The sequence below is a fragment of the Bos mutus genome, chromosome 15 (assembly GCF_027580195.1).
Source record: "Bos mutus isolate GX-2022 chromosome 15, NWIPB_WYAK_1.1, whole genome shotgun sequence".
Lineage (NCBI taxonomy): Eukaryota > Metazoa > Chordata > Mammalia > Artiodactyla > Bovidae > Bos > Bos mutus.
The window spans coordinates 72,717,396-72,861,574 of record NC_091631.1 but is presented as its reverse complement, the minus strand read 5'-3'; the positions used below and the strand labels follow the sequence as shown (position 1 = coordinate 72,861,574).

At 37.8% G+C, this 144,179-nt stretch overlaps 1 pseudogene; it reads left to right on the top strand.

The window, feature by feature from the left end:
* Positions 1-51,069: 51,069 nt before the first annotated feature.
* On the top strand, positions 51,070-143,942 carry LOC102286013 (latexin pseudogene; annotated as a pseudogene).
* The last annotated feature ends 237 nt before the right edge of the window (positions 143,943-144,179 follow it).

The following is a 144,179-nucleotide window of genomic DNA, read 5'->3' as shown; positions in this document are numbered from 1 at the left end:
TACCTGGAGGGCTTGCTAACCTCTGGGATTTATGTGTCTTTCCCACAGATTAAAGAATCATTCTCCACTGTTTGGTCTCCATTTGGATCTTAGTTATTTACCATATCTTAGGTTGCTCAGTCATGCCCGACTCTTTGTGACCCCATGGATAGTAGCTTGCACCAAGCTCCTCTGTCCATGGGATTTTCCAGGCAGGAGTACTGGAGTGGGTTGCCATTTCCTTTTCCAGGGAATCTTCCCAACCTAGGGATTGAACCCAGGTCTCCCACATTGTAGACAGACCAGGGGGTGGCTCAGATGGTAAAGCATCTGCCTACAATGTGGGAGACCTGGGTTCAATCCCTAGGTTGGGAAGATTCCCTGGAAAAGGAAATGGCAACCCACTCCAGTACTCCTGCCTGGAAAATCCCATGGACGGAAGGCTACAGTCCTTGGGGTTGCAAAGAGTCAGACACGACTGAGCGAGTTTCTTTCTTTTAATAACTTTAATACCTGCTTTAGATTTCAGAGTCTTAACCTGTAACTTTACCTGGAGAAAAGTTGTCTATTTCATTAATGAATAGGTAAAAGGAATAGAGATCATTATTCTAAAAAATATGTGCCAAATATTTGGTTGAGAAATAATAAAATGAAACATCAAAGTCTAAGTTGACAATTTAAAAGGCTTATGCTTAGGATCATCCATCTCTTGAAATCAAATTTGTTCCAGGACCCAAAAAGAATCAGATTAAATCTAAAAGTATATTTCAGTCTTATTTGCCTTTGGGTATATTCCATGAAGTAGAATTGTTGTATCACTTGTAGTTCTATTTTTAAGACTTTATCCTACTACTTTTCTGTTTTCCATAGTGGCTGCACCATCAGAATATGTATTTATCACCATGTCATAATTGTTGGATGAATGGTCTTCCACGTGTTTTAAGAATACGAGTTTTCCCTGCCAGGTTTCTTCATCATCCCCTAGGAACTGAAACTCTTTTGGTGTATCCTTCTTTCAAGCCAGTAGGTGAGGAAGAAGGGGCATGTAGAGGATCACTGAGAGGTTTTTGATGCCAAGCTTGAAGACAACTTGCATTTATTTTGTTCCTATTTCATTCGACTGAATTTCCTTCTTTATTCTCACCTCTGTCTTATAATTTCAAGAAGGCTGGAAAGTATAGACTGGTACACTGCCCAAGGAAGCAGAAACTGTGACTTATTTATCATTGCATCATGGCTCTATAACAGTGATAGGTGCATAGTAGGAACTCAATATTTGTTGAATAATTGCTTTAATGAGTTTATGAGTTTGTGAATGAATGAATGAACCAATCCTTGTTAGTACAGTAGGAAAAATCATGTACAAGTAGGGAGTAGAAAGCACTGACGTCCATGGTAAATTTAAGTTCAGTTTTGACATATTTCACTAGAGATGAGACCTAATTTCTAGAGCAGAAATTGCTTCTTTGGTCAAGTATAGGAAATATTTTGAAGACTCTCCTAAACATTTGCTTTTTTGAGGATAAAGTGTCAGAAAATATAATAAGGTTATACATTCACTATTATAGCATACAGGATTTTTTAAAAAAAACTGTATTTTTATTGGAATGGGCTATTAGGAAAATTTCTAGCTAAAAAATTTATTTTTATAGGCATTATTTAAAACATTTTTACTTTAAATCTTCATTGTTTATAAGAGTAAGCTAATTGACATAAGTCATCATAGAGTAATATCTGCTAATCATATTAAGTGTGTAGTGTAGTGTTAGTCACTCAGTCGTGTCTGACTCTTTGTAACCCCAAGGACTATAGTCCATCAGGCTCCTCTGTCCATGGAATTCTCACTATTATAGCATAAAGAATTTGCAAAAATAAAGCTGTATTTTTATTGGAATGGGATATTGGGAAAATTTTAGCTATGACATTTATTTTTTGTAGACATTATTTAAAATATTTTTATTTTAAAGTTTCATTGTTTATAAGAGTACTCTCTTGTAAATTTTGAAGATTTAGAATACAGATATTTTGAAGCTGATTGCTATTAAAAATATTTCTTTGAATTGATTTGTAAACACTTTTTTATATTCTTTTGCAAACTCATGGACCTACCTAAAATTTATTACGCCACATTCAATGATTGAGTTTGAGAGATATAGACTTTCTCTAAATTATTACTGTATAGTAAGAGTTAGTGTTTGATTGCTAAAGAAATGGAGGAGAAGAAAGAGCCAGGCTTAAAGACTTGAGCTGAATCTAGACCCTGACACTTTTCAACCAGGTATTCTTGGCTATGTATGTATCTTCTCCTGGTCTTAAAAAAGAGAAAAAAATCACAGTAAACTGAGACTAATACTTTGATGCTAGCATTCTTGTAAGGGTTAAATGATATTAAATAGGCAAAAAATGTAGCAGTATCTGATACTCTCTGGTTCTCAAAAAAGACAAAAAATGCTGTCTTCTACCTCTTATTTCTCCTCTCCTCCCTATATGCAAAGTAGTCTTCAAACAGAATTAGTGTAGAGATATTGCCTAACATTGCATCATTGCCTCAGCATGGTAAATTAATTTCAGTTTAGTGCTATAGTGGAAGGTGGTGAGAAGATTGCCAGATTCTTCCAGGTCCAGTGGAAAAGGTCCATGAATTTGGCTGATTGGTGTTCTCTACTCAATTTCTTGCATAAATCCTACCACAATGCAGCATTTGCTGTCACCTATTTCTGTCTTTTTATGTCAGGTAAGCATTTAGTGACACTGCAATGAATTCTGAAGGCAACATTTTCCTAGATTTTTCTGATTTTGTTCTCTATCTTTTTAAAGTTGTTTTTCCCACAACCAAATCAGCAGCAATTTTATGCTCAATTTTACTGAGTTTTCCCAAAACAATCAATGAGTTTCATATTGATATTTCTTCTGTTTACATACTAGTTAAACAAATTATGGAGAGAGAAATGGCAACCAACTCCAGTACTATTCTCTGGAGAATTCCATGGACAGAGGAGCTGTGGGATCGCAAAAAGTCAGACTCGACTGAGTGATTAACTAGTAACTCATCAAATTATATGTCAAATGCATAACAAATACAAATGGTATAACCAGCTTTGGGAAGAAACACAAAGTATTCTTCTTTTCCATTCAACTTGAGTAAGACAGAAGAGCAGACATACGGGGCTGCCTGCTACCATAGCTGCCATCAATAAATTCTAAAGCAGGGAAGCAAAGTTTGATTAGTCCAGTGAGCCAGTTAAGTAGAAGCTGATTAAAAGAGCTCATACAAACTGAAGTATAGGCTACTACATGGCTTTCTCTTGCAGCAAATATAAAGTGAACATAAATATGAAATGTGGCTACTTACATGCAATACTAAACATTCAGAACAAAACTATAAATTAGAGGCTCAGAGGATGGGGAGACCACTTTCTCCCCCACAAATTCATTGAAAGAATATTTGAACGCTGAGCAAATTCCACAAAATAACTTCTGAATGCTGGCAGAGGACATCAGGCACCCAGAAAGGCAGCCCATTGTCTTTGAAAGGAGGTAGGACAAAATATGAAAGATAAAAAGAGAGACAGAAGACGTAGGGATGGAGATCTGTCCCCGGAAAGGAGTCTTAAAAGAGGAGAAGTTTCCAAACACCAGGAAACACTCTCATTGCCGGGTTTGTGGGGGGTTTTGGAATCTCAGGGGGCAACATAACCGGGAGGAAAAATAAATAAATAAAACCTACAGATTACATGCCTAATAGCAACTCTCAGCTCTCGCAGCTGTCACCAGCAAGTGGAGGCTGAACAAGGAGGTTCAGGCTGCATTGCTTAGGGAAAGGACAGGGCCTGAATGCCCTGAGGGCAATCTGAGGGAACTAACATGAAATAGCAACCCAAACTGTGGGATAGCCAGAGAGAGAGGAAAAAAAAAAAAAAACAAAACAAAGAGAGAGAGAGAGAGAGAGAGAGAACTATCCCGCAAAAAGCCCTAACCTAAGGCACTGCCGGGCCGCTCACAGAACAAAGGACTGAGTGAATACCAGAGGAGAGCTAGCGGGTTGTGGATCAGCCCATCCCCCGCTGGAGACAGGCAGGCGGGGGGCAGCCAGAGCTGGAAAGGGGCAAACTTGGCCCCAGAGAGGCATCCTCTACTAAACTGCAAGCAGGCTCCATTGCTAATGAAGACTTCTTGGGATTCTGGACGGTTGACATCTGCCGGGAGGGTCACAGCCAGAGATTAGCTCCCCAGAGGATACACACAGCATACCTGAGAGGAGCACGCCTGCAGTCACCCAGAAAACTGAGTGGCTGGGACAGGGGAGACAATAAGATGCACTTCCAACCTGGGGGAGACTGTGCTCACCAAGTACCTGGTCGTCTGAGCTGCTCAGACCTGGGAAGGGTGCAAAATGCAGGCCCAACAGAGTCTGTGCCTTTGTGGAGTACCCAAGAACCTGAACCTGAGTGGCTTACACCTGGGAAGTGTGCTCAACCTATGGCCCACCTCAGACACTTCTCTGGCAGAGAAACCTAGAGTCTAAGTGTAGACTGGGAAAGTGCACTCACCGTGAGCGGGGGCAAATCCAGTGTGGCTGAAACACTGCAAGCATTCCCCACGCACACCAGTGATATTTGTTTGCAGTGTTCCTCCCTCCCCACAGCAGGACTGAACAAGTGAGCCTAAATAAGTGACCACCTTCACCCCCTTGTGTCAGGGTGGAAATTAGACACTGAAGAGACCAGTAAACAGAAGAAGCTAAAATAAACAGAGGGAACAGTTTGGAAGTGACAGGTGTAACAGATTAAAACCCTGTAGTTAGCACCGACTACATTGGAAGGGGCCTATAGATCTTGAGAAGTATAAGCTGGATCAAGGAACTATCTGAAACTTAACTGACCCCACACTGTCCACAACAGCTCCAGAGAAATTCCTAGATACATTTTTACTATTATCCTTTGAAAAAATTTAAAAAAAAAAAAATTTTTATTTTTAAGTCCTCTATTACTCCTTTAATTTTCATTTTTTATGACCTACTATTACCTATAGTAGTAGAGTCCCTTGGACTGCAAGGAGATCCAACCAGTCCATTCTGAAGGAGATCAGCCCTGGGATTTCTTTGGAGGGAATGATGCCGAAGCTGAAACTCCAGTACTTTGGCCATCTCATGCGAAGAGCTGACTCATTGGAAAAGACTCTGATGCTGGGAGGGATTGGGGGCAGGAGGAGAAGGGGACAACAGAGGATGAGATGGCTGGATGGCATCACTGACTCGATGGACTTGAGTCTGAGTGAACTCCGGGAGTTTGTGATGGACAGGGAGGCCTGGCGTGCTGTGATTCATGGGGCCGCAAAGAGTCGGACACCACTGAGTGACTGAACTGAACTGAACTATTACCTTGCCAAAAAAAGACCCTATTTTAAAAGCAAACTTCATATATGTATTTTATAATTTTTGTGACTTTTTTTTTTTAATATTGTATTTTTGAGAGTCTAACCTCTACTCTAGATTTTTAATCTTTGCTTTTTGGTATTTGTTATCAAATTTTGTACCTTTAAGAACCCAATCTTCAGTACCCATTTTTACTTGGGAGTGTGATTACTGGCCTGATTTCTCTCTTCTCCTTTTGACTTTCATTTTTCTCCACCAGGTTGTCTCCCCCCTCTCCCTTTTCTTCTCTACACAACTCTGTGAATCTCTTTGTGTGTTCTGGGCTGTGGAGAAGACTTAGGGAACTGATTACTGGCTGGGTCTGTCTCTCTCCTTTTGATTCCCCCTTTTATCTTCATGGTCACCTCAGTCTCCTTCCTCCCTCTTCTCTTCTCTGTGTAACTCCATGAACATCTCTGAGGGATCCAGACTGTGGAGAGCACATAGGGAAGTGATTACTGGCTAGCTTGCTCTCTCCCCTTTTGATTCCTCTGCTTCTCCTCCTAGTCACCTCTATCTCCCTCCCCCCTCTCCTCTTCTCCATGTAACTCTGTGAACCTCTCCGGGTGTCCCTCACTGTGGAGAAACTTTTCATAATTAACCAAGATGTTTTATCATTGGTGCTGTATAGATGAAGAAGTCTTGAGTCTACTGTAAGCATAAGATGGAAAACCAGAGCCAGGAGGTTTAAGTCCAAAACCTGAGAACACCAGAAAACTCCTGACTCCATGGAACATTAATCGATAAGAACTCATTCAAAAGCCTCCATACCTACACTGAAACCAAGCACCACTCTAGAGCCAACAAGTTCCAGAGCAAGACATACCATGCAAATTCTCCAGCAATGCAGGAACATAGCCCTGAGCTTCAATGTACAGGCTGCCCAAAGTCACACCAAACCCACTGACATCTCAAAACTCATTACTGGACACTTCATTGCACTCCAGAGAGAAGAAATCAAGCTCCACCCACCAGAACACTGAGACAAGCTTCCCCAACCAGGAAACCTTGACAAGCCACCCATACAACCCCACCCACAGTGAGGAAGCTCCGCAATAAAGAGGAACCACAAACTGTCAGAAATGGAAAGACCACCCCAAACACAGCAATCTAAACAAGATGAAAAGGCAGAGAAATACTCAGCTGGTAAAGGAACAGGATAAATGCCCACCAAACCAAACAAAAGAGGAGGAGATAGGGAGTCTAACTGAAAAAGAATTCAGAATAATGGTAGTGAAAATGATCCAAATAGAAAATAGAAAATCTTAACAGATCCATCACAAGCATGGAAATTGAAACTGTAATCAGAAATCTTCCAGCAAACAAAAGCCCAGAACCAGATGGCTTCACAGCTAAATTCTACCAAAAATTTAGAGAAGAGCTAACACCCATCCTACTCAAACTCTTCCAGAAAATTGCAGAGGAAGGTAAACTTCCAAACTCATTCTATAAGGCCACCATTACCCTAAAACCAAAAACAGACAAAGATGCCCCCCCCCCCACACACACACAAAACAAAACTACAGGCCAATATCACTGATGAACATAGATGCAAAAATCCTTAACAAAATCCTAACAAACAGAATCCAACAACATATTTAAAAGATCATACATCATGACCAAGTGGGCTTTATCCCAGGAATGCAAGGATTCTTCAATATCCACAGATCAATCAATGTAATACACCACATTAACAAATTGAAAGATAAAAACCATATAATATCTCAATAGATGCAGAGAAAGCCTTTGACAAAATTCAATATCTATTTATGATAAAAACCCTCCAGAAAGCAGGAATAGAAGGAACATACCACAACATAGTAAAAGCTATATATGACAAATACACAGCAAACATTATCCTCAATGGTGAAGAATTGAAAACATTTCCCTTAAAGTCAGGAACAAGACAAGGGTGCCCACTCTCACCACTACTATTCAACATAGTTTTGGAAGTTTTAGCCACAGCAATCAGAGCAGAAAAGGAAATAAAAGGGATCCAGATGGGAGGAGAAGAAGTAAAACTCTCACTGTTTGCAGATGACATGATCCTCTACATAGATAACACTAAAGACTCCACCAGAAAATTACTATAGCTAATCAGTGAATATAGTAAAGTTGCAGGATATAAAATTAACACACAGAAATCCCTTGCATTCCTGTACACTAACAATGAGAAAACAGAAAGAGAAAGTAAGGAAACAATCCCATTCACCATTGCAACAAAAAGAATAAAATACTTAGGAATATTTCTACCTAAAGAAACAAAAGACCTATATATAGAAAACTATAAAACACTGATGAAGGAAATCAAAGAGGACACAAATAGATGGAGAAATATACCATGTTCATGGATTGGAAGAATCAATATAGTGAAAATGAGTATACTACCCAAAGCAATCTATAGATTCACTGCAATCCCTATCAAGCTACCAACGGAAATTTTCACAGAACTAGCACAAATAATTTCACAATTTGTATGAAAATACCAAAAACCTCGAATAGCCAAAGCAATCTTGAGAAAGAAGAATGGAACTGGAGGAATGAACCTGCCTGACTTCAGACTATTTTACAAAGCTACAGTCATCAAGACAGTATGGTACTGGCACAAAGACAGAACTATAGATCAATGGAACAAAATAGAAAGCCCAGAGATAAATCCATGCACCTATGGGCACCTTATCTTTGACAAAGGAGACAAGAATATACAATGGAGAAAAGACAATCTCTTTAACAAGTGGTGCTGGGAAAAGTGGTCAACCACTTGTAAAAGAATGAAATGAACACTTTCTAACACCATACACAAAAATAAACTCAAAGTGGATTAAAGATCTAAACGTAAGACCAGAAACTATAAAACTCCTAGAGGAAAACATAGGCAAAACACTCTCCAATATAAATCACAGCAAGATCCTATATGACCCACCTCCCAGAGTAATGGAAATAAAAGCAAAAATAAACAAATGGGACCTAATTAAACTTAAAAGTTTTTGCACAACGAAGGAAACTATAAGCAAAGGGAAAAGACAGCCTTCAGAATGGGGGAAAATAATAGCAGATGAAGCAACTGATAAAGAATTAATCTCAAAAATATACGAGCAATTCCTACAGCTCAATTCCAGAAAAATAAACGACCCAATCAAAAAGTGGGCCAAAGAACTAAACAGACATTTCTCCAAAGAAGACATACAGATGGCTAACAAACACATGAAAAGATGCTCAACATCACTCATTATCAGAGAAATGCAAATCAAAACCACAATGAGGTACCATCTCACGCCGATCAGAATGGCTGCTATCCAAAAGTCTACAAACAATAAATGCCGTAGAGGGTGTGGAGAAAAGGGAACCCTTTTACACTGCTGGTGGGAATGAAAAGTAATACAGCCACTATGGAGAACAGAGTGGATATTCCTTAAAAAATTGGACATAGAACTGCCATATGACCTAGCAGTCCCACTGCTGGGCATACACATCAAGGAAACCAGAATTTAAAGAGACACATGTACACCAATGTTCATCACATAACTGTTTATAATAGCCAGGATGAAGCAACATAGATCTCCATCAGCAGATGAATGGATAAGAAAGCTGTGGTACATATACACCGTGGAATATTACTCAACCATTAAAAAGAATACATTTGTATCAGTTCTAATAAGGTGGATGAAACTGGAGCCTATTAAACAGAGTGAAGTAAGTCAGAAAGGAAAACACCAGTACAGTATACTAACGCATATATATGGAATTTTGAAAGATGGTAATGACAACCCTATATGTGAGAGAGCAAAAGAGACACAGATGTATAGAACAGTCTTTTGGACTCTGTGGGAGAAAGCAAGGGTGGGATGATTTGAAAGAATAGCATTGAAACATGTATATTATCATATGTGAAACAGATCACCTGTCCAGGTTTGATACATGAGATAGGGTGCTTAGGGCTGGTGCACTGCAATGACCCTGAGGGATTGGATGGGGAGGGAGGTGGAAGAGGAACTCACGATGGGGAACACATGTACACCCATGGCTGATTTATGTGAATCTGTGGCAAAACCACTACAATAATGTAAAGTAATTAGCTGCCAATTAAAATAATTAATTTTTAAAAAGCACAAAACAAAATTATAAATTAACATCAGTCATCCAGATGTTTTAGTTTGTAAAGACATAATTATAATGGCTGAATATTTCATTTTGCACCAAATGAGCCTACATTTTTGAATATCCCACTTTGTTTTGGGTGCTCAATAAATAGTTGTTCAATTTATTAAAAGTGAATTCAATAAATTTACTTTCATTGAAAATAAAAAATAAAATATTAAGTATTATTACAGTTTTCTGATCTTCAGTAGCTGGATAACTTTGGCTTTTTCTTCTTAAAAAAACTAGGCTATGTGGTAAACCAAAGAGTACTCTGTGCTGTGCTCCCTCATACAGGCTGGACAAGACTCCTAGGAATAACGTGGTTGATAGTATGCAAAGCAAGTGAAAAAAAAAAAAGTTTGATGAAAAAAGAAAAATATTATCCAAGATCCTCAATTGATTCAAAGGTATACCCAATAGACATGGAGTTGTTTCAGTAAAAGAAATTCAAGAGACCGGTGATAAAATAGACTATATTTTGAAAGATGAAGAAGACATTAAAATGGAGAACTGAATTTAAAAGACACAAATGGAATCTTCTGGCCAAGAACAAATATCTTCCAGTTTCATTAAAACAAAAAAACAAAAAACAAAATAAAAAGGGCTACAAGCTATGCTGGAGGCAGTGAGAGGCAAAGCCCAGGCAGTGGAGTGAAATGCATATGCAATTTTTTTTTTTTTTTGCTAGGGCAAGTAGCAATGGGTAACCACTGAGCAGGTCCTTTCCCCCTTGTGGAGTCCTGACCACACTTTGAAGTCTTAGGTTTGAGACAGGTATTTAGACCATGGAGCCGATTCTAGAGCTGTCATTTGCCCAGGGAAAGGCAGACGTGCTTTTATGTTTTGTTTTTCTCTCTAGTTTTTGGAGATCACACTTTCTTATTATTTCAGCAATATATTCTAAAGCAAAACTGTTGCAATTCATCCAGGACAGGAAATTGTATTATAGCAGAAGAGTTTGTCAGAGTATCTTGTCCCCCATATGGGAGAAGCTGGCCTGGTAATTTCTTAGGAATACAAAGAATGAATATAGAGTAGATGTCTAATTAGAGCACATAGATGGACCTCAGCTCCCACTACTGAAAATAACTGCTTCTGTATTTTGCTTCAGCCTTTTTCTTAAAATGTTCTCTAGCATATTTCTCCTCAAGGCTCCTTTGTGAACATCACTATCAATATTTTCCTACTGATACCTTATTTGATGAACTTCCCTGATGGCTCAGACAATAAAGAGTCTGCCTGCAATGCAGGTGAACTGAGTTTAATCTCTGGGTCCAGAAGATCCCACAGAGAATGGAAAGGCTACCCACTCCAGTATTCTTGCCTGGAGAATTCCATGGACAGAGGAGCCTGGCAGGCTACAGTCCATGGGGTCTCAAAGAGTCAGACACAACTGAGCTACTAACACTTTCACTTTTTTTTCTTCATCTTATTTAACATTGTCAATATTTAGATACTATCAGACAAAATATTCCTAATAATAACTTGACTGAAATTGTTTCTTTTCAGTTGGTAAGGACAAAACAAATTGAGTTCAATGCAACTAAGTTTGAGATAACTGAAATTTCAAAAAGTTCCAAAACCTTGCTGCAGTTTCTGAAGTAGAATATGATTGTGTCTTCTAAACGGTGTTTTTTTTTGGCATTTCAGACAATGTGAAATTCAAAATAAGTGACAATTTTTGTTTAAAAAGAAACTAAAATGTTATATTTAAAACATTTAGGCTTTGCATAAGTAATAGTTGTCAGTCATAGTCCTTTGATCCCAATAAATTCCTTGTAGGTTTCAGATTTTCATCTGTATTAATTAATGCTGGTTTAAAACATTAATAGCATAATAGTGTATATTAATTTGATGTGGTGTGGAAGAACTTCTTTGAAATAATAAGAACACATAAAAAATGTTGTGAACCACATAAAATTAAATATTTCTGTACATTAAAAGCACTATGTTCAAGCAAAATATGATCCACCAATTATGAAAAGGACAAATTATGACAAAAACTAAGGCAAATATGTAATGTATTCTTATAGATAAAGAAAAATATCATTGAACACTGTCTTATGAAAGTGTTCAAAATGTAATTCCAACTTATTAATAATTGAATAATATTTAAAATATCATAACCATATTTTGATTATTGAATTTTCATAAAGTTTTAAAACTTATAATGCCCAGTCCCAGGAAGATGAAGAAAGATTTGTGCTCTATGAACTGCTTGGGTCAGCTTATATTAGTACATGCTTTCTGTGGAACAAGATTTCTGATAGGTTTCAGAAATATTAAAAATACTCATACCTTTAATCCAGTTGTTCCACTTTTAGGAAGTTGTGTTTATAAAATATACACAAGATTTAGTTAAAATGGTGTTTCTGTGCATGTGTGCTTACAACTCTTTGCAACCCCATAGACTGTAGCCCACCAGGCTCCTCTGTCCACGGGATTTCCCAGGCGATGATACTATAGTGGATTGTCATTTCCTCCTCCAGTGGATCTTCCTGACCCAAGGATTGAACTCCCATCTCCTGTGTCTGTTGCACTGGAAGATGAATTCTTTACCACTGAGTCATGAGGGAAGTCCAAAATGATGTTTACTTCAGCATTATTTGTAATACAATTGATGTTACTGAATCAAAAAAGGTAATGATCAAGTTAATGATGATATATCTATATGATGGAATATTGTGCCATATATTTAATTAAATAGACTAAAATGCTCATGAGGTGTTTTTAAAGAATAGAAAACTTTAAAAATATACAAAGTACACTTCTGTTTTGTATGTGAAAACTTAAAAGAATGAGGGGGAAATGGGTATAATTTAATTTAAAATATAATTTTAAATAAAATGGGTATAATTTAAAAATATAAATAATGATTCAGATACTGACATTATGGATGGGCTTATTTTTATCTATATTTTTTCTGTAACATATTGTTCAGACTAAACAGTACCGAACATACTGAACAGACTGGTTCCAAATAGGAAAAGGAGTACATCAAGATTGTATATTGTCATCATGCTTATTGAACTTATATGCGGAGTACATCATGAGAAACGCTGGACTGGGGGAAGCACAAGCTGGAATCAAGATTGCCAGGAGAAATATCAATAATCTCAGATATGCAGATGACATCACCCTTATGGCAGAAAGTGAAGAACTAAAAAGCCTCTTAATGAAAGTGAAAGAAGAGAGTGAAAAAGTTGGCTTAAAGCTCAACATTCAGAAAACTAAGATCATGGCATTTGGTCCCATCACTTCACGGGAAATAGATGGGGAAACAGTGGAAACAGTGTCAGACTTTATTTTTTGGGGCTCCAAAATCACTGCAGATGGTGACTGCAGCCATGAAATTAAAAGATGCTTATTTCTTGGAAGGAAAGTTATGACCAACCTAGACAGCATATTAAAGAGCAGAGACATTAGTTTGCAACAAAGATACATCCAGTCAAAGCTATGGCTTCTCCAGTAGTCATATATGGATGTGAGAGTTGGACCATAAAAAAAGCTGACAATGAAGAATTGATGCTTTTGAACTGTGATGTTGGAGAAGACTCTTGAAAGTCTCTTGGACTGCAAGGAGATCCAACCAGAACATCCTAAAGGAGATTGGTCCTGGGTGTTCATTGGAAAGACTGATGTTGAAGCTGAAATTCCAACACTTTGGCCACCTGATGCAAAGAGCTGACTCATTTGAAAAGACCCTGATGCTGGGAAAGATTGAGAGTAGGAGGAGAAGGGGACAGCAGAGGATCAGATGGCTGGATGGCATCACTGACTCAATGGACATGGGTTTGGGTGGACTCTGGGAGCTGGTAATGGACAGGGAGGCCTGGCATGCTGTGGTTCATGGGGTCTCAAAGAGTCAGACACAACTGAGCGACTGAACTGAACTGAACTTTCTGTAACATAATGCTTCTTATGCTACACAATATATTCATTCCTACATTTACATGTTTTTATAATATCAATCTACTAGTTTAATAATTATGTAAATAATGCTTCTCAATTGCACTGAGTGGAATTTTAAGTTTGGTTAAAAAGAAAGAGGGAAGAGAGGGAAATGCTGCAGGGTAGATAAGAAAGGATGTGACGGAAATTTTTTATTTTTTCTATACTTTTGGTGACTTAACAGCAGTAGTATAGTTTCAAAAAGTGCCTTGCCTTGTATCTCAGTGGCAAGAGATGTGAATAAAAAGAAACACTAGAAGAAAAGCAGCTAATTCCATAGATTTGATGAAGCACTTAAATATATTGTTGGGAGCTGTGATGGTTTATTGCATTGTCTATACATGAGTAGAAATAATTTATTCTTTTATTAGAAATCAGAGTACATCTTATTTTTGATGTACATTTACGCCAAAATGCAATGGAGACAAAATGCAATTACTGTTTTATTGAGGGCTTTTAATATTCTTTTATCCTGATATAGTTTACATTCCTATGCCTAAGATTCAAATTTATAGGTTGATAAATTATTGGCATTGATAAATTAGAACTGACACCTAAGTAAGCTAGCACATGAGAAAGCAACAGTAATTGATTTAAATAGAAGATTTTTTTTTTTTGAATGTGGGAATTCCATTCTTTCTCTATTTAAAGTAAAATTTGTTGCATCAGTTTTTATTGGCATTGCAATTCTGTTTCATCTGGTTATTGAGCATGAACTCTTTGAAATCTGTATGTTTTGAGAGTTGATGCATTTCTCTAAGTTTATAATGTGAGGCATTTGCTCACTAGAACTTTTTGTTTTCATGTACAACTGTGGTCAGCAAGGAGGAAGCCAAAAATTCAGACTTTAGTCTCGCTTGAGAGGTCACAGAGATAGCACAGCACAGTATGTTATCATTCCATGTGGTTGAATTGCATTGTTTTGTCACAAATGTACTCAGAAGAAATGTTCTTTTTTCCTGTATGTGAGCAGTTCATGAGCTTTTACTCTCCTTTTCCTGTCTTCACAAGGCTCAGAGCACAAATGCATTCATAATTCCCCTATTGAAAATAACTAGTTATTTCCATTTCTGTGTTCAATTTCAGAGACATAGGGTTTTCTAAATTCCAGGCACTTAATTGTATTATCTGGGCTCCTAGGCCTTCAGCATATCCTTAATGGTGGTGAAGCACTGACTGCCTCAGTGCTGTCTTGTATTCTTTGTTTTCAGACTTTTGACTTTTGACTGCATCTGGCCCACTGAAATATTTCTAATTCTTATACCTACCCCAGGCCTTGTTATTTACCTTAGTACCAGACGGTTATAATTTTTGTTTCAAAGGTACCTTCTTTTTACCTGTCCTGTCTTAAGGTATTAATAGTTTTGGTTTTCAATAAAAATAGAAAATTATTATTTGGCAACTTAGGTTTTACATCTAAGAGTATAATTGCTTGATCTTTTCATGCTGATGCATAAAAATGCATTTCATCTTTTGGAATTGCTGCAGAGTAGTGTCACAATATGGTATCATAAAATTTATTTAACTATTTTCCTGAATAGTTAAATAGCAGGCTTTGATTTTTTAAATCACAATTGCTGGCTCAAAAGGCATACACTTTTAAAATTTTGATAAATAATTAATCAATTCATTCAGTTGCTAAGTCGTGTCTGACTCTTTGCAACCCCGTGGACAATAGCCCACCAGGCTCCTCTGTCTGTGGGATTTCCCAGGCAATAATACTGGAGTAGGTTGCCATTTCCTTCTCCAGGGGATCTTCTCAACCCATGGATCAAACCCAGGTATCTTGCAATGGCAGGTATGTACTTTATCACTGAACCACCAGGGAAGCCCTAATAATTAATTACTTTTAATCAAAATTACCAAATTGTCCATTAATATGACTAGCTTACATTCTAGTAATCATATTTGAAAGTCAGTTTCTTCATATCTTTATCAACCCTGGTTGTAATCAGTCTCCATGATTTTTACTAATTCGGTGATGGGAAAAACCTCTTTAAAAATTGTATATTTTGTTTCACTGTGCTGTGTGACTTATAGGATCTTTGTTCCCTGACCAGGGATCAAACCTGAGCCTATAGGAGTGAAAGCATACAGTTCTAATCCCTGGACTGCTGAGAAATTTAAAAACTTGCATATTTTGATTGCTAGTAATGGTGAGCATATTTTGAACTGCTTATTGACTCTTTATTTCTTTTTTGTGTAGTTCCTATTGTGATTCACTGTTTATTTTTATGTTTTAAAATTTTGTGTATGAAAATTCCTTATATGTTAAGGACTTCATTTGTTCTTTTGATATTTTAACCTTTTTTTTGTTTTACTGTGAACTATAACACATACACAGAGACAAAAATTCATATCAAGTTTTATTTATTTTTTGTCATACTTACATAACCTAGAAATGAACCTTACATGATTTAACTGGTGTTGTCTCAATCATGAACAGCTAAATATTTTGTTTTCCTATCTCCCTTCCTTCTGGGAATAGTAAAAACTTTGCCCCCTGACCACAAAGGATAGGGGGGATAGATCTGGGCTATGGGAAATGAAGTCATTCTTTCTCTGTGGATGGAAGTGGAGCCAAAAAGATGATAGAAGCAAATATAGGAGGGAGGAAGAGAGACTGAAAGAAGCAATAAAATGGTATCCATTTATCAAGTTTTATTCTGAAGTCATATAGCAATTCTGTACTTAGATTTGATGAAAGCACAATGTTGCTAGGATGATTTTCTTGTATGTTTAAGCTAGCACAAGATGGATTTTTATGACATGCAGCAGAATGCATCCTCATGAAGGCAGAATTTCTTCCCAATTTTGAAGTTCAGTTCAGTTCAGTGCAGTCGTTCAGTAGTGTCCAACTCTTTGCGACCCCATGAATCACAGCACGCCAGGTCTCCCTGTCCATCATCAACTCCCGGAGTTCATTCAAACTCATGTCCATTGAGTCGGTGATGCCATCCAGCCATCTCATCCTCTGTCGTCCCCTTCTCCTCCTGCCCCCAGTCCCTCCCAGTATCAGTGTCTTTTCCAATGAGTCAACTCCCCACAGGAGGTGGCCAAAGTATTGGAGTTTCATCTTCAGCATCAGTCCTTCCAGTGAACACCCAGGACTAATCTCCTTCAGAATGGACTGGTTGGAACTCCTTGCAGTCCAAGGGACTCTGAAGAGTCTTCTCCAACACCACAGTTCAAAAGCATCAATTCTTCGGCACTCAGCTTTCTTCACAGTCCAACTCTCACATCCATACACGACCACTGGAAAAACCATAGCCTTGACTAGATGGACTTTTGTTGGCAAACTAATGTCTCTGCTTTTCAATATACTATCTAGCTTGGTCATAATTTTCCTTCCAAGGAGTAAGCGTCTTTTAATTTCATGGCTGCAATCACCATCTGCAGTGATTTTGGAGCCCCCCAAAAATAAAGTCCAACACTGTTTCCACTGTTTCCCCATCTATTTCCCATGAAGTGATGGGACCAGATGCCATGATCTTCGTTTTCTGAATGTTGAGCTTTAAGCCAATTTTTCACTCTCTTCTTTCACTTTCCTCAAGAGGCTTTTTAGTTCCTCTTCACTTTCTGCCATAAGAGTGGTGTCATCTGCATATCTGAGGTTATTGATATTACTCCCGGCAATCTTGATCCCAGCTTGTGCTTCTTCCAGCCAAGCGTTTCTCATGATGTACTCTGCATAGAAGTTCAATAAGCTGGGTGACAATATACAGTCTTGATGTATTCCTTTTCCTATTTGGAGCCAGTCTGTTGTTCCATGTCCAGTTCTAACTCTTGCTTCTGACCTGCATATAGGTTTCTCAAGAGGCAGGTCAGGTGGTCTGGTATTCCCATATCTTTCAGAATTTTCCACAAAATTTATTGTGGAAAATTATTAAGCCACAGTCAAAGGCTTTGGCATAGTCAATAAAGCAGTAATAGATGTTTTTCTGGAACTCTCTTGCTTTTTTGATGACCCAGTGGATGTTGGCAATTTGATCTCTGGTTCCTCTGCCTTTTCTAAAACCAGATTGACAATCTGGAAGTTCACGGTTCACATATTGCTGAAGACTGGCTTGGAGAATTTTGAGCATTACTTTACTAGCATGTGAGATGAGTGGAATTGTGCGGTAGTTTGAGCATTCTTTGGCATTGCCTTTCTTTGGGATTAGAATGAAAACCTTTTCTAGTCCTGTGGTCACTGCTGATTTTCCAAATTTGTTGGCATTTTGAGGTAGATTACTTTATTTACTTCCAATAAAGAGTGTGGGTATAAATTTCTAGGGAGTGCATTAACAAGCCACTGAATAAAGAAGCTATGTTCAGACAAAAACTTTTTTTCATATGGGTAAGACAGATGGTATTTATTCTTTATTATCATGAGCTTTTCTTATTGGAATATAATTGCTTTAAAATGCTGTGTCAGTTTCTGTTATACAACTAAGTGAATCAACTATCAGTTCAGTTCAGTTCACTTCAGTTGCTCAGTTGCGGTTCTCTGCGACCTCAAGAACCGCAGCACGCCAGGCCTCCCTGCCCATCACCAACTCCCAGAGTCCACCCAAACTCATGTCCATTGGGTCAGTGATGCCATCCAACCATCTTATCCTCTGTCGTCCCCTTCTCGTCCTACCCTCAATCTTTCCCAGCATCTGGGTCTTTTCAAATCAACTATATGTATACATATATCCCCTCCCTCTTGAATATCCTTCTCAACCCTCTCCCATTCCATTCCTCTAGGTCATCACAGAGCACTGAGCTTAGTTCCCTGTGCTATACAGTAGCTTCCCACCAGCTATCAGTTTTACACATGGTAGTGTAATAATGGCAATGCTATTCTCTCCAAGGTAGGATGAATTGAGACAAATTTATTGATGAGATACCAATATCTTTGACCCTTTTGTTTGTAGATTGTGTATTTTAGTAACGTTGCGGGAGAGTAGGTGATAGAATAGGGAGAAGGAAAGGATACGAATTTTTGAAAGGTTGTCAAAACCACCGATAAAATACAGAATAGGGATTTAAACTTCAGTTTTCTGTTCTAGAAGAGTTAATTTGTTCTTTTAAAAAATTGTCTTGGAAGATGGCGGAGGAATAGGACAGGGAGACCACTTTCTCCCCCACAAATTCAAAAGGTTATTTGGATGCTGAGCAACTTCCACAAAACAACTTCTGAATGCTGGCGGAGGACACCAGGCACCCAGAAAGGCATCCCATTCTCTTCAAAAGGAGGTAGGACAAAATATAAAAGACAAAAAAAGAAACAACAGAGTTAGGGACAGAGACCCATCCTGGTGAGGGAGTCGTGAAGGAGGAGAAGTTTCCAAATAGTAGGAAACCCTCTCATAGGTGGGTCTGTAGGGAGTTTCGGAATCTCAGAGGGCAACAAAACTGGGAGACAAAAACACACACACACACACACACACACAAAATACGTGCCTAACTGCAATTGCCAGTGGAGAAGTAGCCCAGAGGCTTGTATTGGCCACCAGCAAGCAGGGGCTGGACAGGGAGACTCAGGCTGCATAATCGGTACTTAGGGTAAGGACCAGGCCTGAATGCCTTGAGGAAAATCTGAGGGAGCTAACATGATGTAGCAACCCAAATGGTGGGATTGCCAGAGAGAAAAAAAACGAGAACTTTCCTGAGAAAGGCTCTAACACGCCGCCTGGCCTGCTCACAGAACAAAGGATTGAGCAAACACCAAAGGAGAGCTAGCTGACTGCGTACAGACCCCTCCCCCTGGCCGGAGGCAGACAAGCAGACATGCGACAGTCAGAGCCCAAAGGAAAGGGGCTGCTGCAATCTTGGCCCCAGAGAAAAGCATTTTCCACCAAACTGTGAGCAGGCTCCCAGTTGCTAACACGTCTTCCTGGGGTCCTGGATGGTTGAAATATGCAGGAGGGTCACAGCCTAAGATCAGCTCCCCAGAGGAGACATGCCCTACAACTGAGATGGTGCTTTCGCGGCACACCCAGGAAACTGAATGGCCAGGACTGGGGAGGTGATTAAGAATGGTCCACCTGGGACAGTGCACTTGCCAAGCACCTGGTCACCTGAACTGCTGGGACCTAGGAAGGGCACAAAATGCACTCACAACCAAGTCTGTGCCCTTGTACAGTACCAGAGAACCGGAGTGGCTTAGACCTGGGAAGTGCATGAAACTCAAGGCCCACTTGGGACAGTGCCCTGCAGAGCACCCTGGGCCTGAGCAGTGTAGATCTGGGAAGCACACGCTGCCTTGGGCTTTGGCAAACCCAGTGTAGTCCATATTCTTTGAACAGTTTGACACAAGCCAGCTGTATTTGTTTGCATGCACCTCCCTCTCCATAGCACAACTGAACAAGTAAGCCTAAAAAAGTGACCACCTTCACCCTCTGTGTCAGGGTGGGAATTAGACACTGAAGAGACTTGCAAACAGAGGAAGTAAAAATAAACAAAGAAGAGGGATCTGCCTTGAAAGTGACAGGAGCAAAAAGATTAAAACCCTGTAGTTAACATTGACTAAGCATTAGAGGGGACCTATAGACCTTGAGAACAAGTACAAGCTGGAACAAAGAGTGATCTGAAACTGAACTGACCCCACACTGCCCACAACAGCTCCAGAGAAATTCCTAGATATATTTTTACTATTATCATTTTTTAATTTTTAAAGTTCTTTATTCTTCCTTTACTTTTCATTTTTATGAGCTACTATTACCTTCCCTAGTAATAGTCCGTCTAGTCAAGGCTATGGTTTTTCCAGTGGTCATGTATGGATGTGAGAGTTGCACTGTGAAGAAAGCTGAGCGCCGAAGAATTGATGCTTTTGAACTGTGGCGTTGGAGAAGACTCCTGAGAGTCCCTTGGACTGCAAGGAGATCCAACCAGTCCATTCTAAAGGAGATCGGCCCTGGGTGTTCTTCGGAAGGAATGATGCTAAAGCTGAAACTCCAGTACTTTGGCCACATCATGCGAAGAGTTGACTCTATGGAAAAGACTCTGATGCTGGGAGGGGTTGGGGGCAGGAGGAGAAGGGGACGACAGAGGATGAGATGGCTGGATGGCATCACTGACTCGATGGACGTGAGTCTGAGTGAACTCCAGGAGTTGGTGATGGACAGGGAAGCCTGGTGTGCTGCAATTCATGGGGGTCACAAAGAGTTGGACACGACTGAGCAACTGAACTTAACTGAATTACCTTCCCCCCAAAGACCCCATTTTTAAAGTAAATTTCATATTATATATTTTTTAATTTTGGGGATTGATTTTGTTTTGTATTTTTAATATTGCTTAATTGAGAGTCTAACCTCGAATGTAGATTTTTAATCTTTGCTTTCTGGTATTTGTTATCCATTTTGTACCTTTAAGAATCTAATCTTCAGTATCTATTTTCACGTAGGGGTGTGACTATTGGCTTGATTGCTCTTTCCCCTTTTGACTCCCCCCCCCAACCAGGTCACCTCTATGTCCTCCCTCCCCCTTCTCTTCTCTACTTAATTCTGTGAATCTCTCTGGGTGTTCTGGGTTGTAGAGAATACTTAGGGAACTGATTACTGGCTATATTGCTCTCTTCCCTTTTGACTCCCCCTCTTCTCCTCTTGGTTATCTCTATCTCCCTCCTCCCTCTTCTCTTCTGTATATAACTCTGTGAATATCTCTGGGTGTTCCAGGACTGTGGAGAACACTTAGGGAATTGATTACTGGCTAGATTTCCTTTCCCATTTTGATTCCCCTCTTCTCCTCCTGATCACATCTATCTCCCCCCTCCCTCTTCTCTTCTTCATTTAACTCTGTGAACCTCTCTGGGTGTTCCTCACTGTGCAGAATTGTTTCACCACTAACCTAGATATTATATTATCTGTGCTGTAGGGGTGGAGAAGTCTTGAGGCTACTGTAAGAATAAGACTGAAAGCTAGAGACAGGAGGCTTAACTCCAAAACTAGAAAACGTCAGAGAACTCCTGATTCCAGGGACCATTAATAGACAAGAGCTCAACCAAAAGCCTCCATACCTACACTGAAACCAAGCTCCACTCAAGAGCTGACAAGTTCCAGAGCAAGACATACCATGCTAATTCTCCAGCAAAGAAGGAACACAGCCCTAAGCATTAAAAGACAGGCTGCCCAAAGCCATACCAAACCCACAGACACCAGAAAATTCATCACTGGACACTTCATTGCACTCCAGAGAGAAGAGATCCAGCTTCATCCCCTAGAACACAGATGCAAGCTCCCCCAACCAGGAAACCTTGACAAGCCACTAGTCCAACCCCACCCACAGGGAGCAGCCTCCACAATAAACAAGAAATATTCAGCAGGAAAAGGAACATGATAAGTGTCCACCAAACCAAGCAAAAGAGGAGGAGATAGGGAGTCTACCTGAAAAAGAATTCAGAATAATGATAGTACAGATGATCCAAAATCTTGAAATCAAAATGGAGTCACGGATAAATAGATTAGAGACAAAGATTACAAGAAATGTTTAACAAGGACCTAGAGGAAGTAAAAGGAGTCAATCAATAATGAATACGGCAATAAATGAAATCAAAAGCACTCTGGAGGGAGCCAACAGTAGAATAACTGAGGTAGAAGGAGGATAAGTGAGGTATAGAATGGTGGAAATAAATGAAGCAGAGAGGAAAAAATAATTAAAAGAAATGAGGACAATATCAGAGACCTCTGGGACAATGTTAAACACCCCAACATTCGAATCATAGGTGTCCCAGAGAAGAAGAGAAAAAGAAAGGGCATGAGAAAATACTTGAGGAGATAATAGTTGAAAACTTACCTAAAATGGGCAGGGAAATAGCCACCAAGTCCAAGAAACCTAGAGATTCCCAAACAGGACAAACCCAAGGTGAACCACCTCAAGGCACGTATTAATCAAACTACCAAAGGTAGTTGTGTTGACAAAGAGAAAATATTAAAAGCAGCAAGGGAGAAAAGCAACAAATACACAAAGGGGATCCCCATAAGGATAACAGCTGATCTTTCAATAGAAGTTCTTCAGGCCAGAAGGGAATACTTAAAGTGATGAAAGAGAAAAACCTACAACCCAGGTTACTGTACCCAGCAAGAATCTCATTCAAATATGAAGGAGAAATCAAAAGCTTGACAGACAAGCAAAAGCTGAGAGAATCCAGCACCAACAAACCAGCTCTTCAACAAATGCCAAAGGATCTTCTCTAGACAGGAAACACAGAAAAGGTTTATCAACTCAAACCCCAAAAAACAAAATAAATGGAAATGGGATCATACTTATCAATAATTACCTTAAATGTAAATTCATTGAATGTCCCAACAAAAAGACAAAAACTGGCTGAATGGATTAAAAAACAAGACCCCTATATATGTTGTCTACAAGAGACTCACTCAAACCAAGGGACACATACAGACTGAAAGTGAAGGGCTGGAAAGAGATGTATCATGCAAATGGAGACCAGAAGAAAGCAGAAGTAGCAATATTCATATCAGGTAAAATAGACTTTGAAATAAACACCATGAAAAGAGACAAAGAAGGACACTACATAATGATCAAAGTATCAATCCAAGAAGAAGACATAACAATTATAAATATATACACACCCAACATAGGAGCACTTCATTACATAAGGCAAATGCTAACAAGTATGAAAGGGGAAATTAACAGTAACACAATTATAGTGGGAGACTTTAATACCCGACTCACACCTATGGATAGATCAACTAAACAGAAAATTAGCAAGGAAACACTGAATGATGCAATGGACCAGTTAGACCTAATTGATATCTATAGGGCCGTTTACCCCTAAAAAATGAATTTCACCGTTTTCTCAAGTGCACACAAAACATTCTCCAGGATAGATCACATTCTGGGCCAAAAACTTAGGCTTGGTAAATTAAAAAAAGTTGAAATCATTTCAAGCATCTTTTCTGATCACAATATGTAAGATTAGATGTCAATTACAGGAAGTAAACTATTAAAATACAAACACAAGGAGACTAAACAACATGCTTCTGAATAACCAACAAATCATGGAAGAAATCAAAAATTAATCAAAATATGCATAGAAACAAATGAAAATGAAAACTCCACAAGCAAAAGCCCATGGGATTCAGTAAAAGCAGTGCTAAGAGGAAGGTTCATAGCAATATAAGCTTACCTCAGGAAACAAGAGAAACATCAAATAACTAACCTAACTTTACACCTAAAGCAACTAGAAAAAGAAGAAATGAAGAACCCCAGGGTTAGTGGAAGGAAAGAAATTATAACAATTAGAGCAGAAATAAATGTTAAAGAAACAATGGGGACTATACCAAAAATCAGCAAAACTAAAAGATAGTTCTTTGATAAGATAAATAAAAATGACAAACCATTAGCCAGACTCATCAAGAAAAAAACAGTGAAGAATCAAATCAATAAAATTAGAAATGAAAATGGAGAAATCCCAACAGACACACAGAAATACAAAAGATCATAAAAGACTACTATCAGCAACTATATGCCAATAAAATGGACAACTTGGAAGAAATGGACAAATTCTTAGAAAAGTATAACCTTTCAAAACTGAACCAGGAAGAAACAGATCTTAACAGACCCATCACAAGCACGGAAGTCGAAACTGTAATCAAAAATCTTCCAACAAACAAAAGCCCAGGACTAGATGGTTTCATAGGTGAATTCTACCAAAATTTTAAAGAACTAACACCTATCCTGCTCAAACTCTTCCAGAAAATTTCAGAGGAAGGTAAACTCCCAAACTCATTCAAAGAGGCCACCATCACCCTAACACCAAAACTAGACAACATGCCACAATATAAGGAAAACTATAGGCCAATATCACTGATGAACATAGATGCAAAAATCCTCAACAAAATTCTAGCAAATAGAATCCAACAACATATTAAAAAGATCATACATCATGACCAAGTGGGCTTTAGCCCAGGGATGCAAGGATTCTTCTAAATTCATAAATTAATGAATGTGATACACCACATTAACAAATTGAATGATAAAAACTGTATGATTTTCTCAATAGATACAGAGAAAGCCTTTGACAAAATTCAATCTTCATTTATGATAAAAACTCTCCAGAAACCTGGCATAGAAGCAACATACCTCACATAATAAAAACCATACACAAAGAACTCACAGAAAACATTATCCTCAATGGAGAAAAATTGGAAGCATTTCTTCTAAAATCAGAAACAAGAAAAGGGTGGTATTCTCACCATTACTATTCAACATAGTATTGGAAGTCTTAGCCACAGCAATCAGAGGAGAAAAAATAATAAAAGTAACCCAGATTGGAAAAGAAGAAGTAAATCTCTCACAGTTTGAAGATGACATGATCCTTTACATAGAAAACCCTAAAGAGACCACCAGAAAATTGCTAGACCTAATTAATGAATACTAAAAAGTAGCAGGATATAAAATTAATACACAGAAATCTCTTGCATTCCTATACACTCACCATGAAAAAACAGAAAGACAAATTAAGGAAACAATCCCACTCACCATTGTGATAAAAAGAATAAAATACTTAGGAATAAATCTACTGAAAGAAACAAAAGGCCAGGACTTCTCTGGTGGTCCAGTGGTTAAGACTCTGCACTTCCAACACAGGGGACATGAGTTTAATCCCTGGTCAGGGAAGATCCCATATGCCTTGTGGCCAAAAAATAAAATTAAAAAAAAAAAATAAACAGAAGATCTATATATAGAAAACTATAAAACACTGATGAAAGAAATCAAAGATTCCACAAATAGATGGTGAAATATACCATGTTTATGGATCAGAAGAATCAATATAGTGAAAATGAGTATACTACCCAAAGCAATCTATAGATTCAATGCAATCCCTATCAAGCTACCAATGGTATTTATCAGAGAACTAGAACAAATAATTTCACAATTTGTATGGAAACACAAAAAACCTGGAGTAGCCAAAGCGATCTTGAGAAAGAAGAATGGAACTGGAGGAATCAACGTGCCTGACTTCAGACTATATTACAAAGCTACATTACATTACATTACAGACTATATTACAAAGCTATATCACAAAGTCATCAAGACATTATGGTACTGGCACAAAGACAGAACTATAGATCAATGGAACAAAATAGAAAGCCCAGAGATAAATCCACGCACCTATAGACACCTTATCTTTGACAAAGGAGGCAAGAATATACAATGGAGAAAACATAATCTCTTTAACAAGTGGTGCTGGGAAAACTGGTCAACCACTTGTAAAAGAATGAATCTAGAACAGTTTCTGATAGTCCTGTGTGGATGTTAGAGTTGAACTATAAAGAAAGCTGAGGGCCAAAGAATTGATGCTTTTGAACTGGGGTGTTGGAGATGACTCTTGAGAGTCCCTTGGACTGCAAGAAGATCAAATCAGTAAATCCTAAAGGAAATCAGTCCTGTATATTTATTGGAAGGACTAACGCTGAAGCAGAAATTCCAATACTTTGGCTACCTGATGCAAAGAGCTGACTCACTTGAGAAGACCCTAATGCTGGAAAAGATTGAAGGTGGAAGAAGGGTATGACAGAGAATGAGATGGTTGGATGGCATTACTGAATCAACGGACATGAGTTTGGGTGGACTCTGGGAATTGGTAATGAACTGGGAGGCCTGGTTTGCTGTGGTCTATGGGGTTGCAAAGAGTCCGACATGACTGAGTGACTGAACTGAAGTGAACTGAAGAACGGTTTCTAACACCTTACACAAAAATAATCTCAAAATGGATTAAAGATCTAAACATAAGACCAGAAGCTATAAAATCCTTAGAGGAAAACATAGGCAAAACATTCTCTGACATAAATCACAGCAAGATCCTCCATGACCTACCTCCCAAAGTAATGGAAATAAAAGTAAAAATAAATAAATAAGACCTAGTTAAACTTAAAACCTTTTCCACAATGAAGGAAACTATAAGCAAGGTGAAAAGACAACCTTCAGAATGGGAGAAAATAATAGTAAACAAAACAACTGGCAAAGAATTAATCTCAAAAATATACAAGCAGCTCAATTCCAGAAAAATAAATGAGCCAATCAAAAAGTGGGCCAAAGAACTAAACAGACATTTCTCCAAAGAAGACATACAGACACATAACAAACACGTGAAAAGATGTTCAACATCACTCATTATCAGAAACATGCATATCAAAACCACAGTGAGGTACCATTTCATGTGGGTCAGAATGGCTGCTATCAAAAAGTCTACAAATAATAAATGCTGGAGAGGGTGTGGAGAAAAAGGAATCCTCTTACACTGTTGGTGGGAATGCAAACTAGTACAGCCACTATGGAGAACAGTGTGGAGATTCCTTAAAAAACTGGAAATAGAACTGCCACATGACCCAGCAATCCCACTCCTGGGTATACACACCAAGGAAACCAGAATTGAAAGAGATATGTGTACCCCCAATGTTCATCGCAGCACTATTTATAATAGTTAGGGCATGGTAGTAACCTAGATGTCCATCAGCAGATGAATGGACAAGAAAGCTGTGGTACATATACACAATGGAATATTACTCAGCCATTAAAAAGAATGCATTTGAATCAGTTCTAATGAGGTAGATGAAACCGGAGCCTATTAAACAGAATGAAGTAAGCCAGAAAGAAAAACACCAATACAGTATACTAAAGCATATATATAGAATTTAGAAAGATGGTAACAATAACCCTATATGTGAGACAGCAAAAGAGACACAGATGTATAGAACAGACTTTTGGGCTAAATGGGAGAAGGCGAGGGTGGGATGATTTTTAGAGAATAGCATTGACACATGTATATTATCATATATGAAATACATGTCTAGTCCAAGTTCTATGCATGAAACAGGACACTCACAGCCAGTGCACTGGGATAACCCAGGGGAATGGGATAGGGAGGGAGGTCTGAGGGGGGGTTCATGATGGGGGACACATGTACACCTGAGGCTAATTGATGTCAATGTATGTCAAAAATCACAATATTGTAAAGCAATTAGCCTCCAGTTAAAATAAATTATTTTTTAAAATTGTCTTATTACTTTTATATAGTTTCCAATTCCTTTGAAATATTTTCAAGATTAAAAGATTTTAACATACTCAGCATACTTTTCATAGTGTGTATGATAATTCCAATAGATAAAGTATTTCTGAATATTTCAATTATCTTGTTCTTCCTGTGTTTTGTCTTTCTTTTATATGTTGATTTTTAAAGTGTGGTTTTCCAAGCTCAACAGTTAAACTTCCTCGTTATGGTTGTGTTGAAAATCCAGAAAAGCGTTAGCTTACTTCCAGTTTACTCTTCACCTGAGAGTCCCAATTTAAGGTGTGGTGGTGTCTCAGGATGCCTCCTTAGGGAGGCGCTGACTTTTGCTTTAGTTGTCATCAGTCTGAAAAGCTACTGAACCCTTGTTCTGTTCATAGCTCTCTCTTTATGTGGACAAATGCTCTCAAGGTAAAAGTGGTTTTGCAAACGGTTCTTACCTTATTGGGTTCCTATGTCTTCTTAGATTTCTACCTGGTAATTTTCATATAAATTGCCATTCATCTGTTTGCCATACATTATGTACATAATGTTGATTTTTAATTCTGCTAGGTGGAAAGCTGTTCTTAATTACCTGAGGCAACATACTAGAAGTGAAATTATTTTCTCCTACAGCAGAAAGCAGACCAGGGGCTGCTAGAACCTGGGTGGGCAGGAAGATTGGCTACATATAAGGGATTTGCTACATATGGGTAGGAGGGAACCTTTGAGGGTGATGCAAGTGTTCTAAAACTGCATTATGGTGATGGTTGTATAACTGTATAAATTTGCTAAAATGCATTGATCTATAAACCTAAAATGTGTAAATTTTATGGCATATGAACTATCCCACACTAAGGCTGTTTAAAGAAAGACTCTGGAGGTGGTTATTAAAGAATGAGAGAAATCTCAGAAAGATTGAGAAGGGGGTGTGCAAGCAGAGAGAGGTTGAACCCTCATTTTCCATTAGGTTCTCAGGTAGCAGACCATTTCACAGGGAACCCCAAGGCCAACATGGAGAGCCTACATGTTGGAAATGATAATGATGATTGCGCATGTTTGAGTAGAGAGTGCTGGTGATCTCTTCCCTCTTTTAAAAACTGTCTTAGCTGGATATCATGAAGAGAGATCCAGAATTACTCACACATTCTTGTGGAGAGCCAATGACATTGTCATGGCGAGGACTGTGCTAGCCACCTAACAGAGGCTGCAGTGTGACCAGCCAAGGTAAAGACTAGACAGAAAAAGCAGAAGAGACCCAGAGGACTCAGGAGCTGAGATGGGAGGCTTGGGGTGAAGGGCAACAACCACCTCATATGCTGGAGGGACAGACCACAAGTTACATAAGCTGAACATTCCAGAAGCAGATGTAGTGAGGACAGAAGCTACAGACAGACCTGGCAAGATGAAGTTGCTGGGGTATGTTATCTACACCTCCTCTCCATCTGGAACCTCAACCAGAGCCGGATTGGTGCTCCCACTGCTCCAACTCCCTGGGTGTTCACAAGACTTACTCCGTTCCCAGAAACTGTCTCATGAAGGAGGAAAGCAGTCTGTTTGACAGAGGAACGGCAGCCCTGATGTATAGTTTGAACTTTGAATTGGCTGAATATCTTCCTGAACGGAACTTTTGTATTATAAAAGACCATTTTGGACTAGAAAAGAATGATTCACCTCTAATTGTCATTTTAATGTTCTGCCCCCATCCCACCCCCAGCCATATGCCAGAATGGTGCTTGGCAGGAAGCTTAGTGCTTTTATAGAGAAATTAAAACACTTCACTTTTGTTATACCTCTGAGCTCTAGTGTGTAGATTTTGACACATGACTACCATTACTGTGGCATCATCTATGGCCTGTCAATAACCAAAACAATAAATTCCAATGGGGAGACGTGGCTGTCAAATGATATGTACTTGGATAAGAAAAGGCGAAGTGTGTTTTGTTTCTCTGGCTCTGTCTCTTCTCTTTGTCAATACCGGTATATATTTTGCTTCTGCTTAAAAGAGCTCATCAGACAATCTGGTTAAGATGGCAAAGATTTTCAATAGTGTGGGTCCTGCTTCAATTTCCCACAGTTTCAGCCAAGGTCAGTTAGGTCAGCTCTGTCCTAGAAATGTCACAAGCTGTGAGTGAAAGTCACTCAGTTGTGTCTGACTCTTTGGGAGCCCATGGGCTGGAGCCTGCCAGGCTTCTCTGTCCATGGAATTCTCTAGGCCAAAATACTGGAGTGGGTACCCATTTCTAAATAAGATCTATTTTTGTTGTTGCTTTTTATCTTCTTTCTCTTCTCCACCTGGTCCAAACACTCTCTTTTTTCCAGGCTCAACTTGTACATCCTCCCCCATGGCTCCTCCTCCAAGCACTTTAAATCATACCCTTTTCCTACTCTTCTGGGCTCACACAGCACTTCAATGCAGACCACTTCTCTGGCTCTCAATCACACACTGCCTACAAGGATAATTTAGCTATGTCTCATATGGTAATCTAAAACTTTCCCAAGCTATGTGAAGTTAGAACCTACAGCTTATCTGTCTTTGTATATACCTATAGAGCATGGTTGGTTCATTGTTTGGTTGCAGCCAAATGTGACTGCTGCTTTACTTATTCAATGACCCTGAGCAAACACCTTAGCTTCTCTTAGCTTAAGTTTTCTCATGGGGCTGTTGAGAAGATTAGTGATATTAGACATGTAAAGAGTTTAGCTCAGTGTATGTATATTTTGGTATATGAATATTGAATATGAATCAGTTATCTTTTAGAGAAAGACCTTTAAGGGCAAAGATTGTCTCTTTTCCTCTTTCCTGTTAACTCTATCTTCAAAGTATATTCGCATCCAACTTCTTCTCCTTCAGCCAGCCTCCACCTGATCCTGGTCCCTGTCATCTCTGGTCTGAGAGGTAGCAGTGCCTCCTGACAGTTCTGCCTGCGTCTTTCCTGTCTGCAGACCATCCCCCCCACACAGAACCAGGAGAGATTCTATTGAACTGAAGAGTGTTGGGATTCTGAGAAGACTTTGAAATCATTCAATAGCTTATTTCTCTATGTGTAAAGTCCTGTGATTTGAAGGACTGCTTCCAACACTCACTTTGTGACTTCATCTCCAAGACTATTCCTTCAGTCACTTGACTTTGACCATGCTGGCTTCCTCCTGCCTCTGGACTGCAATCAGAATTTAGTCTGAGGACCCTAATACTCACTTTTTCACCTACATGTCTGCTCCTTTGCATTTTTCAGTTCTCTGGTCAAACCTTCTGAGGTCAGTCTTCCTTCGTTACCCAAAGCAATACTATTTCTCATCTTGTCTTCCAATACTATCTCCTTTACTTAGCTTTATTTTTCTCTGATTCACTGACTCTCTGATATATTTTTATTTGTTTCTGTCTCCTTCCACTGAAAGGCAAGCTCCATGTAGGTAGTCTTTTGTTCACTGCTCTATTTCCAATGTTTTTTTAAAAAAAGTATCTGGCATAGAGCATAAAAGAATGAGTAGATTAATGAAAAAGCAAAAAATTAATTGCATTTGCTTATAGCTATATGTTGAAAAGTTAGCTGTATTATCTTCTCTAAGGTGGTGGGAATATGGGTTTTCTCCATGTTTCTATTTTCTAGCTTTAAAAACTAATGCACATGTATTTCTCTGTTAATTCTGCAAAATAAAATTTTTAAACAGAAAAAAAGAAAAGTCATCTGACTCCGTTTGCAATAGAAATGATGAGACATTTTAGTATGCAAGCCTATGCTATAACCTTCAAAATTTTAGTATATTTTCTAACTAAATTAATTCTAATATCCCATGAGTTTTGATTATGTCTGGGTAGATATATTCATTGCATGCTATGTTTTGTACCATTTTTCATTCACTATATGGTGATCACAGTATTTATATTTTGTGCCCTGTTAGACTGTAATCACTGGAATCCATTACTAGTAGGGTTTCCAGATTGGTACATAAAAAACAGGATGCCTAGTTATATTTGAATATCACCGAAATAAATTATATTTTAGTATTAAGTATATGGCTCAGAGGATAAAGCATCTGCCTGCAATGCAGGAGACCCGGGTTCGATCCCTGGGTTGGGAAGATCCCCTGGAGAAGGAAATGGCAACCCACTCCAATATTCTTGCCTGAAGAATCCCATGGATAGAGGAGCCTGGTGGGCTACAGTCCACGGGGTCGCAAAGAGTCAGACACGACTGAGAGACTTCACACATTCACACATATCCCAAATACTTATGGATCATACTTATCTCCTAAAAATTCAATGCTTGAAATTTAACTGGACATCTGTATTTTATCTGGCAACTGCAATTACTAGCGTGAATATCCTAAACTGTTCGCCTCACAGTTTTGAGAGCTTTCTTTTCCAAATCAGAATCAGGCAACTTTAGCCTGACCACCTAGGCCTATGCTTTGCTGTTGATGTACTTGACCACTAGAGGGATTATTTCACTTTTGTTTTGGCTCTTTGTAAAAAGTAAAGCCAAAAGATAGGAATGATTAAATAAGAGCCCTTCCTTACCTTGACTCCATTAAAAGAGAGGCTAGAGGACACATAGTTGGATTAGAATTTTACTTTGTGAAGGAGCCTTGAATAATGATTTGCTCTATGTAATGGCTTTAGTCACTTGTTTCAAGTATTAACTCACCATCATGAAACAGTAGATGGCCTGGTGTGGAATGTGCCTACAGAGCTCTGTTTATGGGGAAAAACTTTGCCAAGGGCTGTGTTTATTTCTCTTTTCTAATTACCCATTTGGTGGAGATATTTTTGGAATTTCCTGTGGTGAAAGTTACTTGGTTGAGTATTTGATTTGATACCTATGTGGCTTGTGTAGAACAGCTAGCATCTAAGCTCTTGGTTTATTATGATTTTGTGTATTGTCCATTGAGATATAAATAAAATAATTTTGGACATGAATGAAGGTCCCATAAGTTACTTCAAAAAATTTGCCTGTACAATAATAGTGATTACTCTGCTGTACAAAAATGTGTAACTTGGTCTGATACATTTAATTTCTTTTCCATTTTAATATTCTTATTTAATAGATTGTATTTACTTCTGATTTTAATCCCAGACTAAAGCATCATCAGTTGATGTACATGCGAGTCACTACATCTGACAAGGCATTTAAATTTATCCAAATGCTTCTTAAGATATGGGCTTTTGGTTTTCAAAGCCATTTGACTCATTAACCAGAGTAAAATTTTCATATGCTGCTTTTTAGTTCTCCTATTTTAACCATAAACTATTCCTATCTTTGACTTTCTAAAGATAAGTACAACTCTGTGAGGAAATTGCATTCTTAGAATTATTAAACTAGAGTGAATGGCAAACATTTATAAAGAGAGTAAATATTAAAAGAACAGTCAGTGTGGTGTAGAGCTTAGATTAAATAGTATTTGGTTTGCTTTGTTCTCTTACCTTTCAAGTTTTGCTTACTCAGAGGCGCCATATGAAACAAAAATGTCCATTATTGTGTACATAGCAGGTTAGTAAGAAAGAAATGACACATCTTGAATAATATTAAGTGCCCAGTGTCTGTCCTCAAGGCTATTTTTCCCAGCTCAAGTAACAACAATAATAATAATAAGAATAAGAATTACAGTTAATAGTTTCAAGCACTTACGATATGCTAGGAACTTTTAATATAATATTTTACTTTTTCTTCTTATTCATGGAGAAGAGCAATCATGTTAAAATTCTTCCATCAGATTGTAAGTTCTTCAAGGATACTGACCGTCTTTTTATCTCTGAATTCCTAGTAACTAGCACAGTTGTTCTATTTCTTCAATAAGAGGAGAGTAAATAAATGAATAAGTGAAAGAGAAGACTACTTTACCTAAAATGTTAGAGAATATTTACTGGATCATTTATAGGATTTAGTCAAATCTGACAATATATAAAAATGATATTTATTTTCCTTTTTAATTTATATTTTGGAATATATACACAAAATAAAGCATGGTATACTGATTAATCACAACCAACAATCTAAATTAGATCTTAGTTCATTGCTAATAACTCTCACCCACTTTTATCTTCTTCCCTTCATTTAGTCTTTGTCCCCCCCCACCCCACATAATGATTTCTATGAAATTTTGATTTATCATTCCATCATTTTTATCTTTTATATTTTTATTACATACATACATGTGTCTAAAGAATGTACTATTAAGCTTTACTTGCTTTTGAGCTTTATAAAGTATGGTATCACACTAAATGAATTCTGCAGAAATATGCTCTTTTTTATTCAACATTAAATTCCAAAGATTCATCCATATTTTTGCATACAACTGTAGGTCATTCATTTTACTACTGTATGATATTCCACTGTGCAAATTAACCATAGTTTATTTCTTCTCCTGTCAATGGACTTTTGGAGCTTTATGTTTTGCTGGTAAAAAATAGTGATGCTATCAATATTCTTGAACATGCCTTCCTGCCCATGTGCTAGGAGTTCCTTCAGATATATGCCTATAATTAGAATTCCTGGGACAAAGTGTATGTGATATTAATGTCAAATGATTTAAGATGGCCATCACCTTATCTTCTTGGGTGAGCCAGAACTGAGAATCCAAGTTACGCAAATTCAAATTACTTACCTTGTTTTTCTTTTTAGTGTTATGACCCGGAGACTATATATCTTGTTAAAGGGCAAATTCTAGCAAGGACAACAACTTAAGGCATAGAATTAAGTGTTCCTGGTGATAGTATATGATATACAAAGGATATTTATTGCATAACATCTGTGAGTGATGTTTCTGTAAACCAGAAGCCTAAACTCTGTGGTGCTGGCAAAAATATAGAATGCCAGCATTGTCCTGAAGACTTTGTAATTCCAAGAGCTTCTCTTCATCTAAATCCCCCTGAACACAGAAGCACTATTCTGAGGAAATAAAATGACAAAAGTATTTCTATTCCATTTTGTTAGGGTGGAGAACAGTTCAATATAGGATGAACTGAGCTAGTTAATTATTTGCAGGGTGTTTTTCCTTTTTTATAATTTATCCTTCTCAAGATTGTGGGCTGGTCTATCATTATATTGCAAGAAATGTAAAAAAAAATCTGTTTAATGCAACTGATTTCTAAAAGAGTGTTTATCCACATATGTTGTAAGGAAAACTGTTAATGTATATAATTATATACATACAGTCATATCTTTATAAGGCATCTTGGTATGTCTACTACAGGTTGGAAATTTTAACTTATAAGAATCCACATATTTTAAGGATGCTTTCATCTGACCTAAAATTCTGATCTATTTGGCAGATTACTTCCCTATAGACTTCAATTGTAATCCAGGTTCTTGAATTGACTATATTGTTCAGATTCAGACAAAAAGTGATATGGTGTAACTATGGTACCACAAAATAGACCTAATATGTAAGAAACTACTGGTGTTCTGCTTATATGCAGGAGGCACTCCTCAAGTGTTGCATCTGTGCTTTCACATTGATCAAATCATTGGTCTTTTGTTTGAAATTTGTCTTTAAATTTCATATTCTCAACATTTGGAATAGGTAAGAGGGCCAAATAAATAACAATTGATCTATTCTTCAAAGTACTATTATTGAGCATACACCAATGTGCCATGTTCTGTACCAGATACTATGGTAGTAGATGACGATACAGCTTTACTCTGCCCTCTGGAGCTGAAGATGAATTTTATATTGTAATAAACAATAAACTCTGTAGTGTAGAACATCAAATGTTGAGTGAAAACTGTAATAATTTGGGGAGTAATCCATCCGTTGAACAACTTATTCGTATTTCTGTCTATATTTATAAATTTAAATAGAAGATCAAAAGGCTTCTTTAATTTTATAGTTTCATATTTTGAATGGCTGGATTGATAATAATAATGGCTAATTATAATAGTACCTAATTTATAATATGTTATACTTTTAATAATATTAAATCTATTCAGATGTAGATTTTTAATTACTAGAAACTATTTTTTTGATAAAGTTTGGTTCACACCTTATCCTTATTGTTTATAAAAGTGTTTAGCACATAGTAACTGCTCAATTAATATTAATTCCATGGGCTATCACCATTTAAAGTAATAGATATAAAACTGAATATAAAATATATTAAGCCCACTTAATGATATTCAATACATAGTGACCAGAAATAAATGGGAGAAGCTCAGCCAGTGTCTGAAAATATTGCTTATGGAATAACCGAGGAGTGAAAAAGGTAGAGTCCTATTCACCATAGCTATGCTCAAGATATTTTGGAGAAGGCAATGGCACCCCACTCCAGTACTCTGGCCTGGAAAATCCCATGAACGGAGGAGCCTGGTAGGCTGCAGTCCATGGGGTCGTTAAGAGTCAGACATGACTGAGCAACTTCACTTTCACTTTTCACTTTCATGCATTGGAGGAGGAAATGGCAACCCACTCCAGGATTCTTGCCTGGAGAATCCCAAGGATGGTGGAGCCTGATGGGCTGCCGTCTGTGGGGTTGCACAGAGTTGGACTCGATTGAAGCGACTTAGTAGTAGTAGTAGTATGCTCAAGATATTTTATTTTAAAAAATGGCCCCTAAAATAATATTGGAGATGAGGATTTAGCGACGGCAGATTATGAGACACAAGGTTATTTTAGTACCCGTAAGGTTCTCCTTAAAACAATTTGCTCAAAGTCAACTTGGAGCAAGGTTATGATTAAACTTTGACCCAGATTTGAAATGCATTGTTATATACATTCATGCCTAATTTATAATGAATTTCTTTAAAGAGCAAAATAGATGGTAAACTAAAAAATAAGTCTATCTATCTATCTTTTTCTTACAAATATTTGCTTGTATTTTTCCAGGGAAAGCATTCAACCAAAAAGGAAATAGTCAATCATTCACAGCATATAAATACCAGTAATCAGTGATGGTCATAACTGTGAATAACGAGAATTCTATTAAATACTTGTGAAGGAGTTCATGATTTGTAAAATGGTCTTCATACATATTTTTTCACTCACCTTTCCCTATATGACTTTATATAGCATAGCATCATACACACCAAATAAATAAGGAAACTGAGGCCCATTTTGGTTGTGACTTCCCCAGTCTTTCACGATTAATAACTTGCCATTGTTCTTTCACTGTTGGGCTTATCAATATCATTTCTTCTATTATTGTTTGAAGGGTTACATTTTAACTGAGTCTAACCATAATATACATAAAAACTACATAAAAGTTTATATTTGGCTTGCTTGCTACAATATATATTTGTGTTATTAAGTTTTTCAATTATTATCCTAATTATCCGTGTAATATTTTATTGAAAGGCTGTGAGTCACTTACTCCATTCACTGAAAAATATTTACTAAGCTCTTATACTGTTCCAGGCAGTAGGCAGTGAGGATATAGTACTGAACTAGGCAGTTTGTTGCTGTCAGGAACTAAAAAGTTTTTAGAAAGTATTTTCTAATATGTGATGCATATGGAAAAACAACACTGCTTGCAGTGTTCATAAAAATTAGCCTGCTCCCTATGATATTAGGTAAAAGAGATATTTTAAAAATGACCCTTGACATATGAACTACTTTTCAAATATATTGAAAAATGTACATAGTCATTGAGTGTGTAATAATATTTAATTGCCCAAATTCTTACCAGCATTTAACTGTATACTTTTTTACAAATGTAGTTTTTCTCTCATGTGAAACATCTACTCATGGCTCAGTCCATTTGGATTTTGAAATATAAAAGTCAAAATAGAGAAATCCAACAATATTTATGAAGAATCTATTTTTACTTTCCTAATTTTACCACCTTTTCCACATATTTAACTCACATATATTTAGACATGCTTCTGTCTTAGTTATATTTAAATAGCTAAACATACTAAATTCTAAATGTGGCTTAGTAATATCTGTTTAAATCACATTGTATTTAAATGCTTTTAAACATCTGATAAGGCACTTTGCCCCTTATTCATCATTCTATTCAAAAGTGTACTAACTTTTCTTGATCATTTATTTACTTACTTTGATCATTTGTTTACTTCATTTGCTTTGATAATGAAAGAAACATTATCATTTTCTTTATAGAAGTTCTATATGTAAGATTTGTTTTACTCATTACATACACATGCACAGGTTATGCATTTTTCAGTTTTTGCTATTATTAATGGACATAGTTTCTTTACAATTTCTAAATAGCTTTTTGACAATATGTGAGAAACTTTGAGGTTTGCTTATATATTTTCTAATTGGCCAATTTACTGAACATTTAATTTTCTTCACTTATTTGCTTTGACTAAAAATTCAAAGACAAAATTATGATTTTGAATAATATGCAACAACATGATATTCCAATCTTTGTGATGAAAACAATTGGGCAAGAATTAAATTTAAAAATTAAACCACTAGATTGCTGTTGAAGCAATGAGAGCTGGAATGGACAAAATTCAGGGGCAGGGAGAACCACAGTGAGCTGAATTGTTCTGGAGAGGCTTTAACCTAGGGATTTGACCTGATTTGTGGTAGAGGGCAAGAGACCAAGAATCTGGGCTTCATCTGGGAAAAGCACAGATACTAGGTGCATAGAAATTAGTAAATATTTTAGTAGTTTTCTGGAGCTGAAGACACAAAATTGAAGACCTCTAAAATTGAAGGCCTCTAAAGCATGATTGCTTTTTGCCTAAAAACTTAGCTGCATTTTGAAATTGTATGTAGCAGGAGGAAATATGATATATTTTCCTCTTGAGAATCATGCTGCAGGTTAACAAATTAAATGCTTTGAGAAGTCTTCAGAAAAAAAAAGACATTTAACTTTGCTTTCCTGTAATTTTCCAAGCTTGTATAAGGGGTTCTTCATTCACAACATAAAAACATTCTATTGCGAGGGTAGCAGGCAGGAAGGCCAGGGGTCTCCAGATGGAAGAAATAGGCTGTAAGTGTCCGACATTTTTTATCTCTCTCTTAAGCGGCAGGAGAAAACAAACAAGTGTTACATTTTTTCACCCTTTCTACACAAATTTAAAAAGAGGTTTTTCTTAAAATTCTGTGTTGCCATAATGACACCTGGTTCCACCTGAACTTGACTTTTCTCAAACTCTGAGCTTTTTTCTTAGGGAAATGTTCGGCGTAACCTATGTTAATGAACTATGCATTTACCCTAGATTCTGTCTTTCTTCAAGTCTGTCCATCTAAGACTCAGAACCAACTTGACAAACCTGTATGTTTTACTCATACATTGTTCTCCTAACTATGTTAATGAAACTACATATTTACTTGGAAACCTGCCTTCCTTCAAGATTCATGTCAATCATTTTGTGGCCCAGGGTGACTCACCTGGGGCCAGCGTTATCTCAAAACATATGTTGTGGGTGAGGGGCCTGGTGCCACTCTGAATTTGGAGACATCTTTCTATAAAACAACTTGCTAGTAGCTATACAACATCCAGATAAGACGAGCAGGGCGGAATGCTTTCTGCCCCCTTCTGATGTCTATGTCAGAAGCTTTCCCTGTCTCTTTTATATTTTAATAAAACTTTATTAAACAAAATCTCTGAGCAATCAAGCCTTGTCACTGGCCCCGGATTGAATTCTTCTCCTTCAGAGGCCAAGAATCCCAGAGTCTTTCATGGCTCAGCAACAACCTTTCACTATCAAACAGTTTGGAAATGCTAAGCAACATCATGCCAAATGTACACAAGTGTTGAATGAATATGACATGTCTGAATATATACTGTAGTTGAATCTATTAAGTTGTACATCAATTTATCTTAAGCATTAAAGGAAAAACAGAGTCTCAAAACAAATGCACACTTTATTAAATGAAAATTCATCTTTTGACAATATAACATAACTTTTCATTTTGCAATGATACTAAAGGACAGAAACAACATTTTATGCCTTTTTTCACAAAATTTCTATTTGTATAAATTGAAAATTTTATAAATGAATATCTTGGAGAACATCCAAAAATCTGTTAAGAATTACACAGTTCAGTTCAGCTCATTTCAGTCACTCAGTCCTGTCCGATTCTTTGCGACCCCATGGACTGTAGTACGTCAGGCTTCCCTGTCCATCACCAACTCCCATAGCCTACTCAAACTCATGTCCATTGCATCAGTGATACCATCCAACCATCTCATCCTCTGACGTCCCCTTCTGCTCCTGCCTTCAATATTTCCTAGAATCAAGGTCTTTTCCAAGAAGTCAGTTCTTCACATCAGGTGGCCAAAGTTTTGGAGTTTCAGCTTCAGCATCAGTCCTTCCAATGAATATTCAGGACTGATTTCCTTTAGAATTGACTGGTTGGATCTCCTTGCAATCCAACAGACTCCCAAGAGTCTTCTCCAACACCACAGTTCAAAAGCATCAATTCTTTGGTGCTCAGCTTTCTTTATGGTCCAATTCTCACATCCATACATGACTACTTGAAAAACCATAGCTTTGACTAGATGGACCTTTGTCAGTAAAGTAATGTCTCTGCTTTTTAATATGCTGTCTATGTTGCTCATAGCTTTTTTTCCAAGGAGCAAGCATCTTTTAATTTCATGGCTGCAGTCACCATCTGTAGTGATTTTGGAGCCCAAGAAAAGAAAGTCTGTCACTGTTTCCATTGTTTCCCCATCTATTTGCCATAAAGTGATGGGACCTGATGCCATAATCTTTGTTTTTTGAATGTTGAGTTTTAAGCCAGCTTTTTCATACTCTCCACTTTCACTTTCATCAAGAGGCTCTTTAGTTCTTTTTTGCTTTCTGCCATAAAGGTGGTGTCATCTGCATATCTGAGGTTACTGATGTTTCTCCTGGCAATCTTGATTCCAGCCTGTGCTTCATTCAGCCTGACATTTTGCATGATATACTCTGCATATAAGTTAAATAAGCAGGGTGACAATATACAGCCCTGATGTACTCCTTTTCCTATTTGGAACCAGTCTGTTGTTGCATGTCCAGTTCAAACTGTTGCTTCCTGACCTGCATATAGGTTTCTCAAGAGGCAGGTCAGGTGGTCTGGTATTCCCATCTCTTTCAGAATTTTCCACAGTTTTCTGTGATCCACACAGTCAAAGGCTTTGGCATAGTCAATTAAGCAGAAATAGATGTTTTTCTGGAACTCTCTTGCTTTTTTGATGATCCAGCAGATGTTAGCAATTTGATCTCTGGTTCCTCTGCCTTTTCTAAATTAGGCATATTTAAAAAAATAGGATGTGGGGAAAAGAATTGATAATTGATTCAAAAAGTAATATGAAAATTTAAAGAGACTAAATAAGCCAAAACAGTAGAGAAAAAGTAAAAGTCAGACAATTTGCACATACTATGTAACTACAGTAATCAAGACTTGTGTTGTCTGTCAAGAAAGACATTTATGTCAATGTAATGGGATAGAAATTTCAGAAATAAGCATTTACATTTACGTTCAATTGATTTTCAGTAAAGCTGTCAAGAAAACTCAATGGTGAGTTGGTAGTCTTTTCAACAAATATTGTTCAAACTATTGGATATCCATATGTCAATAAAAGAAAAAGCTAGCTTCGACCATTATGTCACATCATATACAAAAATTAACTCAAAATTGATCATACACCGAAATATAAAAGTGAAAGCAATAAAACTTCTAGAAGAAAGTATAGGAGAAGCTCTTTGTGACTTTGAGATAAGCACAGATTTCTTAAGTATGACACCAAAAACCTGATCTATAAAAGCAAATAATTGATACGTAGGATCTCATCAAATGAAAGCATTTTGCTCTTTGTTGTTGTTCAGTCGCTAAGTCTTGTCTGACTCTTCACAACCCTATGACCTGCAGCAGGCCAGGCCTCCCTGTCCTCCACCATCTCCCAGAGTTTGCCCAAGTTCATGTCCACTGCATCAATGATGCCATTCAATCATCTCACACTCTGTTACCCTCTTATCCTCTGCCTTCGATCTTTCCCAGCATCAGGGTTTTTTCAGTGAGTCAGCTGTTTGTATTAGGTGGTCAAAGTATTACCCTTAAAGTATTTTGTTCCTTAAGAGACACCATTAAGGAAAAGAGAAGCCAAAAATTGGGTGAATATGCTTGCAAATGTGTAGTTGATAAAGGAGCTGTATCCATAAGATGTAAAGAACTATTGCAACTCAATAGCAAACAATCCAATTAGATCAATCAATTTTTTTTTAATTGGCAAGAGATTTGAACAGACATTTTGCAGTGAAGATATATAAATGACTAAAACTTCTCACAGTTAGCTGTCCAACATCATTAGTCATTGGAAAATGCAAATTATGATCACAATAAGAAACAACTTTATATTCACTAGAGTGACTGAAATTGAAATTGACAAAACTGTCAAATGGAGCCCTTGTACAATGCTGCTGCTAAGTCACTTCAGTCGTGTCCGACTCTGTGCGACCCCATAGATGGCAGCCCACCAGGCTCCCCCGTCCCTGGGATTCTCCAGGCAAGAATACTGGAGTGGGTTGCCATTTCCCTAGAAGAGCTAAATGGTACATTTACTTTTGAAAGCAACTTGGCAGTTTTTTAAAAAAAAGTTAATATGTACAATTTATAAGTTCTACTTCTTGTGAAACAAAAAGGACTTTTGATTGGGGTGGGGAGGGGTGATAAAATGTTCTAAAACTGCACTGTGGTGGATTGCACAATACTAAGAATTTACTAAAAAATTATTGAGCTGTACATTTGTGAATACTTAAAGTGTATGTCAATAAAGATGTTAAAACAACCACTACTACCATAACAAAATAATAGACTTTGAAAGACATATATTTTGAAAACAAAAAAGCTGAAAATCTAAAGCAAACATCACATGAATGCATTATTCATTATTTGTATAATTTTGGGCTAATTGTTTCATTTGTTGGGAGCTAGAGGTGGGCTGCCGTCTCTGGGGTCGCACAGAGTCAGACATGACTGAAGCGACTTAGCAGCAGCAGCAGCAGAGGTAGTCCAGTTAAAAACTTATTCTACAGTGAAGAAATTGGATTTTATTTTACATAGATCTGATGAGAGCTTTCTATTCCACACTATTAGTCAATTTCTCTCTTGTAATTATCATTGCTTCAAAATGAGTCCTGTACATTTTGAGCAAGTTCCGGAAGAGTGCATACAACAGGTATACTTTCAAAAATAACTTTAAAAATATACTCCTAAGAAATGTATACATGAAAAATTATATGAAGAATAAAAATAATAAGAATATCACCAGTTTCAGGAAAGTGTTAAGCTTGAGTAGGGACAGGTAGAGAAATGGGATGGGGAGGAGGCAGATGGAGAAATTGGTTATGCTCCATGACTCCCATTGGGTGGTGAATTCATAGTATTTGTTATATTAATAATAAACATAGAAGAGAGATTGGTTCAAGATGGCAGAGTAGAAGGACATGTACTCATCTCCTCCTGCGAGAGCACCAAAATTGCAAATATCTGTTGAACAACCATCAACATGAGCATGCTGGAACCCACCAAAAAAAGATATCTCATATCCAAAGACAAAGGAGAAGCCTCAGTAAGGTTGTAGAAGGAGCACAATCACAATAAACTACCAGGTGGGCAACCCACAAACTGGAGAACAGTACTACCAAAGAAATTTTCCCACTGTTGTTCTGAGCCCCATGGCAGGCTTGTTATCCTGGCGATCTGGCAGAAAGACTAGGAATCCCCAGGGAATCTTGATAGCTTACAGTGAGTAATGTTGGATTCATGATCTCAGAAGAAGATTTAGCTTCGGAATCAGGGACCAGGCTTGATCACTCAGGGCTCTCATATGGCAGAAGTTTTATTACAGTGAAAAAGGACAGAAAAGCTTCTGTCATAGACGTCAGAATGGAGACGGAGCATGCCCCACTCATCAGTCTTATCAAGGCCTTATATACTTTTACCAAACATACACATACATCTTAAATTAGCAAGATTAGAACTACAATAGAAAGGTTTTACCAGACCTATTCCCATAACCTACCTTTTAAGAGCACATGATTAATTAGAAGTTCAGTTCAGTCATTCAGTCATGTCTGACTCTTTGTGACCCCATGAACTGCAACACTACAGCCTTAGCTGTCCATCACCAAACCCGGAGCTTACTCAAACTCATGACCATTGAGTAACTGATGCCATCCTATCATCTCATCCTCTGTAATCCCCTTCTCCTCCTGCCTTCAATCTTTCCCAGCATCAGGGTCTTCTCAAATGAGTCAGTTCTTCCCATCAGGTGGCCAAAGTATTGGAGTTTCAGCTTCAGGATCAGTCTTTCCCATGAATATTCAGGACTGATTTCCTTTAGGATTGACTGGTTTGATCTCCTTACAGTCCAAGGGACTCACAAGAGTCTTCTCCAACACCACAGTTCAAAAGCATCAATTCTTCGGTGCTCAGCTTTCTTTATGGTCCAACTCTCACATCCATACTTGACTACTGGAAAAACCATAGCTTTGACTAGACAGAACTTTGCTAGCAAAGAAATGTCTCTGCTTTTTAATATGCTGTCTATGTTGCTCATAGCTTTTTTCCCAAGGAGCAAGTGTCTTTTAATTTCATGGCTGCAGTCACTATCAGCAGTGATTTTAGAGCCCCCAAATAGTCTGTTGCTGTTTCCATTTTTTCCCCATTTATTTGCCATGAAGTGATGTGACTGGATACTATGATCTTTGTTTTTTGAATGTTGAGTTTTTCGTTCTCCCCTTTCACCTTCATCAAGAGGCTCTTTAGTTCTTCTTTGTTTTCTGCCACAAGAGTGATGTCATCTGCGTATATAAAGTTATTGATATTTCTCCCATCAATCTTGATTGCAGCTTGTTCTTCATCCAGACTGGCATGTCACATAATGTACTCTGCATAAAAGTTAAATAAGCAGGGTGACAATATACAGCTTTGGCATATCCTTTCCCGATTTGGAACCAGTTGTTCCATGTCCAGTTCTAACTGTTTCTTCTTGACCTGCATACAGATTTCTTAGGAGGCAGGTAAGGTGGTCTGGTTTTCCCATCTCTTTAAGAATTTTTCAGTTTGTTTTGATATACACAAAGGCTTTGGCCTAATCAATAAAGCAGAGTAGATGTTTTTCTGGTACTCTCTTGCTTTCTCTATGATCCAACGGATGTTGGCAAGTTGATCTCTGGTTCCTTTGCCTTTTCTAAATCCAGCTTGAATATCTGGAAGTTCACGGTTCATGTTACTATTGAAGCCTGGCTTGGAGGACTTTGAGCATTACCTTGCTAACATGTGAGATGAGTGCAATTGTGTGGTGGTTTGAACATTCTTTGGCATTGCTTTTCTTTGGGATTGGAATGGAAACCGACCTTTTCCAGTCCTGTGGCCACTGCTGAGTTTTCCAAAATTGCTGGTACATTGAGTGCAGCATTTTCACAGCATCACCGTATATGACTTGAAATAGTTCAACTGGAATTCTATCACCTCCACTAGCTTTGTTCATAGTGATGCTTCCTAAGGCCCACTTGACTGTGCATTCCAGGATGTCTAGTTCTAGGTGAGTGATCACACCATCATGGTTATCTGGGTCATGAAGATCTTTTTTGTATAGTTCTTCTGTGTATTCTTGAAACCTCTTCTTAATCTTTTCTTCTTCTGTTAGGTCCATACCATTTCTTTCTTTTATTGTGCCCATCTTTGCATGAAATATTCCCTTGGTATCTCTAATTTTCTTGAAGAGATCTCTTGTCTTTGCCATTTGATTGTTTTCCTCTATTTCTTTGCATTGATCTCTGAGGAAGGCTTTCTAATCTCTTCTTGCTATTTTTTTGGAACTCTGCATTCAAATCAATATATCTTTCCTTTTCTCCTTTGTCTTTCACTTCTCTTCTTTTCACAGCTATTTGTAAGGCCTCCTCAGACAACCATTTTGCTTTTTTGCATTTCTTTTTCTTGGAGATGGTCTTGATCCCTGTCTCTGGTACAATATTGCCAATCTCTGTCCATAGTTCTTCAGGCATTCTGTCTATCAGATCTAATCCCTTGAATCTATTTGTCACTTCCACTGTATAATCATCTGTACAATTGTCAAAATGTTCTTGTTAAAAATGAGAAACGTATCCTCAAGTAACATACATTGTTGTTATATAATCATTAGTACAGAGCTTAAGGAAAAACATACCTTTCAGCAAGATGAGTTGTTTTGTTATGTGTTCATTAGCTCAGGGCTTAAAGAAGATAAGATCTTATGTGACTAAGGCTAAGGAAAGTAGAAAAAAAAAGTTTTTCCTTTTCTCCTCCTTGAGAGCCTGAGACCCCTTTCACCTCCTTGGGGACCCCAGACTTTTTATGAACCTACCTAAAAATTACTTCTCTCAATCTGACTTTGAAGACAAGCAAGATTTGATTACAGGACTTCTGCAGGACTGGGGGAAACAGAGATTCCACTATTAGAGGGCACAAACAAAATCTTGCATGCATCAGGATCCAGGGGAAAGGAGAAGTGACCCCAAAGAATATTAGACACAACTTACCTGTTAGTGTTGGAGCATCTCCTGTGGAGGCATGGGTCTGCAGTAGCTTGCCACAGGGACAGGGGCACTGGCAGCAGCAGTCCTGGAATACTCCCCTTGGTGAAAGCCCTCTTGGAGTTAACTCTACCACATAGCCTGTAGATTTCAGTGCTGGGTCACCTCAAGCCAAACAGTTAATGGAGAGGGGACACAATCTCACCCATCTGCAAAAAAGAGGATTAAAATTTTACTGAGCATAGCCATGTCCACCAGAGCAAGACCCAGTTTTTCCCACTTCCAGTCCCTCCCATAATCTTGTCTGAGGAGTCCTGACAAATAGCTGGGAAAAGAAGAGAAGTGAAAGGCAAAGAAGAAAGGGAAAGATATACCAAACTGAATGCAGAGTACCAAAGGTTAGCAAGGAGATATAAGAGAGCCTTTTAAATTGAACAATGCAAAAAAAAAAAAAAAGAAGAAGAAGAAGAAGAAGAAGAAAACAATAGAATGGGAAAGACTAGAGATGTCTTTAAGAAAATTAGAGATACCAAGGAAATATTTCCTGCAAAGATGACCACAATATAGGACAAGAAGGACAAGGACCTACCAGAAGCAGGAGCAATTATGAAGAAGTGGCAAGAATACACACGGAACTTAATGACCCAGATAACTATGATGGTGTGGTCACTCACCTAGAGCCAGATATCCTGGAATATGAAGTCAAGTGGGCCTTATGAAAGAAGCTATTAGAGGTAATGAAATTCCAGCTGAATTATTCCAAATCCTAAAGGATGATACTGTAAAAGTGCTGTGCTTAACATGCCATCAAATTTTGAAAACTCAGCAGTGGCCACAGGACTGGAAGAGGTTAGTTTTCTTTCTGACTCCAAAGAAGGGCAATGCCAAAGAATGTTCATACTACCACACAACTGTGGTCATTTCTCATGCATCAAGGTAATTCTCAACATCCTTCAAGGGAGGCCTCAACAGTACATGAACCAAGAACTTCCAGATGTTCCAGCTGGATTTATAAAAGGCAGAGGAACCAGAGATCAAATTGCCAATATCTGTTGGATCATAGAGAAAGCAAGGCAATCCCAGAAAAACATCTATTTCTGCTTCATTGACTACGCCAAAATATTTGACTGTGGATCACAGCAAACTGTGGAAAATTCTTCAAGAGATGGGAATACCAGACCACCTTATCTGCCTCCTAAGAAACCTGTATGCTGGTCAAGAAGCAACAATTAGAACCAGACAGAGAAAAATGGACTGGCTCCAAATTGGGAAAGGTGTATGTCAAGGCTGTATATTGTCACCCTGTTAATTTAACTTCCATGCAGAGTATATCACGTGAATTCCAGGCTGGATGGAGCACAAACCTGAATCAAAATTGCCAGGAGAAATATCAGTAATCTCAGACATGCCGATGATAACACTTTAATCTCCTGGCGTGCTGCAGTTCATGGGTTCACAAAGAGTTGAGCTTAGAGACTGAACAACAGTAGCAATCCCTCCAATCAGGAAGGTTACACAAGTCTCAGCCTGATTCACCAGAAGACACAGAGATGAAACAAGAACTACAATCTCCCGACCTCCTGAAAAAAAAAACCACATCACAGAAAATTAATCAAAATGAAAAAGCAAAGGGTTTTGTCCCAGATTAAGGGACAAGATAAAATCCTCCCAAAACACTAAATGAAGTGGAGATAGGCACAACATTCCAGGAAAAGAATTCAGAATAATGATAGTGAAGATGATCCAAGATTTTGGAAAAAGAATGGAGAAAATGCAAGAAATACTTACCAAAGACCTAGAACTAAAGAACAACTAACAGAGATGAATAATACACTCAGTTCAGTTCATTTCAGTCACTCAGTCATGTCCGACTCTTTGCAATTCCATGAATCGCAGCACGCCAGGCCTCCCTGTCCATCACCAACTCCCGGAGTTGACTCAGACTCACGTCCATCGAGTCACTGATGCCATCCAGCCATCTCATCCTCTGTCGTCCCCTTCTCCTCCTGCCCCCAATCCCTCCTAGCATCAGAGTCTTTTCCAGTGAGTCAACTCTTCGCATGAGATGGCCAAAGTACTGGAGTTTCAGCTTTAGCATCATTCCTTCCAAAGAAATCCCAGGGCTGATCTCCTTCAGAATGGACTGGTTGGATCTCCTTGCAGTCCAAGGGACTCTCAAGAGTCTTCTCCAACACCACAATTCAAAAGCATCAATTCTTTGGTGCTCAGCCTTCTTCACAGTCCAACTCTCACAGCCATACATGATCACTGGAAAAACCATTCCTTGACTAGATGGACCTTTGTTGGCAAAGTAATGTCTCTGCTTTTGAATATGCTATCTAGGTTGATCATAACTTTCCTTCCAAGGAGTAAGCGTCTTTTAATTTCATGGCTGCAGTCACCATCTGCAATGATTTTGGAGCTCAAAAAAATAAAGTCTGACACTGTTTCCACTGTTTCCCCATCTATTTGCCATGAAGTGATGGGACCAGATGCCATGATCTTAGTTTTCTGAATGTTGAGCTTTAAGCCAACTTTTTCATTCTCTTCTTTCACCTTCATCAAGAGGCTTTTTAGTTCCTCTTCACTTTCTGCCATAAGGGTGGTGTCATCTGCATATCTGAGGTTATTGCTATTTCTCCTGGCAATCTTGATCCCAGCTTGTGCTTCTTCCAGACCAGCATTTCTCATGATGTACTCTGCATATAAGTTAAATAAACAGGGTGACAGTATACACCTTGATGTACTCCTTTTCCTATTTGGAACCAGTCGGTTATTAGATGTCTAGTTCTAACTGTTGCTTCCTGAACTGCATATAGGTTTCTCAAGGCGCAGGTCAGGTGGTCTGGTATTCCCATATCTTAAAGAATTTTCGACAGTTTATTGTGATCCACACAGTCAAAGGCTTTGGTATAGTCAATAAAGGAGAAATAGATGTTTTCCTGAAACTCTCTTGCTTTTTCGATGATCCAGTGGATGTTGGCAATTTGATCTCTGGTTCCTCTGCCTTTTCTAAAACCAGCTTGAACACATGGAATTTCACGGTTCACGTATTGCTGAAGCCTGGCTTGGAGAATTTTGAGCATTACTTTACTAGTGTGTGAGATGAGTGCAATTGTGCAGTAGTTTGAGCATTCTTTGGCATTGCCTTTCTTTGGGATTGGAATGAAAACTGCCCTTTTCCAGTCCTGTGGCCACTGCTGAGTTTTCCAAATTTGCTGGCATATTGAGTGCAGCACTTTCACAGCATCATCTTTCAGGATTTTCAATAGCTCAACTGGAATTCCATCACCTCCACTAGCTTTGTTCGTAGTGATGCTTTCTAAGGCCCACTTGACCTCATATTCCAGGATATCTGGCTCTAGGTGAGTGATCACACCATCGTGATTATCTGGGTTGTGAAGATCTTTTTTGTACAGTTCTTCTGTGTATTCTTGCCATCTCTTCTTAATATCTTCTGCTTCTGCTAGGTCCATACCATTCCTGTCCTTTATCGAGCCCATCTTTGCATGACATGTTCCCTTGGTATCTCTAATTTTCTTGAAGAGATCTCTAGTCTTTCCCATTCTGTTATTTTCCTCTATTTCTTTGCATTGATCACTGAGGAAGGCTTTCTTATCTCTTCTTGCTATTCTTTGGAACTCTGCATTCAGATGCTTATATCTTTCCTTTTCTCCTTTGCTTTTTGCTTCTCTTCTTTTCACAGCTATTTGTAAGGCCTCCCCAGACAGCCATTTTGCTTTTTGCATTTCTTTTCTATGGGGATGGTCTTGATCCCTGTCTCCTGTACAATGTCATGAACCTCATTCCATAGTTCATTAGGCACTCTATCTATCAGATCTAGTCCCTTAAATTTATTTCTCACTTCCACTGTATTATCATAAGGGATTTGATTTAGGTCATATCCGGATGGTCTAGTGGTTTTCCCTACTTTCTTCAATTTCAGTCTGAATTTGGCAATAAGGAGTTCATGATCTGAGCCACAGTCAGCTCTCAGTCTTGTTTTTGCTGACTGTATAGAGCTTTTCTATCTTTGGCTGCAAAGAATATAATCAATCTGATTTCAGTGTTGAACATCTGGTGATGTCCATGTGTAGAGTCTTCTGTTGTGTTGTTGGAAGAGGGTGTTTGCTATGACCAGTGCATTTTCTTGGCAAAACTCTTAGTCTTTGCCCTGCTTCATTCCGTGTTCCAAGGCCAAATTTGTCTGTTACTCCAGGTGTTTTTTGACTTCCTACTTTTGCATTCCAGTCCCCTATACTGAAAAGGACATCTTTTTTTGGTGTTAGTTCTGAAAGGTCTTGTAGGTCTTCATAGAACTGTTCAACTTCAGCTTCTTCAGTGTTACTGGTTGGGGCATAGACTTGGATTACTGTGATATTGAATGGTTTGCCTTGGAAATGAACAGAGATCATTCTATCATTTTTGAGATTGCATCCAAGTACTGCATTTTGTACTCTTTTGTTGACCATGATGGCTATTCCATTTCTTCTGAGGGATTCCTGCCTGCAGTAGTAGATATAATGATCATCTGAGTTAAATTCACCCATTCCAGTCCATTTGAGTTCGCTGATTCCTAGAATGTCGATGTTCACTTTTGCCATCTCTTGTTTGACCACTTCCAATTTGCCTTGATTCATGGACCTGACATTCCAGGTTCCTATGCAATATTGCTCTTTACAGCATCGGACCTTGCTTCTATCACCAGTCACATCCACAACTGTGTATTGTTTTTGCTTTGGCTCCATCCCTTCATTCTTTTTGGAGTTATTTCTCCACTGACCTCCAGTAGCATATTGGGCACCTACTAACCTGGGGAGTTCCTCTTTCAGTATCATATCATTTTGCCTTTTCATACTATTCATGGTGTTCTCAAGGCAAGAATACTGAAGTGGTTTGCCATTCCCTTCTCCAGTCGATTGCATTCTGTCAGACCTCTCCACCATGAAACCCAAGTAAGACGGTAGGTGTTGCAAGAGGGCATCAGAGGGCAGACACACTGAAACCATACTCACTGAAACCTAGTCAATCTAATCACACTTGGACCACAGCCTTGTGTAACTCAATGAAACTAAGCCATGACTGTGGGGCCACCCAAGATGGGCAGAACAATACACTAGAAGGAATCAATAGCAGAATAACTGAGGTGGAAGAGTGGAGAAATGACTGCCACATAACAAAATACAGAAAAAAGAATGAAAAAAGAAGAAGAAGAAGAAGAAGAAGAAGAAGAAGAAGAAGAAGAAGAAGAAGAAGAAGACAGTCTAAGAGACCACTGGGGCAACATTAAAGGTACAAATATTCATATTATATGGGTCCCAGAAGTGTAAGAGAGAGGAGCTGAGAAAATATTTGAAGAGATAATAGCTGAAAAGTTCCATGACATTGGAAAGGAAATAATCAACCAAGTCCAGGAAGCACAGAGTACAAGGCAGGATAAACTCAAGAAGGAACACACAGAGAGACATAGTAATCAAACTGACAAAGATTGAGACTAGAGAGAACAAGATGGCGGAGAAGTAGGTGGATGTGGACTACTTTTCTCTCCATGGATACATGAGAAATACACCTTCAGACACAGAAGTGCATGCAGAACACCAGCTGAGAGTGGACAGGTGTACCTGACCAGTGGAAAAGAATATATAGAACCACGCAAAACTAGGTAGAACAAAGGAACTTGGGGAAAAACAGAAGTGTTAGTAGGACTGGACCTGCCCTCAGTGGGTGGGGGAACTGAAGCAGGGGTCTGATCCCCACATTGGGGCAATTGTCTGAGTCAGAGGAGAAACATTTAAGTGAAACAGCTGATCTGTGGCAGCCTAAATGGAATGAGAATCAGACAGTCCTTGCCACAGCCATACATACGCTGGACAGGGACACAGGTTCCCTGGAAGGTGCAGCAGCTGGGAGCTGGAGTTCAGGGGTTGTGGACCAATCCTTGGGCAAGGGCTGCTGTTGACTGTGGAGAAACGGATTGAGGGGATATGAGGGAGGAGATTGTGGTGGGAAATGCCTGTGGAGGAAAGCCAGGCAGCCATGAAAGCAAGGAGATACTGCTGCGTCATACATAGGGGGTGGAGCCATCACCATAGCCTCTCTCCCCACAGGCCAGCAGCCATAGCTGAACAATAGGGAGGCTGGCCCATCAATCGCCTGAGGCACTGAACTACAGAGTAGGACCCCAAACAGGGTGTCCCCTTTACGTGTTTGATAAGCTGAACTACAGAGTAGGACTCCAGCCGGGGGGCACTTCTATGTGCCTGATGCTCCAAACAACAGAGAAGGACCCCAGGGAAGGGAGCCCTCTAAGTGCCTGAATGGGCGGAGCTACAGAGAACACTCACTAAAGAGGCCTTCTGATTGCCAGCTACAAGAGGCTTTAAAAAAGACTCTCATAGGACCATAACTCCTGCAGCAGAGGCAGGCCGTGTCCCTGCACACTTGGCGACACCAGGGTCCCTGCAAGCCAAGCAGCTGTGCCACCTTCATGCTTAACTTTCACTGGGGCAGAGCTGCCACAGGCAAAAAAAAAAAGTCTTACATCTATGTGCACAGGGTCATTTTGGTCCTGTCTGACTCTTTGCAACCCTGTAGACTGTGGCCTGCCAAGCTTCTCTGTCAGTGGGGTTCTCCAGGCAAGAATACCTGAGCATATTGGCCAACACTGGTTACCATACCCTTCTAGAGCACTATATTTCCTGCTGCCCTAGCTGCCAACTCCCCTGAGTACCTGGTGTTGCCAGAATCCCTGCAACCCAAGCAGCTGTACCACCTCCACCCCTGCCCCTCACAGGGGCAAACTCGAGTCCTCCAGGGCAGCCTCAGCAGCTAACCCCAATGGATGACCCACATACAGAGGTGGAAATAAAACCACAATTAAAACCCAGGGGCAGTGGGACTAAGCAAAAAGACCCAAAACCTTACCACCAGCTGTACAAGCTGCAGATTAAACCCACACAATCAATTAGGCAGACTCTGTGTCTATGGCATTTAACAAAAGGTCATTGAGAGTGCCCACAAGAGAAAATGCACTCGTTCTGATAGATGTGGACATTAGAGGCAAAAACACAGAGTACTAGGACCCGATTAGAATCTGAGCTGCCCCTACAATAGGTCCAGAGATCAGCACAGTGTTGGAGGGCATCCTAGGGAGGTGAGGTGGACTGACTCCCAGCGATGGAAAGGACTCTGACAGAAGAAATTCAAGAAAAACATTTATTATTCTTACATTTTGACTTGTTCTGTAGATTCTTTTGGATTTTTTCTTTCTTCTTCTTTTTTTTTTTTTTTCTCCTTTCCCTCCCACGCCCCGCCCGTCTGTTGTAGCTGTTGATTTTATTGGCACTATGGAATCTAATTAAGCCTTTGAGCTTTTTCTTTTTCTTTTCCTTTTTTTCCACTCAGTCACATTTTTTATTGTTGTTATAAACGTCTGCCTCTACATTGGGCTTTTGCAATTCTGGGGAGTTTTCCTTTTTTTGTTGTTTGTTTCTTTTCTCTTTTTTAATTTTTTAAACCTATTATAATTTTCTCTATGTTTATTCCTTCGTTTGCTTTTCCTATTGTTCTTTTCCCCTTGCAGTTAATCTTTAATGTATATAAATCTTATTGATCTACCTCTATTTAACTTTGCATATCTATTTTTCTTTCTATTCTTTCTTTCCTTTCCTCTCAATATAGTGGCTTTTTTTCCCCCATTGCTTTATTCCCCAATTGGCACCTTGCTTTAGTTTTGTTTTCTAGTTTGTGCTTTAGTTAGCTTTGTTCTGGTAGACACAATTTTTGGTTTCTTTTGTTCACTGGGTCAATCTATTGTACTTTTTTTTTTGTTGGGTTGTTTTGATTTTGCTTATGGGTGTATATGTATATGTGTATGTTCAGTCACACTTTTTATTGTTGTTATAAACCTCTGTATCTATGTTAGGCTTTTGCAGTTCTCTGGAGTTTTAATTTTTTCCTCTTTTTTCTTTGTTCTTCCATTTTTGTTTTTTCTTTTCTCTTTTGTTATAATTTTAACTTCTAATTTTTAAAATCTCTTTTATTTTTTCTACATTTATTCCTTTGTTTGACTTTCCTACTGTTCTTTTCCCTTTGCAGTTAATCTTTAATGTATATAAATCTTCTTCATCTACCTATATTTAACTTTGCATATCTATTCTTTATTTCATTTCTTTCTTTCCTTTCCTCTCAACAGATTTGTTAGTTTCATATTCATTGCTTTATGCCCTACTTGGCACCTTGCTTTAGTTTTGCTTTCCATTTTGTGCTTTGGTTAGTTTTGTTCTTAACTGGATATAATTTTTTATTTCCTTTGTTTTCCTGGTCAATCTATTGTACTTTATTTTGTTGGACCATGTTGACCTTGCACATGGGTGCATATGTATATGTGTATATTTCATTAATTTAAATATTATTTGCATGATTTTATAACTGCCATTTGTCTGGGGTTCATCTTTGGTTTCTCCCGTTTGGATATTTCTTTTAATCTCACTTAATGCCATAATAAACCATGTGTGGAATCTTTGTTCCTGAACAGATATCAAGCCCCAAGCCTTTGGAGTGGGAGCACTGATGCCAAGAACCTAGACTACCAGAGAACTAACCCTAGGGAATATCAAATTGTGATAACTCACACAAAGGAAACCACCTGAATACAAGACCCAGAGTCATCCAACCACCAGTAGCACCCTGTGCAGGACGCCTCATCCAAAGAACAAAAAAAACAAAAATACAAACCCAATCATCAGCAGACAGGATTGCCACCTCACTCAAACTTTTCTATCAGAGGAAAAACAAACAACAAACAAACAAATGAAAATTCAGCATGAATCTCACCCTATACAAAGCTTACACAAACCACTAGACCAACCTCAGGAGGGCAGAAAACAAAAGGAAGAAAGAATTCAACATTTAAGCCTGGGAAAAGGAGACCTCAAACACAATAAGTTTAAAAAAATAATGAAAAGGCAGAGAAATACTACAAAAATGAAGGAACAAACTAGAAACACAGAAGTCCAAATAAATGAAGAGGAAATAGGCAAACTACCTGAAAAAGCATTCAGAAAAATGATAGCAAAGATGATTTTAAAAAAAACCTTGAAAACAAAATGGAGAAAATGCAAGAATCAATTAACAAAAACCTAAAAGAATTAAAGAATAAATATGCAGAGATAAACAGAACAATTACTGATATTAAAAATACAGAGACAAACAACACAATTACTGAAACTAAAAATACTCTAGAAGGAACCAATAGCAGAATATCTGAAGCAGAAGAACAAATCAGTGAGCTGGAAGATAAAATGATGGAAATAAATTCTGAAAAGCAGAATAAAGTAAAAATAATGAAAAGAACTAAGGATGGTCTCAGAGACCTCTGGGACAATATCAAACCACCAATATTAGAATTATAGGGGTCTCAGAAGAAGAAGAGAAAAAGTAAGGGCATGAGAAAATTTTTGAAGAGATTATAGTTGAATATTTCCCCAACATGGAAAAGGAAATAGTCAATCAAGTTCAAGAGGTGCAATGAGTCCCATGCAGGGTAAACCCAAGTAGAAACATGTCAAGACACATACTAATCAAATTAATAAAGACCTAATACAAAGAAAGAATATTAAAAGCAGCAAAGGAAAAGCAAGTAACATACAAGGGAAACCCCATACTCTTAACAATTAATCTTTCAGCAGAAACTCTGCAGGCCAGAAAGGAATGTCAGAATATATCTAAAGTACTGAAAGGGAAAAATCTACAACCCAAAATTACTGTACTTAGCAAGGATCTCATTCAAAACTGATGGAGAAATAAAAAGCTTTCCAGACAAGCAAAAGTTAAGAGAAATCAGTACCACCAAACCAGCTTTACATAAATGTTAAAGGGACTTATATAGTCAAGAAATACAAGAGAAGGAAAAGGATTTACAAAACCAAACCCAAGCAATTAAGAAAATGACAGTAGGAAGATATATATCAATAATTACTTTAAATGTAAATGGATTAAATGGTCCAACCAAAAGATGCATACTGGTAGAATGGATACAAAAACAAGACCCATGTATATGCTGTCTGCAAGAAACCCACTTCAGACCTAAAGACACATATAGACTGAAAGTGAGAGGATGGAAAAATATATTCCATGCACATGGGAAGCAAAAGAAAGCTGGAGTAGCAATCCTCAGATCAGACAAAATAGACCTTAAAGAAGATTACAAGAGATGAGGAAGGACATTACAGAATATCAAGGGATCAATCCAAGAGGAAGACATAACAATTGTGCATATCTGTACACCCTACACAGGAACACTTCAGTATACAAGACAAACACTAACAGACATAAAATAAGAAATTGACAGTAACACAATAATAGTAGGAGACTTTAACACTCCACTCACACCAATGGACAGGTCATCAAAACAGAAAATTAATATGAAACACGTCTTACATCATACATTAGAGTAGATGGATCTCATTGATATATTCAGCACATTCCATCCAAATGCAGAAGAATACAACTTCTTCTCAAGAGCACATGAAACATTCTCCAGGATAGATCACATCCTGGGTCACAAATCAAACCTCAGTAAATTTAAGAAAGTTGAAATCATATCAAGCATCTTCTTTGACCACAATGCTATGAGACTAGATATCAATTACATGAAAAAAACTGCAAGAAGCACAAGCATATGGAGATTAAACAAAATGTTTCTAAATAACCAACAGGTTACTGAAGAAATCAAAAGGGAGATTAAAAAAATTTCTAGAAACAAACGATAATGAAAACAACAATTCGAAACCTATGGGATGCAGCAAAAGCAGTTCTAAGAGGGAAGTTTATAGCAATACAATCCTACCTCAAGAAAAAAGAAAAACACCGAATATACAACCTAAATTTACACTTAAAACAACTGGAAAAAGAGAACAAAAACCCCACAAAATTAGCAGAAGGAAAGAAATCATAAAGATCAGAACAGAAATAAATGAAAAGAAATGAAAGAAACAATAGTAAAGATTAATAAAACTAAAAGCTTGTTTTTTGAGTAGATAAACAAAATTGACAAACCTTTAGCCAGACTCATCAAGAAAGAAAGAGAGAAGAATCAAATCAACAAAATTAGAAATGAAAAAGAAGAGGTTACAACAGACAGTGCAAAAATACAATGGATTATAAGGGACTATTATAAACAATTATATGGGAATAAAATGGATAACCTAGAAGAAATGGACAGATTCTTAGAAAAGGTCAATATTCCATGACTGAAGCAGGAATAAATAGAAATTATGAACAGCCCAATTATAAGCACTGAAATTGTAGCTGTGATCAAATAAATATCTCCCAAAAAACAAAAGCCCGGGACCAGATGGTTTCACAGGAGGACTCTATCAAATATTTGGAAAACAGCTAATGCCTATTCTTCTAAAACTTTTCAAAAAATTTAAGAGGAAGTAACATTTCCAAACTTATTCTACAAAGCCACCATCACCCTAATACCAAAGCCAGACAAAGACAACACAAAAAAAGAAAACTACAGACCAATATCACTGAGGAACATAGATGCAAAAGTCCTCAACAAAATTTTAACAAACAGAATTCAGCAACACATCAAAAAGCTCATACACCATGATCAAGTTGGGTTTATTCCAGAAATGCCAGGATTCTTCAATATACACAAATCAATCAATGTGATACACCATATTAACAAATTGAAAGATAAAAACCATATGATGATCTCAGTAGATGCAGAAAAAGACTTTGACAAAATTCAGCACTCATTTATGATTAAATCTCTTCAACAAATGGGCATAGAAGGAACCTACCTCAATATAATAAAGGCCATATATGATAAGCCTACAGCAAACATTATTCTCAATGGTGAAAAACTGAAAGCAGTCCCCCTAAGATCAGGAACAAGATAAGGGTGTGCACTTTCACCACTAATATTCAACACAGTTCTGGAAGTCCTAGCTACAGCAATTAGAGAAGAAACACAAATAAAAAGAACCAAGATCTGAAAAGAAGTAAAGCTCTCACTGTTTGCAGATAACATGATATTGTATATAGAAAACCCTAAAGATACTATCAGAAAATTACTAGAGCTAATCAGTGAACTTAGCAAAATTGCAGGATACAAAATCAATACACAGAAATTGCTTGCATTTCTATATACTAACAATGAAAAATCAGAAAGAGAAATTAAGGAATCAATCCCATTCACCTTTTCAATGAAAAGAATTAAATATCTAGGAATAAATTAGCTAAGGAGACAAAACAACAGTATACAGAAAATTAAAAGACACTGATGAAAGAAATCAAAGATGACATAAGGAGATGGAGAGATGGAACCCATGGTCCTGGGTAGGAAGAATCAATATTGTGAAAATGAGTATACTACCAAATGCAATCTATAGATTCAATGTGATCCCTATCAAATCACTAGTGGCATTTTTCACAGAAGTAGAACAAAAAAATTCACATTTGTGTTTCATTTGAAACCACAAAAGACCCTGAATATCCAAAGCAGTCTTGAGAAAGAAGAATGGAACTGGAAGAATCAACCTTCCTGACTTCAGATTATACTACAAAGCTACAGTCATCAAGACAGTATGGTACTGGCACAAAAATAGAAATATAGACCAATGGAACAGGGTAGAAAGTCCAGAAATAAACCCATGCACCTATGGGCACCTTATTTTTGACAAAGGAGGCAAGAATATACAATGGGACAAAGGCAGCCTCTTCAATAAATGGTGCTGGGAAAACTGGACAGCTATATGTAAAAGAATGAAATTAGAACACTTCCTAACACTATACACAAAGATAATCTCAAAATAGATTAAAGACTTAAATGCCATAAAAAGGAATAAAAAGCCATAAAAAGGAATTCATTTGAGTCAGTTCTAATGAGGTGGATGAACCTAGAACTATTATACAGTGAAGTGAGTCAGAAAGAGAAAGATAAATATCATATTCTAATGCACATATATGAAATCTAGAAAAATGGTACTGAAGAATTTATTTACAGGGTAGCAATGGAGAAACAGACATAGAGAATAGACTTATGGACATGGGGAGAGGGGAGGAGAGGGTGAGATGTAAGGAAAGAGTTACATGGAAACTTACTTACCAAATGTAAAATAGATAGCCAACGGGAATTTGCTGTATGGTTCAGGAAACTCAAACAAGGCTCTGTATCTACCTGGAGGGGTGAGATGGGGAAGGGGGAGATTGCAGGGAGGTTCAAAAGGGAGGGGATATATGTACACCTATGACTGATTCATGTTGAGGTTTGACAGAAAACAAAATTCTTTAAAGTAATTATCCTTCAATAAAAAAAATAAATGAAAAAGAAAAAAAACTTACAAAGATTAATAAAAAGGTATAATATAAAAAGCAACAAGGGAAAAATGACAAATAACATAAAAGGAAATTCCCAAAAGGTTTTCAGCTGATTTCTCAACAGAGACTCTAGAAGCCAGAAGAGAATGGAATGATATATTTAAAGTGGTGAAAGGGCAGAACCTATAGCCAAGTATACTCTACCCAGTAAGAGTATCATTCAGATTTGAGGAAGAAATCAAAAGCTTTCCAGAAAAGCAAAACTTAAAAGAATTCACCACCACCAAACTAGCTTAACAGTAAACACTAAAGGAACTTCTCTGAGCAGGAAACACAAGAGACGGAAAAGACTTATAAAAAAATAAATGCAAAACAATTTAAAAAATGATAATAGAATCATACATATCAATAATTACCTTAAATATAAATGTATTAAATGCACCAACAAAAAGATATACTGGCTATGCAGGATGAAAACATGTACATGTATGCACTTCCACTTACCACATCACTCTACTTAACCCTTCTAATTGTATGCAATTATTTTATATTGTTAGGTTAATCGTTTCCATTATGGCTTGCAATTGTAATTATCTTTTTATTTTTTGTCTGTTTATTGACAATGGAAACTGATAAACATCTTTTAATATTATGATTAAGGAAATATTATTCATTTTAATACTATTGTGTCTTGGTTGGTCAACAGAAAATAATAGAATTCGGTATCACTAAAACAGTCATTTAATAAAAATCTATAGTAGATTCAATGCAATCCCTATCAAGCTACCAATGATATTTTTCACAGAACTAGAACAAATAATTTCACAATTTGTATGGAAATACCAAAAACCTCTAATAGCCAAAGCAATCTTGACAAAGAAGAATGTAACTTGAGGAATCAACCTACTTGAATTCAGACTATACTGCAAAGCTACAGTCATCAAGACAGTATGGTACTGGCACAAAGACAGAAAAATAGATCAATGGAACAAAATAGAAAGCCCAGAGATAAATCCATACACCTGTGGACACCTTATCTTTGATGAAGGAGGCAAGAATATACAATCTCTTTAACAAGTGGTGCTGGGAAAACTGGACAACCACTGTAAAAGAATGAAACTAGAACACTTTCTAACACCATACACAAAAATAAACTCAAAATGGATTAAAGATCTAAATGTAAGACCAGAAACTATAAAACTCCTAGAGGCAAACATAGGCAAAACACTTTCTGACATAAATCACAGCAGGATCTTCTATGACCCACCTCCCAGAGTAATGGAAACAAAAGCAAAAATAAACAAATGGGACCTACGTAAACTTAAAAACTTTTGCACAAATAAGGAAACTATGAGCAAGGTGAAAAGACAGCCTTCAGAATGGGAGAAAATAATAGTAAATGAAGCAACTGACAAAGAGTTAATCTCAAAAATATACAAGCAGCTCATGCAGCTCAATTCCAGAAAAATAAGCGACTGAATCAAAAAATGGACCAAAGAACTAAACAGACATTTCTCCAAAGAAGACATAAAGATGGTTAACAAACACATGAAAAGATGCTCAACATCACTCATTATCAGAGAAATGCAAATCAAAACCACAATGAGGTACCATCTCATGCCAGTCAGAATGACTGCTATCCAAAAGTCTACAAGCAATAAATGCTGGAGAGGGTGTGGAGAAAAGGGAACCCTCTTACACTGTTGGTGGGAATGCAAACTAGTACAGCCACTATGGAGAACAGTGTGGAGATTCCTTAAAAAACTGGAAATAGAACTGCCATATGACCCAGCAACCCACTGCTAGGAATACACACCGAGGAAACCAGAATTGAAAGAGACACATGTACCCCAATGTTCATTGCAGCACTGTTTGTAATAGCCAGGATGTGGAAGCAAACTAGATGTCCATCAGCAGACGAATAGATAAGAAAGCTGTGGTATATATACACATAATGGACTATTACTCAGCTATTAAAAGAATGCCTCTGAATCAGTTCTAACGAGGTGGATGAAACTGGAGCCTATTATACAGAATGAAGTAAGTCAGAAAGAAAAACACCAATGAAGTATGCTAATGCATATATATGGAATTTAGAAAGATGAGACAGCAAAAGAGACACAGATGTAAAGAACAGACTTTTGGACTCTGTGGGAGAAGGCGAGGGTGGGATGATTTGAGAGAATAACATTGAAACATGTGTATTATCATATGTGAAATAGATCACCAGTCCAGGTTCGATGCATGAGACAGGGTGCTCAGGACTGGTGCACTGGGATGACCCTGAGGGATGGGATGGGGAGGGAGGTGGGAGGGGGGTTCAAGATGGGGAACACGTGTACACCCATGGCTGATTCACGTCAATGTGTGGCAAAACCTCATACAAAGAGTTGGCTCATTGGAAAAGACCCTGATGCTGGGAGGGATTGGGGGCAGGAAGAGAAGGGGATGACAGAGGATGAGATTGCTGGATGGCATCACTGAATCAATGGACACGAGTTTGGGTAAACTCCGGGAGTTGGAGATGGACAGGGAGGCCTGGTGTGCTGCGATTCATGGGGTCACAAAGATTCGGACACAAATGAGTGACTGAACTGAACTGATGGCAAAAACCGCTACAATATTGTAAAGTAATTAGCCTCCAATTAAAATTAATTAATTAATTAAAAAAACTTATAGTAACTTTTTTTTAGTTGGAGGATAACTGCTTTACAATATTGTGTTGGCCTCTGCTACGCATCAGTATGAATCAGCCACAGGTATACTTATGGTCCCCTCTCTCCTGAGCTCCCTTCCCATCTTCCACCCAGTCCCACCCCTTTAGGTTGTCACCTAACACTGGGTTGAGCTTGCTGTGTCACACAGCATGTTCCTACTTTCTATCTATTTTGCATATGGTAATGTATATTTAAAATCCAGATGCATCTAGCAGTCCAGCATCTAGCATTACTGCTAAAATCTAGAAAATTTACTATCTTAGTGATTTTCTTAAAAAAAAAGTGGGTGAGGCTTGAAACTTGTAATCCAATTCTGAGAATATAAATACTATGTTGTAAAAACACAGGAAATTAACATGCCTGGCAGGCTACAGTCCATGGGGTCACAAAGAGCGGCTGAGCGACTTCACTTCACTTCACTTCACAGTACCATTAACTAAAGTATAGATTTTGTTCAAATTTCACACACACACAAAATGACATAAATAAATAAGCAAATGAATACACATAAAGAAACTATTTTTCTTTGAAAAATAATAATATATGTAAGATGTTTTGAAGGTTACAATCTTTTAAAGGAAAAGGCAATCTATATTATACAAAGCTGAACACTTATTAATGTTTAAGTACAAAAAACTATGGATAGAATTTAAAGTTTGCAAAGCACTTTTCTATTATCTCATATGATTTCTCTAATTATGCTATAATGCAGGCAAACTAAATCCTAGAATACCAATTTTCTTGACAGGGAATTGGAATTCTGATACATTAGGTGACTTACCCAAAGTAGCACAACTGAAAAATAAGGAAGAGTTAAATCTTCACTTTGTGTTCTCAAACTTTCATTAAAGCTGCAATCTCTGAAGGTACAGAGTAGAAAGATGATTAAAGAGACGTATATGAGAAATAAAAGGTGAAATGTTAAAATGAAATGCGTATAATTTTGTGCCTCCTTTCAGGCAGCACTTTCATTGGTTTCTACTTTAAGAATTTGGATACACTGAACTTACCAAAACCCCTTGGAAGTGGTTTTACTTGCAATGTGTTTTCCTGCGGCTCTTTAGTTTCAAGTCTAAACTTAGCTCTCAGTAGAGTTATTAATCAGTTGGTTGGCTGACTTTCTTTTGATTTTTTTTTTTACATGAAAAGTGACTTGGTGATTGGGATATTTGGGGCATTTCTTTCCCCAGGACATTTGAACTAATTAAAAGTGGATGTTTTTTATCCTCTATTGTGGTGAGTATGCAACTCAGCAGGATGTAGAGACCTTTAAAATGAATTAGGAATTTTAATTACAGTCCTCTGGGCCACTTGTGGTCAGTGGGCTTGTGAACAAGAGGTCACTACAGGCCTTATGGCTTCTTTGCCAGTTTATAATGATTCATTTTTAATTTATAGAACATGTTCCTGTAAACTCTTTAATTATTCACACGCTGTAGGGCAGGGTTGGATGGGGGCGGGGTAAATGAAAAAATAAATGTTTTTTTGACAAGTTATGACTGAACTTTTCTAGAGTACCAAAGCAATTTAGTAACAAATCTGGATTCAGAGTTCAGTTATGTTAAATTCCTTAACAAAAAATAGCTTTACACCAGTTTAATTTGGAGGAAATACAGTTCCCAAAATCTTAACAATGATTATACTGGATATATGAGTTTATTGTATTTAAAAAAGCTTATAAGTGTGATTTTTTTGCTTCTCCCTTTTGCAAAAATGTGATATGGCTAAATTTATACCTTTTTCCTATCTTTTCCTAAAAAGGGTAGTTTTAATTGGATATCATATACCATAAATTATGGAAATATACTGTTTTTCTGTTGTAAGTTTAGTGACTACTTTGTAAATATTTATTTAAAATAGAAGTATTGTTATGAAAAGTGCAGATGACTTTGATTCCATTTTCTAGCCAAACCTTTTCATTTACAAATAAGGAAATTAGGTCAAGGGGTTAAGAGACTTATGTTCAAAAGTTTATAGCTAGTAGGCAGCAGAATTAGGATTATAACTGAGATCACAAGACCCCATCCTGTGTACTTTCCACTCTACAATTTTTGTTGTTCAGTCACTCAGTAGTGTCCAACACTTTGCAACTCCAGGGACTGTAGGACTCCAGGCTTTCCTGTTCTTCACCATCTCTTAGAGCTTGCTCAAGATCATGTCCATTGAGTCAGTAATGCCATCCAACCATCTCATCCTGTCGTCCCCTTCTTTCACCTTCAATTTTGCCTAGCATCAGGGTCTTTTCCAGTAAGTTGGCTCTTTGCATCAGGTGGCCAAAGCATTGGAGCTTCAGCTTCAGGATCAGCCCCTTCAATGAGTATTCAGGATTGATTTCCTTTAGGATGGACTGGTTGGATCTCCTTGCAGTCCAAGTGACTCTCAAGAGTCTTCTCCAACACCACAGTTCAAAAGCATCAATTCTTCGTCACTCAGCCTTCTTTATGGTCCAACTCTCACATCCATACATGACTATTGGAAAAACCATAGCTTTGACTATATGGACATTTATTGGCAAAGTAATGTCTCTGCTTTTTAATACACTGTCTAGGTTTGTCATAGCTTCTCTTCCAAGGAGCAAGAGTCTTTTAATTTCATGCTGTCACCATCTGCAGTGATTTGACAGACTAAGAAAATAATGTCTGTCACTTTTTCCTTTGTTTCCCCATCTATTTGCCATGAAGTGATGGGACTGGATGCCATAATCTTCGTTTTTTGAATGTTGAGTTTTAAGCCAGCTTTTTCACTCTCCTCTTTCAGCTTCATCAAGAGGCTCTTTAGTTCTTTTTTGCTTTCTGCCATAAGGGTGGTGTCATCTGCATATCCGAGGTTACTGATATTGCCCCCGCAATCTTGACTTCAGCTTGTGCTTCATCCAGTCCAGCATTTCTCATGATGTACTCTGGATATAAGTTAAATAAGCAGGGTGACAATATACAGCCTTGACACACTCCTTTTCCAATTTGGAACCAGTCCATTGCTCTATGTCCAGTTCTAACCTTTGCTTCTTGACCTACATACTCTTTCACAGGAGGCAGTAAGGTGGTCTGGTATTCCCAACTCTTTAAGAATTTTCTGCAGTTTGTTGTGATCCACACAGTCAAAGGCTTTAGGGTAGTCAATGAGGCAGAAGTAGATGTTCTTCTGGAACTCTGTTGCTTTTTTCATGATCCAATGAATATTAGCAATTTGATCTCTGGTTCCTCTTTCTTTTCTAAATCCATCTTGAACACCTGGAAGTTCTCAGTTCATAGACTGTTGAAGCCTAGTTTGGAGAATTTTGTACACTCTTCCATAATGCAGATTAAATTAAAAAATTCCACAGTATAACACGGTTGCAGTTCTACTACTCTATCAGTATTAGTGAAATATATGGGTGGGGTTTAGATTTTAGTCATTTTAAAAATTAAAACTCTAAATGTGCACTTTTCACCAATCTTTTGATAAAGAATTCAGGGCCCACTGATTGGGCAACTCAAAGTTTTTCTTACATGTCACAGCAATGGTAAAGCATTTACTCTTTCCCTTGTCAATTTTTTCAGTTTAGAGAACTTACATTTGCAAAGCATTTTGAATCCAGATTTTATTGGTCTCCTTCCCCATTCTTTTAAGTTAGCCCCACATATTAGGCAAGTTCTGTCTCTCTCTCTCTCCTTTCTGTCAATTTACTGGACTTTATGGAATCATTTCAAAACTGTCAACTTGGTTCTTAGAAACAGCAGCTCTCTTTGTTTCCTTGCTCCTATTTCATCTATTTACATACTAGTCAATTAAATTACAAAATAACAATAATAAGTGCAACCAGCATGCACAGGCTTGGGCAACTCTAATAGATCCTTGTGAACATTACCTAATTGTTGGCAGCATTAATACTGATGGGTTCTGGAGATTGTCTTGTTGACTGTGACTGCTCAGTGTGTGCAAGGATCAGGATGTTGAGAGAGCAAGGGAATGGAGAGTCCATCAGTTTTACTAAACATGATAATTATAGTGTTAGGTGCTCAGATGTGTTCGACTCTTTGCCACCCCATGGACTGAAGGCTGCCAGGCTCCTCTGTCCATGGAATTCTCCAGTGCCTGCTGCTGATACTGCTGCTGCTAAGTTGCTTCAGTCACGTCCGACTCTGTGCGACCCCATAGGCAGCAGCCCACTAGGCTCCCCCATCCCTGGGATTCTCCAGGCAAGAACACTGGAGTGGGTTGCCATTTCCTTCGCCAATGCATGAAAGTGAAAAGTGAAAGTGAAGTCGCTCAGTCACGTCCAACTCCTAGCGACCCCATGGACTGGAGCCCACCAGGCTCCTCCATCCATGGGATTTTCCAGGCAAGAGTACTGGAGTGGGGTGCCATTGCCTTCTCTGCTCCCGTGCCTAAGTAATGATTAGAATTGCTTCTTTGGGGGTTGCCCTGATGGGCCAGTGGTTAGGAATCCACCTTCCAATGCAGGGGACACAGGTCTGATCACTAGTAGGGAAGCAGATCTCATGTGCTGTGAGGCAACTAAGCCTGTCCACCACAGCTAGAGCAGGCCACAGGCTGCAGTGAAGAACCAGCACAGCCAAAAGAATTGCAACTTTCATTGATTTACACTATGGATATTTCCCACATTAAATGTTTTTTCAAAGTATATATTTTAAATAATTCTGCAGGATTTCATACTATGAATTCCCTAAAATTTCTTGTGTGCCTGTGAGCATGCTCAGTTGTGTCCAACTCTTTGAGACCCCATGGACCTTCTAGGGTCTTCTGTCCATGAGATTTCCCAGGCAAAAATACTGGAGTGGTTTGCCATTTCCTTCTCCAGGGGATATTCCCAACACAAGGGTTGAACCTGTGTCTCTGAGGCTTCCCAGAGCCTCAGAGGCTTCCCCAGTGTCTGGGGAAGCCTTAAAATTGCTTACCTAATTGAATATTATTGTATGTTTAATTATCCTTAAGCTTTTTCTTCACTTCTAAGGAGAATATACTAGAATAAATAAAAAATGAACTTTATAGTCAGTATTTGCTAATCATAGAATATGACACAAAGAATAAGTGCCTAAAAATATTAGTGTCATATATCTGGCAGTGTAAACCCTCATTCTCATGTTTTAAAGCAATTTTTGTGGCTTTGTATGTGTATACATGTATATATATATATACACTTTTGAGTAGTGGTTGGATTTATATTAGTCTTATAAACAAATTTGACAGGAAATAATGTTGAGTCTTGTCATCAAGGAACATATGTTATCTTTCCATCTATTTACATTTTGTTTTAGGTCTCTTCATTGAGTTCTGTAGCTTCTTTGATATGGTGATGTATATTTCTTTTCAAGTTTTTCTGGGTATTAGTATTTTGTGATTATTGTAAAGACACATGTTCTTTTTTGTTACATTCTAATTTGCTAAATTGTGAGCTGTTGAACTCTATTCTTAGTTTTTAAGGGCTTCTTAGTTGAGTTTTTTTTTAAAGACCTATTTAATACAGCTGGTCATTTTAACTGAACATGAACTAATGAAACAGTTTAAAAGCAGAAGAAAGAAATGTCCGAATCAGGTAAGTTTAATAAAGACACTCCTGCCTATACTGAGTCTGTTTTCCCAGTTGATTAAAACTTATGTACATTTTCATAACCTCATAATCTCTTAGCTACTTTGTAACTGACAGACTAAAAAGAAAACCTGATGGGATCTGATGGAGTTATGTTCACAGATGGTGTCTTGTGCCAACAAGCTGAGATAGCAGATGAGCAACACACATCTGAGCTGCAGTGTTCTGGTCCTAGAACAACTTTCAGAGCATAGAATAACTTCTGCTTCATATCTACCTTTCAAATCTCTTTATAAGTATCTCTTGAAGCCCATTCTGACCTCCAATAATATAAAGAAAAGAATTTTGGGAACCATGGTTCCAACTTAGCTAACTTGACACACTGCAGGGTCACAACACCTTCCATTCCTGAGTCAAAATGTCTTATTAAGTGGAATTCTAAATTTTCATAACATATAGGTTGAGAACAATATCTAGCACCATGGTCAGTATAATTGTATTAATATCTTGTCCTCAGGGCTGCTGTTTCTCCTATCCTATCACTCTTTTATTTATTTAAAATTTTTTATCTTTTCCCTTTTTATTTTAATCAGAAATTTTATTGTTGATTTCATCAGAGGTGACTAGAATAGCACAGGTTAAAAATTTCCTTACTTTATCTTCATTATCAGATGGTACATCCACTACCTCTGTGGTTTCCATTACCCAATGAAATATAAAATTAATGTTTAATAAAACATGCTTATTGGTATGCCTTTTGTCTTTTTTTTTTTTTTTTAAACTTTACAAAATTGTATTAGTTTTGCCAAATATCAAAATGAATCCACTACAGGTACACATGTGTTCCCCATCCTGAACCCTCCTCCCTCCTCCCTCCCCATACCATCCCTCTGGGTCGTCCCAGTGCACCAGCCCCAAGCATCGAGTATCATGCATTGAACCTGGACTGGCAACTCGTTTCATACATGATATTTTACATGTTTCAATACCATTCTCCCAAATCTTCCACCCTCTCCCTCTCCCACAGAGTCCATAAGACTGTTCTATACATCAGTGTCTCTTTTGTTGTCTCGTACACCGGGTTATTGTTACCATCTTTCTAAATTCCATATATATGCGTTAGTATACTGTATTGGTGTTTTTCTTTCCAGCCCACTTCACTCTGTATAATAGGCTCCAGTTTCATCCACCTCATTAGAACTGCTTCAAATGTATTCTTTTTAAAAACACAGAGAATCACATTTGGTCAGATGACTTTCTAAAGTCAGGGTTCAGTGTCTTGCATTCCTAATAGGTCTACTATGAAAGTGGCTTGCTGTCATTAGTCAACCCTATAAAACAAAACACCCTAGAATGTATTAATAGAAGAAGATAATTGGTAAATTGATATTCATTTGTTTGTGTAATTCTACATTTAAATGGTGGTTATCTTCATTTTCTCCAGGGAAACTATTTTAGTACTTTTGTACATACGGTTCTTTGGGAGGCATTTTCATTATTTCTAATAAATAAAATGCAATGAATTATAAAATGCTGCAAATGGCATTTCTTTTTTATGCATAAAAGGAGAAAACAAGGAATATGATTAATGGCAAGAACTATGAGATTGGAATTTCTTAGTATTTTTCTCTCTGCTCTCAACCTCTCTCTTTCTATATCCCTCTCTGATAAATACAAATATTGTGTTAATAACTTAAATCATGGTTGTTTAGTCACTAAGTCGACTCTTGCCACCCCATAGAGTGTAGCCCACCAACGTCTGTCCATGGGACTTCCAAGGCAGGAATACTGGAGTGGGTCACTTTTTTTTTTTCTCCAGGGAATAACTTAAATAGCTTATATACTTAGAATCTTCATTGAGTTATTCAGTTCAGTTCAGTCACTCAGTCGTGTATGACTCTTTGTGACCCCATGAATCGCAGCACGCCAGGCCTCCCTGTCCATCACCAACTCCCAGAGTTCACTCAGACTCACGTCCATCGAGTCAGTGATGCCATCCAGCCATCTCATCCTCTGTCGTCCCCTTCTCCTCCTGCCCCCAATTCCTCCCAGCATCAGAATCTTCCAATAGTAAAAACTGTTGATAAGTAATTATGTTTTAGGTATTAAACATAAATTTTTAGTACATTAAATTTAAATCCTTAAGCCAAAGAATTGAAAGTGATTATGGGAGTAATTGGGCTTCCCTGGAGACTTGGAGAGTAAAGAATCCATCTGCATTGTGGGATACCTGGGTTTAATTCCTGGGTTGGGAAGATCCCCTGGAGGAAAGCATGGCAACCCACTCCAGCATTAATGCCTGGAGGATCCCCATGGACAGAAGTGTGGCGGACTATAGTCCATGGGGTCGCAAAGACTGAGCAACCAAGCACAGCACAGCACAGCACAGCATATGGGAGTAATTGAGTCAGTCAGTTCAGTCACTCAGTTGTGTCCAGCTCTTCGCGACCCCATGGACTGCAACACGTCAGGCTTCCCTGTCCATCGCCAACTCCTGGAGTTTACTTAAACTCATGTCCATTGAGTCGGTGGTGCCATCCAACCATCTCATCCTCTGTTGTCCCCTTCTCCTCCCGCCTTCAATCTTTCCCAGTATCAGGGTCTTTTCCAATGAGTGTGTTCTTCTCATCATGTGGCCAAAGTATTGGAATTTCAGCTACAGCATCAGTCCTTCCAATGAATATTCAGGACTGGGAGTAATTAGTTTTCAAATTTTTCATTTAAATTAAAAAAAATCTGCCCAGAAGAAATTCTTAAGAGATGAATTTAATTAAATTCCTCTTGCCAGGCAATTCCTTTCTACTTCCTTTTAAATGACTTCAGCTTGATGGACCATCTGTTCTTTGAGTCTGTTCAGGGCCTAACTTCAGCTTATTAAACCGGCCAGGTTACATTACTGTGAATTCCAGGTTTCATTCCTGCAGATGTTCCTGTCTTTGTGTCAAGTGGCCCCTGATTTCCTAAACCTTCTGCCTTAGAAATCAGGGTGACAATCCTAGCCATTTTCATCCCACTCATATGGCATGCTTGGATGACTTTACTTCAGTTTGGGACCTTCTGTCATATTTAAAATCTACAAGGAATAAGTCAGTCAAGTCTTACTGCATGTAGTCTTGGCATCCAGTTATATCATTAGGATGCCCTAGGCGCCAATTAACAGAAACTAGTATATAAATGGGAAGAACATGTTATTTCATAAGGGGAAGTCCAGGGGTAGAGCAGACTCTAGGGTTACTCAGTCAGTCAGTTGCATGGTACTTTCATTCCTCTTAGTCCTCCTTATCTGTCCTCTTTGACAGAAGCTTTTCTTCAGGCTGGTATGAAGCTGTTGGTAGGCATCTCTTCCAGACAAAACCATGTCTCAAAGATGAAGAGAAGTGTTTCTGGTTTGGTTCACTCCAAAGAAAGTGGAAACTCTTTCGCCCAAAGCATTTCCCATCAGCTGCCCTTCCACCAGCAGATTTCCTCTGTTATTAGCCAGAACTGATTTGCACTCCCCCCCACGCTAGTCATTGCAAGGAGATTGCTTTCAATCATGCACCCCTTGAGTAGGGGATGCTGTCTTCTTCCGAACTACATGGTGATGTGGGGAGAGTGAATATTTTAACAACATTTGGGTTTTTTCAAGAAGAAAAGAGAATGGATGCTAGTAGGCAACTAGTACTGCCTGCCATGTCACCATGCATCGCTTTGGTATGCATGGACCAAGCCTGGGCTGTGGAGTCAGACGGATCTGGGTTCAATTCTTGAGTAAAGCTTGGACAGACAAGTGACCTTGATCAAACAGCTTAGCATTTATGAGGTTCAGGGCTTTTTCCACTTTAAAGCAGATACAAATGTAAATATCCTTTAGGGTTATTGAAATTGTTAAGTAAGAATAGCTACAACAACTATAAAACAAAAAAGTTTATAGAATTCTGTCCTCGGTAAGTTCTCAGTTTACTTTTTACCCTTCCACTAGTATTTGCCTAAAACTATAAATTCCCTATCCCAGGAAATCACTTCAAATTCTACAAATTTTACTAGTGGTTTAAAATGCAGTAATTTTTCTTAAGAAACACAGGATCAAACCTCTTCCAATTTTGCTATATAGCACGGCATTTTGTTTCCTTTCTATTGAGCATAGAAGTATTTATTATATTGGAGTATTAGCAAAATTTTCATTTATAAAATAAAATATTAGTGATTACATAACCTGTCTAGCACAAAGACAGTGCCATGTTGTTTTGACTTAGAAAACTGTAAATTATGCAAAAGGGTGAGAGTCAGATACACTAGACATAAAATATGTGTCAATTTGTCACAAAACCTGAAACAAGTAGAGACCAACTTCACCTTCATGAAATCTTATCCGACCTAATTTCAAACAATGTTTTGAATTAAAGTTGGTCTTAAGCCAACAATACCCAATTTGGAATTGAGTGGTAACCTTCCAATAAAATCTCATTCCAATTTTCAATTGAAAATAAATTTGATGGCTCTTTTTAAATATTTGAATTTATTTTTTATGAGTTCAAATTCTTTAGATGGAAGGATATGTGGTGAGTTCTGAGAGTAGGTTTGGAACAGGAAACTCAATGAACTTTTGCACAGAGCAGCAGGAGAGGCACAGACCTTGAGAACAGACTTATGGATACAGCTTGGGGGAGGAGAGGGACAAGGAGAGGGTGGGAGGTATAGCGAGAGCAACATGGAAACATGCCTTATCATACTTAAAATAGATAGCCAATGGGAACTTGCTGTATGACTCAGGAAATTCAAACCTGGCTTGGGAACAACCTAGAGGTGTGGGATGGAAAGAGAGGTGGGAAGGACTTTCAAATGGGAGGGGACATGGGTAAACCTATGGCTGATTCATGTTCATGTTTGGTAGAAGCCAATCCAATACTATAAAGCAATTATCCTTCAATTAAAAATAAATACATTTTTAAAAAGAGCTGTATAACTTGCATTGGTAAGTTCATTAATTATTCACTTAAACTTTTATAGTAAATGTATCTTGAGAGTAATAATTTCCCATCCTTTCTCAGGACACAATTTTTACCTTTTTACTCTAGGGCAGTCAGATAGAGTAAAAAAACAATCTGACTTTCCACCTTTCCTGTTTGGGAGTTGAGAGTCTTTATGAGAAATGATTTTACTTAAGCTCCTGTGTGGAGGAGCAGCTTACTTGAGCTCTAATTTGTCCCTGATAACTGCTACCTCACTGCCTGTAACAAAAAGCCATGTTCTCAAGGCCTATATGTCCTTGGCCTCACAAGCTATGATTGGAACCTCTACTCTGGTCTGGTTTCTCCAGCTTTTGCCCTGTTTCCTCTCTCTGGTGAGCTCTTTCTTACCAAGAATTTGGTTGATGCCATGCCTGAGTTTCTATCTCAGATTCTTTTAAAAATGATCTTTTAATTCAATCTCAAAGTCTTTGGTGCTGCCTTAACTTTGAACTGGAGTATAAAACCATGCAAATATACCCTGTCACCCTGCACCATCAGATTCTGCAGAGGACAGCCCTAAAACTGTAACTAGCTTCAGTTTCTATTATCTATTTTTAGTTGAAATACAGTAGGTCAACAGCATGGAATGTTAGTTCCAGGCATATAACATAGTGATTTGATATTTCTATGCATTACAAAGTGATCACATTGATAATTCTAGTTACCATCTGGCATCATACAAATTTATTACAATATTATTGACAATGTCTCCATGCTGTATATTTCATCCCAATGGCTCATTTATTTTCTAACTGGAAAATTTATGCCTCCTGCTGCTGCTAAGTCACTTCAGTCGTGTCTGACTCTGTGCGACCCCATAGATGGCAGCCCACCAGGCTCCCCATCCCTGGGATTCTCCAGGCAAGAACACTGGAGTGAGTTGCCATTTCCTTCCCCAACGCATGAAAGTGAAAGTGAAAGTCGTTCAGTCGTGTCCGACTCTTTGCAATCCCATGGACTGCAACCTATCAGGCTCCTCCATCCATGGGATTTTCCAGGCAAGAGTACTGGAGTGGGGTGCTAATCTCCCTCAAATTAATATTATATTTTCTTCAGATAAATAGTCAGAAGTGGAATTGCTGGACTGTATGGAAGTTCTTCTTTTTAAATATTTATTTGCAGTATTGTGTTGGTTTCTGTCAAATATCAATATGAATCAGCCATAGGTATACATATGTTCCTTCTCTCCCACCTCTTTCTCCATCCCACCCCTCTTGGTTGTTACAGAGCCCTAGCTTGAGTTTCCTGAGTTACACAGCAAATTCACATTGGCTGTCTATTTTACACAGGGTAATATATGTGACTGCAGCCATGAAATTAAAAGACGCTTATTCCTTGGAAGGAAAGTTATGACCAACCTAGAGAGCAGATTCAAAAGCAGAGACATTACTTTGCCAACAAATGTTCGTCTAGTCAAGGCTATGGTTTTTCCTGTGGTCATGTATGGATGTGAGAGTTGGACTGTGAAGAAGGCTGAGCACCAAAGAATTGATGCTTTTGAACTGTGGTGTTGGAGAAGACTCTTGAGAGTCCCTTGAACTGCAAGGAGATCCAACCAGTCCATTCTGAAGGAGATCAGCCCTGGGATTTCTTTGGAAGGAATGATGTTAAAGCTGAAACTCCAGTACTTTGGCCACGTCATGTGAAGAGTTGACTCATTGGAAAAGACTCTGATGCTGGGAGGGATTGGGGGCAGGAGGAGAAGAGGATGACAGAGGATGAGATGGCTGGATGGCATCACTGACTCGATGGACGTGAGTCTGAGTGAACTCCGGGAGTTGGTGATGGACAGGGAGGCCTGGCGTGCTGTGATTCATGAGGTCGCAAAGAGTCGGACACGACTGAGTGACTGAACTGAACTGAACTGAACTGAATGTATGTTTACATGTTACTATCTCCATACATGCAGGGGAGCCTCCATGTCCATAGTCTGTTCTCTATGTCTGTGCTGCCCCACAAATAATTTCATCAGTATCATCTTTCTAGATTCCATATATATACACGTTAGTATACAATATTTGTTTTTTTCTTCTGACTTACTTCATTGTGTATAAAAGGCTCTAGGTTCATCTACCTCATTACAGCTGTCTCAAATGTGTCCTTTTTTATAGCTAATATTCCATTATATATATGTACCACAACTTCTTTAACCACTCATCTGTCGATGGACATCTAGATTGCTTCCATGTGCTAGCTATTGTAAGTAGTGCTGCAATGAACAATGGGATACATGTGTCTTTTTCAATTTTGGTTTCCTCACAGTATATGCCTAGGAGTGGGATTGTTGGGTCATATGGTGGTTTTATTCCTAGTTTTTAAAGGACTCTCTGCACTGTCTTCCATAGTGGCTGTATCAATTTACATTCCCATCAACAGTGTGAGAGGTTTCCCTTTTCTCCACACCCTCTCCAGTTTTTATTGTTTGTAGACTTTTGATGATGGTCATTCTGACTGGTGTGAGGTGATATCTCATTGTCATTTTGATTTGCATTTCTCTAATAATGAGCTATCTGAGAAGGCAATGGCACCCCACTCCAGTACTCTTGCCTGGAAAATCCCATGGATGGAGGAGCCTGGAGGGCTGCAGTCCATGGGGTTGTTGAGGGTCAGACACAACTGAGCAACTTCACTTTCACTTTTCACTTTCATGCATTGGAGAAGGAAATGGCAACCCACTCCAGTGTTCTTGCCTGGAGAATCCCAGGGACGGCGAAGCCTGGTGGGCTGCTGTCTATGGGGTTGCACAGAGTCGGACACGACTGAAGTGACTTAGCAGCAGCAGCAGCAATAATGAGCTATACTGAGCAGCTTAACTCTTATCACTATTATTCAACATAGTTCTGAAAGTCCTGGCTATGGCAATCAGAGAGAAAAAGAAATAAAAGGAATCCAGATTGGAAAAGAAGCAAAACTCTCACTGTTTGCAAATGACATGACACTATACATAGAAAACCCTAAAGATACTATGAGAAAACTACTAGAGCTAACAAGTGAATTTAGTATAGTCACAGGATACAAAATCAATACACAAAAATCACTTGTATTCTTATATGCTAACAATGAAAAATCAGAAACAGAAATTAAAGAATCAATCCCATGCACCATTGCAACAAAAAAAAAGAATAAAATATCTAGGAATAAACTCCCTAAGGAGACAGAAGAGCTGTATATAGAAAACTGTAAGACATTGATGAAAGAAATCAAAGACGACATAAAGAAATGGAGAGATATTCCATGTTCCTGGGCTGGATGAATCAATACTGTGAAAATGACTAACTACCAAATGCAATCTACAGATTCATTGTGATCCCTATCAAATTACCAATGGCATTTTTCACAGAACTAGAACAAAGAATTTTACAATTCATATGGAAACAAAAGACTCCAATAGCCAAAATAATAATGAGAAAGTAGAATGGACCTGGAGCCTTCCTGACTTTACACTTTAAACTAGTCATCAAGAGAGTATGATACTGGCATAAAAACAGAAATATAGGCAAATGGAATAAAATAGAAAATCCAGAGGTAAACCCACATACTTCTGCATACCTTATTTTTGACAAAGGAGGCAAAAATATACAATAAGGCAAAGATAATATCTTCAATAAGTAATTCTGGGAAAATCAAACAGCTACAAGTAAAAGAATGAAATTAGAACATTTCTTAATGCCATACACAAAGATAAACTGAAAATGGATTAAAAACCTAAATGTAAGGCCAGAAATTGTAAAACTCTTAGAGGAAAACAGGCAGAACACTCAATGACATAAATCACAGGAAGATCATCTATGACCCACCTCCTAGAGTAATGGAAAAAAAAAAAAAAAAAAAAATAAAAAAGTGGGGTTTAATTAAACTTAAAAGCCTTTGCACAGCAAAGCAAACTATATATGAGGTGAGAAGACAACCCTCAGAATGGGAGAAGTAATAACAAATGAAACAACTGACAAAGGATTAATTTCCAAAATATACAAGCAGCCCACACAAGTCAATATCAGAAAAACAAGCAACACAATCAAAAAGTGGGAAGAATATCTAAACAGATATTTTTCCAAAGAAGACATAAAGATGGATAATAAACACATGAAAAAATCCTTTTAATTTTTTAAGAAAACTGTATACTGTTCCACAGTGACTGCACCAATTCACATTACCACCAACAGAGAGAGAGGGTTTCCTTTGGTCCACATCTTTACCAGTACTTGTTCTTCACTGTCTTTTTTTTTAAATAATAACCATTTTGACAGATGTGTTATGATAGCTCAGTATGTTTGGTTTTGATATGCATTTTCCTGCTGATTAATGATGTTGAGCATCTTTTCATGTGCCTGTTGGCCATCTTTATGTCTTTGGAAAAATGTCTATTTAGGTCCTCTGCTCATCGCTTAATTAGAAATATTATTTTAACCAGTTTATACTTTTACTCATTTTCATATTGATGTTCTAAAAAATATATTTAGTTTTATTTTGAGTGAGCAGTCTAAAATACTTAAGCATGACTATGTATTTATATTCTCTTTTAATTTTTCTTCTTATTAATTTTTTACTGTAGTATACTTGATTTACAGCATCATATTATTTTAGGTATTTAGCATAGTGATTCACCATTTTTGCAAATTATATTCAATTATACAGTATTACAAGATAAAGTTTATAATTCCATGTGTTATACAATATATCTTTGCTGCTTATCTGTTTTATACACAATAGTGTATATCTGTTCATCTCATATCGCTAGTTTGTCCTCTGTTCACCTCTCTCCTTTGGTAACCCCAAGTTTGTTTTCTGTATCTGTGAGTCTGCTTGTATTTTTCATATGCATTCACTTGTATTGGATTCCACTTATAATTCATATCGTGGACTACTTGTCTTTCCCTGTTTGACATTTCATTAAGCATAATATTCTCTAGATCCATTCATGCTAATGCAAATGGCAGAATTTCATTGTTTTTTATGGCTGACTAATAACTCCATTTAAAAATATATACCACGTCTTCATCCACCCATCTGTAGGTAGGCATTTGTGTTGTTTCCATGTCTCGACTACTGTAAATAGTGCTGCTGTGAACATTGGGATGCATGTATCTCTTTGAGCTCTTGGAATGGAAGAATTAATATTGCTAAAATGGCCATACTATCCAAAGCAATCTACAGATTTTTAAAAATTCCTACCAAATCACGCATGATGTTTTTCATAGAATTATAGCAAATAATTCTAAAATTTATATGGAACCAAAAAAGATCCAGAATTGCCAAATCAATCCTGAGAATAAAGAACGAAGCTGGAGGCATAACCCTTCCAGACTTCAGCTAGTACTACAAGCTACAGTAATCAGAATAGCATAATGATGGCACAAAAACAGATATATGGATCAGTGGAACACAATAGAGCATCCAGAAATAAACCCTCAAGCCGATGGTCAAGTAAATTGTAACAAAGGAGGCAAGAAAAAATAATGGAGAAAAGATAGTCTACAGAAAGTTGCAATGGGAAAGTTGGAATCTGCATGAAATGCAGATCAATGAGGTTAAGAACACTCCTTCACATCATACATGAAGATAAACTCAAAATGGCTTAAAGACTTAAATGTAAGATGTGATGCTATAAAACTCCTGGAAGGGAACATAGGAAAAACATTCTCTAACATAAATCATAGCAATGTTTCTTATATTCTCAAGTCAGTCTCCTAAGGCAAAATAAATAAAAGTAAAAATAAACAATTGTGACCTAATAAAATTTAAATGCTTTTGCATAGCAAAAGAAACCATAAACAAATTGAAATGACAACCTACAGAATAGGAGAAAATATTTACAAATGATGAAACTGATAAGGGATTAATATCTAAAATATAAACAGCTTATACAGCTCAAGATGAGAAAGCCAAACAACCAAATTCAAAAATGGCCAGAAGAGCTAAATAGACATTTTTCCAAAGAAGATATACAAATGGCCAATAAGCACATGAAAAGATGCTCAGCATCATTAATTATTAGAGAAATTAAAATAAAAACTACATTGAGGTATCACCTCATGCAACCAGAATAAGTTCAGTTCAGTCACTCAGTCATGTCCGACTCTCTGCAACCCCATGGACTGCAGTATGCCAGGCTTCCCTGTCCATCACCAACTCCTGGAATTTGCTCAAACTCATGTCCATTGAGTCGGTGATGCTATCCAACCATCTCATCGTATGTGGTCTCCTTCTCCTCCTGCCTTCAATCATTCCCAGCATCAAGGTCTTTCAAATGAGTCAGTTCTTCGCATCAGGTGGCCAAAATATTGGAGTTTCAGCTTCAGTTTCAGTCCTTCCAATGCATACTCAGGATTGATTTCCTTTAGTTATTTGCCATGAAGTGATGGGACCAGATGCCATGATCTTAGTTTTCTGAATGTTGAGTTTTAAACCAACTTTTTCATTCTCCTCTTTCACTTTCATCAAGAGGCTCTTTAGTTCTTCTTTGCTTTCTGCCATAAGTGTGATGTTATTTGCATATCTGAGGTTATTGATATTTCTCCCTGCAATATTGATTGCAGCTCGTGCTTCATCCAGTCTAGCATTTCTCATGATGTAGTCTGCATATACTCTGACTTCCCTGGTGGCTTAGACGGTAAAATGTCTGCCTACAATGCGGGAGACCTGGGTTCAATCCCTGGGTTGGGATGATCCCCTGGAGAAGTAAATAGCAACCCACTCTAGTATTCTTGCCTGGAAAATCCCATGGATGGAGGAGCCTGGTAGGCTACAGTCCATGGGGTCCCAAAGAGTCGGACACGACCGAGCAACTTCACTTTCACTTTCACTTTCACTCTACATGTAAGTTAAATAAGCAGGGTGACAATGTACAGCCTTGGCGTACTCCTTTCCTGATTTGGAACCAGTCTGCTGTTCCATGTCCTTTCTAACTGTTGCTTCTGGATTTGCACACAGATTTCTCAGAGGCAGGTCAGGTGATCTGGTATTCCCATCTCTTTCAGAATTTTCCACCGTTTGTTGTGATCCACACAATCAAAGGCTTTGGCATAGTCAATAGGGCAGAAGTAGATGTTTTACTGGAACTCTCTTGCTTTTTTGATGATCAAACAGACGTTGGCAATTTGATCTCTGGTTCCTCTGCCTTTTCTAAATCCAGCTGGAACATCTGGAAATTCACAGTTCACCTACTGTTGAAGCCTGGCTTGGAGAATTTTGAGCATTTACTTTACTAGCATGAGAGATGAGTGCAATTGTGCAGTAGTTTGAGCATCCTTTGGTATTGCCTTTCTTTGGGATTGGAATGAAAAATCTTTTCCAGTCCTGTGACCACTGTTGAATTTTCTGAATTTGCTGGCATATTGAGTGTAGCACTTTCACAGCATCATCTTTTAGGATTTGAAATAGCTCAACTGGATTTCCATCACCTCCACTAGCTTTGTTCTTAGCGATGCTTCCTAAGGCCCACTTGACCTCACATTCCAAGATGTCTGATTCTAGGTGAGTGATCACAGCTTCATGATTATCTGAGTCATGAAAATCTTTGTTTAGTTCTTCTGTATATTCTTGTCACCTATTCTTTTGTCTACTGCTTCTGTTAAGTCCATACCATTTCTGTCCTTTATTGAGCCCATCTGTGCATGAAATGTTCCCTTGGTATCTCTAATTTTTTTTGAAGAGATCTGTAGTCTTTCCCATTCTATTGTTTTCCTCTATTTCTTTGCACTGGTCACCGAGGAAGACTTTCTTATCTCTCCTTGCTATGCTTTGGAACTCTGCATTCAAATGGGTATATCTTTCCTTTTCTCTTTTCTTAAAATATAAATTTATTTATTTTAATTGGAGGCTAATTACTTTACAATATTGTAGTGGTTTTGCCATACACTGACATGGATCCACCATGGATGTACATGTGTTCCCCACCTTGAGCCTCCCTCCCACCTCCCTCCCCATCCCATCCCTCTGGGTCATCCCAATGCACCAGCCCCGAGCACCCTGTCTCATGCTTTGAACCTGGACTGGAGATCCTTTTCACATATGATAATATACATGTTTCAATGCCATGTATATTATCATATGGAATTGAAACATGTATATTTCCTTTTCTCCTTTGCCTTTCACTTCTCTTCTTTTCACAGCTATTTGTAAGGCCTCCTCAGCAATTTTGCATTTCTTTTTCTTGGGGATGGTCTTGATCCCTGCCTCCTGTACAGTGTCACGAACCTCTGTCCATTGTTCTTCAGGCACTTTGTGTAACAGATCTAATCCCTTGAATCTATTTGTCACTTCCAGTGTATAATCGTGAGGGATTTGATTTAGGTCATACCTGAATGGTCTAGTGGTTTTTCCTAGTTTCTTCAGTTTAAGTCTGAATTTGGCAATAAGGAATTCATGATCTGAGTTTTAGTCAGCTCCCAGTCTTGTTTTTGCTGACTCTATAGAGCTGCTCCATCTTTGGCTGCAAAGAAATATAATCAATCTGATTTTGGTGTTGACCATCTGGTGATGTCCATGTGTAGAGTCTTCTCTTGTGTTGTTGGAAGAGGATGTATAGTCCATGGAATTCTCCAGGTTAGAGTACTGTAATGGGTAGCCTTTCCCATCTCCAGGGGATCTTCCCAATCCAGAGATTTAACCCAGGTCTCCCACACTGCAGGCAGGTTCTTTACCAGCTGAACCACAAAGGAAACCCTACAATCAGAATGGCCAATATCTAAAAGTGTGATTTTCCATTTCCTGTAGAGTTGGACATGACTGAGTTTACTAATACTTTCTACAATATACATACAATTGTCTATATATTTGTATATGAACAACAATAGAAAAATATATGTTTCACTTTTGCTGCTTTTGGTATTCTTTAACTTTGTCATTTTAATTATGACAAATTGATTGGTTATTTGATTATGTCTTGGGGTTGGTCTGTTTGGGTTCATCTTGTTTGGGACCACCTGTGCTTCCTGTTCCTGGAAATCAGTTTCCTTTTTAGACTTGGAAAATTTTCAGCCATATTTTCTTCAAATACATTTAGACCCCCTTCTATCTCTTTTCTCCTTCTGAAACTCCTATAATGCAGATGTTGACATATTTAATGATATCTCAGAGATCTTGTGTGTTACATTAATTTTTTCCCATTTTCTTTTCTATCTGCTCTTCTGACTGGGTCATTTTCATTTTCTTATTTTCCAGATCAGTTATGTGCTCTTCTGTGTCATTTAGTCTGCTATTTATTGTTTCTAGAGTGATTTTTAAAAATTTCACATATTGAATTGCCTATCTTTGAGGTTATTTCTTATATTTTCCTATTTCTTACTGAAGTGATCTATGCTTAGATAAATTCTCTTCCCTAATTCAGTTGGCATTTTATTAACAAAGCTTTGAATTCTTTATGTGGTAAATTGCTGTATTATTTATTTTTTTCAGGGATTTTCTCTTGCTCTTTCCACTGATAGTAGATTCTCTGCCTTTTCAATTTACTTGACTTTCTGTGTCTGTATGACTTTAGGTGAAGTTACCTGCTGTGCCCTTAAAGGGGTTTTCTTATGTGGATGTGTCCCTATGAGGACACCACTGTATTTGCCCATGGCATTTGATGGGAGGGCTGGATTTGATGAGAATGCCAGTCATGTCTTTCTTCAGGGTGTGTTGGCTTCTATCCCCTTAGTAGGGGATATGACTCATGAAGGAGGAGCTAGAGGCTATGCAAGATGTGAGGTAGCACTTCCTCTCTGCTCAGTGGCTATCTGTGCCCTGTCAAAGCTGAGATCTCCTAAGCTGCCAGAGTGGAAGCCTGTAGGCTGATCCAGGGTATTCGAAGCGGGGACGGTGTCAGCGAGGATCAGGATACAATAACTTCAATTAGATATTAATTAAAGATATAAAGAGTAATAGAATAAGGATAGCTCAGTAGGAAAATTCAGTGGAGAAAAGAGGCTGAGTAGCTTGGTTTACGTGGGAGACCAATAAAACTTCAAGACAAGAAGTTTGCACCACTTACGTAGGCCACAGGCGTCCTTCCGTTCTCCCGAAGGAGAGGAGACACTGAGGCCTCCCCGGTTGGATCTTAGAAGCCCAGGCATAATTAGTAAGCATGGTGGGTTCCGTGCTCCAGATGGAGACTCAGCCAGAGTGAGAGAGAGAGAGACATGGGGAGACCAGTATTTCGAGAAACTGATCCCAATTCTTTATTTTCCATGGTCTACTTTTATACACTGAGATGTTATGCAAAAGTCAGGCGGGGTCAGCAGTCCTGACTTTTATCAAAGTCAGGTGCTTCATAGAAATGTATATAGAGATCTTAGGGGTGTTACATCATCTTCTGGCCAGGGGGCCTGCTGACAATTTATGACCCTCTCCTTGTGACAGCAGTCAGTCAACCAAGACACTTATTTCTCCAGGGGTGATTATTCTTAAAACAGACGCCACCCAAATAAAGTTACATTCCTATAGGGTGAGGGTGTAGTGGGTTTTAGTTAAGGAAAGAATTTACTTAGCCTAAGGTCTAACGTGATTAATACCAAAGGTTAATACTTATTTCTTCTATATACTCATTAATGTGTGTAAGGGCAGGGGATATGGAGACTTAGCAACAAACATTGGCTCAACAAATGAAAAACCCTTCACCAACACAATTTCTAATCAGCCCATTATACTTATACTAATAGTTTTCTAACTTTTCTAAGGAACCTGTTTTTAGAAGGTTTAAAGCATATCGTGCCTCTCACTGTTGGGAGGCTGTGAGCAATCACATGTGGCCGGACAAGCCCGTCAGGCAGGCCAGAGAACCTTCAGAGGAGTTTGTAGGTTAAAACACTCTTGTCACTCCCAGGAGTTTTTATTAACTGGAGCTCTAAGTTAACTCCTTCTCCGTGGTGGTGGGGGACAGCCCCCCATAAAGTCAGAGGTGTAGGTGAGAGCATAAAGTAGTAAAGTAGGCAGGCTCTGGTTATGGGGGTAGATGCTCGAGGATTTCAGGGGGACTCCTGAGGCTCGATCCCACCTTTGCGTATGTCGAACCTCCTTCCTCATGACCTTTGCCATGGGCGGAGTGCCTCACACCGGCCCCCAACAGTTGGGCTTGAGCTGACTCTGTTCCCTTTAAGTGTGATTTCTCCTCAGTGTACTGGGGCCTTTGATCCAAGAAGGGTAGTACTGAAGCAAGGGGGCTCACATGCTTACAGAAGTTTAGTGCTCTGCCTGTGTATGTGCTTGCAGCCCGTGGATGCATCTTTCTGGGGCTGTGATTGTCCCAGGTTGAGTGTTGCACTGTAGTATGGAGTGACTAGAGCTGGAACATTCCTTTGGCTGGGACTAGGGGGTTCAGAAAGGCAGTCATGGGAAATCTGGCAGCCACAGTGGTGTCAGAAATCTGGGCTGCTTCTGGGACATCAATTGAATAAGTGCCAATGATGATGTCTATCACCACACCTGGACCACACCCTGGGCCCTTGGGTCACCTCTGTGTAACTATGTCAAATCTTTCCCCAGGTCCTGGCTGCCCTAGATCCAGCACCAAGCTGTGGTATGGAGGAAACAGAGCCAGTGTGTTCACTCAGCTGGGGCTGGGAGCAAGGCAAGTTGGCAGTCACTATAGCTGCCCTGCCTGGGGGCAAGTGAGCACTCATACCCTCCTCATGAATGGAGTCTAGCCTTCTAAGGCCTTCCTATTTGTCCCAGTGGTTCTCTGAGCAACTAAGGGTGCTTGTCTCCTATGCATAAGACCCCAACTGGAATGCCCAATCTGTTGCTCAACCCACTCACTTTCCAGGGTGAGTGCCTGCCCGTACAATTACCTGTTTCTTCTGAGCCCTCTCCTAGGGACACAGGTCCTGGCCCAGTTACTTATCTTACACTCTTACTTGATTACATGTGTGTCTTTCTTCAGACTTGGTTGTTCAGGAGTCTTTCTGCCAATTTCCTGTTAGTTTTTTTATGAGAATTGTTCCACACATAGGTACATTTTTTGACATATTCATGGTGAGGATGTAAGCTTTATACCCTCCTCTGGGTTGTTTATTTTTTGATGTTCAGTTCAGTTCATTTCAGTCCCTCAGTCGTGTCCGGCTCTTTGCAACTCCATGAATTGCAGCACGCCAGGCCTCCCTGGCAGAGTTCACTCAAACTCCCAACTCTCGGAGTTCACTCAAACTCATGTCCATCGAGTCGGTGATGCCATCCAGCCATCTCATCCTCTGTCGTCCCCTTCTCCTCCTGCCCCCAATCCCTCCCAGCATCAGAGTCTTCTCCAATGAGTCAGCTCTTCACATGAGATGGCCAAAGTATTGGAGTTTCAGCTTTAGCATCTTTCCTTCCAACGAACACCCAGGACTAATCTCCTTTAGAATGGACTGGTTGGATCTCCTTGCAGTCCAAGGGACTCTCAAGAGTCTTCTCCAACACCACAGTTCAAAAGCATCAATTCTTTAGCGCTCAGCTTTCTTCTCAGTCCAACTCTCACAGCCATACATGACCACTGGAAAAACCATAGCCTTGACTAGATGGATCTTTGTTGGCAAAGTAATGTCTCTGCTTTTCAATATGCCATCTAGGTTGGTCATAACTTTCCCTCCAAGGAGTATGTGTCTTTTAATTTCATGGCTGCAGTCACCATCTGCAGTGATTTTGGAGCCCCACCCCCTAAAATAAAGTCTGACACTGTTTCCACTATTTCCCCATCTATTTGCCATGAAGTGATGGGACCAGATGCCATGATCTTAGTTTTCTGAATGTTGGGTTTTAAGCCAACTTTTTCACTCCCCTCTTTCACTTTCATCAAGAGGCTCTTTAGTTCTTCTTCACTTTCTGCCATAAGGGTGGTGTCATCTGCATAGCTGAGGTTATTGATATTTCTCCCAACAATCTTGATTGCAGCTTGTGCTTCCTCCAGGCCAGCATTTCTCATGATGTATTCTGCATATAAGTTAAATAAGCAGGGTGACAATATACAGCCTTGATGTACTCCTTTTCCTATTTGGAACCAGTCTGTTGTTCCATGTCCAGTTCTAACTGCTGCTTCCTGAGTTGCATATAGGTCTCTCAAGGGACAGGTCAGGTGGTCTGGTATTCCCACCTCTTTCAGAATTTCCCACAGTTTATTGTGATCCAAACAGTCAAAGGCTTTGGCATAGTCAATAAAGCAGAAGTAGATATTTTTCTGGAAATCTCTTCCTTTTTCATGATCCAGTGGATGTTTGGAATTTGATCTCTGGTTCTCTGCCTTTTGTAAATCCAGCTTGAACATCTGGAAGCTTACGGTTCATGTACTGCTGAAGCCTGGCTCGGAGAATTTTGAGCATTACTTTACTAGCGTGTGAGATGAGTGCAACTGTGTGGTAGTTTGAGCATTCTTTGTCATTGCATTTCTTTGGGATTGGAATGAAAACTGGCCTTTTCCAGTCCTGTGGCCACTGCTGAGTTTTCCAAATTTGCTGGCATATTGAGTGCAGCACTTTCGCAGCATCATCTTTCAGGATTTGAAATAGCTCAACTGGAATTCCATCGCCTTTTGATATTAAATTGTATGAATTATTGGTACATTTTGAATATTAACCCCTTATTGACTATATTGTTTAAAATATCTTTTCCCATTTAGTAGGTTGCTTTTTTTTTATGGTTTTGTTTGCTGTGCAAAAGTTTCTTAGTTTGATGTAGTTCAACTATTTATTCTGTTTTTGTTTCAGTTGCGTGAGTAGACACATCCAAAAGAAAATATTGCTAAGGTCAATGTCAAAAAGTTTACCCTCTATGTTTTCAAGGAGTTTTATAGTTTTGGGTATACATTTATGTCTTTAGTCCATTTTGAGTTTATTTTTGTATATGTGATGTAAGAAAGTAGTCCAGTTTGATTCTTTTGCATGTAGCTGTCTAATTTTCCCAATTTTTGAGAGACTATGTCATAGATTAATTGACCATATAACATGGGACTTTTTCTGGGCTCTCTATTCAGTTCTGTTGTTCTATATACCTGTATTTTTTCTTTTTGCCAGTACCATACTGTTCTGATTGCTGTAACTATGTAATATGTAGTATAATTGGAGATCTGCTAAGTTGCTTCAGTAGTGTCCGACTCTGTGTGACCCCAGAGATGGCAGCCCACCATGCTCCCCTGTCCCTGGGATTCTCCAGGCAAGAACACTGGAGTGGGTTGCCATTTCCTTCTCCAATGCATGAAAGTGAAAAGTGAAAGTGAAGTCGCTTAGTTGTGTCTGACTCCTAGCGACCCCATGGACTGCAGCCTACCAGGCTCTTCCATCCATGGGATTTTCCAGGCAAGAGTACTGGAGTGGGGTGCCATTGCCTTCTCCTAATTGGAGATCAGGGAGCATTATACCTCCATTTCTGTTCCTCTTCCTCAAGATTGTTTTGACCATTCAAAGTATTTTGTTTTTTATACAAATTTTAGAATTATTTGTTTTGGTTCTGTGAAAAATGCCATTGATACTTTGATATTAGTGGGGTTGCATCAAATCTGTAGATTTCCTTGGGTAGTAAGGTCATTTTAACAATATTAATTATTTCACCCTATGAGTTTGATATATATATTTCCAATGTGTTTTTTTCAATTTATTTAATCAACGTGTTATAGTTTTCTTAGTGCAAATTTTTAGTTCAAGTCCTACTGCTGTGGTATGGGCAACTGCTTTGTGAAGGTAGGACTGGTTCTGGCCCAGTAGGTAGCCAGACGTGTGGAAAGGCTGCTGGTGGGCAGGCCTGGCTTCTGAGGATGCTGGCTGAGGGCTTTAGGGGTCCTGGGGCTGATGCTAGCCTCCTGGATCATATGGCAGCACCTTTTCAATGTTTTGAGGAAAAAAGTTACTCCTATATTATATAATACTATATAATGCTTAGGTATATTTCTCAGCCCTTTCTGAGGTTTTGTAAATCTATTGATTTCTTCTAAGAAAAGGTGATGTAGCTTAAAGGTTTAGAGCATGGTCTCTAGAGCCAGAATATCTTGATTTCAGTCCTAACTCTGTTTTTAGAACCTGTGTGAATTAGAGCATAATACTCAGCTTCTCTGTGCCTAAGTTTACTTGTTACCAGTATAAGAGAAATTACTGTAGTCCCTACTTTATGACATAGTGTGAGGATCAAACTAATACATATAAAACACATATTTGAATACATGAATAAATTATATATTAAACTTTAAGTACTATTCTAATTTGTTTTCTAGTATTATTTCCTTAGCTTTTTGTTAATATTGCATTCTTTACATTATCATAGCTTCATAAAAAAGCCAGATATATGATAAAGCCAGTTGCCTATTCTGTTCTTTTTCAAAATTGACCTTGATACAGACTTCTGCTTCTGGTCAGGAATAACAGAGGTTGGCTTTGCCCTCTACCTTATACAATTGAAATATATGAAACAATATGTTTTAGATATTGAACAATGGCAGAATAGGACAGTGATCCCTGAGAGAAGGGAAACAAAGAAGTGAACTTTATGATTGCCTCAGTTTACTGTCTGGGAGGAATTTCCAAAGCCAAGGAGGAACCGAAACAGTGTATTGCCTCCCAAGTTGTGGAGACATAGTTCAGAATTCAGGGAGACTGACATGGCTAGGATATTCAGGACAGAATATCAGACAGGGGGGAACTGGAGAGACAGAGAATATTGGAATTCTGTAGAGGGTTTAACAATCCTCAGATATGTGCTGATCAGTGCCTGCCTATGAGTAAACTATTTCAGGCCAGGATAAGAACCACTGTGAACAAGAAGGTGAAGAATTCCTGAAGTTTACACAAGGTTGGAGTAATTCACATTCCCAATAGCCAGACTGAAGAAATCTCATAATATATCTGGCCCTGGGTTAAGTATTCAGTGAACATTTTGCTTTAATAAGATCCAAATAGCTCTTGGACTTAAGCCTCCTCTGATTTCACTTAACAAAGCTTAATAGCAAACTTGACATTTATTTGTTTCCAAATAATTTTACTGGGTTCCAGAAGACTGCTAAAAATATTTCGAGAAATGAAAAAATTTCACACCTAATAATGTAAAATTCACAAGGTTTGCCATTCAGTTAAAAAAAAATATTGGTTATGCAGAGAAGCAGAAAAATAGAATCCATAATGAGAAGGAAATGAACTCAATAAAAATAGACCCAGAAATGATGCAGATGATAGAATTATTAGAAAAGGACATTAAAGCAGCCTTTACAAAGCACTATGTCAAAAAAGGTAGAGTGAAGCATTCCATGTTAATGGAAGGTATAGAAGACACCCGCCTCCCAAAGGTAAAATGAGAGTCACTCCTGGTGATGGTACATACATACAATAGCTGAGAAGAAAATACACTGGATGATGTTATAGTATATCAGACAATTTAGAAGAAAATATTAGTGAATTTTGAGGCAAAGGGATAGAAATAGTCTCAAATTAAGCAGATAAAGAAAAAGGGCTAAAAATAAAAACCAGAGCAACAGGAAACTGTGGGATAACTTTAAGTTGTCTGAAGATATGTTTAACTAGGGAACTCCAAGAAAGATGAATTGGGGAGTGGCAAAAAAAATGAAAAGAAATAATGGCTGGAAATTTTCAAAATTTATGTAAATCATAAACATATCAATCTTCAAAACTCAACAAACCACAAACATAGGAAGCATGAAGAAAAAAACACTAAGGTACATCATAATAAACTGCTTAAATTTGGTAAAATAAAGAAACTCTTAAAGGGATTAAAAGAGCTTCTTGATGAAGGTGGAAGAGGAGAGTAAAAAGGTTGGCTTAAAACTCAACATTCAAAAAATGAAGATCATGGCATCCAGTCCCATCACTTCATGGCACATAGATGGGGGAACAAAATCACTGCAGATGGTTCACTGCAGCCACAAAATTAAAAGATGCTTGCTTCTTGGAAGAAAAGCTATGATGAACCTAGACAGAGTATTAAAAAGCAGAGACATCACTTTGCTGACGAAGGTCCATATAATCAAAGCTATGATTTTTCTAGTATTCATGTACAGATGTGAGGATAGGACCATAAAGAAGACTGAGCACCAAATAATTGATGCTTTTGAACTGTGGTGCTGGAGAAGACTCTTGAGAGTCCTTTGGACTGCAAGGAGATCCAACCAGTCCATTCTAAAGGAGATCAGTCCTGAATATTCATTGGAAGGACTGATGCTGAAGCTGAAGCTCCAATACTTTGGTCACCTGGTAGGAAGAGCCAACTCAGTGGAAAAGACCCTGGTGCTAGGAAAGATTGAGGGCAGGAAGAGAAAGGGGCAACAAAGGTGAGATTGTTGGATGGCATCATTGACTCAATGGACATGAATTTGAGTGACCTCCTGGAGACAGTGCAAGACAGGGAAGCCTGGCATGCTGCAGTCCATGGGGTCACAAAGGGTTGGACATAACTGACTTAATTGAACTGAACACAGACAGAAGTAGAATGACCATAGCACAAAAGTCAGAATTGGTGAAATGTAAGTAAGATGTTATATAAGGTATCTCCAGTGAGGGATAAAGTAGTATAATATTACTTGAAAGTAGAGTGGTAAGTTGAAGGTGTATACTACTAACCTTACAGTGACCACTAAAAACAAGAAGAGTGTCTAACAAGGAAATAAAGAAACTAAAATACAATATATGAATTTTCTATTACTATGCAACAATTATCACAAATTTAACATTAGACAGCATATATTTATTATCTCACAGTTTCTGTGGGTCAGGAATCCAGGCACAGTTTAACCTAGTCCTTGCTGAGGATCTCATGTGACTGAAATTCAAGGGGTTGCCTTGGCTTCATTCTTAGCCAGAGGTTTGACTCAGGAAGATCTGTTTCTAAGCTCATGCAAGCTACAGGCAAAATTCATTTAATTGTGTTTGCATCACGTTGTTGTTGTTTTTGTTAAAAGTCAGAGACCACTCTCAGCTCCTAGGGCTGCTCTCAGGACTTTGCTATGCTGTCCTCACAGGCCATTCCACATCATGGGAACTTAAGTCCTCAAGTTCAGCAGGAAAATCTCTACATTCTAATCTCCCTTTCTAAGGAAGGACTGAACCTTTAAAAAAAAAAAAAAGCTCACCAAGGATAATATCTTCTTGATTAGTTCAAAATCCATTGTTCAGGGGCCTTAATTACAGAAAAATGTCTTTAAATTTGCTATATAAGTGTGCTCTGCTAAGTCCCTTCAGTCATGTCCAACTCTTTGCGACCCTATGGACTATAGCCCACCTGGCTCCTCTGTCCATGGGATTCTCCAGGCAAAAATACTGGTGTGGTTGCCATGTCCTCCTCCAGGGAATCTTCGCTGACCCAGGGCTCAAACCCCAGTCTCCAGTGGCTCCTGTATTGCGGGCAGATTTCCTTTACTGCTGAGCTTCCTGAGAAGCCCCCAAGTAGTGTGAACAAATAAAGGGAGTAAAATTCCATTACATTCATGAGCCCTGTGCACACTCAAGCATAGAGGAATAAACAGAGTGCACAAACCTGGGGCAACAATCTTGAGAGACATCTGACAGTTGTGCCTGCCATACGGATGAATAAATAAGACTTAACAAATATTAAAGAGGGAAGAAAAAGGAAAAAGTGAACACAGAAGAGATGGGACAAATGTAAAGCAAAAAGTAGTAGATTTAAACTGAACAATATCAATACTCATATTAAATTTAAATGATCTAAACACCAAAATTAAATGGCAGAGTTTTTTCTGTTGGATAAAGAAGCCAGATGACTGTGCTGTCTATATGAAACCCATTTAAAATATAAACACACAAATAGATTAAAAGTAAAAGAACAGAGAAAAATAAACCATCCCAACACTAACCAAAGGAAAGCTAGAGTGGCTTTATTTATAACAAAGTCAATTTCAGAATCTTACTAACAGTAAATAAAGTCCTTTGATAATAAGTAAAGGGTAACTTTATGCAGGGGGCATAACAATTTTAAATGTTTCTTTATTAATAACAAAGTTTCAAAATACATAAAGCCACAATGCTCTAACTGAAAATAGAAATAGATTCCAGATGTAGTTGAAGAATCAGCACCCATATCTCAACAAATAGTAAAAATAAAATCAGTAAACAGAAGCCTTGAAGAGCACTTTTGATCAATGTAACCTAACTGACATTTTACAAACATGCTAGCCAATGACAGCAGGATATGCATTCTCAACCTTGGCACTATTTGCATTTTATCCTGGATAACTCTTGTGGGAGGCTGTCTTTTGAACTGTAGAATGTTTGGCAGCATCCTCAGCCTTTACCCACTGGATGCTGGCAATATATTGCCTTCATTATAACAAACAAAAATGTCTCCAGGCTTTGCCAAATGTTCCTTAGGGGCACAATCATCCAAGTTGAAAATTGATGATTTAAAACATGGTTTTACTGTGAAATGTATATTTGAGGAAAAATATGGCTAGCTAGTTTCCCAATAAAGTCAGGTCACAGTTTCAAACACTGTTCTGATAAAATCAGTGGGCTTTCAAAACTTTAGTAACAATCCTCTGAGTTTCATTGCAAAATGTGGACTTGGGCTGTGGTTTATTCATGAATCTTCATTGCTGTGTTAGTTAGGAACTGGCACATGGTGAATCAGCACTCCTCATTTTGTGCCATTATTTATCCATTTAATTCAACAACTGTTTATAAAACTGCCTTCTATCAGCTAGATGCTGTTCTAGCATTGGGAATGTATCAGAGAACAAATGAATGCTCTTCCTTTAACAGAGCTCACATTTGGTAGAAGAATAGAATAATAAACAAGCAAATTCTCCAAGCAAGGCTTCAATAGCATGTTAACAGAGAATTTCCAGGTGTTCAAACAGGATTTAGAAAAGGCAGAGGAACCAGAGATCAAATTGCCAACATCCGTTGGATCATAGCAAAAGCAAGGGAATTCAAGATAAACATCTACTTCAACTTCATAGACTATGAAAAGTCTTTGACTATGTGGACCACAACAAACTGTGCAAAATTCTTCAAGAGATGGGAATACCAGACCACCTTACCTGCCTCCTGAGAACCTGTATGCATGTCAAGAAGCAAGTTAGGACTGGACATGGAACAATGGACTGGTTCCAAATTGGGAAAAGAGTATATCAGGCTGTATACTGTCACCCTGCTTATATAACTTATATGCAGAGTATATCATGCAAAATGCCAGGCTGGATGAAGTACAAGCTGGAATCAAGGTTGCAGGGAGAAATATCAATAACCTCAAATATGCAGTTGACACCACCCTTATGGAAGAAAGTAAAGAGGAATTAAAGAGCCTCTTGATGAAGCTGAAAGAGGAGTATGAAAAAGTTGACTTAAAACTCAACATTCAAAAAATGATCATGGCATCCAGTCCCATCACTTCATGGCAAATAGATGGAGAAACAATGGAAACAGAGACTTTATTTTGGGGGGTTCCCAAATCACTTGCAGATGGTGACTGCAGCCATGAAATAATAGATGCTTGCTCACTGGAAGAAAAGCTATGGCAGACCTAGTGAAAGTGGCTCAGTTGTGTCTGAGTTCTTTGAGACCCCATGGACTATACAGTCCTTGGAATTCTCTAGGCCAGAATACTGGAGTGAGTAGCCTTTCCTTTCTCCAGGGGATCTTCCCAAACTAGGGATCAAACCCAGGTCTCTCCTGTTACAGGCAGATTCTTAATCAGCTGAGCCTACAAGGAAAGCCCAAGAATATTGGAGTGGGTAGCTTATCCTTTCTCCAGAGGATCTTCCCAACCCAGGAATTGAACCAGGGTCTCCTTCATTGCAGGCGGATTCTTTACCAACTGAGTTATCAGGGAACCCTATGACAAACCTAGACAGCATATTAAAAAGCAGAGACTTTACTTTACCAACAAAGGTCTGTATAGTCAAAGCTATGGTTTTTTGAGTGGTCATGTATCCAAGTGAGAGTTGGACCAAAAGAAAGTTGAGCACCAAAGAACTGATGCTTTTGAACTGTGGTGTCAGAGAAGACTCTTGAGAGTCCTTTGGACAGCAAGGAGATCAAACCAGTCCATCCTAAAGGAAATCAGATGCTGCAACTGAAACTCCAATACTTTGGCCACCTGATGCGAAGAACTGACTCATTTGAAAAGACCCTGATGCTGGGAAAGATTGAAGGCAGGAGGAGAAGAGGATGACAGAGGGAGGATGAAATAGTTGGACGGCATCACCGACTCTACGGACATGAGTCTGAGCAAGCTCCAGTAGTTGGTGATGGACAGGGAATGCTGCAGTCCATGGGGTCGCATAGATTTGGACAAAACTAAGCCACTGAAACAAACATACAATTTGTAAGATAGCTTTGCTGCTGCTGCTGCTGCGTCACTTCAGTCGTGTCCGACTCTGTGCGACCCCATAGACGGCAGCCCACCAGGCTTCCTGTCCCTGGGATTCTCCAGGCAAGAACACTGGAGTGGGTTGCCATTTCCTTCTCCAATGCATGAAAGTGAAAAGTGAAAGTGAAGTCGCTCAGTCGTGTCCGACTCTAGTGACCCCATGACTGCAGCCTACCAGGCTCCTCCATCCATGGGATTTTCCAGGCAAAAGTACTGGAGTGGGGTGCCATTGCCTTCTCCAAAGATAGCTTTAGAGGTATGGAAATAAACAAAGTAGAATAAGAAAGAGAAGGAGTAAGGAAAGTGGTCAGGGATTGTGACAGTTTAACAGAGGACCTGGAAGAAGTAAGAGTGAGTAATGTAGATGTATGTTTTTCCATTTCAGGTAGAAGGACAAATAATAACCAAAACTGTTTGAGTGTGTTCTAGGAAGAGCAATGATGCTGGTGTAGAAGCAGCAGAGTGAGTTAGAGTGGTAGGAGATGGGGTTAGCGAAGTTGCAGTGTGGCTAGATCACAAAGAGCCTCTAGATCACTGTAAGGATTTTGGCTTTTGAGTGAAACAGAAAGCCATTAGAAGGTTTTAAGTGAAATGATGAGATACTAAAAATATTGTAAGAGAATCATTTTGTTGGTTAGGTTGAGCCTAGATGGTAGGGGAACAAAGTGAGAAGCTGAAAGACCAGTTAGGAGTCTGTTAGAATATTCTAGGTGGGCTATAATGCTGACTGTCCACAGTAGAAGCAAGGAAGATGGTAATAAGTATTGGATTTTGAAGTGTTTTTGGAGGCCCAACAAAAAGGATTTTTTGGCAGGAAGCAGTTTTGGATGACTAAAAGAGGAGAGTCAATGATAACTGAGGATTTTAGCCTGTGAAACAGGAAGAGATGAGCTGGAGCTGTTATTTGCTAATATAGGGAAGATGGCACAAGGACTGTGCATTTGGAGACATTTTAAATTTGAGATGACTTTTGGAAATTTATGTGGAAATATTGTGAACCACTGGCTAAACTAATTTGGAGTTTAGAAAAGAAGTCTGATCCAGAGAAATAAATGTGAAAGTTATCAATATTTATCTGGTATTTTATTTTGCTATTTTCCAGTTTTACTGAGTTATAATTAACATAAAATTATATCAGTATAATACAATGTTTTGATATATACATATATCACAAAATGACTACCACAGTAAATTTAGTTAACATCTATCACTTCACATAATTACAAGTTTTTATTTCTTATAATGATGAGTTTAAAAATCTACTCTCTTAGCAGTTTTCAAATATACAGTACAGGAGTATTAATTAATGTCATAATGCTGTATATCACATCTTCAGAACTTATTTTTCATACAATTGGAAATCTGTACATTTTGACCCCTTTCACCTATTTCTTTCATCATGCCCCCTCCGTGTCTGGCAACCACCAATCTTTCCTGTTTGTAAGAGTTTGTTTTTTAGATTCCATATATATTAATACATGAGATCATACAGTATGTATCTGAATTATTTCACTTAATGCCCTCAAGTTCTACCCATGTTGTTACACACTGCAGGATATACTTTTTTATGATTGAATCCTGTTACATATATATGCCACATCTTTATTTGTTCATCAATGAACACTTATGCTGTTTCCAAATCTTGACTATTGTAAATAATGCTTCAGTGAACGTGGGAGGGTAGATATCTTTTTGAGATAGTGATTTTGTTCTCTTTATCTAAATACCCAGAAGTGGGATAAATAGATCATATGGCAAGTACATTTTCTATTTTTTGAGGAACAGCTATACTGTTTTCTATAGTGAATGTACCAAATTACATGTCCACCAACAGTGCAAAAAGATTCCCTTTTCCCACATCTCTCCCTATACTTATTTCTTATCTTTTTGATGATAATTATTTTAGCATGTGAGGTGGTATCTCATTGTGGTTTTGATTTTCATTTTCAATAGTTGGTATTTTTAAAGCCTTTACATTAGCTATTTTAAGGCTATTAGGGGATGGGGATGGGAAATCAAAGATCCTAGGAATGAGCTCTGGTAGAGGCCAATATATAGAGGTTGGATTGATGAATATATGGTTTGTTATTACTTATGAAATGAATTACCAAAAATTTAGTGGCTTAAAAACAGTAAGTTTTATTGCCTTATGAGTATGGAGATCTGAAGTCTAAAATCAAGTTCTATCAGGGCTTCAAGCCAGCATTCCTTTGGAGGCCTCAGGGAACAGTGTGTTTCCTTCTCTCTCTGTCTTTTTTTTTTTTTTTTTTTTTTCTAGAGGTGCTCAGCTTTCCTTGGCTCATGACCCTTCCTTGTATTACTCCAATGTTTTGCTTCCATCATCACATCACTTACTACTGACTCTAATTCTCCTGTTTTTCTCTAATCAGAGCCATCGTGGTTACATTGGTCCCACTTGGATAATCCAGGATAATCTCTACTTCAATATCCTTAACTCAATCATATTTACAAAACCCTTTTAACCATGTAAGGTAACATAGTTATAGTTTTCCACTGTTAGGCCATGCATACCTTTGGGGGACCAATATTTTAGCCCACAACCAAGAAGAATCAGAAGTTAAGACTAGTGAGGTGGACAGAGAACAGAGGAAGTGTGTTCTGGAATTAGGTGAAGACAGTCCTTCAAGGAAAAAGGAGTGACCACTCTGTTATATGTCACTCATTGATCCAAGAAGATGCAGATGAGAATTAACTTAGAGATTTAACCCAATGGAATTTATTGCTGAAATGTGAAAATGAACTACATTCGTGGTATCTGTGGAAAATGGAAGTCCATAAGACTGGAGTATCTTGTCTCTTTTGCTGATGGAAAAACAGGACCAATTATGTAAAGTTCAAAAAAAAAAAAAAAAAATGGAGCAGGACCAGCGTAGTGGGTATAAGATCTGCACTGTCCCACAAGGCCCTGCTTTTGGATGAGCCACACAGGTGGATTAATGTTTTACTCTCACTGGGCCAGGAAGATCCCCTGGAGGAGGGCATGGCAGCCCACTCCAGTATTCTTGCCTGGAGATTCTCATGGACAGAGGATCCTGGCCATAGTGTGGAAAAGAATCAGACATGACTGAAGTGACTTAGCACACACACACCTCACTCTAGAAACTCTTAATTTTGAAAAAGGATCTTACAAAGAAATCTCATAGTTTTATTTTGCACTGAGCACAGCAGATTATATAGCTTGTCCTACAATGGAAGAAAAAAAAAAAAAAAAACTGGAAACAGTGATCATGGATAACTCTTCCAAGGCATTTTACGCAAATGAGATCAAAAAATGGAGCCAGAGGAGGAAGCGGAGTCAAGTGAGAATTTTTAAGCTTAAGATGGTTGCTTTCTAGTTTGGTGCTTCCTATGTAAAAACGGATAGTCAGGACTGACCAAGACTGATTCTGTCTAATGCCAGATGTCCCACATGTGGTTTTAGCTGAGTTTACAGTATGGTTTCACAGATCCCTGCGTAGGAAGACACACCTCTGCTTCTTGGCTCTCTCTATTATTTTTCCAGTGGATTGGTGGCTTCATGCAGGAAGGATCAAAACCTTATAAAGTTAAACTCCAACATATCTTCTTAACCTATCAATCTGATGTCACTCTGAACTCTGGCATATGAGATAAATTTTCCAGCCTTTGTTCTTCACAGATCCATGGTCTTTTAGAGCAATTGCAAATTGATTTTTATCATGATTTGCTCTAGCATTTTCCCAGGCATACCAGTTAAGCTGACTCAGGGCCAGAGACATTCATTGCTGGCCTCAGGAAAGATACACTGTTGGCATTCATCCAACTTTCAGGCATTTCCCGCCCCCACCCCCCCCCCCCCCCATCGATCCTAGTCACTAGAAATAAATTGCACTGTGAAGCCCTGCTAACCAGACTTAACAAATAACCATCTGAAGAGCTTGCACTAAGCAGCCAAGCCTATCAACACTCCTTTCAACTAAGTAAGCAAAGGTCTCATTAAGCAATATAACTTTGACTATTATAGGTTAGAAACTTTCAGAAATCCCTGAGCTGATTGCTATTTATCTCAGATATCTCAGAAAAGAAAATTTGCCAGCCTCTCAAACCACCTTTAATACTTAAGCAACAATAATTTTTACTTATTGGATCAAATTATCTTTTGTATAACTCTTTCAATTTTCAGTTCAGTTCAGTTCAGTTCAGTCGCTCAGTCGTGTCTGACTCTTTGTGACCCCATGAATTGCAGCATGCCTCCCTGTCCATCACCAACTCCCGGAGTTCACTCAAACTCACGTCCATCGAGTCAGTGATGCCATCCAGCCATCTCATCCTCTGTTGTCCCCTTCTCCTCCTGCCCCCAATCCTTCCCAGCATCAGGATCTTTTCCAATGAGTCTAATCTTCGCATGAGGTACCCAAAGTTTTGGAGTTTCAGCTTCAACATCAGTCCTTCCAAAGAAATCCCAGGACTGATCTCCTTTAGGATGGACTGGTTGGATCTCCTTGCAGTCCAAGGGACTCTCAAGAGTCTTCTCCAACACCACAGTTCAAAAGCATCAATTCTTTGGCGCTCAGCCTTCTTCACAGTCCAACTCTCACATCCATACATGACCACTGGAAAAACCATAGCCTTGACTAGACGAATCTTTGTTGAAAAAGTAATGTCTCTGCTTTTGAATATGCTATCTAGGTCGGTCATAACTTTCCTTCCAAGGATTAAGCATCTTTTAACTTCATGGCTGCAATCACCATCTGCAGTGATTTTGGAGCCCCCAAAATAAAGTCTGACACTGTTTCCATTGTTTCCCCATCTCTTTCCCATAAAGTGATGGGACCAGATGCCATGATCTTCGTTTTCTGAATGTTGAGTTTTAAGCCAACTTTTTCACTCTCCTCTTTCACTTTCATCAAGAGGCCTTTTTCATCAAGAGGCTTTCAGTTTTACCCAGGGATAATTCCTCAGTGAACTCTATATTAATAATTTAATAAAATTTAAATAAAATGATGTTATCTGATGTTTCGAAAATTCAAATTTATATAGGACTTCCTTTCCTTTCCCCTGAATTGGCAACACTCATTGCAGCACTTCCTCTCAGTATTTATTCAATAAGTATCTTCCAATTTGCAGGTGACGAGGGAAGAAGTATGAAATAATGAACACATGGATGAAAAGACAGGTGTCAGTAATTCTAAAAGCAGTTTACTTGTATACTTTTTCCTTTTTAATTGAAGAATAGTTGACATACAATGTTATATAAATTTCAATTGTATAATAGATGATTTGACAATTACATACATTACAGTTGGGTTCCCCTGGTAGCTCAGATGGTAAAGAATCTTCCTGCAATGCATTAGACCGGGGTTCAGTCCCTGGGTCAGGGGCATCCCCTGAAAAAAGGATTGGCTACCCGCTCCAATATTCTTGCCTGGAGTATTCCATGGATAGTGGAGCCTGGTGGGCTACAGTCCACAGGGTCACAAAGAGTTGGACAAGACAGAACAACTATCACTTTTACTTTTTCACTTTCACATTACAAATTGATCACCATGACAAATATAATAACCATCTGTCACATACAAAGTTATTACAGTATTGTTGACTATATTCTCTATACTGTAGATTACATCCTCATGACATTTATTTTATAACTGGAAGCTTATTCTTTTGATCTTATCTCTTTGACTCAACCCACTTCCATGTTCCCCTCTGGTGACCACAAGTTTATTTTTTGTATCTATGAATCAATTTCTCTTTTATTTGTGTTTTTTTTTTTTAATTTTTAGATTCCACATGTAGGTAAAATTATGTGGCGTTTATCTTTTTCTGTCTGGCTTTCTTCACTTAACATATTACATTTCAGATCCATTGATGTTGCAAATGGCAATATTTCATTCTTTTTTAATGCTTAAGTAATATTTTATTTTATACATATACCAAATCTTCTTTATCCATTAATCTATCGATAAACATTTAAGTTGCTTCCATTTCTTGCATGTTGTAAACAAGACTGCAATAAACATAGGAGTTTATATGTTTTTGAATTAATGATTTTAGTTTTATTCAGCTAAAAAAAAAGAGTGGAATTGCTGCATCATATGATAATTCTATTTATTTTGGGGAGGATTGCCATAATGTTTTCCATAGTAGCTGTACCAATTTATATTCCCACCAACAGGGTATAAATATTCCTTTTTCTCCACATCTTTGTTAACACTTTTTATTTGTGGTCTTCTTTTATTACAGCTATTCTGAGAGATGTGAGGTGACATTTCATTGTGGTCTTCTCATTTTCCCGGTGATTAGTGATGTTGAACATCTTTTTGTGTGCCCATTGGCCATGTGTATGTTTTTAGAAAATGTTTATTCAATTTCTCTATTTTTACATCAAAATTTTTTAAAGTTTTTTTATAGTAAGTTGTGTGAATTCTTTATATATTTTGGATATTAACCACTTATCTTTTAGAATATCTAAGGTCCATCTAGTCAAAGCTTTAGTTTTTCCAACAGTCATGTATGAATGTGAGAGTTGGACTATGAAGAAAGCTAAGCACTGAAGAATTAATGCTTTTGAACTGTGGTGTTGGAGAAGACTCTTGAGAGTCCCTTGGACTACAAGGAGATACAACCAGTCCATCCTAAAGGAAATCAGTCCTGAGTATTCATTGGAAGGACAGATGTTGAAGCTGAAACTCCAATACTTTGGCTACCTGATGCGAAGAACTGACTTGTTTGAAAAGACCCTGATGCTGGGAAAGATTGAAGGCGGAAAGAGAAGGGATGACAGAGGATGAGATGATTGGATGGCTTCACTGACTCGATGGACATGAATTTGAGTAAGCTCTGGGAACTGGCGATGGACTGGGAAGTCTGGTGTGCTGCAGTCCATGGGGTTGCAAAGCATTTGACACAACTGAGGGACTCAACTGAGCCACCTATCAGATATATCATTTGCAAGTATCTTCTCTCCCATTTAGTAGGTCATCTATTTGTTTTGTTGGTAGTTTCCTTTGTTGAGCAAAAATTTTTGATTGGGTGTCATCTCATTTGTTACCCTTGCTTGAGGAAGAAAGCATAAAAAATGTAGCTAAGATTGAAATAAAAAAAGTATATTTTCTATACTAAAATTTTTATGGCTTCAGGTCTTATATGTACACCTTTAACCCATTTAGAGTCTACTGTTGTATATCGTGTAAGAAAAGTGGTCTGGTTTCATTCTTTTGCATGTAGCTGTGCAGTTTTCCCAACGCTATTTATTGAAGAGACTGTCTTTTCCTCACTATATGTCCTTGGTTCCTTTGTTGTAAATTAAGTGACCACATGAGTTTATCTCTGGGTTCTCTGTTCTGCTCCTTTGATCGATGTTTTTGTGTCAGTACTGTATAGTTCTGAGTACTATAGCTCAGTAGTGTTCTTTTAAGTCAGAGAGCATGATGTATTACCTCAAGCTTGTTTTTCTTTCTCAAGATTGCTTTGGCTATTTGGGATCTCTTGCTTTTCCATACAAATATTAAAATAATTTGTTCCAGTTCTGTGAAAATATTATTGACATTTTAATATGGATTGCTTTGAATCTGGAGATTGCCTTGGTTAGTATGTTCATTTTAACAAATTCTTCAAATTCACGAACATGATATATCTTCATTTTTTGGGTCATCTTCAACGTATTTCATCAAAGATGCACAATTTTCAGTGTATAAGTCTTTTATCTCCTTGGTTAAATTTATTCATCAGTATTTTATTCTTTTAATGCAATTATAAATAGGATTGTTTTTTTCTCTGAGTTATGTGTGTAGAAATACATGAGATTTCTGGTATACTGATTTTGTACCTTGTGACTTTAATAAATTTATTGATAGTTCTAATAGATTTTGATGGTCTTTAGGGTTTTCTGTGAATAGTATCACGTCATCTGCAAACAGTGACAGTTTTCCTCTTTTGTTTCCAATTTAGATGCCTTTATCTCTCTCTGTCTCTCTTTTCTTTTTAACAGAAATCAGACTGCTTATGTTCTTTGCAGCCGAAGATGTATGGAGAAGCTCTATACAGCCAGCAAAAACAAGACCTGGAGCTGACTATGGCTCAGTTCATGAGTTCCTTATTGAAAAATTCAGGCTTAGATTGAAGAAAGTAGGGGAAACACTAGATCACCCAGTTCAGTTCAGTTCAGCTCAGTCGCTCAGTCCTGTCCGACTCTTTGCAACCCCATGAATTGCAGCGCGCCAGACCTCCCTGTCCATCACCATCTCCTGGAGTTCACTCAAACTCATGTCCATCGAGTTGTTGATGCCATCCAGCCATCTCATCCTCTGTCATCCCCTTTTCCTCCTGCCCCCAATCCCTCCCAGCATCAGAGTCTTTTCCAATGAGTCAACTCTTCGCATGAGGTGGCCAAAGTACTGGAGTTTCAGCTTTAGCATCATTCCTTCCAAAGAACACCCAGGGTTGATCTCCTTTAGAAAGGACTGGTTGGATCTCCTTGCAGTCCAAGGGACTCTCAAGAGTCTTCTCCAACACCACAGTTCAAAAGCATCAATTCTTCAGTTCTCAGCTTTCTTCAGGTATGACCTAAACCATATGCCTTAAGGTTATATAGTAGAGGTGATGAATAAACTCAAGGGATTAAATCTGGTAGACCGAGTGCCTGAAGAACTATTGACTTAGGTTCTTAATATTGTACATGAGGCAGTAACAAAAACCATTCAAAGAAAAAGAAACCAAGAAGACAAAGTGGTTGTCTGAGGAGGCTTTGCAAATAGCTGAGGAAAGAAGAGAAGCAAAAGACAAAGGAGAAAGGGAAAGAAATACCCAATTGTATGCAGAGTTCAAGAGAATAGCAAGGAAAAATAAGGTCTTCTTAATTTTTTTGAGAGAATAAGACAGTGGTATATAATTAGGATGTTTTTGAAACTACAGATAACTATGTAAGATAGTTATCCTACCTAGTGCAAATTTATACATACAATACATATTTATACATACATACAATACAGATGTTCTTTTTTTTTTACAATTAATTTATTTATTTTTATTGGAGGCTAATTACTTTACAATTTTGTGGTGGTTTTTGATATACATTGACATGAATCAGCCACAGGTGTACATGTGTCCAACCATCCTGAAGCCCCCTCCCACCACCCTCCCCACCCCACCCCCTGGGTTGTCCCAGAGCACCAGCTTTTAGTTCCCTGCTTCATTCATCAAACTTGCACTGGTCACCTATTTTATATATGGTAAATACATGTTTCACTGCTGTTCTCTCAAATCATCCCATTCTCACATTTTCCCACGTAGTCCAAAACTCTGTGTCTCTTGTGCTATCTTGGATATAGGATCATTGTTACCGTCTTTCTAAATTCCATATATATGTGTTAATATACTGTATTTGTGTTTCTCTTTCAGACTTCATTCTGTATAATCGGCTCCAGTTTCATCCACCTCATTAGAAGTGACTCAAAGCTGTTCATTTTTATATCTGTGTAATATTCCATTGTGTATATGTACCACAAGTTCCTTATTCATTCATCTGCCAATTGACATCTAGATTGCTTACATGTTCTAGCTATTGTAAACAGTACTGCAATGAACATTGGGGTACATGTGTGTCTTTCAATTCTGGTTTCCTTGATGTGTATGCCCAGCAGTGGGATTGCTGGGTCACATGGCAGTTTTAGTTTCAGGTTTTTAAGACATCTCCACACTGTTTTCCATAGTGGCTGAACTAGTTTGCATTGCCACCAACAGTATAAGAGGGTTCCCTTTACTCCACACTCTCTCTAGCATTTATTGTTTGTAGACTTTTTGATAGCAGCGACTCTGACTGGTGTGACATGGTACTTCATTGTAGTTTTGGTTTGGATTCCTCTGATAATGAATGATGTTGAGCATCTTTTCATGTGTTTGTTAGCCATCTGTATGTCTTCTTTGGAGAAATGTCTATTGATTTCTTTGGCCCACTTTTTTACTGGGTCATCTATTTTTCTGGTATTGAGCTGCATGAGCTGCTTGTATATTTTGGAGATTAATTCTATGTCAATTATTTCATTTGCTATTACTTTCTCCCATTCTGAAGGCTGTATTTTCACCTTGCTTATAGTTTCCTTCATTGTGAAAAAGTTTTTACATTTAATTAGGTCCCATTTGTTTATTTTTGCTTTTATTTCCATTACTCTGGGAGATGGGTCATAGAGGATCTTGCTGTGATTTACGTCAGAGAAAGTGTTCTGCCTATGTTTTCCTCTAAGAGTTTTATAGTTTTTGGTCTTACATTTAGATCTTTAATCCATTTTGAGTTTTTTTTTTTTTGCATATTGTGTTAGAAAGTATTCTAGTTTCATTCTTTTACATGTGGTTGAGTAGTTTTTGCAGCACCACTTGTTAAAGAGATTGTCTTTTCTCCCTTGTATATTCTTGCCTCCTTTGTCAAAGATAAGGTGTCCATATGTGTGTGGATTTATCTCTGGACTTTCTATTTTGTTCCATTGATCTATATTTCTGTCTATGTGCCAGTACCATACTGTCTTGATGACTGTAGCTTTGTAGTATAGTCTGAAGTCAGGAAGGTTGATTTCTTCATTTCCATTCTTTTTTCTCAAGATTACTTTGGCTATTCAAGTTTTTGTGTGTGTGTGTTTTCATACAAATTGTGAAGTTATTTGTTCTAGGTCTGTGAAAAATATCATTGGTAGCTTGATAGGGATTTAATCAAATCTATAGATTGCTTTGGGTAGTAAATTCATTTTGACTATATTGATTCTTCCAATCCATGATCATGGTATATTTCTCCATCTATTTGTGTCATCTTTGATTTCTTTCATCAGTGTTTGGTAGTTTTCTATATATAGGTCTTTTGTTTCTTTAGGTAAATTTATTCTTAAGTATTTTATTCATTTCACTGCAATGGTGAATGGAATTGTTTCCTTAATTTCTCTTTCTGTTTTTTATTGCTAGTGTATAGGAATGCAAAGGATTTCTGTGTATTAGTTTTGTATCTTGCAACTTTATTGTATTCATTTATTAGCTATAGTAATTTTCTGGTGGCGTCTTTAGGGTTTTCTATGTAGAGGATCATGTCATCTGCAAACAGTGAGAGTTTTACTTCTTTTCCAAACTGGATTCCTTTTATTTCTTTTTCTTCTCTGATTGCTGTGGCTAGGACTTCCAAAACTATTTTGAATAGTAGTGGTGAGAGTGGGAACCCTTGTCTTATTCCAGATTTTAGACGAAATGCTTTCAGTTTTTCGCCATTGATGATAATGTTTTCTGTGTGTTTGTTGTATATGGCTTCTATCATGTTGAGGTATGTTCCTTCTATATCTGCTTTCTGTAAAGTTTTTAATCGTAAATGGGTGTTGTATTTTGTCAAAGGCTTTCTCTGTATCTATTGAGATAATCATATGGTTTTTATCTTACAATTTCTTAATGTGGTGTATCACATTCATTGATTTGTGAATATTGAAGAATCCTTGCATCCCTGAAATAAAGCCCACTTGGTCATGACATATGATCTTTTTACTATGTTGTTGGATTCTGTTTTCTAGAATTTTTGTTGAGAAATTTTGAACCTATGTTCATCAGTGATATTGGCCTGTAGTATTCTTTTTCAGTAGCATCTTTGTCTGGATTTGGTATCAGGATGATGGTGGCCTCATAGAATGAGTTTGGGAATTTATCTTCCTCTGCAATTTTCTGGAAAAGTTTGGATAGTATATGTAACAGACTGGTTCCAAATAGGAAAAGGAGTACATCAAGGCTGTATATTGTCACCCTGCTTATTTAACTTATATGCAGAGTGCATCATGAGAAATGCTGGGCTGGAGAAAGCACAAGCTGGAATCAAGATTGCCGGGAGAAATATCAATAATCTCAGATGTGCAGATGACACCACCCTTATGGCAGAAAGTGAAGAAGAACTAAAGAGCCTCTTGATGAAAGTGAAAGAGGAGAGTGAAAAAGTTGGCTTAAAGCTCAACACTCAGATAACTAAGATCATGGCATCTGGCCCCATCATTCATGGCAAATAGATGGGGAAACAGTGGAAACAGTGGCTGAATTTATTTTTCTGGGCTCCAAAATCACTGCAGATGGTGATTACAGCCATGAAATTAAAATTCGCTTACTCCTTGGAAGGAAAGTTGTGACCAACCTAGACAGTATATTAAAGAGCAGAGACATTACTTTGCCAACAAAGGTCCGTCTAGTCAAGGCTATGGTTTTTCCAGTGGTCATGTATGGATGTGAGAGTTGGTCTATAAAGAAAGCTGAGCACACGAAGAATCGATGCTTTTGAACTGTGGTGTTGGAGAAGACGCTTGAGAGTCCCTTGGACTGCAAGGAGATCCAACCAGTCCATTCTAAAGGAGATTAGTCCTGGGTGTTCATTGGAAGGACTGATGCTCAAGCTGAAACTCCATTACTTTGGCCACCTGATGCGAAGAACTGACTCATTGGGAAAGACCCTGATACTGGGAAAGATTGAGGACAGGAGAAGAAGGGCATGGCAGAGGATGAGATGGTTGAATGGCATCACTGACTCAATGGACATGGACTTGGGTAAACTCTGGGAGTTGGTGATGGACAGGGAGGCTTGGTGTGCTGTGGTTCATGGGGTTGCAAAGAGTCAGACACGACTGAGTGACTGAACTGAACTGAACTACCTCTTCTCTAAAAAATTATGTAGGGTTCAACTGTGAAGCCATCTGGTCCTCGGCTTTCATTTGTTGGAAGATTTATGATAGCAGTTTCAACTTTTGTGCTTGGGATGGGTCTGATAAGATTTTTTGTTTCTTCCTCGTTCAGTTTTGGAAGGTTTTACTTTTCTAAGAATTCATTCATTTCTTCCAAGTTGTCCATTTTATTGGCATATAATTGCTCATAGTAGTCTCATGTTCTTTTTTATTTCTGTGTTGTTTGTTGTGATTTCTCCATTTTCATTTCTAATTTTATTGATTTGTTTCTTCTCCCCCCATCATTTTTTGATGACTTTGGCTAACGGTTTGCCTATTTTATTTATCTTGTCAAAAAAAACAACTTTTAGTTTTGTTGATTTTTGCTACAGTCTTGTTCATTTACTTTTCATTTATTTCTACTTTGATTTTATGATTTCTTTCCTTCTACTAACTTTGGAGTTCCTCTTTTCTTCTTTTTAGAGTAGCTTTAGATGTAAAGTTAGGTTGTTTATTTGATGTTTCTCTTGTTTCTTGAGGTAGGCTTGTTAAGACTGTTTTTCCGGAATCCCATAGGCTTTGGGTTGTTGTGTTTTTATTTGTTTGTATGCATATTTTGACTTCATTTTTGATGTCTTCCATTATCTGTTGGTTATTCAGAAACGTGTTTTTTAGCCTCCATGTGTTTGTATTTTTAATAGTTTTTTTTTTCTTCTAGTTGACATCTAATCTTACCACATTGTAATCAGAAAAGATGCTTGAAATGATTTCAATTCTTAAAAATCTACCTAGGCTAGATTTATAGCCCAGAATGTGATAAACAATGAAAAGAAATAGAGGAAAACAATAGAATGGGAAAAGTAGAGATATCTTCAAGAAAATTGGAGATACCAGGGAATATTTCATGCAAAGAAGGGAGAAAAAAAGAACAAAAACGATTTAACAGAAGCAGACGAGGTTAAGAAGAGGTGGCAAAAATACACAGAAGAACTATATAAAAAAGACTTTCATGACCCAGATAACTACAATGGTGAGGAAAGTGAAATGGGCCTTCAGATGCTTTACTAATAACAAAGCTAGTGGAGGTGATGGAATGCCTGCTGAGCTATTTCAAATCCTAAAGGATGATGTGGTTAAAACTGCTGCACACAATATATCAGCAAATTTAGAAAACTCAACAGTGGGCACAGGACTGGAAAAAAATCAATTTTCATTCCAATTCCAAAGAAAGGCAATGTCCAAGAATGTTCAAACTACCATTCTATTGTGCTCCTTTCACATGCTAGCAAGTTTATGCTAGTGCTTATTCTCCTTTGCTTGCTCTTACTTCTTTCTCAATTGTAAAGATCTTTTTTAGTGTTTGTATTTTGAATATTTAGAAATCATTTCTTTTAAATTGTTATAGCTTTAAGTCTGAGTTTAAAATAAACTGATTACTTTTATTAATTATGGACTTAATTATATACTTGTATCCTAATTTTAAAGTTATTTTTTGTGACAGTGCTTTGTCTATTAAAATGTCATATAGACTCAGGGATAGATGAAAAATATATAAACACATTAAAAAAAAATATGAACCCATAACTTACAGATGTAAAAGCTGGTTCGGAAAAGATGGAGGAACCAGAGATCAAATAGCCAACATTCTCTGAATCATAGAAAAAGCAAAAGAATTCCATGAAAAAACATCTACTTCTGCTTCATTGACTATTCTAAAGACTCTGACTGTGTGAATCACAGGAAATTGTGGAAAATTCTTCAAGAAATGGGAATACCAGACCACCTTTCCTGTCTCCTGAGAAACCTGCATGCAGATCAAGAGCAACAGTTTGAACTGGATGTGGAAAAACAGACTGGTTCCAAATTGGGAAAAGAGTACACCAAGGCTGTATATTGTCACCCTGCTCATTTAACTTCTATACAGAGTACATCATGTGGAATATCAGGGTGGATGAATCACAAGCTGGAATCAAGTTTGCAGGGATAAATGTCAACAACCTCAGATATGCAGATGATACCACTCTAATGGCAGAAAATGAAGAGGACCTAAAGAACCTCTTCATGAGGGTAAAAGAGGAGAGTGAAAAGCTGACTTAAAACTCAACATCAAAAAACTAAGATCATAGCATTTGCTTCCATCACTTCATGGCAAATAGAAGGGAATAAAGTGGAAGTGGTAGCAGATTTTATTATCTTGGGCTCCCAAATCACTGCAGACAGTGGCTGCAGCTATAAAACTAAAAGAAAAGCTTTTTTTTCCTTCCTTGGAATAAAAGCTATGACAAACTTAGACAGCACATCGAAAAGAAGAGACATTACTTTGCCAACAAAGGTCAAAGCTATGGTTTTTCCAGTAGTCATGTATGGATCTCAGAGTTGTATCATAAAGAAAGCTGAGTGCCAAAGAACTGGTGCTTTTGAACTGTGGTGTTGGAGAAGACTCTTGATAGTCCCTTGGACTGCAAGGAGATCAAACCAGTCCATCCTAAATGAAATCAGTCCTGAATATTCATTAAAGGAATGATGCTGAAGCTGAAACTCCAATACTCTGACCACCTGATGAGAACTGACTCATTGGAAAAGACCTTGATACTGGGAAAGATTGAAGGCAAAAGGAGAAGAGGGTGGCAGAGGATGAAGTTTAGATAGCTTCAACAATTCAATGAGTGTGACTTTGAGCAAACTCCAGGAGGCTCTAGAGGATAGAAGAACCTGACTTGTTGCAGTTCATGAGATCTGAACTATCTGGAGATAACTTAGTGACTGAACAACAACAAATCTCTTTTTCTTGTCTGATAACTTTTGCTAGAACTTCCAATACTGTGTTGAATAACAGTGTCAATAGTGGACATCCTTGTCTTGCTTCTTATCTTAGAGAAAGTGCTTTCATCTCTTCATGGTTCGAGTATGACGTTGGCTGTAGTAGCCTCATGCCTGCATGCTAAGTCGTTTCAGTTGTGTCTAACTCTTTGGGACCCCCTATGGAGCGTAGACTGCCAGGTTCTTCTGTCCATGGGATTCTCAAGGCAAAAATACTGGAGTGGGTTGCCATGTCCTCCTCCAAGGGATCATCACAACCCAGGGATTGACCCTGTGTCTCTTATGTCTCCTTCACTGGCAGGTGGGTTCTTTACCACTATCCCCACCTGAAAAGCCCAGGATTGTCCTATATAACATTTTTTATGTTGAGATATTTCCCTCTGTACCAACATTGTTGAGTTTTTGTCAAAAATGGATGTTTAATTTTAACAACATATTTCCTGTGTATATGGAGATGATCAGACACTATTTAGTCTTTTTTTTATAAATATGGTATATCACACTGACTAATCTGTGAATTTTAAATCATCCTTACATCCCTGAGATAAATCCCACTTGACCATGATGTATGATTTTTTTTAATGTGTTGTTGACATTGGTTTGTTAACATTTTTTGAGAATTTTTTATAACTGAGAGATTAATTATTTTAGTTGTTAGTCATGAAGTTTTTAGTCATTACTTCTTCAAGCAGATTTTCAGCCCCTTCTTGCTCTTCTCCTGAAGTGCCTGTATAATTGAAATGTTAGTATGCTTGATGTTCCAGAGGCCTCTGAAAGTTTCCTCATTTTTGACTTTTGTTTTCTTTTGCTATTCTGATTGTGTGATTTTCACTACCCTGTCTTCTAGATTGTAATTCTCTCTTTTTTAAAGTAGTCTTTGTCTAGTTTTGGTATCAGGGTGTTCCTAGCCTCATAAAATCAGTTTGAAAACATTTGTTCCTTTTCCTTTTTGGGGGACAGTTTCAGGAATGTAGATGTAATACCTCTTTAAATGTTTGGTTGACTTCAGCTGTGAAGCTGTCCGAACCTGGGCTTCTATATATTGAGAGTTTTTGATTAGCAATTCAGTTTCATTACTGGTAATTGGTATGTTTATATTTTCTATTTCTTTTTGGTTCAACCTTAGAAGACTGTGCATTTCTAGGAATGTATCCATTTCTTCTAGGTTATTCAATTTGTTAGTACATAATTATTCATAGTATTCTCTTATGGTCCATTGTATTTCTGTGGTGTTAGTTGTAATGTCTCTTCTTTCATTTATGATTATATTTATTTGTGCCCTCTTCCTTTTTTTCTTGATGAATTTGGCTAAAGATTTACCAATTTTGTTTATCTTTCAGAGAACCAACTCAGTTTTTATTGCTTTTAATCTCTATTTTATTTATTTCTGCTTTGAGCTTTATTATATCCTTTCTTCTACTAGCTTTGGGTTTTGATTATTCTTCTAGTTCTTGTAGTTGTAAAGTTGGATAGCTTATTTGAGATTTTTCTCATTTCTTAAGGTAGGCCTGTATTGTTATAAACTCCCCTCTTGGAATTGCTTTTGGGATTCCCTGATGGCTCAAATGGTAAAGAGTCTGCCTGCAGTACAAAAGATTCCCTGGAAAAGGAAATGGCTACCTATTCCATTATTCTTGTCTGGAAAATTCCATGGATAGAGGAGTCTGGCAGGCTATAGTCCATGTGTCCCAAAGAGTCAGACACAATTGAGCTACTTCATAGCTATATTTGCTTTTGCTGTGTCCCATTGACTTTGGAATGTTGGTTTCTATTTTCAACTGTCTTGAGGTCATTTTTTCCTTCCTCTTTAATTATTTCAATGACCTATTGTTTGTTTAGCAGCAGATTGTTTATACTTATAATGTTTGTGCTTCTTCCAGTATTTTAAATGTAGTTGATTTTTAGTGTCATATTGTTGTGGTCCAAAAAAATGCTTGACATGATTTCAATTTTGTAGAATTTATTGAGATTTGCTTTGTGATTTAGCATGTAATCTATTGTGGAGAATGTTTCATGAGCACTTGAGAAGAATGTGTATCTGTGCATTTTGTTGCTTTTGGATGAAAAGTTGTATCAGTTCAGTTCAGTTCAGTCCCTCAGTTGTGTCTGACTCTTTGCAACCCCATGAATTGCAGCACACCAGGCCCCCTGTCCATAACCAACTCCCGGAGTTCACTCAAACTCATGTCCATTGAGTCAGTGATGCCATCCAGCCATCTCATCTTCTGTCGTCCCCTTCTCCTCCTGCCTCCAATCCCTCCCAACATCAGGGGCTTTTCCAATGAGTCAACTCTTTAAATGAGGTGGCCAAAGTATTGGAGTTTCAGCTTCAGCATCAGTTCCTCCAATGAACACCCAGGACTGATCTCCTTTAGGATGGACTGGTTGGATTTCCTTGCAGTCCAAGGGACTCTCAAGAGTCTTCTCCAACACCACAGTTCAAAAACATCAATTCTTTGGCTCTCAGCTTTCTTCACAGTTCAACTCTCACATCCATACATGACCACCAGAAAAACCATAGCCTTGACTAGACGGACCTTTGTTGGCAAAGTAATGTCTCTGCTTCTCAATATGCTATTTATGTTGGTTATAACTTTCCTTCCAAGGAGTAAGCATCTTTTAATTTCATGGCTGCAACCACCATCTGCAGTGATTTTGGAGCCCCCAAAATAAAGTCTGACACTGTTTCCACTGTTTCCCCATCTATTTCCCATGAAATGATGAGACCAGATGCCATGATCTTAGTTTCTGAATGTTGAGCTTTAAGCCAACTTTTTCACTCTCCTCTTTCACTTTCATCAAGAAGCTTTTTTAGTTCCTCTTCACTCTCTGCCGTAAGGGTGGTGTCATCTGCATATCTGAGTTTATTGATATTTCTCCTGGCAATCTTGATTCCAGCTTGTGCTTCTTGTGTGTGTGTGTGTGTGTATATATATATATATATATATATATGTATGTATGTATTGCATCTTATCTAACATAATAAAGACCAGCGTTTCCTTATTGACTCTGTGAGGATGCTCTATCCACTGACATAAGCAGAGTGTTAAAATCCCCTGCTATCATTGTATTATTGTCAATATTTTATTTTTTTTAAATTTGCTTTATATATTTAGGTGCTCTTAAGTTGAGTGCTAAGATTTTATAAATATTATATCTTCTTGTTGGATTAATCCCTTTATCAATATATAATGTCCTTCGTTGTGTCTTGTTACAGTTTTCTATGTTCTTTTCTTTTACAGTCTTTGTTTTAGAGTCTATTTTCCCTGCTATAAGTATTGCTACCAACTTTTTTAAAATTTCCATTTCTATGGAATACCTTTCCCATCTTTTCACTGTTAGTCTATGTTTGTCTTTAGATCTGAAATGAGGCTCTTGTAGGCAGCATATAGGTAGGTCTTGTTTTTTTTAATCCATTCAGCCATCATATGCTTTTAATTGGAGCATTTAGTTTATTTAAATTGAAAGCATCTATTGATAGATATGGAGAAGGCAATGGCACCCCACTCCAGAACTCTTGCCTGGAAAATCCTATGGATGGAGGAGCCTGGTGGGTTGCAGTCCATGGGGTCGCTAAGAGTTGGACACGACTGAGCGACTTCACTTTAACTTTTCACTTTCATGCATTGGAGAAGGCAATGGCCCCCCACTCCAGCACTCTTGCCTGGAGAATCCCAGGGACGGGGGAGCCTGGTGGGCTTCCGTCTATGGGGTCGCCCAGAGTCGGACACGACTGAAGTGACTTAGCAGCAGCAGCAGCAGCATTGATAGATATGTATTTATTGTCATTTTCTTGATTGTTTTCTGGTAGTTTTTGTAGTTCTTTGTTCCTTTGTTTTTCTCTGGCTCACTTCTCTTACAATTTGATGACTTTTGCTTTATATTTATATTCTCTTCTCTTTATTTTTTGTGTATCTGTTACAGATCTTTTTGTTTATGGTCACCAGGGGTTTATTTATAACAATTTATATATATAGCAGTCTATTTTAAATTGGTGTTCATTTGAGTTCAGATGCATTCTGAAAGCATTATATTTGTATTCCCCTGTCCCATGCTTTCTGCTTTGAAATCATATTTGATATCTTTTAAATTTTTGTAGCACTTAATTATTTTATATCAATATATCCATATTTACTACATTTGTCTTTTTTCATACTACCTTTATAGGTAGTTGATCTTTACTATATATTTGCTTTTACCTGTGAGATTTTTTTCTTTCATAGTTTTTTTTGTTTGTTTGTTTGTTTTAAAAAAAACCCTCTGTTTAAAGAAATCTCTTTGGCATGTATTGCAAGTCTGGTTTAGTGGTGACAAACTGCCTTCAGCTTTTCCTTTTTTTTTTTTTTCTCTTTCAAATCTGAATGATAATCTTACCAGGCAGAATATTCTTGTTCGTTGTTTTTTTTTTTTTTTTTTTTTCAGCTCTCTGGAAGTATTGTATATTCCTACTGGCCTGTACAGTTTCTTTGAAAAATCAGCTGCTAGTCTTATGGGGGTTTCCTCATATGTGATTACATTTTTTTCTTGCTGCCTTGAAGATGGTCTCTTTAACTTCTGACATGTTAATTATAATGTGTCTTGGTGTGGGTCTCTTTGTTTTCTTCTTTTGGGGGCTTTCTGTGCTTCTGGTGCTTGGATATTTGTTTCCCTTGCCAGGTGGGGGAAGATTTTTTCATTACTTCTTCAAGCAGATTTTCTGTCCCTTCTTCTTGCTCTTCCTCTGAGGTGCCCTAATTGAAATGTTGAAATGTTAGTTGCTTGATGTTCCAGAGGTCTCTGAAACTTTTCTTGTTTTTTGACTCTTTTTTAATCTTTTGCTATTCTGATTGTGTGATTTTCACTACCCTGTCTTGGTCTAGATGGTGAAACTGTTCTTCAACATCCTTTAATCTGCTATTGATTGCCTCTGGCATATTTTTTATTTCAGTTACTGTATTTTTCATTTATGACTGATTCTCATTACATTTTTCCTCTCAGTTAAAGTTCTTACTCTGTTCATCCATTGTTCTGAATTTGGTGAGCATGTATGAGACTAATTTTTAAACTGTCCTTGAGTAACTAATAATAGTCAAAGATTATAATTGTACAATATTGAGAAGTATAGAGAAAAGATTATTAATTTAAAATATTTTTTTCAAGAAAATTGCTTATATCTATTACATTTAGTTCTTTTTAGGGGATTTGTCTTTTTCTTTCATTTGGAAGGTATTCCTTTATCTCCTAATTTTGCCTATTTGTGCTTGTTTCTAAGTAGTAGGTATATTAGCTATGTCTCCCCCTTTTGACAAGAGTAGCTTCATGCAGAAGGTGTCTGTGAAGCCCAGCGGCATGATTCTTACCCTGTTCACCAGAACCAGGTGCTCCAGGGCTATCCCCAGTGTGGGCTGCTTGCATATTCCTATTTTGGTTGTGCTGCAATTGCTGTGAGTGTGCTTTTGGGTAGTGTTGGTGCCCAGGCTGGCTAGCTGCAAGACCCAACTGCAACTGCTGTGAACACTCTGCTGAGTGGGGCTGGTTCCTGGTAACCATGACTGCTGTGGCTGTGCTGATGTGTTGGGCTGACCCCTTGGAGTACAAGTCACTTTGGAGGTGAGTAACGTTGGCCAAGATCATCTTCCAGGTGGGGCACAGTTGGAGCCCCAGGAGCTCTGGAGAGGTACCAGTGCCACCTGTATTTGCCTGCTTGGTGGGGTGGGTTGGAAGCCATTTTGGAAGGGCTGGCTGAGTAGGTCATATGGTGTTAGCTAAGTTGACTGAGAGTGATAGAAATGGCACTAACTAGCTACGTAGAAGGAAAATTAAAAAAAAAAAAATGTGTATCACCATTTCTGTACCACTATTTCCTTCCCTGGAGAAAGTTCCACCAGATCCCTGCCCCTGTGCCACATGCCCTGATATTAGCCAGTGAGTCTTCATTTTGAATGACTCAGGTGCTTTTCAAGCTGCTGCCTATGTTCTGTGACTCAGACTGAGTGAGTTTGTGCAGTAGCCCTTCAAGAGTGGGTGTCTTGGTTTCCTACAACCTTCTGGTTGTCCTGGATGTAACACTGCTGGTTTTCAAAACCAGACATTATTCAAGCTATTTTCCTGGCACAGGTTCTCTGGTCTTAGGAACCCAATGTGGGACTCAGACACCTAACTCTTCTGGTAGGGACCTTCATGGTTGTGAAATCCTTCCTACTTGTGAGTTGCTGCATCAGGGGTGTGGGTTCTGACTAGCCCACATCTTTGTCCCTTCTACCTGTCTTGATACTGCCTTATATCTTTAGTTGTAGAAAATGTGTTCTGTCAATCTTCAGGTCATTCTCAAAGATAGTTGTTCTGTATGTAGTAGTAGTTTTGATATATCCATGGGAAGAAGTGAGCTCAGTGTCTTCCTACTGGGCCACCTTGACCTGGAATTGGTCTCAAGAAAATTGAAACAGACTTTTCATTCATCTACTCAGTTTTTCCTTAAAATTATATACACTAACACAAGGTTCTTAAAGAGATGGGAATACCAGACTGCCTTTGCTGTCTCCTGAGAAACGTGTATACAGGTCACAAGGCAACATTTAGAACTGGACATGGAAAAATGGACTGGTTGATAGTTGGGAAAGGAGTACATCAAGGTTGTATATTGTCACCCTGTTTATTTAACTTATATGCAGAGTACATCATGTGAAATGCTGGGTCAAATAAATCACAAGTTGGAATCAAGATCGCTGGGATAAATATCAACAACCTCAGATATTCAGATGATACTACTTTAATGGCAGAAAACAAAGAGAAATTAAAAAGCCTGTAGATGAGAGTGAAAGTGGATACTGAAAAATCTGGCTTAAAACTCAACATTAAAAAAACAAAAATCATGGCATCTGGCCCCATTACTTCATGCTAATTGATGCAAAAAAAAGTGGAAAAAGTGATAGATTTTATTTTCTTGAGCTACAAAATCACTGCAGATAGTGACTGCAGCCATGAAATTAAAAGACGCTTGCTCCTTGGGAGAAAAGCTATGACTAACCTAGACAGTGTATTAAAATGCAGAGAGATCACCTTGATGACAAAAGTCCATATAGCTAAAGCTATGGTTTTTCCAGTAGCCATGTATAAATGTGAGAGTTGGACCATAAAGAAGTCTGAGCAGTGAAGAATTGATGCTTTTGAACTGTGGTGATGAAAAAGACTCTTGAGAGTCCCTTGGACTGTAAGGAGATCAAACCAGTCAATTCTGAAGAAAATTACACTGAATATTCATTGGAAAGACTGATGCTGAAGCTGAAGCTCCAATAACTTGGCTGCATGGTGGGAAGAACCCACTCAGTGGAAAAGACTCTGGTGCTGTGAAAGATTGAGGGCAAGAGGATGAGATGGTTGAATGGCAGCACTGACTCAATGGACATGAGTTTGAGCAAATTCCAGGAGATAGTGAAGGACAGGGAAGCCTTGCATGGGGTTTCAAAGAGCTGGACATGACTTAGCAACTGAGCATCAACAACACAGGGTTAGAAAATGTAATTCTTGCAAGCAAGCTGGGAGACAGATAAATGAACAAGAAATGCCCTCATATTGTGAGAGGTGGCATGTAATCAAAACTTCAGTCTTTGGAACCCTCCCTTTCTTTCCCAGCTTTAATGAATCTTAAATCCCCTTATGGTGCTCAGACTTCTTTCCTTGATTTGGTTTCTTTCTCTTATGTTTTCCATTCTTACCATTCTTCCATCTGCACTTAGCTGTTTCCATGTGTAAGTCACTTCAGTTGTGTCCAGCTTTTGTGATCCTCTGGACTGTAGCCCACTAGGCTCCTCTGTCCATGGGATTCTCCAGGAAGAACACCGGAGTGAGTTGTCATGTCCTTCTCCAGGGTGTCTTTCCCACCCAGGGATCAAACCCGGGTCTCATGTCTCCTGCACTGGCAGATGGGTCATTTACCACTAATGCCACCTGGGAAACCCTACCTATTTCCATATTTATTCTGAATTGATAAAATCTACTCCTACTATGTGAGTAATTGAATAGGTAGCCCTTCTTAACAATATTGCTAAACAATATTAAGTTCAGTTATGAATCTTGAAAGGTATTTTCTTCTTCAACTTTTATTTAAAAATAAGCTATGAGTGACAACTCCAGACATTTTACTAGGCAAATGTGACATCCTAAGAAAATCATTGTCATCTAAGACCAATTAATATCTGCTTTGGGCGGGATATACAATTTATAATAATATCTTAATTTATAAAAAAATTTGAAGTTTCATTAATGTTTTCAGGTATGTTTTATCATTTGGTATTTATATCTAGCCTATATACATTGTAATTATTTTTATTTTATGGATGAAGAAACAGAAATCCAGGTCAGATTCACTCAGCTAATAAATAACAGAATTCAAATATATCTACTTGCAATTTTAAATCTGGTACTTTTACTAAGACTTTTATTTATTTATTTTTTGCTTCTCCAGTTCCAAAAGCCAGGTTTCTGAAGGGCTCTGTCATATATCTGACTTGGGAAAAAGGAAAGAAGATAGAAAGGAAGGTAGGGAGGGAAGAGTGAAAAGTAGAATGAAGGGAGGAAGGAGAGAAAAGAGGAAAGGAAAGAGTACATACAGGAAAGAAGAGAAAGGAAGGAAGGAAAGAAGAAAAGAGGAAGAGTAAGGAAGAAAAGAGGAAGGAAGACTCTGTAATGCAAAACTATCAATAAGGTACAGGTGCAAGTTGAGACAGCAGACTGAATATGCTCTTTGCTAAGTGTGGTACACAAGAGGATAAGTTTCTCCCATTAACTCTCCCATTATTGCTCTTCCCAGCAGCAAGTCAAAAGACAGAGAATCCTGAAAATTAAAATAGATGGGTAAGTACAGAGTTTCCTTTGTCATATTGAAGCTTGAATTAATAAATTAGAGAAGTAACAGCTGGAAAGGCATCTGCAGCTTCATTGTGTCTAAGATCTCTAATGCAGTATGGCATATTTATCAGGTGATTAACTTGGTAGAACCTTTACAAAAGATTCACTCTGTGCTGTTTGATGATCTTTGATCAAGGTAGAATAGCTTTAGTTTTGAAAGATAAAATTAGCTTAAAGTAGGTTTAATCTATTATTCATATCTATAAAAAGAACAGATGTAGAAAAATTTAGTGATTTGAGTACTAATCTATAAGGTGGTTACTTTTGATGAAATCAGCCCACATTAGTTTATTTTCTTTCTTTTTTTCCATATTAATTATTGAATCTACATATGGATTTCATCGTTTTGCTTGTAGAAAAATAATCTTATTTCTCTTCTAGATATTTATCTTGATGTTAATGACATGTCAAATACTTTAAAAATGAATTCTGATAATATTTAGCAGAGTAATCACATAAAGAAATTCAGAATCACCCATTTTAATTAAAATAGCTTGAAATTTTATCAAAAGAATAACTTTCTTTAAGAAAAAAATCCAATAAAACCTCATACTTTGTTCTCTTCCTTATATAAGAAGATGATTTCAAATAAAGCTATTCACAGCAGTTATCTCAATCAACTCATCTTATTCATAGAATGTTGCATACAGTAAAATCTCTTTAACACTGCAAGTTCAAATAATTAGAATCTAGAAAATATGTGTGTGTGTATGTGTGTGTGTGTGTGCTAAGTCATTGCAATTGTGTCCACCTTTTTGTGACCCTTGGACTGCAGCCCACCAGGTTCCTCTGTCCATGGGATTCTCCAAGCAAGAATACTAGAGTGGATTGCCATTTCATTCTCCAGGGGATCTTACCAACCCAGGGGTTGAAACTGCATCTTCTACATCTTCTGCATTTTACCTACTGTTCTTTAACAAAAAATATTTTTTAAAATATATAGAACAACAAAAAATATATAGAACAATTAAGGTGTACTTGATGTTACAATATTGAATCTTACAAACTGTGGATATAGTATCTCTCTTCATTTATTGTCTTCTCTAATTTCTCTCATGTCCAATAGTTTTGTTTGCAGAGGGTTTTTATATCTTGTATTAAATTTATTCCAGGGTGTTGATGTATTTTAATGTTTTGGTGGTGCTTGCATGCTCAGTATCCAACTTTTTGCAATCCCATGGACTGTAGTTCCTTTGTCCATGGGATTTTCCAGACAAGAATATTGGAGTGGGTTGCCATTTCTTCCTCCAGGGCATCTTCTGATCCAGGGATTGAACCCGAGTCTTCTGCAGTTCCTGCATTGGCAGGTGAATTCTTTACCACTAAGCAACCTGGGAAGCCGTTCTAAAAGTTGTAAGTATATAACTTTCATTTTCCAATGTTGATGATTATGTTAATACTGTATATAGAAACATTGCTGAGTTAATCAATTATACTCGTTTTTCTAAATTGTAAGTAAATGACAATTTTAAATTTTCTTCCAATACTCTTCCTATTTATTTATTAAACCCCATCTCACTGACCAAGATCCCCAAAAACATGATGAATATCAGTGGTGATAGTGTCATTCTTATCTCATTTGTCTTAAAAAAGCAGCTTTCACTATTTAATTATTATATACTGTATTTGCTAGAGGTTTTGTTGGTATCTTTTATCAAATTGAGAAAGTTTCCTTCTATTTCTAGTTGATAAGAGTTTTTATCATGATTAGGTGTTGGACTTTATCAAATGCCCTTTACACATCCAATTAAAAATTTATTGGAATACAGTTAATTTACAGTGTTATGTTAGCTTCAGGTGTACAGCAAAGTAAACCAGTTATATATATATGCATACATCCATTATTTTTAAATTCTTTTCTCCATAAAAGTATTGATAATTAAATCTACTTACTAGCAAGCAATATGTGAACCATGAACTTCCAGATGTTCAAGCCAGTTTTAGAAAAGGCAGAGGAACCAGAGATCAAATTGCCAACATCTGCTGGATCATAAAAAAAGCAAGAGAGTTCCAAAAAACATCTATTTCTGCTTTATTGACTATGCCAAAACCTTTGACTGTGTGGATCAAAATAAACTGTGGAAAATTCTGAAAGAGATGGGCATACCAGACCAGCTGACCTGCCTCTTGAGAAACCTATATGCAGGTCAGGAAGCAACAGTTAGAACTGGACATGGAACAACAGACTGGTTCCAAATAGGAAAAGGAGTACATCAAGGCTGTATATTGTCACCCTGCTTATTTAATTTCTATGCAAAGTATATCATGAGAAACGCTGGGCTGGAGAAAGCACAAGCTAGAATCAAGATTGCCAGGAGAAATATCAGTAACCTCAGATATGCAGATGACACCACCCTTATGGCAGAAAGTGAAGAGGAACTGAAGAGCCTCTTGATGAAAGTGAAAGAGGACAGTGAGAGAGTTGGCTTAAAGCTCAACATTCAGAAAACTAAGATCATGGCATATGGTCCCATCACTTCATGAGAAATAGATAGGGAAACAGTGGAAACAGTGTTAGATTTTATTTTTCTGGGCTCCAAAATCACTGCAGATGGTGATTGCACATGAAATTAAAAGATGCTTACTCCTTGGAAGGAAAGTTATGACCAACCTAGATAGCATATTGAAAAGCAGAGACATTACTTTGCCAGCAAAGGTCCATCTAGTCAAGGCTATGGTTTTTCCAGTGGTCATGTATGGATGTGAGAGTTGGACTGTGAAGAAGGCTGAGCACCAAAGAATTGATGCTTTTGAACTGTGGTGTTGGAGAAGACTCTTGAGAGTCCCTTGGACTGCAAGGAGATCCAACCAGTCCATTCTGAGGGAGATCTGTTCTGGGTGTTTTTTGGAAGGAATGATGATAAAGCTGAAACTCCAGTACTTTGGCCGCCTCATGTGAAGAGTTGACTCATTGGAAAAGACTCTGATGATGCTTGGAGGGACTGGGGACAGGAGGAGAAGGGGACGATGGAGGATGAGATGGCTGGATGGCATCACTGACTCGATGGACGTGAGTTTGAGTGAACTCCTGGAGTTGGACAGAGAGGCCTGGCGTGCTGCGATTCATGGAGTTGCAAAGAGTCGGACACGACTGAGCGACTGAACTGAACTGAACTGAAGTATAACTTTGTTTTATTTTTTTCTTGAATTTCCATTAGTATATTTTGTTAAATATGTTTTGGAGATGGTAAGCATTGCTGTCAGGCTAAGAAACTTAAGCAGTCTTTTCCTCCAAGCTAGTATATTCTCTTCAAAATAAGTTACAATGTGAAATCGTTATTGCACTTCATAGTGATTGAAAAGTTAGTGACTTGAATGGTCATATTGCCTCTTAAAATAAGAAAATTTAGTCAAGAACTATTTATCTTTCTGATACCTTAAATATGTTGGAAACATCCATTTTAAGAAAACAATGCTTCTTTGTTTGAGCATTTACATTTTTCATATATTTGTATAAAAGTAGAAGCTTAAAAGGAAATGTATCAACTTGGATTTAAAATTAAATTTAAAATTAAATCCAAGTTGATAAATAGGCACATATTTCAAGTAGTAACTTGGAACCACTGAAAGGAATAGTTGGGCTTGTCCAGAAACATCTCAAATAATTAACTCATTTATTTTTTTCACTAATGTCTTGCAAAATCTATTTATAACTGCCTTGCATTCAAGATGTTTCTTTTTCTGTCCTAAGAGAAAGAAAACATCATTCTGTACAATGCACCTAATAGATTATACAAGCGTACAGGGTAAACCTGTTTAGCATTTCTCCATTTTAGGCAACATATCTTTCTAAGGCAATTTACCAAAGCAATCTTTCTAAGGCTAATTTATCTTATAAACTGTAGGGTACACTCATTTTAACCTGGTAAGGTTTCCAATCTAAGTAGAAATACTGAATCAAAAATTTAAAAATTTTAGCTGCCAGAACATTAAAAAAATAAATAAAGCAGAATTCTGATTAGCATTAGCTCAGTAGACCTAGAGATAAGAGCTATGGGCTTTCATCCTTCATAGCCCGTGGTGTGACATGATGGCAGTGTGAAGTCATTATCTGATTTCACGAAGACAAGAAGGCTTTTCCTGCACCTGTGACCATGACATCACAGTTCCATCCTTCATCTCTTGTTTGTTTTCACTGTGATTAGTCCAGTGTGCTTTCAAGACAGCTTTCTTAAATTCAACCCAAACTGCCATACCTGAAGTGCATGTTGCATATTTCACTATTTAATCTGCTGAATAAACAGCATGGTAAATTTATCCTTGTGCCTGAAGTTTGATCCCTGGGTTGGAAAGATCCCCTGGAGAAGGAAATGGCAACCCACTCCAGTATTCTTTCTGAGAAATCCCTTGGACAGAGGAACCTGGCAGGCTACAGTTCATGTGGTTGCAAAGAGTCAGACATGACTGAGCAACTGAGCCCATTCTATTTTGCTTTCACAGTGATTTTAGGTATACACAGCTTGTGCACACACAGACACACACACAGATATATTTTTTCCTGGGCTCTTAGGTCCATTTCTAAAAGCAGTAATGTGTAGCACATACAATTATCATGTTTTGTGCTAGATGTTATGAGAGATAACAAGATGAATAACATAGTCTTTTTCCCAAGGGAGGAGATCTTGTGGAGAAAAGATCTACCAGATATATGAATAAATAAATATATGCAGTGTTTTTTTTGGGCTCCCAAATCACTGCAGATGGTGACTGCAGCCATGAAATGAAAAGACACTTGCTCCTTGGAAGAAAAGCTATGGCCAACCTAGACAACATATTAAAAAGCAGAGAGATTACTCTCCCAACAATGGCCTGTCTAGTCAAAGCTATGGTTTTCCAGTAGTCAGGTTTGGATGTGAGAGTTGGACAATACAGAAAGCTGAGTGCTGAAGAATTATTGCTTTTGAACTGTGGTGTTAGAGAAGACTCTTGAGAGTCCCTTGGACTTCAAGGAGATCCAACCAGTCACTCCTAAAGGAAATCAGTCCTGAATATTCATTGGAAGAACTGATGTTGAAGCTGAAGCTCCAATACTTTGGCCACCTGATGTGAAGAACTGATTCATTTGAAAAGACCCTGATGCTGGGAAAGATTGAAGGCAGGAGGAGATGGGGGCAACAGAGGATGAGATGGTTGGATGGCATCACCGACTGGGTGGACACGAGTTTGAGTAAGCTCCAGGAGTTGGTGATGGGCAGAGAAGCCTGATGTTCTGCAGTCCATGGGGTCGCAAAGAGTCAGACACGACTGAACTGAAATGAAATGTTAGAGAACATCTTTGGAATGATAAACAAGGTGTCATTAAAAGTACCCCATGGATGTTGCATATTAAAAGCAATTCTACTGAGGTATCACTTATATACAATAAAATGCATCTATTAAAAAAAAGAACACTTGGATTTTAAGTTCTTTTTGAGCCACTTATAAGTCTGTGACCATGAACACCTCTCTGATGGGATTGATTAATGTCAGCTTCATAGGCTCTTACTGAGTTTAAATTTAAAATAATGGATATGAAATGGAACCCCTTTACAATTACCAAATGACATACATATCAAAGTTATCTGTATTTTCAGCAAAAAATTTCATGGAGAGTGTGTAAGTTTCATGACAATATCTTTAATAAGCAGGCAATCTGAATATCTCTTTTGGTCCCTGGCTTCCACTTAGCTAAACTTCATCTCTCTCTTAAAAGGACAGATTTTTAAAACTATATTCCTGAACTCTTTTTTGAGATTTTCACACTTTGCTTTTTTCTGTCTAATTTTAAAGAATTTATTTATTTTTTAATTGAAGGATAATTGCTTTACAGAATTTTGTTGTTTTCTGCCAAATATCAACATGAATCAGCCATAAGTATACATATATCCCCACCCTCTTGAATGTTCCTCCCATCTCCCTCTCCATCCCAGCTGTCTAGGTTGCTACAGAGCCCCTATTTGAGTTCCCTGATTCATGCAGTAAATTCCCATTGGCTATCTATTTTACATATGTTAATGTAAGGTTCCCTGTTACTCTCTCCATACATCTCACCCTCTTATTCCTCCCCCGACATGTCATAAGTCTGTTCTCTATGCCTGTTTCTCCATAGCTGTCCTGCAAATGAATTCATTGGTATCATCTTTCTAGATTCCATATATATGCTTTAGCATATGATATTTATCTTTCTCTTTCTGACTTACTTCACTCTGTATAATAGGCTCTAGGTTCATTCACCTCATTAGAACTGACTCAAATGCATTCACATCCCATTGTATATATGTACTACAGCTTCTTTATCCATTCATCTGTTGATGGACATTTAGGTTGCTTCCATGTTCTAGCTGTTGTGAATAGTTCTGCAATGAACACTGGGGTGCACGTTCCTTTTCAATTTGGTGAACATGTGTCTTTTTCAATTTTGGTTTCCTCAAGGTATATGTCTAGTAGTGAGATTACTGGGTCATATGGTAGTTTCATTCCTAGTTTTTAAAGGTATCTCCATACCACCCTCCATAGTGGCTGCATCAATTTACATTCCTACCAATATTACAAGAGGGTTCCCTTTTCTCCACATCCTTTCCAGCATTTATTGTGTATAGACTTTTTGATGATGACTATTCTGACTGGTGTGGAGTGATATCTCATTGTAGTTTTGATTTGCATTTCTCTAATAATGAGTTTGGGTGAACTCTGGGAGTTGGTGATGGACAGGGAGGCCTGGCGTGCTGCGACTCATGGGGTCGCAAAGAGTTGGACATGACTGAGCAACTGAACTGAACTGAACTGAATAATGAGTGATGTTGAGCATCTTTTTATATGTTTGCTAACCATCTGTATGTCTTCTTTGGAGAAATGTCTGTTTAGATCCGTTTCCCACTTTTTGATAAGGTTGTTTATTTTTTCTGGTACTGACTTGTATGAGCTGCTTGCATATTTTGGAAATTAATCATTTGTCAGTTGTTTCATTTGCTACTATTTTCTCCTAGCTTGAGAGTTGTCTTTTCACCTTGTTTATAGTCCTTTGCTTTGAAAAAGCTTTTAAGTTTAATTAGGTCCAACATGTTTATTTTTGGTTTTATTTCTGTTACTCAGGGAGATGGGTCATAGAGGATCATGCTTTGATTTATGTCATCGAGTGTTCGGCCTATGTTTTCCTCTAAGAGTATTATAGTTTCTGGTCTTACATTTAGGTCTTTAATCCATTTTGAGTTTATCTTTGTGTATGGTGTTAGGAAGGGTTCTAATTTCATTCTTTTACATGCAACTGTTCAGTTTTCCCAGCACCATTTATTGAAGAGGCTCTCTTTGCCCCATTGTATATTCTTGCCTCCTTTGTCAAAAACAAGGTACCAGTAGGTGTGTGGATTTATCTCTGGGTTGTCTATCTTGTTCCATGGGTACATATTTCTGTTTTTGTGCCAGTACCATACTGTCTTGTTGACTGTAGCTTTGTAGTGTAGTTTGAAGTCAGGAAGTTTGATTCCTCCAGCTCCATTCTTCTTTCTCATGACTGCTTTGGCCATTCCAGGTATTTTGCATTTCCATTTGATTCTGAAATTTTTTTTCTAGTTGTGCCATTGGTATTTTGATAGGGATTGCAATGAATCTGTAGATTAAATTTGGTAGTATAGTCATTTTCACAAAATGTATTCTTCTAACCCAAGAACATGGATTCTTTCGACAGTGTCTTATAATTTTCCATGTACATTTCTTTTGTCTCCTCAGGTAGGTTTATTCCTAGATATTTTATTCTTTTTGTTGCAATGGTGAATGGGGTTGATTCCTTAATTTCTCTTTCTGATCTTTCATTGTTAAGATATAGAAATGCAAGTGATTTCTGGGTATTAATTTTGTATCCTGTAACTTTGCTAACTTCACTGATTAGCTCTAGTAATTTTCTGATAGTATCTTTAGGGTTCTCTATGTATAGTATCATGTCATCTGCAAAGAGTGAGTTTTATTTCTTTTCCAAGTTGGATTCCTTTATTTCCTTTCTTCTCTGATTTCCATAGCTAGGATTTCCAAAACTATGTTGAATAATAGTGATGAGAGTGGACACCCTTGTCTTGTTCCTGATCTTAGACTAGGGAATGCTTTCAGTTTATCACCATTGAGAATAATGTTTGTTGTGGGCTTATCAACCTTTACTATGCTGAGGTAGATTCCTTCTATGCCCCTTTAATGAAGAGGTTTTTTTTTTTTTATCATAAATGGGTGATGGATTTTGTCAAAGGCTTTTTCTGCATCTATTGAGGTTATCACATGGTTTTTATATTTCAATTTGTTAATATGGTGTATCACATGGATTGATTCATGTATATTGAAGAATACTTGTATCCCTAGAATAAACCTGACTTGATCATGGTGCTTGAGCTTTTTAATGTGTAGTTGACTTCTGTTTGCTAGAGTTTTGTGGAGGATTTTTGCATCTATGTTCATCAGTGACACTGGTCTGTAATTTTCTGTTTTTTTTTGTCATCTTTGCCTGGTTTTGGTATCAGGGTAATGGTGGCCTCATAGAATGAGTTTGGAAGTGTTCCTTCCTCTGCAGTTTTTTGAAAGAGTTCTAGAAGGATAGGCTTTAGCTCTTCTCTGAATGTTTGATAGAACTCAAACATTTCATTTGCAAAACCGTCTAACCCTGGGCTTTTGGGTTTGGGGAGATTTTTGATCACTATTTTGATTTCAGTGCTTGTAATCGAGTTGTTCATACTTTCTTTCTTCTTGGCTCAGTCTTGGAAGATTGAACTTTTCTAAGAATCTGTCCATTTTTTCAGGTTGTCCATTTTATTGCCATATATTTGCTCATAATAATTTGCTCATAATTCTTTTATTTCTGCATTGTCTATTGCAACGTCTCCTTTTCCTTTTGTAATTTTGCTGATTTGATTCTTTTCTCTTTTTTTCTTGATAAGTCTGGCTAAAGGTTTGCCAATTTTGTTTATCTTATCAAAGAATCAGCTTTTAGTTTTATTGATCTTTACTATTGCTTCTTTCATTTCTTTTTCATTTATTTCTGCTCTGATCTTTATGATTTATTTCCTTCTGCTAATGTCAGGCTTTTGTTGTTGTTCTTCTTTTTCCAGTTATTTTAGGTTTAAAGTTGGGTTGTCTATTTGATGTTTTTCTTATTTCTTGAGGTAGGATTATATTGCTATAAACTTCCCTCTGAGAACTGCTTTTGCTGCATCCCATAGGTTTTGAGTTGTCGTGTTTTCATTGCTATTTGTTTCTAGGAATGTTTTGATTTCCCTTTTGGTTTCTTCAGTTACCTGTTTGTTATTCAGAAACATATTGTTTAATCTCCATATGTTTGTGTTTTTTATAGTTATTTTCTAGTTATTGATACGTAGTCTCCATAGCATTGTGGTCAGAAAAGATGCTTGATATGATTTCAATTTTCTTAAATTTACTGAGATTTGATGTGTGACTCAAGATGTGATTTATCCTAGAGAATGTTCCATGTGCACTTGAGTTTTTTCTGCTTTAGAACTCCAGAACTATTCTACTTCTCTTGGAAGAGTGAACATGATCTTGTTTTTAAAATCTTTTCATAATTAAAGCTTCACAATTAAGTATTATCACTAACACAAAAAATCACCTAATATTAAAAATTATGCTCAAAAGTAGATCAGATGCTCAAGCTCAGGAAATAAGAGTAGGAGTAATCTGTCACAAAGTACATGGGATTTGTACATGAGATTCTAATTTGTTAGAAATTCAGGAGCCTGTGGAAATTTAATTTCTGAAATATTAATCTTATATCCCATTAGTATGTTGATATGAAGCAAACAGCTACATCTAATACAATACAGTCAGCCAAGTTATCTTCCTCAACTTCTCATTATAGGATGTCTTTCAAAGATACAAAATGTTAACAATCCATATTCTAGTAATCACAAGTCTTAGAGATCATAATTAAGAGTTACAATTGCTGGTCAAACTATTTTTCATTTCAAATAGTTTATTTCCAAAGAATCACATACAGGATATTTAAGGATTAACATACCAATTTTTCTAGTAATTTTTTGCTTTTGGTTGGGAGGAGGGATGGAATAAGAGGCAAAGCCTGCCATGTGATGTGTTTGAGACAAGCTTATAGTTGATAAAATTTGTAGTTGAAAAAATGTTTTAAACTCAGATAATTAAGCTTCATACCAAAAGGTTTGTTTTAGTTGTATGTATTAAACTGACGACATGTTCACATATTTCATCTTCATTTGGGACATAATGGGGGTAATTGATAGGTTTAGAACTTGTACTTCTTTAAAAATTAGATATATAACATTCATTGTGCTCATCCATAGCCTTCTAAAATATACGCTCATAAGCTGCTTTATTATCTAGAATTTATTCACTGTGTATTAATTCAAAAGGAAATGAATGCATCTCCTTTGCCTGTGACTGTTTCTGTGACATTTGTGTTATCCTGTTATTGTGATATAAAGAACAAGTATGTTTATATATTGTGTTTGATTGGTGTGACATTGTTAGATGCTATTTATGCTTATTAAGTCATCTGCAAAATTTTTTCAGTACCATTGAAATGTGTTAGGTGAGGGCTAGCAAATTGGATTACTCATATTTGAAAAATCAAAGGATATATTTAATGTTTTATTTTTCTTAAGAGGAATGTTTATTTAATCTAAATGTTATACAATGACTTTCATAATTGTTTCCAAGATTTTTCTCTCCTTGGAACTTGAAATTTTACAGCTATGTTAATTAATAACAATGTTTTGCAGTTCTGTGGCACCTTTTTGTCTGAGAATCTCAATGTTTACTTAATGTTCATCATATCTTTGGAGAGATGCGAATCAGTAATATTTTATTTTCTACTTAAAAAAAAAATACAAGTAGTGCATGAATTAAAAAAACCCTCTTTTGTTCAGTAATGCATTTGCATGGTACACTGTGCAAATAAAGAGAGAGTCTCACTCAGCTGTTTTTCTCAAGGAACCTGAATGGGCCTTAACTTTCTTGCCTTCATTTGGTGAAGGTGCAAATGAAGTCATAAGTAAAGCTACAAAAAAGTCCATTTCATGGACTTCTTGGAGGTAAAGACCATGCTTTTGCATTTTTTTGTTTTTCACATTATAGGTATGGTCTAGGTAACTGTGAACTCCAAATATACACATTCTACAGGATAACAGAATGATACTATCCTTGTAGGCTAAGGTGAACTACAGTCAAAAGGAATTTGAGAATTACAGATTAAGTCTAGATTCCTTGTGTTAGCAACCTACTGCTGCATAACAGTTATCACAAACTCAGGAGCTTCAAACAACACAGGTTTATTGTTAATATCTCACAGTGTCCAAGGGTCCAAGTCTGAGTTCTCTGCTTAGGATCTCAGAAAGATTCAACCAAACTGTTAGCTGGGATATGTCCACATTTGGAGGCTGATGGGAAGAATTCACTTCCAAGGTTACTTAGGGTGTCAGCAGAATTCATTTCCTTTTGGTTGTTGGACTGAGGACCCTGCTTTGTTGCTGGCTGTTGGGTGGAAACCACTTTCAGATCCTAGCGACCATCCTCAGCTCCTTGCCAGGTGAGTCTTGCTGGCAAGGAAAAAGAAAGTTGGCTAGGGAAAAAGACTCTAGTTAATCTGCCAACAAGATAGTCTTATAAACATAATATAAACAGGAGGGACTTACCTTCTGCTTTGCCATTTTTCCACTAACTAGAAGCAAGTGATGGGCTTTTCCCACACTCCAGGGAAGGCAATTCTATGCGGCTATGAGAACAAGGAGGTGGGGATTATAAGGACCACTGTAGAGTCTGTTCATCCTAGTCCTTAGCCTGTCTATATTCACTGAGATTAAGGAAAGTTGCTTATAATGGAAAAGCCAAGTTAATAGTGACTAAAGCAAAATTAGAACTTAATTTTTCTCTCACATAAAAACAGAGGAAGATAAATCTGGAAGAAAGCATGTCAAGACCAGTATGGCAGGTCCTCTTATTCATCTGGGACCCCAAATCTCTCTTTGTTCTGTGCAATTCTTAGTGTATGTTTCAGTCACAGCTTTTAGTCTTAAGGTCACTTCATCGTTCAATATGGCTATTGATAGTTGTAGCCATCACTAACATAAAAAATAGAATAAATAGAAAAATAGAAAAGTGTTCAACCCAGCTAAAGCAGCTTCAATGAAGCAGTCCATCACTTTGGACAAACCTTACATATAGCTGAGGCTTACATATACCTTAGTTGCACAGAGCTGACAGGGAGGCTGAAAGATGTAGTTTTTAACTGGAGCTATTGTTGCCCCAATTAAATCAAGGTTCTTTTTCAAAACAAGAAAATAAGAATAGCTATCGGGCAGTAAGTTGCTGTTTTTGCCATGCTGTCAATGAGAGCTCCTTATAAGCTTTCCCTAACAAAATGTTGAACCTAACTGTCCTAAACTCCTATGGAAACATGTTCCTGGGCCTGTATTCAGCCATCCCTAAAGAGAGAAACTGGGTTGGGAAGATCCCCTGGAGAAGGAAATGGCAACCCACTCCAGTATTCTTGCCTGGAGAATCCCATGGACAGAGGAGCTTGGTGGGCTACAGTCCACGGGGTCACAAAGAGTTGGACACAACTGAGTGAGTTCACTTAACTAAACAGAGAAACTACGGGACTTCCCTGGTGGCTCAGAGGTTAAGAGTTTGCCTCGTAATGCAGGGGACATGGGTTCGATCCCTGGTTAGGGAAATAAGATTCCCTCATGCAGCAGGGAAACTAAGACTGCCCTCCACAACTAGAAATTCCTTGTGCTTCAGTGAAAGATCCTGCATGATGCAAAGAAGATCCCACATGCTGCAACTAAGAAATGATGCAGCCAAATAGAAACAGAGGAACAATGCAGATCCTTTCCTGTGCTGGTCCAGGTGTCTTTATCATGGAATGTTTCATACACTGGTTTTTCCCATCCTTGTCAGTGTTCCTGCATTGGTAACATGTGCAGTAAATCAATCAGAAGTACTGTGCTTTGTTTTGATTAATTCCATCCTTCATCCTCACCCCTTGGTTTCTAAAGCTCTTGAGTTGGTGTCCTGGCCCAGTGCCTGCCTCCCTTCTACTTGGTGATTTATTGCCTGCTCTGGAATGCCCATCACTGTGTGCTGGCTTCATTTCAGGACACAGATCACTCCCTTTTATGTCTTTGATGCCACGTCCTTGTTTGGGTGTGTTGTGTTCTCTGTCCTCGTGCTCCTGGCTACCATGCTGTTCTGTCAGTTACAGCTGGGACTGACCCCAGTGCCTGTCCTATCTCATTGTCAGAGTGTAGTTCACAATTTATCTATTAATACCTGCAGCCTCAGCCTGCCACGCCTACAGCAATTATATAGGCCACACCAGAGGTTGCACAGATGGCAATGATTAGCCTAGGTGTATGATAGGAAGTTGGTGAACATTTGAACTGAGTTTAATGAATATTATATTTTGGGAGAAGATTCTTTGATCATATTAATGCCAACTTCCCTTCCATGCAAAGGTTATGATTTTTTTCTTCTCTAAAAATATTCCAGTACAAGTCCAAGACCATTCTTAAATTCTTAAATACTTATGTCAGGCAATGGTCTTGGACCTAACTTTGACAATACTATAGGCCAAAAATCTCATTCTCTCCACTCAAAACAGGGCATCACAGTATCAGTTTCCATTCATACTACTAATATTTATGAAAACTTTCTTTGTATAAGACCCTCTTCTTGTTGTTTGGGAGACAGGACTGAATAAAATAATGTCCTAATCTTACATCATTTATAATCTAGAGAAAGACATTGACAGTGAACAGGAATATGAATGGACAAACATGCAAATATCAAGGAATGATAAATGCATTGCCAGAAATTAAAGTAAGCTATTGTATTAGTGAGTGACTTATGTTTAAATAATTAAGAAAGGCCTCTGAAGAATTAATTAATCAATATATGCCAGAAATTTTTTCCAATAGCCAAGATATAGAAACAATCTGTCTGCTAACAGGTGAATGGATAAAGAAAAGTGGTGTATATATAGATATACATATAATTCAGGCTAAAAAAGAAGGAAATCTTGGGGGGGGAGGAGTTAAGATGGCGGAGGAGCGGGACGGGGAGAACACTTTCTCCCCCACAAATTCATCAAAAGAGCATTTAAATGCCGAGTAAATCCCACAAAACAACTTCTGAATGCCGGCAGAGGACATCAGGCACCCAGAAAAGCAACTCAAGTCTTCGAAAGGAGAGAGAAGAAATACAGCTCCACCCACCAGAACACCGACACAAGCTTCCCTAACCAAGAAACCTTGACAAGCCACCTGTACAAACCCACACACAGCAAGGAAAAGCCACAATAAAGAGAACTCCACAAACTGCCAGAATACAGAAAGGACACCCCAAACTCAGCAATTTAAACAAGATGAAGAGACAGAGGAATACATAGCAGATAAAGGAACAGGATAAATGCCCACCAAACCAAACAAAAGAGGAAGAGATAGGGAATCTACCTGATAAAGAATTCCAAATAATGATAGTGAAATTGATCCAAAATCTTGAAATCAAAATGGAATCACAGATAAATAGCTTGGAGACAAAGATTGAGAAGATGCAAGAAAGGTTTAACAAGGACCTAGAAGAAATAAAAGAGAGTCAATATATAATGAATAATGCAATAAATGAAGTTAAAAACACTGGAGGCAACAAATAGTAGAATAACAGAGGCAGAAGATAGGATTAGTGAATTAGAAGATAGAATGGTAGAAATAAATGAATCAGAGACGATAAAAGAAAAACGAATTAAAAGAAATGAGGACAATCTCAGAGACCTCCAGGACAATATTAAACGCTACAACATTCGAATCATAGGAGTCCCAGAAGAAGAAGACAAAAAGAAAGACCATGAGAAAATACTTGAAGAGATAATAGTTGAAAACCTCCCTAAAATGGGGAAGGAAATAATCACCCAAGTCCAAGAAACCCAGAGAATCCCAAACAGGATAAACCCAAGGCAAAACATCCCAAGACATATATTAATCAAATTAACAAAGATCAAACACAAAGAACAAATATTAAAAGCAGCAAGGGAAAAACAACAAATAACACACAAGGGAATTCCCATAAGGATAACAGCTGATCTTTCAATAGAAACTCTTCAAGCCAGGAGGGAATGGCAAGACATACTTAAAGTGATGAAAGAAAATAACCTACAGCCCAGATTATTGTACCTAGCAAGGATCTCATTCAAATACGAAGGAGAAATCAAAAGCTTCTCAGACAAGCAAAAGCTGAGAGAATTCAGCACCACCAAACCAGCTCTCCAACAAATACTAAAGGATATTCTCTAGACAGGAAACACAAAAATGGTGCATAAACTCAAACCCAAAACAATAAAGTAAATGGCAACGGGATCATACTTATCAGTAATTACCTTAAATGTAAATGGATTGAATGCCCCAACCAAAAGACAAAGACTGACTGAATGGATACAAAAATAAGACCCCTACATAGGTTGTCTACAAGAGATCCACCTCAAAACAGGGGACACATACAGACTGAAAGTGAAGGGCTGGAAAAAGATTTTCCATGCAAATAGGGACCAAAAGAAAGCAGGAGTAGCAATACTTATATCAAATAAAATAGACTTTAAAACAAAGGCTGTGAAAAGAGACAAAGATGGTCACTACATAATGATCAAAGGATCAATCCAAGAAGAAGATATAACAATTATAAATATACATGCACCCAACACGGGAGCGCCTCAATATGTAAGACAAATGCTAACAAGTATGAAAGGAGAAATTAACAATAACACAATAGTGGGAGACTTTAATACCCCACTCACACCTATGGATAGATCAGCTAAACAGAAAATTAACAAGGAAACACAAACGTTAAACGATACAATAGACCAGTTAGACCTAATTGATATCTATAGGACATTTCACCCCAAAACAATGAATTTCACCTTTTTCTCAAGTGCACATGGAACCTTCTCCAGGATAGATCACATCCTGGGCCATAAATCTAGCCTTGGTAAATTCAAAAAAACTGAAATCATTCCAAGCATCTTTTCTGACCACAATGCAGTAAGATTAGATCTCAATTACAGGAGAAAAAACTATTAAAAATTCCAACATATGGAGGCTGAACAACACGCTGCTGAATAACCAACAAATCACAGAAAAAATCAAAAAAGAAATCAAAATTTGCATAGAAACTAATGAAAATGAAAACACAACAACCCAAAAGCTGTGGGACACTTTAAAAGCAGTCCTAAGGGGAAAATTCATAGCAAAACAGGCATATCTCAAGAAACAAGAAAAAAGTCAAATAAATAACCTAACTCTACACCTAAAGCAACTAGAAAAGGAAGAAATGAAGAACCCCAGGGTAAGCAGAAGGAAAGAAATCTTAAAAATTAGGGCAGAAATAAATGCAAAAGAAACAAAAGAGACCATAGCAAAAATCAACAAAGCCAAAAGCTGGTACTTTGAAAGGATAAATAAAATTGACAAACCATTAGCCAGATTCATCAAGAAACAAAGGGAGAAAAATCAAATCAATAAAATTAGAAATGAAAATGGAGAGATCACAACAGACAACACACAAATACAAAGGATCATAAGAGACTACTATCAACAATTATACGCCAATAAAATGGACAACAAGGAAGAAATGGACAAATTTTAGAAAAGTACAACTTTCCAAAACTGGACAAGGAAGAAATAGAAAATCTTAACAGACCTATCACAAGGACGGAAATTGAAACTGTAATCAAAAATCTTCCAGCAAACAAAAGCCCAGGTCCAGACGGCTTCACAGCTGAATTCTACCAAAAATTTAGACAAGAGCTAACACCTATCCTGCTCAAACTCTTCCAGAAAATTGCAGAGGAAGGTAAACTTCCAAACTCATTCTATGAGGCCACCATCACCCTAATACCAAAACCTGACAAAGATGCCACAAAAAAAGAAAACTACAGGCCAATATCACTGATGAACATAGATGCAAAAATCCTTAACAAAATTCTAGCAATCAAAATCCAACACATTAAAAAGATCATACACCATGACCAAGTGGGCTTTATCCCAGGGATGCAAGGATTCTTCAATATCTGCAAATCAATCAATGTTATACACCACATTAACAAATTGAAAAATAAAAGCCATATGATTATCTCAATAGATGCAGAGAAAGCCTTTGACAAAATTCAACACCCATTTATGATAAAAACTCTCCAGAAAGCAGGAATAGAAGGTACATACCTCAACATAATAAAAGCTATATATGACAAACCCACCGCAAACATTATCCTCAATGGTGAAAAAGGGAAAGCATTTCCTCTAAAGTCAGGGACAAGACAAGGGTGCCCACTTTCACCATTACTATTCAACATAGTTTTGGAAGTTTTGGCCACAGCAATCAGAGCAGAAAAAGAAATAAAAGGAATCCAAATTGGAAAAGAAGTAAAACTCTCACTATTTGCAGATGGCATGATCCTCTACATAGAAAACCCTAAAGACTCCACCAGAAAATTACTAGAACTAATCAATGATTATAGTAAAGTTGCAGGATATAAAATCAACACACAGAAATCCCTTGCATTCCTACACACTAATAATGAGAAAACAGAAAGAGAAATTAAGGAAACAATTCCATTCACCATTGCAATGAAAAGAATAAAATACTTAGGAATATATCTACCTAAAGAAACTAAAGACTTATATATAGAAAACTATAAAACACTGGTGAAAGAAATCAAAGAGGACACTAATAGATGGAGAAATATACCATGTTCATGGATTGGAAGAATCAATATAGTGAAAATGAGTATACTACCCAAAGCAATGTACAGATTCAATGCAATCCCTATCAAGCTACCAACGGTAGACAGAAATATTGATCAATGGAACAAAATAGAAAGCCCAGAGATAAATCCACCCACATATGGACACCTTATCTTTGACAAAGGAGACAAGAATATACAATGGATTAAAGGCAATCTCTTTAACAAGTGGTGCTGGGAAAACTGGTCAACCACTTGTAAAAGAATGAAACTAGAACACTTTCTTTTTTTTTTTTTTATTTTTTTTAAACATTACATAATTGTATTAGTTTTGCCAAATATCAAAATGAATCTGCCACAGGTATACATGTGTTCCCCATCCTGAACCCTCCCCCTTCCTCCCTCCCCATACCATCCCTCTGGGTGGTCCCAGTGCACTAGCCCCAAGCATCCAGTATCGTGCATCGAACCTGGACTGGCATCTCGTTTCATACATGATATTTTACATGTTTCAAACCCATTCTCCCATATCTTCCCACCCTATCCCTCTCCCACAGAGTCCATAAGACTGTTCTATACATAGTGTCTCATACACAGGGTTATTGTTACCATCTCTCTAAATTCCATATATATGCGTTAGTATACTGTATTGGTGTTTTTCCTTCTGGCTTACTTCACTCTGTATAATAGGCTCCAGTTTCATCCACCTCACTAGAACTGATTCAAATGTATTCTTTTTAATGGCTGAGTAATACTCCATTGTGTATATGTACCACAGCTTTCTTATCCATTCATCTGCTGATGGACATCTAGGTTGCTTCCATGTCCTGGCTATTATAAACAGTGCTGCGATGAACATTGGGGTACACGTGTCTCTTTCCCTTCTGGTTTCCTCAGTGTGTATGCCCAGCAGTGGGATTGCTAGATCATAAGGCAGTTCTATTTCCAGTTTTTTAAGGAATCTCCACACTGTTCTCCATAGTGGCTGTACTAGTTTGCATTCCCACCAACAGTGTAAGAGAGTTCCCTTTTCTCCACACCCTCTCCAGCATTTATTGCTTGTAGACTTATGGACCGCAGCCTTTCTGACTGGCGTGAAATGGTACCTCATAGTGGTTTTGATTTGCATTTCTCTGATAATGAGTGATGTTGAGCATCTTTTCATGTGTTTGTTAGCCATCTGTATGTCTTCTTTGGAGAAATGTCTATTTAGTTCTTTGGCCCATTTTTTGATTGGGTCATTTATTTTTCTGGAGTTGAGCTGTAGGAGTTGCTTGTATATTTTTGAGATTAGTTGTTTATCAGTTGCTTCATTTGCTATTATTTTTTCCCATTCTGAAGGCTGTCTTTTCACCTTGCTTATAATTTCCTTTGTTGTGCAGAACCTTTTAAGTTTAATTAGGTCCCATTTGTTTACTTTTGCTTTTATTTCTAATATTCTGGGAGGTGGGTCATAGAGGATCCTGCTGTGATGTATGTCAGAGAGTGTTTTGCCTATGTTCTCTTCTATGAGTTTTATAGTTTCTGGTCTTATGTTTAGATCTTTAATCCATTTTGAGTTTATTTTTGTGTATGGTGTTAGAAAGTGTTCTAGTTTCATTCTTTTACAAGTGGTTGACCAGTTTTCCCAGCACCACTTTTTAAAGAGATTGTCTTTAATCCATTGTATATTCTTGCCTCCTTTGTCAAAGATAAGGTGTCCATAGGTATGTGGATTTATCTCTGGGCTTTCTATTTTGTTCCATTGATCAATATTTCTGTCTTTGTGCCAGTACCATACTGTCTTGATGACTGTGGCTTTGTAGTAGACCCTGAAGTCAGGTAGGTTGATTCCTCCAGTTCCATTCTTCTTTCTCAAGATCGCTTTGGCTATTTGAGGTTTTTTGTATTTCCATACAAATTGTGAAATTATTTGTTCTAGTTCTGTGAAGAATACCGTTGGTAGCTTGATAGGGATTGCATTGAATCTATAAATTGCTTTGGGTAGTATACTCATTTTCACTATATTGATTCTTCCAATCCATGAACATGGTATATTTCTCCATCTATCAGTGTCCTCTTTGATTTCTTTCACCAGTGTTTTATAGTTTTCTATATATAGGCCTTTATTTTCTTTAGGTAGACATATTCCTAAGTATTTTATTCTTTTTGTTGCAATGGTGAATGGAATTGTTTCCTTAATTTCTCTTTCAGTTTTCTCATTATTAGTGTATAGGAATGCAAGGTATTTCTGTGTGTTGATTTTATATCCTGCAACTTTACTATATTCATTGATTAGTTCTAGTAATTTTCTGGTGGAGTCTTTAGGGTTTTATATGTAGAGGATCATGTCATCTGCAAATAGTGAGGGTTTTACTTCTTCTTTTACAATTTAGATTCCTTTTATTTCTTTTTCTGCTCTGATTGCTGTGGCCAAAACTTCCAAAACTATGTTGAATAGTAATGGTGAAAGTGGGCACCCTTGTCTTGTCCCTGACTTTAGAGGAAATGCTTTCCATTTTTCACCATTGAGGATAATGTTTGCAGTGGGTTTGTCATATATAGCTTTTATTATGTTGAGGTATGTTCCTTCTATTCCTGCTTTCTGGAGAGTTTTTATTATAAATGGATGTTGAATTCTGTCAAAGGCTTTCTCTGCATCTATTGAGATAATCATATGGCTTTTATTTTTCAATTTGTTAATGTGGTGTATAACATTGATTGATTTGTGGATATTGAAGAATCCTTGCATCCCTGGGATAAAGCCCACTTGGTCATGGTGTATGATCTTTTTAATGTGTTGTTGGATTCTGATTGCTAGAATTTTGTTAAGGATTTTTGCATCTATGTTCATCAGTGATATTGGCCTGTAGTTTTCTTTTTTTTGTGGCATCTTTGTCAGGTTTTGGTATTAGGGTGATGGTGGCCTCATAGAATGAGTTTGGAAGTTTACCTTCCTCTGCAATTTTCTGGAAGAATTTGAGTAAGATAGGTGTTAGCTCTTCTCTAAATCTTTGGTAGAATTCAGCTGTGAAGCCTGGACCTGGGCTTTTGTTTGCTGGAAGATTTCTGATTACAGTTTCAATTTCCGTGCTTGTGATAGGTCTGTTAAGATTTTTTATTTCTTCCTGGTCCAGTTTTGGAAAGTTGTGCTTTTCTAAGAATTTGCCCATTTCTTCCACGTTGTCCATTTTATTGCCATATAACTGCTGACAGTAGTCTCTTATGATCCTTTGTATTTGTGTGTTGTCTGTTGTGATCTCTCCATTTTCATTTCTAATTTTATTGATTTGATTTTTCTCCCTTTGTTTCTTGATGAGTCTGGCTAATGGTTTGTCAATTTTATTTATCCTTTCAAAGAATCGGCTTTTGGCTTTGTTGATTTTTGCTATGGTCTCTTTTGTTTCTTTTGCATTTATTTCTGCCCTAATTTTTAAGATTTCTTTCCTTCTACTAACCCTGGGGTTCTTCATTTCTTCCTTTTCTAGTTGCTTTAGGTGTAGAGTTAGGTTATTTATTTGACTTTTTTCTTGTTTCTTGAGGTGTGCCTGTATTGCTATGAACTTTCCCCTTAGGACTGCTTTTAAAGTGTCCCACAGCTTTTGGGTTGTTGTGTTTTCATTTTCATTAGTTTCTATGCAAATTTTGATTTTTGATTTTTTCTGTGATTTGTTGGTTATTCAGCAGCGTGTTGTTCAGCCTCCATATGTTGGAATTTTTAATAGTTTTTCTCCTGTAATTGAGATCTAATCTTACTGCATTGTGGTCAGAAAAGATGCTTGGAATGATTTCTATTTTTTTGAATTTACCAAGGCTAGATTTATGGCCCAGGATGTGATCTATCCTGGAGAAGGTTCCATGTGCGCTTGAGAAAAAGGTGAAATTCATTGTTTTGGGATAAAATGTCCTATAGATATCAATTAGGTCTAACTGGTCTATTGTATCGTTTAACGTTTGTGTTTCCTTGTTAATTTTCTGTTTAGTTGATCTATCCATAGGTGTGAGTGGGATATTAAAGTCTCCCACTATTATTGTGTTATTGTTAATTTCTCCTTTCATACTTGTTAGCATTTGTCTTATACTGCGGTGCTCCTCTGTTGGGTGCATATATATTTATAATTGTTATATCTTCTTCTTGGATTGATCCTTTGATCATTATGTAGTGACCATCTTTGTCTCTTTTCACAGCCTTTGTTTTAAAGACTATTTTATCTGATATGAGTATTGCTACTCCTGCTTTCTTTTGGTCCCTATTTGCATGGAAAATCTTTTTCCAGCCCTTCACTTTCAGTCTGTATGTGTCCCCTGTTTTGAGGTGGGTCTCCTGTAGACAACCTATGTAGGGGTCTTGTTTTTGTATCCATTCAGCCAGTCTTTGTCTTTTGGTTGGGGCATTCAACCCATTTATGTTTAAGGTAATTACTGATAAGTATGATCCCATTGCCATTTACTTTATTGTTTTGGGTTCAAATTTATACACCATTTTTGTGTTTCCTGTCTAGAGAATATCCTTCAGTATTTGTTGGAGAGCTGGTTTAGTGGTGCAGAATTCTCTCAGCTTTTGCTTGTCTGAAAAGCTTTTGATTTCTCCTTCATACTTGAATGAAATCCTTGCTAGGTACAATAATCTGGGCTGTAGGTTATTTTCTTTCATCACTTTAAGTATGTCTTGCCATTCCCTCCTGGCTTGAAGAGTTTCTATTGAAAGATCAGCTGTTATCCTTATGGGAATTCCCTTGTGTGTTATTTGTTGTTTTTCCCTTGCTGCTTTTAATATTTGTTCTTTGTGTTTGATCTTTGTTAATTTGATTAATATGTGTCTTGGGATGTTTCGCCTTGGGTTTATCCTGTTTGGGACTGTCTGGGTTTCTTGGACTTGGGTGATTATTTCCTTCCCTATTTTAGGGAAGTTTTCAACTATTATCTCCTCAAGTATTTTCTCATGGTCTTTCTTTTTGTCTTCGTCATCTGGAACCCCTATGATTCGAATGTTGTAGCGTTTAATATTGTCCTGGAGGTCTCTGAGATTGTCCTCATTTCTTTTAATTCGTTTTTCTTTTATCGTCTCTGATTCATTTATTTCTACCATTCTATCTTCTAATTCACTAATCCTATCTTCTGCCTCTGTTATTCTACTATTTGTTGCCTCCAGAGTGTTTTTAATTTCAATTATTGCATTATTCATTATATATTGACTCTTTTTTATTTCTTCTAGGTCCTTGTTAAACCTTTCTTGCATCTTCTCAATCCTTGTCTCCAGGCTATTTATCTGTGATTCAATTTTGATCTCAAGATTTTGGATCAATTTCACTATCATTATTTAGAATTCTTTATCAGGTAGATTCCCTATCTCTTTCTCTTTTGTTTGGTTTGGTGGGCATTTATCCTGTTCCTTTATCTGCTGTGTATTCCTCTGTCTCTTCATCTTGTTTAAATTGCTGAGTTTGGGGTGTCCTTTCTGTATTCTGGCAGTTTGTGGAGTTCTCTTTATTGTGGCTTTTCCTTGCTGTGTGTGGGTTTGTACAGGTGGCTTGTCAAGGTTTCTTGGTTAGGGAAGCTTGTGTCGGTGTTCTGGTGGGTGGAGCTGTATTTCTTCTCTCTCCTTTCGAAGACTTGAGTTGCTTTTCTGGGTGCCTGATGTCCTCTGCCGGCATTCAGAAGTTGTTTTGTGAAATTTACTCGACGTTTAAATGCTCTTTTGATGAATTTGTGGCGGAGAAAGTGTTCTCCCCGTCCTACTCCTCTGCCATCTTGGCTCCTCCTAGAACACTTTCTAACACCATACACAAAAATAAACTGAAAATGGATTAAAGATCTCAACGTAAGACCAGAAACTATAAAACTCCTAGAGGAGAACATAGGTAAAACACTCTCTGACATACATCACAGAAGGATCCTCTATGACCCACCTCCCAGAATATTGGAAATAAAAGCAAAAATAAACAAATGGGACCTAATTAAACTTAAAAGCTTCTGCACATCAAAGGAAACTATTAGCAAGGTGAAAAGGCAGCCTTCAGAATGGGAGAAAATAATAGCAAATGAAGCAACTGACAAACAACTAATCTCAAAAATATACAAGCAACTCCTACAGCTCAACTCCAGAAAAATAAATGACCCAATCAAAAAATGGGCCAAAGAACTAAATAGACATTTCTCCAAAGAAGACATACAGATGGCTAACAAACACATGAAAAGATGCTCAACATCACTCATTATCAGAGAAATGCAAATCAAAACCACTATGAGGTACCATTTCACGCCAGTCAGAAAGGCTGCGGTCCATAAGTCTACAAGCAATAAATGCTGGAGAGGGTGTGGAGAAAAGGGAACTCTCTTGCACTGTTGATGGGAATGCAAACTAGTACAGCCACTATGGAGAACAGTGTGGAGATTCCTTAAAAAACTGGAAATAGAACTGCCTTATGATCTAGCAATCCCACTGCTGGGCATACACACTGAGGAAACCAGAAGGGAAAGAGACACGTGTACCCCAATGTTCATTGCAGCACTGTTTATAATAGCCAAGACATGGAAGCAACCTAGATGCCCATCAGCAGATGAATGGATAAGAAAGCTGTGGTACATGTACACAATGGAGTATTACTCAGCCATTAAAAAGAATACATTTGAATCAGTTCTAATGAGGTGGATGAAACTGGAACCTATTTTACAGAGTGAAGTAAGCCAGAAAGAAAAACACCAATACAGTTTACTAACACATATATATGGAATTTAGAAAGATGATAACAATAACCCTGTGTATGAAAAAGACACTGATGTATAGATCAGTCTTATGGACTCTGTGGGAGAGAGAGAGGGTGGTAAGATTTGGGAGAATAGCATTGAAACATGTATAATATCATGTATGAAACGAGATGCCAGTCCAGGTTCGATGCACGATACTGGATGCTTGGGGCTAGTGCACTGGGATGACCCAGAGGGATGGTATGGGGAGGGAGGAAGGGGGGGTTCAGGATGGGGAACACATGTATATCTGTGGCAGATTCATTTTGAAATTTGGCAAAACTAATACAATATTGTAAAGTTTAAAAATAAAATAAAAAAAATTAATAAAATAAAAAAGAAGGAAATCTTGTCAGTTGTAACAACATGGATGAAACTGGAGGGCATTGTGTTAAATGAAATGAGCAGACAGAAAGAAAAATACTGTATGGTTTCACTTATAGAAGAAGAAGTGAAATCGAACAGTCATATGACTCTTTGCAACCCCATGGACTCTAGCCCACCAGGTTCCTCTGTCCATGGAATTTTCCAAGCAAGAATACTGGAGTGGGTTGCCATTTCCTTCTCCAAGGGATCTTCCTGACCCAAAAATTGAGCCCACATCTTCTGCGTTGCAGGCAGACGTTTTATCATCTGAGCCACCAGGAAAGCTCACTTACATGTGGAATTTATTTTTAAAAAAAGTCAAACTCATAGGGACTTTTCCTCCCAGGGGACCCAGCAGCAGGCAGAATGGAGACAGGGACTCACAGCAGCCCAGCCAACACTCAGTAAGAATGAAAGTCCCTCTGACCCACTACCTGGTTTTCAGGGTGGCCTCAGAGATACAGAGCAGGGCACCCCTCACAAGGTGTTTCTGATGCAAACAGTCAATCAAGCCAGCCTGGAGGATATGTCAGGAAGAGGATAAAAGCATTGCCTTAAATTTTCTGTGGAAGAAATTATCCAAAAAGAAGTTACAGTGAACTGCACAGCTGAAGTACTGTACCTTCCAATGGGACAAGATACTGCACCAGAAGTCAACTTCACATTTGAAGGAGAAATTGGAGAAAACCCAGATGAGGAAGGAAAGACATTTTATCAAAGACTCAAGTCAGTGAAGGAAACAATAGAAGCACAAAATATTCCAGATAGTTTTGGAAATGTACATCCAGAAAAGAAGCCAGTTCGACAGTTAGCCTGGGTTTCCAGTGGTTATATAATATGGCAAAATTCTACTGAAGATACATGGTACAAAATGGCAGAAATTCAGACTGTCTAGCAAGTGCAAAGAAATGATGACTTTATTGAGTTAGACTACACCATTCTCCTCCATGAAATTGCATCTCAGGAGATTATTCATTGGCAAACTCAAGTTCTCTGGCATCCACAGTATGGTAAAACATAATAAGAACCATCTGACCAAGGAAGCACAATTGGAATAAATGAAGACCGTAAGATTGGATGAAGTGTAAGCATGCTTATTAATGATGACTTGCATTCCAGTCTTCATTGATATCTAGCTTAAGGGGTTAGACAAACCCCAAAAGTTCCACTTTGTGTAAATGGCCTGATTACAGAACTATACTGCTTCCATAATAAAGAGCATCACAATGTAAAAGTGTCTCATCAACAGTAATAGTGCCATGTATATGTGTGTGTTAAGTTGCTTCAGTCGTGTC